Consider the following 144,179-nt stretch of genomic DNA (forward strand, 5'->3'; position numbering starts at 1 on the left):
TTACTTCTTGTCCTAGTGACAGCCGAGGAGTTTTGTGGCTCATCTAACCACAGCATCTGAACTAGGGAGTGGCACATGGACTTAGCAGTGTGCTGACAGGCAGGTGCCACATCACAGCATGGCACATGAAGCCATCATTACATGGTAACACTGTGCTGTCCCCCATCTCTTTGGAGGCAGTCTTGAAAGTCAGAAAGTCAATTCCTTGTCTTGCGATAGCAAATTCGTGCAGGTTATTGGTATGACAGCAACTAGGCAGGATGTGTGAGCCCCGGTGAGCACTGGGTAGGTGTGGGATCAAAGGTACAAAATCCTTTAAACAGGACTGAAGAGTATTGCTCTGGAAAGACCGAAACACATAAAGCTGTAGAAATGAAGAAAGGCTTCAACTGTTCCAAAGGTGAAATCCCACAGCTGTGCTCCCAAGCCCTGCAACTGCTTTCACCATTGCACGAACATGAGGGATGTGTTCAAGACAGGTCTCACTCTATCATCTGGGCCTCAGATCTAAAAGTAGTAAAAAAGTTTGATGGTTTTGTGGTATCTCCTGAAGATGTTGCAAGTTGTTCAGATACAGCTCATTCAAACCTTGGCAAAACCAGACTAATCCTGTTGGGTTTGGTATGTAACGCAGCTCGGGGACAGCTGAGGTTCCCCGTCCATTGGCATAGAGGTACTCATGTATGGCAGCACTAGAGGAACATGGAAGCAAAAGGTTCCTTCACAGGGACGGAGCTGTGTCACATCCACAGTAGCTGCAGACTGGTTAGCCCAGGCTGTGCTCTGCCACTGCAGAGCAAATGTGCAAGAGCAGCTGAGAGCTGTGGCCCTGGGAGGTCTGACCCCTCCATGGACACCACCATCCCCACCCTGGCAGAAGATGGTGAGCTGCGGTGTGCAGTGTGCCTTGCCCACAGGCAGGGTGTACCTGTGGGGTGCATGGGCGTGTGGCCCCATGCCTGTCCTGATTCACCCCTGGGGCAAAGCAGGGGGGTTCTAGTCATGAAACCAGCACAGAAATCAGTTCCTGGTAATATCCTGCCATGTCACATTTACAATGCATGACACAGGTGAAATACCCCAAACCGGCTGTGACCTGGAGCTTTTAATTTTGGGAGCAATTATGAGGTACCTGGGAACTACAAATACAGGCACTTCTACAAAGAAATGAAAACCAGTCTGAGTTTCACATAGCATCACAGCCATTCAAAGAGAATAATTTGTGCTACAAAATCAGCAACTGGGTAAAGTCTGGGTAAAGATGGAGTGCATCAACTGCCCCATTTTTCACCGTCAGGACAAGGGTGGGGAGAGGGACTTGAACCGTCTTTGTTTCCTGGCCCTGTTCCAGCACACATCCTTATCTTCTGCTTGACTCTCCCTGTGCTGTCAGCGCTGCCTGCTCCTAACATGCCACTGGCTGTAGCATTAGCCTCCAGCATTCCCCAAATTTGCAGCCGCAAAAAGTTACTCTCAACGTATAAATAAAGGTTAGAGTCCCCGTGTACCAGACAATTGTTAGTTCTTAAAAAAAAAAATTTAAAAACCTGTGTTTTGGTAAGCATCAGTTCAAATGAAAACTGCCTAAATATGATCTAAACCAGTGATGCCATTTTTCAATTCTGCTTTGCTGACACCAACCTTAAAAGCTGTAATAAGGAAAAAAAAATGGAAGCAAGAGAAAATATAAATCACATATTAAATATGGCCCTCCGGTGTCTTCAAAACACAGGAAAATTGAGTTAAAATCCACCATGTTCACAAAATGCAACCAGAGGCACTGCTGCTATTGCCACTACAAAACATTTAAGGGTCTGCAAAATGAAAAAAAGGGTTGGAAAGCTGCTGGTTTTGAGCCTGAACATGGGGTGTCAGTGCTCAGCAGCTCCTTTTCTTCCATGGTGTCCCCATACATCACAGTAAAGTACAGTGCTGGCAAACACTGTAGGAGCTGTGAGGACAGGACCAGCACCATTGTTTTCCTAGAAAGGAAGGCTGAGGGAAACTTAAGAAAGAAATAGCGGCTGGAGAAGAACAATGTTGTCTTTGTCCTGTGCACAATAAACAAAGAAAAATACTCTGACAGTGAGCGGATATTTGAAAGGAATAAGGGCAGTCAGTCGCAGCACTGCCAGGCAGTCTCCATTGCAGGGAGTCTGGGAAGAGGGCACTTGCAGGCGAGTCGGGTCCTGTCTGTAGGAGCGGAAAGCCAGGACCTCGCAGAGCTACACAAACTGCATCTGCCAGTGCCAGGCTGTTACTCATGTGTGAGATGCCCAAGCACAGGGAAAGGAACGTTGCCAGATGAGGGGACTGGGAGTGCCCGTGGTGGCTCAAACCAATGGAAAAGTGGAGTGGGAGAGAGGGATGCACTTGCTAAAGCAGGCAGTGCCCCGACTTGGACATCAGAGCAAGGAGTAGCTTTGGAGAAGGGAAAACCAAACAATGCACGTACACACACACACAGAGAAATACAATGTCAATAAAAAAGACTTATCTGGTTGATGGGATGTGGCTGCTGCTCTCCATGAGTAAGCCACAGCTGCATTTTATCTAGTCCTTTACAGTGAGGAGATCTGCCCCTTGAGGAGTGATGCTGCCATGGAGGAAGCTGCATATGCAGAGCTGGAATGATGCATATCCCATCTGGCTGATTCTGCTTTATGAACAGCATGAAATTCACCTTTTTAAAAGCAAAGCCTGGCTGACAAAACAGTAACATTAACAGGCAACTGTGACAGGCTAATGCCTGTTGGTCATGGGCAGCTTTCAAACCCTGGCAGCCCCTTCTCTTCTTGGCCTCTTTGCTTGCTGGGCCAGGCTGGGAGAACTGGGATGGAAAAGAGCTCCTGGCCCCTCACCTTTGACCACCCAGGACACACCAGTGCAGCAAGAATTTGCCTACCATTAGGACCACTGCTAAGCCTCGTTTGGCTTTAGTTCCCCTTGACATCTCCTTTGCTTGCCTTATTTATTTTTTTTTCCTTCCTTATTTTGCTTTAGGATGGCCTGAGTAAACCTAACTTCTGATTCCCAAAAGGCTGATCCCCTGAGAGATGGAGAAGTGGTGAAGAGCGACAAGATGTGCTATACCTTAGGCAGGGCAAGGTGCAGGCAGGGAGCAGCTCTGCCCAACATGCAGTGCCCAGCACAAAGCCTGACTCAGCCCACCCAAAGCTGGTACCAAGGCAGGTGTTGAGCCTTAGAAAGTGGAGGGGAATGTCTTTTGGGATTAATGTCAAATATTACAGAGAAAGCTAAGAACTGCAATTTTATGAGGGGGATTTAACTGCAAAGAGGGACACAAACACCTGGGACTGCTGGTTTCATTGCTGGTTTGCACAGGTACCTGTGAGAAAAAGGACATGGCTTTGTCAAAGGACAAGAGCTCATCCTGTAGTAGCACAGTGTCACACTGAGCATCTGATATGGCCCAAGCAATAAATAACGTGATTAATAAACAGCCTTGGAGACAGTGAGCAGCTTATCCAGCCCAGTTCCTAGGAAAATGACTAAGCACGCTGCCATGCACTGTATACCTTTCTTCTCTCCTTCCCTGGCCCAGCATCAGAGGGTGAGGAGGTGGCTGACCCTCCACATCTGGTCAGATGTTCCTGAGTTTCTGGCCTCTATTTCCTGCTCAGCCCCTTGAGTGAAATCCCATGCCTTTCACCCAGCCTCAAGCTTCAGCAGAGAGACTGAAGACATGGATGTGGGATGCTTCCTTCTTTGGAAGTTTCTCAGACTATCTTTAAAAGGATGCAGAAAGGACCTTCTTTTTTTCTTTTCTTTAGAAGATTCAAGCCCCACAGCATCTTTGCTATTCCCCTTTGCCTGGCTGGCACCACACAGCTGTGCTGCTTGTGCTTAGTCTACACTGCAGCAGGGTGATGCCACCAGCTCCAAATTCCTGTGTGGTGACACACACAGTTGGAAACAGGCATCTGGGAAGCTGCCATTTGTTGCTCTTTTTTTCCACAACAATGAAGGTATTTCCTACCCGCTCTCCCCCTACCCTGCATTTCAAAAAGCAGCTTTTGTTCTGGAGAAGTGTTGCCTTCTACCAAAATGCCTGTTATTCTGCAGTAAATTATCTTAAAATAGAGACCTCTCCTGCCAGATGTTTGTCTTGGAATCACTCTCCAAACCCTGTGACAGAAATGAAAGGATGGGAAAGGCAAGGCACATGTAACATAGCGGAGGATGATGCCATTTCTGGACCAGTGTTGTCCCCCATCACCAGCAGCACAGCACCCCCAGGACCAGGGGTACAGCCTGTCAGATCTCTGCACCAGGTCAGGACAGTTCACTACCATCTTGGAAACCCCTGAAGCTCATTAAACATGAGCCTTCCCTCTCCAGCAGCCACCACCACAGGGCTGCTGCAGTGAGCAGCCAGCAAGACCTTCAGTCTCCAGAGGTTTCAGTTCTTACTCCTTTTCAAACTCAGCGCAATTCCTCTCCACATCCCATGGCATCAAATTCTACTTGTTTTCATTCTAAAGCCACATCTTGATGATACATACTTTTATCTTGGGTTTGTTTTTTTTTTGTTTCCCCAGTTGTGCACAGGTTTCTCTCTCCCCATGGGGCTCCCCAAGCCAAATGAAAGTTTTGCTTCTCCTGGGAGGACAGCACTGAGTGTCTCCAGCTTCACTGCAAGCTGTCCATGTCTTCTATGGACAGTTTTTCTGAAGTGTGATTAGAACAGGGGGCAGAGCACAGGTGCACACTACATGCTGGCACCACCATGTATTTTTCTTTCTATTTCTAGCAAGTGTCTGTAGCTGGTTTTAACCACTGCTGCTATATCCACAAGGTGCACAAGATCTTTCACCTAAGTGACCAGGGTGTCCCTTTCAGCATGCACAAGAGGAGCTGGGGTCTCCTTGGCAGTTGCATGTGCCATTACCTTATGTTTTTCCACTTGAGCTTGCAGCTGCTCACAGTCAGCTGTAGGTGGGACAAGTCTTGGGAACATGTTTTAGCTCCCAAGGAGCCCAGAGTACTCCGGGCATAGTAAACATGCAGCAGAAACCTCCATCTCCATTGCTTTTGCCACATCAGGTTCTTTTAACTCACAGAATCACAGAATCATGGAATGGTTGGGGTTGGAAGGAACCTCTGGAGATCATCTCGTCCACTTCCTGCTAAAGCAGGTTCACCTACAGTAAGTTGCACAGAAACATGTCTGGGCGGGTTTTGCATGTCTCCGGAGAAGGAGACCCCACAGCCTCTCAGGGCAGCCTGTTCCAGGGCTCTGGCACCCTCAAGGTAAAGAAGTTCCTCCTCAGATTCAGATGGAACTTTTTGTGCTGCAGTTTGTGCTGTTGCCCCTTGTCCTGCTGCTGGGCACCACTGAAAAGAGCCTGGTCCCCTCCTCTTGACACTCGCCCTTAAGATACTTGCATGCATTGATCAGATCCCCTCTCAGTCCTCTCCAGGCTAACAGGCCCAGCTCTCCCAGCCTTTCCTCAGAAGGGAGATGCTCCAGTCCTCTAATCGTCTTCATAGCCCTCCACTGGACCCTCTCCAGTAGTTTCCTGTCTCTCTTGAACTGGGGAGCCCAGACCTGGACACAACACTCCAGATGCGGCCTCACCAGGGCAGAGCAGAGGGGCAGGATCACCTCCCTCCACATGCTGTCCACACTCCTCCTAATGCCCCCCAGGATCCCACTGGCCTTCTTGGCCACCAGGGCACACTGCTGGCCCATGGGCAACTTGCTGCCCACCAGCAGTCCCAGGTCCCTCCCTGCAGAGCTGCCCCCCAGCAGGTCAGCCCCAGCCTGTGCTGGTGCGTGGGGTTGTTCCTCACCAGGGGCAGGACCCCACTCTTGCACCATTGAACTTCATGAGGTTCCTCTCCACCCAACTCTCCAGCCTGCCCAGGTCTCGCTGAACGGCAGCGCAGCCTTCAGGTGTGTCAGTCGCTCCTCCCAGTTCTGCATCATCTTGTTCAGCAAACTTGCTGAGGGTGTGCTCAGTCCTTCACCCAGGTGATTCATGAATGAGTTGAACAGGACTGGACCCAGCGCTGACCCCTGGGGAACACTGTGAGCTACAGGCCTCCAGCTGGACTGTGCTGCTGATCACAACCCTCTGAGCTCTGCCTTTCAGCCAGTTCTCACGCCCTGTCACCATCCACTCATCCAACCCACACTGCCTGAGCTTACCTGTGAGGATGTTATGGGAGACAGTGTCAAGAGCCTTGCTGAGGTCAAGGTAGACAACATCCACCACTCTCCCCTCATCTAATGAGCCACTCATTCCTTCACAGAAGGCTACTGGGTTGGTCAGGCATGATTTCCCCTTGATGAATCCTTGTTGACTACTCCTGGTAACCTTCTTTTCCTCCACATGCTTACAGACGACCTCTAGGATGAGCTGTTCCATCACCTTTCCAGGGATGGAGGGCAGGATGACCCGAGGCCTGTAGTTTCCTGGCTCCACCTTCTTGTCCTTTTTGGAGACTGGAGTGACACTGGCTTTCCTGCACCTCTCCTGTTCTCCATGGACGTTTCAAAGGAGACAGGGAGTGGCTTGGCAATAACAATTGCCAGCTCCCTCAGCACTTGGGGGTGCATCCCATAAAGGCCTATGGATTTGTGGGTGTCAGGTTTGCCTAAATGACCTCTAACCTGATGCTCCTCAACGAAGGGAAAGCTCTCCTTTCTCCAGACTTTCTTGCCTCCAGGGTCTGGGATTCCTGAGGGCTGGCCTTGGCAGTAAAGACTGAAGCAAAGAAGGCATTCAGTAATGTTGCCTTCTCCATGTGCTTTGTCACCAGGGCACCCACCTCATTCAGCAGGGGGCACACATTTTCCCTAGTCATCCTTTTCCTACTGATACACTAGAAAAAGCCAGTCTTGTTGTCCTTGACATTCCTCACCAGATTTAATTCCAAATGAACCTTAGCCTTCCTCACTGCATCCCTGCATATTCTGACAGCATTCCTATATCCCTCCCAAGTGACCTGTCCATTTTTCCACGTTTTGTAAACTTCTTTCTTCTGTTTGAGGTTTGCAAGAAGCTCCTTGCTCATCCATGCAGGTCTCCTGCCCCCTTTGTTTGATTTCTTACTCATAGGGATGCACTTACCTTGAGCTTGGAGAACATGATGCTTGAATTATTAGCCAGCTGTCTTGGACCCCCTTACCTTCCAAAGCCCTAGCCCATGGGATTCCTCCAAGCAGGTCCTTGAAGAGGACAAAAGTTAGGTCTCCGGAAGTCCAGGGTTGCAATCCTACTTACTGCCCTTCTTCCATGCAGGATCCTGAATTCCACCATCTCATGGTCACAGGCATTCAGATGACCCTGCACCACTGGGGAGGTTTGTGCTTCTCCCACTGCCAGCACGGGGCAAGCCATGGGGCATCCTGCTGCATGGCAGGTTTGTCTTCTCCCCCCATGATGGCTCACTGATCCACTTCGAATGAAGAGTTAAGAAAAATCTCCAAACTATGACATTCTGGACTATTTCCTTAGTGTCTTGACAACACTCTTTGCCTGCTTAAATTACAGTTTGGCAATCAAGGTTGCATAAGTGTTGGTCCAGTGCCTAGAAAACATATTATTTTAAGATGACTGTGACCCACAAAGGTCTCTTGCACATCTCTTTTCTTGTTTTTCAGAAAAAAAAAAAAAGTGATTTATAATACCACAGTAGCAAGCATTTTATAGTTTTTTCCTTATCTTTTAATCTGTTTAAGCCAGGAAAGCTTCATAATGTACAATTTTAAACTGTCAAAATTTACAAAACAAAAAGATTTAAAATGAGTCGTAACTCACAAATATCCCCACCAAAACTGTAAAATACAGACATTAAGCCTCCTATGTAACAAGTTTAAACCACAGTTTACTACAGGTTTTAGGAAAGTGTGCAAAGAGCTAGTTGTGTAGTACACCTAAATGTTAAAAGTTATACCACATAAGCACGTCTGCTGCTGCTATAAAAAATATACAAGTATAAAATTACTTCTACAAAATTGGTTCACTGATTTTGTTGCTTGTAATAAAAAAGTAGACTTTAAGAACTTTCCTCCTCAACAAACAAAAATATCTTGAAACCAGTCACTGTAGCTGTTATTTACACAGGATGAAATACAATTCAGCTAAATCAGAGAGTGGTAAGGAGAATCGCTTGTTCTGGGACGTGTATCTGAATGCATAGATACACTGCCTGATGGTGTACTTGTTGAACAGCACAGTCATTGTACTACTGCAGGGTGGGATGAATGCATGTGTTTCAAGGCTTCTTTCTCTGATACTACAAAAGATAACCTAAGGATCACAACACACTCATTGAGCTATTTGTAACATCACACATTTCTTTGCTGTTGCACCGATGCACAACCTTCAGTGTTTGCTAAACACTTAACAACTTAACAGGTAGAGGGGATAGTCCATACACAAAATATTTGGTTTGGTTTGTTCAGAAAAGGAGAAGAAAGAAGACGGGAAAATGTTTTGGGTTTTTGTTTGGAGTTTTTTTTTGGGGGGGGACGTGGTGGGGGGCGTGGGTCCCTTTGGCTCTGTCACCTTCCCAGATGGTGAATGTGGGCTGGCTGTAAAGGGCTCTGGCAGCCAGCTCACGTTCAGCCACACACACAAGCACACGATAGGTCCTCAGCACCAGGATTCCTCTCTTGTCACTTGGTCCCACACGTGTTGATGTTCTTCCCATCAGTGGCATCCTCCACCAGCGAGATGTGGTAATCAGTTGAAAGCGTGAGGTGGGAGATGCAGCCCACCAGGCCCCGCATGTACTGCCTGTTCGTGTGCAGGGCTATTTCCTTCATGCCACCTGGGGGAAAGGTAGTGATGAGAAACTCTTCACCGACATAGGTGTCTGCTCCTGCTTAGCAGACTGCACGCCAAGCAATGCCATTAGCCTTCCTAGCAGACCTCAGAAGTTAATTTTCATTTACAGGTTGCTATGTGGGTTTTTTTAAGTAAGTTTTAAGCACTTGAAAGTACAGAAGAGATAAGCAGGAGCTAATAAACTAGGATGCTAATTATTTATTGCAGAAATTGTGGCATCAGTTGGGAGCTGAATAAGCTTGTGCCCGGATTCCCAATGAGGTGCAGGCTTTGCAGCTGTCACTCACCGACTCTCTATATATCTGCTGGAAGTACTGCACCCTATGGCGCTGGTCCCTTCTCATACCAGTCATACCAGTCCACCTGCTACAACCCAGAGAGGCCTCTCTACAAAAAACAGGCTGTGGGGGACCAGGGGCTGCTGCGTGAAGCCTTCACTTTGAGACGGATGAAGTGGGGATGCTCTGCCTTGCAGCCAACCAAACACAACAAACACAAAAATGCATCTGTGTCCTGGTGTGAACAGCAAACACTTACCTACATAGAGATCCCCATTGATATTTAACTGCCTCATCTTCCCAGGGGATTTACCAGTCCTGGCACCGTAATCATCCACGGTTACTTTGCCAGATTGTCCATCCCTGAAATGAACAACAAACTCTAATACATCCAGCCAAAAGCCAGGTGGAAGGAGGAGCAGCAGCATCCCCCTCTTGCCAGGTGACCTGGGCGACTAAGTGCTCATCAGGGCACTTCATGGTGAAGGCTTGGGACTGACGCTGGGGAGCCCCATGGACAGCAGTGTGCTACAGCAATCTAGACCCATTGGGGTGTTTCTTCTCCCCAGAGACTCAGATGTCAGAGAACTACAAAGGCTGTGGGACACATTTACAGGGCAGAAAAAACTGGGAAAGAAGTAAATTGCACAGCTGGGGGAGAAGTGAACATGGACAGAGTCGGACATGTCAAAAATAAGAAGTAATATAAAAAGCAAACAGCAAAAGCTTCAACATTAGGGAAGGAATAGGCAAACTAAATATGAACAGTTTTGTTTCTCACTAAAGCTTTTACGCTGCTTCCATTTTATATACGGTCAATAACCATGCTGACAGAAGAGCCATTTGATGGGTTCCTATTCTCACTGAATTTGGTAACAAGTTGTGCTAATGTCAGCCTGCAATTTCCAGGGAACCAACATCTCATGGAGAGATGTGTGCTTTCTATGCTGGGCACTCTTGCCTCCCATGAGGTAATGAGTTATAAATACGAGCTATATATACACTGCAAAATGTCTGCACCTCCTCCAAATCGAGAAAGTAGCCATACACTGCCCGTGCTCCAGTGCTTGTGCCAGCCAGCAAAAATGCTCACTAGGGAATTTAAAAATGCAGACACTAAAAAAAATACTCTTAACCCAAATGGTATGGGTTTAATAGAACGTCTGTCACAGCCCCAGAATAGCCCTGTGTGACTTTGGCAGCCTGCCTTGAGCTGCACTGAGTTGGCACTGTAACCTCTAACACAATAATCTTGTGTACATTGTCCTGGAACAGCCAAGTTGCTAACAGTTTAACTCCTAAGTGATGTGAGAGCGTGAAGCCACAGTGATTCACACCTGACCAGCATCCAGACACACCAGCTAGCACCTTTAACAGCAGGGCAGCTCCAAAATGCCTTCCAGATGAAGCATGGCCACTTACCGAACAGCCTTGACTCTGTGCCACCGGCCATCGCTGAAAGAGCCATTCACTGTGATGGATGCAATGCCGCTGCCCAAATTGTAGCTACAATTAAAAAAAAAAAATTAAAATGTCACTACCTCCCTTGCAAAGGCTGGCTGGCTGCCAAATGGCTCAGACATCCATACTCTGTGCCCTAACTGCTCTGCTCCCAGAGCTCCCCTTACAGCTCCAGCTCTGGGGGGACCAGTGGAATCCTTTGGAAGCCCAGCAGCAACACACTTACTTTGCAAAGTCAGGGTCATGGGGCAATAGGAAAAAACCCCTCCTGCCTACATCAGAGTAGGTACCACCACCACCACCATCCCATGGGAGCAAGTAGGGTGCCTCTGCATGGAAGTTTCTCCCCAAAACAGGAGGTTATGAAGGTCAGTGACCTACAGGCCTTTGGCCAAATGGGAGACAGCAGCGGGAGGCTGCAAACAGGGTTAATAAATAAATAATTACAAGACCAAATAAGCACATGACCTATAACAGATCTATAAATCATCTGAATTACAGGGAAGGTTGAGACCTGTAATGTTAGAAAGGATGAAGCCTAATAAATAAAAACAGAGATAATCATAGAGTTCCCTGCTTCAGTTGTAGAGGATTATTACTTTGTGTTTGCTGCTACTAAAATTACTCAGCAGACATAACATTCCCATCACGTTTACACTCCAGGCATCTTAATTTTTGGGTCCCAGCAATGTGGGCCAACCTTCCTGAAGGGGAAGTAGATGCTACAACACAGTGAGCTTCTGGGTGCTCAACTGCCTACATAAGCAGGATGAATTAGCCTGAGCCAGCCTGCTGTCAGCCTTCAGCCTGCACCACGCTAGAGAGATTAAAGCAAATGCCATCATCTATTACAAAAAAGCTGAACCTGGAATGAAGTTGATGGCCAGGATAAGGTACTTGAGAACAGCACATGAAGTCGTGAGCTGCCCAGAGCAAAATTTTTATCCTAAATATGACTCTTCCCCAGAGGTTCAGTGAGTCTCAAACAAGCACCTCCTTTTACCCAGGATGAAGATACCTGTCTAGAATCATGGAATCACTTAGGTTGGAAAAGACCTTTGAGATCATCAAGTCCAACCACTAATCCAGCACTGACAAGTTCATCACTAAAACATGTCACTAAGTAACATATCTACACGCATTTTAAATACCTCTGGGGATGCCAATTCCACCACTTCCCTGGGCAGTCTGTCCCAATGCTTTAACAACCTTTCAGTGAAGAACTTTTTCCTAACATCCTAATATACAATCTAAACCTCCTCTGGTGCAGCTTCAGGTCGTCTCCTCTTGCCCTGTCACTTGTCACCTGGGAGAAGAGACCGACCCCCCTGCCCACACCCTCCTGTCAGGCAGCTGCAGGGAGCCACAAGGTGCCCCCGAGCCGCCTCCTCTCCCGGCTGACCCCCCCCAGTTCCCCCAGCCGCTCCCCACCAGCCTTGTGCCCCAGCCCCGGCACCAGCCCCCTGCCCGTCTCTGGACACGCTGCAGCCCCTCTGCGTCCCCCTGGCAGCGAGGGGCCCAACCTGAACACAGGAGTCGAGGGGCGGCCTCGCCAGTGCCCAGTGCAGGGGGACAGCACTGCCCTGGCCCTGCTGGCCACGCTGTTCCCGGCACCAGCCAGGGTGCTGCTGGCCTCCTTGGCCACCTGGGCACACGGGGGGCTCATGCCCAGCCGGCTGCCGACCAGCCCCCCCAGGCCCTTTCCCCCCAGGCAGTTCCCAGCCCCCTGCCCCCAGCCCGCAGCGCTGCGGGGGCTGGTGTGACCCACGGGCAGGACCCGGCACTCAGCCTGGTTGACCCTCACACAACTGGCCTGGGCCCATCGCTCCAGCCTGCCCAGACCCCCCTGCAGAGCCTCCTGCCCTCCCGCAGATCAACACTCCCCCCAGCTGGGGGTCACCTGTGAACTCACTGAGGGGGCACTCCATCCCCTCTTCCAGATCCTGATAAAGCTATTAAACAGAACCAGCCCCAGTACTGAGCCCTGCGGAACACCACTGGTGACCAGTTGCCAGCTGGATGTAACTCCATTCCCCACCACGCTCTGGGCTCAGCCGGCTCTTAACCCAGCACAGAGCACACCCACCCAAGCCACGAGCAGCCAGTGTCTCCAGGAGAATGCTGTGGGAGATGGTGTCAAAGGCTTTACTAAGGTCCACGTAGAAAACACCCATAGCCCTTCCCTCATCCACTAGGCAGGTCATCTTCTTGTAGAAGGAGATCAGGTTCATCAAGGAGGACCTTCCTTTCCTAACCCCATGATGGCTGGGCCTGATCCTCCAGTTGTCCTGCCATGTGATGGCACCCAGGATGATCTGCTCCACAACCTTCCCTGGCACCGAGGTCAGGCTGGCAGGCCTGTAGCTGCCTGGATCCTCCTTCCTGCCCTTCTTGTACCTACAAGACTGGTGTCATGTTGGCTGACCTCCAGTCTTCTGAGACCTCCTCACTTAGCCAGCACTGTTGATATATGATGGAGCGTGGCTTGGCCCCACCAGCTCCCTCAGTGCCCTCGGGTGGATCCCATCCAGCCCCACAGACTGGTGTGTCTCAGTGGAGCAGCAGGTCACTGACCGTTTCCTCCTGGACTGTGGGGACTCCATTCTGCTCCTCCTCACCCTGTCTTCCAGCTCAGGGGCTCAGTACCCAGAGGGAAGCTGGGCTTGCTGTGAAAGACTGAGGCAAGAAAGCATTAAGCACCTCAGCCTTTTCCTCATCCTTTGTGGCAGCGTTCCCCCCCGCATCCCATGAAGGATGCAGATTATCCTTGGCCCTCCTTCTGTTTCTAACATGATAGTAAAAGTGTTTTTTGTCATCTTTTTCAGCAACTGCAAGTCTGAGTTCTAGCTGGGCTTTCTCCTCTCCACCTTCCCCCTGCATAACCTCACGACACCGCTATAGCCCTCCGGGGTTGCCTGCCCCTTCTTCCAAAGATGGAAAACTCTGCTTTCCCCCTGCGTTCCAGCCAAAGCTCTGCTCAGCCAGGCTGGTCTTCCCTGCCAGCTCGTCTTTTGGCACGGGGGGTACAGGCTTCTCCTGAGTCTTTAAGGTCAAGAGCTACAGAAAGGTTTGGATGCTCAGGATTGTATCTAATTGTTAGACCTCTTCCTACAAATATGAGATCCATATCCCTAATGAATGGGGATCCCCTACAACAGTGATATAAGCTTCTACAGAAGCAGGGAACAACAGAAAGGATTTACAGCAGCATTTACACTGTACAGGGAATCTAATAGGAAAATGGGAGAGAAAAAGTATGTTTCAAATTTTAAACTGGACCAGAACACAGATATCTAATTTTAGGCTGCAGGAAAATACTTCTGACCAATTCGCAGCCCTGACACTCTTCTGATGTCACCTCTCAAAAGGTGGGAAAGTCGCATGAATATCACTCTTCCAGAAAAAAGATTTTTTTTTTCCTGCATTTGCCCTTTCCCCATCTTGTTCAGTGCTCCCTTTCAGTATGCTAGGAGTTTTCATTTGGGATCGCAGTTTTTCACCTTCTAAATGCATGTGGAAGGTGCAGCTATTTCAATAAAACTCAGCTGTTTTGATCTAAAACCGTGGTGTATCTTCATCTCTGGGGGATAGCAACAACCCTAATAAATATGCACTGTGCCTAGAAAATAGACAGAATAGATCAGCCACTTAGTACCATGCATCTTGGATAAGACAGGGCCTCCCAAAGTTATCTAAGAAATGCACCATTTCTGCAGAGTCAATTCCTTGTTTATAAAACAGTGAGGCATCTAAGAGGTTTTGCAAAACCAACCGCAGAAAATCACATGGAAAAGAAGCTTAAAATAAATTAATTTTAATAGAAAAGTGCAATTTGTCTATGCATCCATGGTAGCAAACAACAACCAGGTAAGTCAAGTAAAAGATAGCTTCAAATTAGCTTAAATGATGAACAAAATCTTTGTCATTTAATCAACAGTGTCTCACAACAATCCATAATAATGATGACATTTGTAGTTGACGGTTTCTTGCCTTATACAGCCTAAAAGGGGATCATGAAGAAAACAGGGCTTTCAAAATGCAGGAGTCCCAGAAAAGCACCATGCAAAAAGCTGCACAGTCTAAGTGTCTGAAAGGGTGAAAGCGATTCTGGAGACAGAACATGAGTTCAGCCCAACATCTCCCAACACTCCCACTTTCAGCTTTTTGAGAGTAATAATTGTTTCTTAAATAAGCAGTTCTGTGGTTGGTGGCGGTAACAAAGCCTGGCGACACCTGGGTTTGTGTCACAGGGTGGGATATTTGGGGGTTTGGCAAGGTGTGACCCTTGCTGCCATGTGCACTCTGCAGCAAAGAGTGAGCCTGCAGCGAGCACAGGCATCAGCAGGGCTTTTCCTTGACCCCTGCTCTCTTTGCACACCCAACACCTGCTTTCCTTAACTGAGATGGCAAGTGCTTCAAGAGGCATTGGGGGAGTTTCTGACAGTACTCATACCCTCATAAAGTGACTTTTAGAAAATCACATTAAAAGTGGATGTTTTAAAAATTGGGAGGGAGGGAAGAAGGGAGCAGGAATGATGCAAACTTGCTCCACATCACCTCTTCAACTCACATCCTGTCCCAGACAAATGGGACCCATCGCTGAACAAAACCTTACGATGTAACTGTCTCACACTACACCAAAAGGACAAGCGCACTGGATGCATTGTGGCAATTTCTCCGACCCCTGAGTGTACCGCATGCAATGCAAATAAGGCAGAGAGAGTTTACCTGAATATTAATGCTCCTTCTTGCAGGCCCAGAGAAATAAAGTCACTGTTAGGTCGCATGGGACCATCTCCCCTCCACATCAAAAGACCTTCCTTCATTGTGGTTTTAAACCTCATGAACACATTTGTTCTTGATCCTGATACCCTGTTTAATGTAGAAGGAAATAATAGTAAAATATTGAGCTGGGACAGTCTTCAAAAACATGTAACGGATGATGCTGTATTTCTTCTCTGCTGGTCTTGCAGGCTACTGTCTTGCAACTCGCCTACATGCCGATTTGTGAGACTCTGGTTCACATCTCCATTCCCAGCATTTCAGAGTGGGGGAATTTAACTTGTCCCTGCAGAATCCCAAACACTTGGTTACTCCACAAAAATAAATGTTTTCTCGCCAAGCTCTGTGTGAAATTGAGTTTAACAACACATTTTGAAAATGTCCAGGAGATCTGGTGCCCTCAGAAGGCAGTGGAAGAAGTATAAGAAGGGCAAATCAGAAAGTCCTAGTAGGTGAGTGGTACTGAGCTGCAGGTGAGGACATCTGTGAAGCCTCCTCTAGCTAGTGGCTGAAATACAGGCAGATGGAGGAATTCGTTAAAATAACCCACAACTTACTGGAATTTGGGCATCTTCCAGGATACAGAGCAGCCAAAAAGAAGTCTGAAGATCTAAATTTTAGGCTACAGCAAGAGTTAAAATCCGTAGTCTCTTTACAGATACAGCCTCTGTATGCCTCTCTACTTTCAGAGAGCACATACCAGTCCTTCTCCATGCCAGATATATGCTGTGCATGCCAGTACTCTACAGGCTGCAGGATGTTTGGATATTATAACCAACTGAGCCATAAGCACAGAAAATGTATTATTTTCCCTGAAATTTAGAAATATGCCAAATACAGCTTAAAACACTTAAATATGCAACACCCTCCCACATGAGGCTCCTAGAATTATATCGGTTAACAAAGAGAATAGTTATGTTCACAGGAGATGCATTACCTTTTCAGGATATCTGGATTATCATATGTGAGGTAACTGCGACCAATAAATTGCGGGATTTCAATTGCTTCTGTAATGGCTGAAAAGTAAATAAAAAACTGAAGATGAATGCCAGCTGACACTGAAATGGAAGGCAAAAGAAGAGACAAGACTGGTTTACTCCTGCATTGGCAGGTACCTGCTGGTGGCACAGAACTGAGTTGAACCCACATTGGTTTGCAAAAAGCATAGCTAGTTCATACCTAAATGTAGCAGCAGTAGTTGAGGTAGTTTATAAACTGGTGACAGTCCCTATACCTACAGCCTTCATGTCATGGCCCTAATGTATTGCTCCACCATAAATGTTAGCACAGTAAAATATGAAGTACCAGGAAAACATTGCAAATTCTGTTTTTACCCCCACTTCCACATTCCTTGATTCTCTGTGTGGTTCAAGCCACCCTCCTGCCAAATCTTGTCCATCAACCACCTTCTGTTCTTAGTCTAAGAAACTCCTCCTCGGCTCGTTATGGAGCACCAGCTGCAGAACACGTGCTGGGACCGCTCACCCCTGCAAAGTGAGGTCAGGAGACAGCACAGGTGACCTGTCAGCTGTCCATTTTCTCCTTTTGTGTATGTGACTTTGCACAGAGTGGCTGCTGCTTGCTGAGGGTTCAACCCTGGGGTGCAGTGCTGGGGGGAGGCTGTTTCCAGGGAGGACATACAGGATGACCCTAATCCCTTTAAGGTCTATTGAAAGCAACTGAGACTACACTAAAGGCTGTATGACAGAGGCTGCAAAGCCTCTTGGCGGATATATTTGATATGCTGCAGTGCTGCCCTGGAGGATGTTTTGCTCAGAGCTCACCAGTGTCTCACACGCAGCATCTCCCATTTCTCTAGGGACACCCCCTGATACTGCTGTGGTGTACAGCTGCTGGGACAGCAGCACACATTGCAACCAGACCTGGTGCTGGTGTATGGCTGCCCATGGAGAAAACTTTGGTAAAATAACTCTGACGTGTGATATAAATCACTGAGCATCCCTGATACACAGCCTTTGGTAGGCTATAAGCACTGGCCTAAACAGAGCTTTTGGGTGAACATCCGACAGCTTGCTGCTCATCGCTCACAACTGACTGCTGCATTAATATAAACCAATTCTATAAATTCCTTAAAAGAGCTGCCTTCATCCTATTTTCCTCCTGAGAACTAATCCCTTCAACCCACAGCTAATCCCATCTATAGAGATTTCAAGCTTTTCAGGGCATGGATGCTTGCTTTCGTTACGCAATGCAGAGGCCGACTGGGCTTTAAGAGCTCACTGTAATACAGATATGCAACAATTGGTGTAGTCTGGTAGCCAACAACAGCAATATGAAATTTAGCTCTAAGTGCCAAGACTGAGAATTTTAGATAGTGACAAACGCCTGTTTTATCCATAGCAAAATCAGGAAAGCTGTCTAATGTGTCTAAAGAAACAACCACAGGTGGCCCATAGCCTGCAGCCTGCCAGCATCGCTGGAAGATTGCAAAATATGTGTTACACTGGGCCAGACATTCCTCACCAGGTCTGATGCTTTCTGCACTGGACAGTTTCTGACCATGGCAGATGGCAGCGGAGCACGAAAGAAGCCCTTCCTCTGTCACGTCCCACACCAGCACTAGACCCCTGCTTCTCTTCCCTTCAGCAGTGGAAGGTGCCTGTGCCATGCAGCAGCCCTTGCCCTTGCTCTAGCACTCTGATTTTGTCTATGAAGTTTGATGGCCATTTATCTCAGCTTGCTCTTCTGTATGCTCTTCGTTTGTTGCACTGAATTTGGCTGCAAAAAAACAAGTAAATTTTAGCAGTACCTTTGACGCATGCAGGATCTTTGCAACTGGAAGGGAACAGGCCAGTAAGGAGATCTAGGACCAAACACCTTCACTCTCTGCTCGTCACAATTCAGCAAAGAGGCTCTCATGACAAGTGGGAGTAAGCTCTGAACTGCAGGGTAGCTTGAAGTAGCACCTACCCCTACAAAGCCCTCAGACAGCTGGCCCCACTGCTTTGCAGATGCATGGACCAGCTTCACAGCCACTGGTCTGCTTTTAGCAGGTGCTCTGGATGCAATTTAAAATATCAACAGGATGATGTTTAAGGAAGTACTATACAACCCCAGAAAGTATTCTGGCTTATTGACAGAAGCTTGCCAGGCTTAATGGAAATCCAGCTTGCTAGAGCAGATACAGATGCACAATGACTGAGCAGTTTTCACATCATTTGCAGTACTTACCATTTAGGCAGTAACTTCCACACTCTGCAGTGAGTCAGCACAAAACAAAACAAGAACATTTTCATTTTATTTTTCTATAGCATAAGAATCTCCCTTCATCCAATTTCATGCCCACCTTTCTGCAAATGTGTGATCCCTGCTTCCCATTTTCATAAGCAACTATAATCATCCATAAAGGTAGCACTTTTCTATTATTGTTTTGCTCCAAGTATTTATATTTGCCTGCTCAAAACACACAAAGGTGCAGACAGGTAGGACCAGCACCAAACTCATCTGCTAGTCCTAGTTTTCAGATCCCAGTGACTCACCATGCTTTACCCAGGGATCAGCTCTAACCAGGGGAATGCAGTAATTCACTGTTCTACTCCATCTCACAATTAAGTATAAAAATACCTGTAATGCTTCCCACAACTTGGACAGAAGATATAAAACCCAGCAAGGCCAGCAGAAACTCTAATATTAGAGTCCTCAGCCAACAATCCATTATGATAGGAATCAATATCTCATATACCTCATACCAGCATCATTTAAGCTGAGTTTTATAAGTGGCCTGTATAATTTTGAAGAATGAGTCACAGTCCCTCACAAGCACTTTTATTTTTCAGGGCAGTGTTACAGCTGCCTACCACCAAGCAGGATGGAGACTGCACCTGCAGCCATTCACATACCAGCTGAGTGCACTAACCAAAATCCCATCCTGAAACAGAAGTGGACACACACATGCACCCTGCCTTAGCCGTGTCTACATCCTACCGAAGAGACACAGGTAAGAATTATTTTGAGAAATCTGTTCCACTTCATCAAGGTTGCTGTGGACTGTGGTTCAGGAGGGACCTCCATACTCTCTGCACATCTCTCAGCAAAAACTTGGATTTTCAGTGGCAGCTGAGGCTGCACGTGGGGGGGGGGGGGGGGAGAGGCACCTGAACAGCAGCCACAGGCAGCAGGAACTGGCTGAGCATCAGTCAGCAGGTGGTGAGCAACTTGGGGTTTTTTTCTCCCTTGGGTTTATTTCTTTCTCTCCCTCCCTTTATTACAATTATTATTGTTGTTATTACTGTTTTTTATCTTTTAATTATTGTTATTTATTTATTTATTTCAGTTATTAACCTGTTCTTATCTCAGCTCATGGGTTTTACCTTTTTCCAATTCTCCTGCCCATCGCACCAGCGGTGGGGCGTGAGCAAGCAGCTCCGTGGTACTCAGCTGCTGGCTGGGGTTAAACCACAAAAACAGGTGACTCATGCTTTTGTACATTTTTGAAAATGATTGGATGCACATAGGAAGCAACCCCCAGGATCTAGCCTCAGCCAAAGGCACAAGGCCCGTCAGACTGACCGTGAAAGCCTGGACACCCACACATCTTACAAGAGGGAGGAGAGCAGTGGCATGCCAGCTGAGCAGCAGCACAGCAGTGCCACAAGGCAGGTGCAGTGGCAGGCAGCTCGGCACACTGCTTTTGGGGCTTAGCACAGGTTGGAAGCAGGCAAGTGGCGAGGGGCTGTGGCCCGAGCAATGCACAGGAGCTCACTGAACAGGCAGGCAGCCACACACGCAAGCTGCAAAGCATTCACTTGCCTTGACTCCCCCTGGAGACCTCGCTGCTGCTGCTGCTGCAGATACTATCTTGAAGGCTGGAGCTTAGCACCCTGCATATACCTAGCAAGCCAATATCACAATTCTCCCTCCTCCCTACAAAGAAGCCAGGATAAATGACGTTGCTCGAGCTATTAGCTAGACCACAACAACGTAAGCAAAGGGGTTTCTTGCATTGTATTTTAGTAAATTGTTTTTGTTCTAAGATATTGTCTTTTTGCTCAATCTATTCATCATGATTTAACCAAAACCACTACTTTCAACTCTGAAGTTTGTGCCTGTGAGAAATGAAGGAGTGAGTGAGGACAATAATGTCAGTCAGCTATTTTGAACTGAGCTCACTGTTACATTACAAAATCCTCCCTCAGAAATTTTTCAAGCTCAAGTCTCATAGAAGGGAAACATCTCCATCTAGTGGAATAACCCAAAGGACATTTTTTTTTGACACCACACAATCTGAACACTTTCCTGAATCTAAGGTTTGTACTATTACAGTGGCTCTGGGGAAAGAAGAATAATGTGCATCTGGGCAGGTTTCCCTCCTTGGTGGTCTCCATTGCCGTACTACAGCAAGATCTGTGCAGATGGTGAAATTACCATCAGAGTAGTCAGTGTCTAAAAAAGGACTAGACCTTTCTGTATATGAGAACAGCATTTGTTGTGAGCCCTAGGGAAGATAAAATTACCAGGGTTATCGATGCTCATGCTTCATGATGTAACATAATCACTGGCTGGGGGATGTTGGCAGGAATTCCCCCTTTGTATAGCACTGCATAATTAGAAATGTGTATGAAGTGTTCAGTGTTGGCCACCACAAGCAACCAGATACCAGGCTGCTATCTATGGATCACAGCTCTGTGCTGGAATAACAGTTACCATGTTCCTAAGTAACAGAAGGAATTCATCCCTGGGTAAATGGAATGTGCACGGATGCAAAGGGAGCTCTGGCCTCCAGTGTTTCTATTTTAAGGGATGTGCAAAACCACAGCTGTAGGTGCTAAATCTCACTTATTTTTATGATCAACTCCAGATCTCTGGATTGAAATGCAGCCATCATTACCTTTTTGGCAATGTTGCCCATCAAAGCCCAGGGGACAGTCACATTCATAGTTGTCCTTCTTGGGAACGCAGGTGCCCCCATTTGCACATGGTGAGCTCACACAGGGGTGGGCAGCATTTGCTAGGTTGATTCCAAAAGTGAAATCCTGTTTCACATCGATTGTCCAGTCATTCAAGATAATCTATGTGTTAAAAAAAAACAGGGGGAGGGGAGGAAAACATATGCTAAAAACTGTCAAATTCCCAGTGTTGTACTGCTCGTCAGAAGACCCATCTAAAAGACTTCAGAGAAACAACCCTCAAAACTTGGCTAAAAAACTGTTTATTGTAATGTGTGTTTTCCAGTCTCAGAGGTCCAACTCATTCTGTTGCTCACCCTGACCCACTGGAGATTAATTTCTTTTGTGTTTTGTTAAACAGCCTTAGGCAACCCCCATGTGGGGTGAAGCTGTGTGGGATTCACCAGTTCTGTATCTGAATGCTGGTGCAATGCTTTGTAGCTGAGCTGTGAGCTAGAACAGTAAAATTAGATGAACACTGCTGAGAAAGAGTGTTCCTGAGATCAGGAAACCCCCCAGAAGACATGTTGACAACAGAAATACTAAGTAGAACAGCTTGTTTTTCACATTGTCTATTGCTTTCTAGTACCTCATCTTGCCGGAAAGAAGCTACAGTTAAGATGGATGAAAAACATAACTAATTACCTCACAAAACCATGTGCATATAAACTGAAGAGAACTGTTAAACGCTGGGATTTTTCCAATGTGTCAGCAGCCTAAGTTCTCCAATATAACCTGACATTTTTATAACCTCAGCTGATAACTTGGCAGAGAGGTTACATGTGGGTACAGCTTCTGATGCCAGTGACCTTGAAACAAGAAGTCCATTTTCACAAACAGATTTTAGGGCCTGAAGTGAGAATGGTAATAGTTACTCTGGCTCCTACATAACTCAATTGATGCATCTTAGGGAGTCCTACTGGGGGAAGGGTGTGCATCGTGCATACTCTGTTTGAAACAGCTCTAAACAACAGCAGGAAAACATCCAGTCCTGTTATAAAAATGGGTCAGTGAAGCCTCCACTGCCTTTTCAGCTTCCTTCTAACTTCTGGCTAACCAGAGGTTAACAAGACGCTACTCTTAAACATATGTCTCATTCCTGGGATTAAACTTATATTCAGCTTCTCGTCGTGCCCTTTTCTGCATCATTTCAGACTCAGGTACTCCAAGAAATCTCACCCTCACGTAGGAACTAGCAGACTACAGCGGTCACTTCTTACCCTTATCTGAGTAACTACACGGATTGAGGTCTTAGGTCCTTGTATACACAACATGTTTTCCAGTACCTGGCGATGTTTGTCGCTTTATTTCTATACAATTCTCCAAAATCCTACTATGTGTATACACAGCAGTCAATTAATAGCTTCCCAGTGCCCGAAAGGCAGGCAACACTCTTCCTTGACAGCCCAGTCAGGCCTCTGGGAGGGCAAATCCACCCTCTTTCCTTCCTAACTACAGCACAGAAGGGTGGGCTCACACCCAGCATTTCCCAGTCCTTACCAGTGCCTCTGTACTCTAGGGTACAGCTACTCACCTTGTAAGTGTGAGCTATGTCAATTGCTTCTAGGGTCCCTATCTTGCCCTCCCAAAATGCACTGTATTTAGTCAAGACCACCTTTCCGATGATGCCCGTGTGACTGACCTGTTCCCATCACTATTACAAACTCCCACAATTATCTTGAACTTCATGTTTTCTGCTAGACAGCTAACAAAGAGTGAAAAATGCTGGACCAAGTGATGAGACCACTTACACTGAACTGCAATTACCTTCCTGCCCTTGATCAATTGTTATGAGATGCACTGTTAGAGCTTTTTATTTAAGTAAATATGATGCAATAACTCTATAATTTAAAACTCTGAGGATTCAGGACCAACCTTGCAGTTTTATCCAAGTATGCCTAGGGATGTAAGTCCAGTTTGAACTTTTGATTAGTTTTTAGGACTTACTATGGATTTACAGATTTCTTACCCAGAAGAGAGCTGCATCCATGAACAGCTGACCGCACTGGAACATCATCCCTAATGTCTGCCAACAAAGGAAAATACCTCCTCCATTCATGTGCCCCATGTAAAAACGTAAGAGGGGAAGGCAGTGAGGTGTGCAGCTGCTGTGTGGTACAAGAATACACTAGCTGAACTGGAATCCACTTTAATTTGTGAACCTCATGAAGTTCAACAAGGCCAAGTGCAACGTCCTGCACGTGGGTCAGGGCAATCCCAAGCACAAATACAGGCTGGGCAGAGGATAGATTGAGAGCAGCCCACAGTAGAAGGACTTGGGGTTATTGACGGATGAAAAGCTGGATATGAACCAGCAATGTGCACTTGCAGCCCAGAAAGCCGACCGTACCCTGGGCTGCACCAAAAGCAGCGTGGCCAGCAGGGCGAGGGAGGTGACTGTGCCCCTCTGCTCCACTCTGGTGAGACCCCACCTGGAGCACTGCATTCAGCTCTGGGCCCCCCAACATAAGAAGGACATGGACCTGTTGGAGCAGATCCAGAGGAGGGCCATGAAGTTCATCAGTGTCTGGCTGGAGCACCTGTCCTATGAAGACAGGCTGAAAGAGCTGGGGTTGTTCAGCCTGGAGAAGAGAAGGCTCTGGGCAGACCTTATTGCAGCCTTCTGGTACCTAAAGGGGGCCCTACAGGAAAGATGGAGAAGGTCTTTTTGCAAGGGTATGTAGCAGTAGGACAAGGGAGAATGGCTTTAAACAGAAAGAGGGTAGGTTTAGATTAGATATTAGGAAGAAATGCTTTACTGTGAGGGTGGTGAGGCACTGGAACAGGCTGCCCAGAGAAGCTGTGGATGCCCCATCCCTGGAAGTGTTGAAGGCCAGGCTGGATGGAGGTTGGATGGGGCTTTGAGCAACCTGGTCTAGTAGAAGGTGTCCCTGCCCATGGAAGGGGGTTGGAGCTATAGGATCTTTAAGGTCCCTTCCAACCCAAACCATTCTGTGAGTCTAGGAATCTATGATTCTTTTTTGCTCATAACTGTATTTGTTAAATCAGACATTTAGCTGCCCCGGTCTGCATACATTTAAGTATTGAAGCATTTCTTCTGTTCATTTATTTATATACGATGCCACAGGGCACTCTGAGGACTCTAATCTTGCACCATCCTGAACTCAATCCCATATGGCTTCTGCTCACTTATTCGTACAGGAGGGAAATCAATAGGGAGACTGGCAGTAGTAATACTTACTGCCTATTAAAGTTAGAATGACTTCTCACTGTGAAATATGTGTTTAAGCCCTTTGTGGTGGGCTCCTGAGGTGAAATCTTGGGAGTATTTTGAATACTTCCATTGCAAGTGCTATAAGGATATGTTTCCACCTAAAGTGTACTCTGGATGCCTCCCACGTGTTTCTCTGGGCAAATACCTTCTGGATGCTCCCACTGAAGGGTTTGAGGATCCCAGAGTTCTTCTTCACAGCATCATAACTAGGGACTCCGCCAATAAATATTTCCGAGCTGCACTTAATCTGTGTGAAAGCCCCCTGCAATAAACATAAGAATAACATTTTATTCGAGTAGCTAGAACCATGCCTGTAACTTCAGATTAGCCAACATTAGATGCTATAGCTTACTTTAATGCCTCTTTACTTCCGTTAATTGCATTTCTTTGTACAATTCTCTTCAGAAAGCCACTGTAGGACACTTTCTAGTGACCATGCTTTATCGTAATCAAAATTAACTGAAAAATCTGAAGTATTTCAAAACTGGAATACTGAAGGAAGAAAGGAGACTGACTCATTGTCATTTCTGACTGCATATCTAGCTCTATTTGCAATGACTTGAGGTATAATGAAATAAATCTAGAACAAGAATTAGGTTCATAAAGTTAAAATCAGAGCAAAGTCCATGCAACAGAGACTCATTTAATGTTACCAACATGTAAAAAGATAATCCATAGCAAGTTACAGGGCTAAATGAAGGAAACATTAAGTTTGCATTAGTTACCAGAAGCAGTTGCTCAGGATACATGATGGGACTAGTCAGGGTCTTGGAGTGAACTGAAAGATGTTTAACAGCTAAGGACAGGATAACTGTAATTCCAGTCCTGTAGAAGCACCTGTGATTTCTTTGCTGGCAGCTCCTTCTGCAGCTGCACTGTAGCACTTAGAGAAAAAAAAAAAGGAGTCTTCATCTTGACCCATCTATCTAAAATCTCGACTGCTGTGTTTGAATGTTTCCCTGCTCAATTTGTTCCTTGACAGACAACTGGAATTGCAATTTGTTTATATTTTTCAAGGGAAGTCTAAGCTTTAAATAGTTTCCCAGTTTACAGAAAAAACTGCAGATTCATCTGCTAACAGGATCTGGAGTCTGGTTTTCTGGCCACATTCCCCAATAGTAAAGAATAAAAGATATTTTCTAAGCAGTTCTAGCCTCAGATTCTTGGGGTAAGAAAGTACCTCTGTGTATGCATTTGAGTGTTTAGAGTGAATACACTGCTCAGTACAAGCAAAATTTCACCTTATTACAAATTTTATTCACTATGACCTTTTGGTGAAGGAAGAAAAAAATGCAAGTCATCAACTGCCTGAGTATTCCAGCCCTTACTCTGTCCTGATAACAACTTTTGCAAGGAAAAGACAAAGAAACAATTGTCTTTTGGCTCACCTTTCCAGCACAATATTCAGAGAGAGGTAAAAACAGGACTTTGTGCACGTAATTTTCAGTATCCTCCTTCTCCAGATGATGCATTTCATAGTGCACACATTGTTCAACAGACCTAGCCACAACCACTAAGTACCAACAAAAGAACCTCAAGAGCATGTATGAACCAAACACAAAAAAGTGAGTCGTTACATGGCAAGAGCAGATAAGGCTGAGATTTCATCTGCCTTTACAAGGATCCCTGTCCTCAGAGGGAAGACTTCATGTGAAAAATTCCAGTTTTGGGCTTAAGAAAATGTTGCCCTAACATGTATACTTTTTTGAGTCTATAAGAACTTTTTTTGCCAGAAGCCTGTGTAGTTTACTATGCAATCATTTTATAGTCCAACAACCGTATTCATGACAAGCCATGTCATACGCTCACCTCTGCCATCCCTTCCACTGGCTTTTGTTTGTCCACTTGCAGGATGCCATTCTTCGCTGTGCGAGACACTCGCAGTTCATGCCACTGACCCAGACTGACAGGTTCTTCACTCCTGTTTTAAGGGGAAGAAAACTTTCAAGTATTTTACACTTTTGCTTTTCTAGTATTTTCAAATATTAATGTCATGTTAAAAAGTCAGGTCCTCTGGGATGATTTTTTAAATAAAAAATAAAAACAAATCATTGTGTTTCTTTCCTTATAAGGAAGCAACATAACTTCTGAGCCCTATCAGCAAAGGAAAATAAGACCATGTTCCTACAGCAAATAACAAGCACTCTACTTTTATTTATAAGTGAAACATTCCTATAATCAGCATGCATTTAATATACCTATGAACTAATTATTCTGCTCAGTCATTTATAATGCATAAAGACAAATTTTTTTCTTAGCTGTATATGATGTAAGCCTGGAGATAAAGCTTCCCACTTAATGGTCAGTCTAGACCCACATTCTTCATCCTTTTTTAAAACAGAACTACCTTGTGTTGGCTTATCAGCTCTGTTTATGCAGCCTGTTACAGTGACTTCTACACACACGGACACAGGCGCACAGCCTGGCAGGTGTACGTTAAGGAGAAGTAACTAAAATATGATCCTAACGATATGATGAGATATTAGGTCGGAACAATAATCCTCAGTTATGCAAAGTATTCACCAGTCTCAAAGGAAGCATTTCAAAACTGTTCTTATAATCTTTATTAGTTCAGGACTAATATGAATAGCAGCCAGTATAAAGGTCAAAACCACATTCCCCTTTGCATGTTCTACAGAACTTTGTATCTTGTTTTCAAATTTACTACATTGGTTTTATATCTAGATTTTACATCTAAATGTTATCTTGCAGTCTTTCCTCCAGGAGCAACAAAAACTTGTGTTTGATTCACTGGTCAAGCTGGAAAAATCAGAAACCATGTTATCTAGGACACTTGAAGATGTTCTGTCTTTCAATGAAAAAATACAAAGTAGTTTTGGGGGAAATAATGTTTTGTATTTTCAGGCTACTTACATTTAAAAATGCAAAAAAGAAACATTTCAGATTGAAAGAACTGAAAAAAATGTGATTTGAAATAGTGAGTCAATAGTGATTCAAATGTTGATTAAAAAAGGTATATAATCTTGAAGATGTGAAAATAACAATTTTTTTTTTTTCTTTTTTTCTGAGCAATCAACCTGAGCTTTGAAATCTTTTTGTTGTATCTATTTTGCTCCTCCAAATTTTCTCAAAGCCCATTTTCATCTGTTTGGACAATGTTGGCAATACTACTTCGATGTTTTTTTTCAGAAAATTTCCATTAAAAATATCATCGAGTGACGCCATTCACTTGTCCTTTTTCATATGCAGTAGCATTTAGGGTTTAACTGTCTTGGGTAAATCAACAGGCAACAGAATTTTATCACCTTAAGAAGTCAATATATACATAGAACAGAACCAGATAGGCTTGGCTACCTAGTAAGTGGCAATGCATTCATTTTATCTCCTCTGCTGATTAGGTCATCATCATGCTCTGCTAGATTTAATTACAGTTAGGGATGATTAAGCTTTGCAGTCATCACTCTAGAGTTGCAAACTATTTCTTGGATTCACAGGCTTTTTGAAACCAGCATGAGTTTGGTAACACTTTCTGCAGCCTCTTGAACACTTCTGGCCTTTCATGTGCTGTGACATTAAGGATTACCTCTCTGCATAAACTGAACCTTAAAAACTACACTAAATCATGATGATCTTGATCCTGCAAATGCCTGGTCAATGGAAATCCCAGTGGAAAACAAATTCTCCTCTGAGACAACTTGCTAAATAGCTCAGGTTCTGCATCAGCCCATTGGCTTGGCATCCCTGCTCCCTCCTGAGCCCCCTGCACACACCACACTGCCTCCACCCCAGGTCACTTCAGGCAAAACCCATGCTTCATCAGCGTCAGCTTTCCTACTGCTGCTGCTGCCATACACAAATGAGCTTGCCTTATCCTTAGTTATAAAGACATTATAATTGTGTTCTGATAATATTATAATATTTAACAGCCTGTCCTATGGAAGAGATAGTCAGGATGACCAGAGTTATATCCCTTTTTAGGACAAAGGGTAGATGTGAAGCGGTATGGTGAAGATCAAGGCAGACTTTTCAGTGGATATTGCCCAAGCAGGCACACAACCCTGGAAATTTATTTATCTGATTTAATCACTGACAGAGCTGATGACAGGGTGTGAGATGCCCAGATTATCTAGCAAAAGGGCCTGAACAGGACATCCTGACAACCTTCAGGGAAAACTGCCAGTGTCATGAGTCTCCCCTGTTACCCAGCTATCCCACCTCACTTTTTTTTTTTCCCACTGCACATGACCCAGGTGCTAGCTGGCGTCCTGCTCGCTATTCTGCTTTCCAGTTGAAAGGGGCAGTTTCCACTCCCAGCCACATGCTTTTACATTTTACAAGCCTACATCTTGGTTAAACTTTAGTCCAAGGTGTTTTGAAAAGCTACAATATTCTTTGGGGGAAAAATTTTATGTCTACTTTCATACCTTACACTTGCCGGTAATAATAGGAATTAGATGGCTGTAAGCAGAAAAAGTCTGAAGGCTGTTGTAAGAAGGGCCATTTGGGGTTGGAGCAAAGGTCTCTGACATAAGCTATTTCTGCTGCTTTTCAGCAAGAGAAAAGAACAGGGCGAGTATGAAGTGATTCTTCCCTTGACATATCCTCCCAGCTTCTGGCAACCTGTCACTTAGCCATTTCCTGAGTCAGAGACTGCATCCGTACAACCCTGTTTGATCTCCCGCAGCAGAGCTTTCTTCAAATTTGTCTAATGGTTGTTGGGTATTTTTTAGCCTATTTATAGTTCTGGCATCTGTAACATGCTGTGACAATTAATTTCCACAACTTATTTATGTGCTGTCTGAAAAAAAAAGAAGTCTTATTTTCTTCGTTAGTTACTTTTTTTGGTTTACAGTTTAACTGGGCTCCTTCTAATTTTAATTTTAATTTTAATTTTAATTTTAATTTTAATTTTAATTTTAATAATTCTAATTCTAATTCTAATTCTAATTCATTCTAATTTTAATTCATTCTAATTCTAACTCTAACTCTAATTCTAATGCATTCTGATTCTAATTCATTCTAATTCTAATTTTTTAATTGAAAAAATACAGAATAAAAATACTTTATTTATCTCCATGCTATTCACAATCTAATCACAATCATGGCTGCACCAAACTCTTTCTTTTCCAGGTTGAAGGGTCCTGCTGTATTTGTGGAAACTGTTTCTTTCCCTCCTCCGGATATCAACACCACTATTTTATATATTTTTTTTTTTTATTTTGCTAATCTCTTTGGAAATGAAGTGACCAGAATGGCAGCAGTTTTTCAAGATGAAGTGCATTGTGGGTTTTTGCAGAGGCATTGTTGCTTATTCCACTCCTAATAATTCTCCACATTGTGTTTACATTTCTATATTTGTCTCTAAGCAGTTAGCTATTGCTTTCACAGAACCGTCCATGGTGACTCCAGGATCTTTCTCTATCTGACAACAGTAACTGTATTGCCACAGCTGTGCATTGTTAGGATTGTGCATTATTTTGCATTTGCTCCCTTGAAATTTCATCTCTCACTTTGTCGTCTGAATGGATTTGTTTGCTTGAGTCCAAATTCAGTGGAAAATCAGTACATTTCTCCTAATCGCAGTAAAGCCAAAATCCCTCATGTCCATCCACAGGAAACATACAGTATACAAGACCTGCAGGCAGTGTGCACATTTTGCATAAGCTTTATAGAAATTATTTCTAAATACTAGGTCAGCCTGGTCAAACTGGCAGCCTCTTGGATGACATCCAAGTACTGAGTGCCTACCTTCGTCCCATCGCCTTTTCAGAAGAGTCCAGAGACTGGGCACTCAGTTACACTGAGAGAATGTGCATTTTTTAAGGCATTTTGTTGCTCCTATCCTAGACATTAATTTTAGGAAGTGATGAATCATTCTCAGAAGTCTGTCTTTGCCTGGAAGCCTGGCTGACTTCCATGTCACGATAAATAAACCATGTATTTATCTTTTAGACTGCTTAAGTTACATAAATTGGGTATGAGCCTCAGATGCCCCCCAAAACAGCACTATGTGGAAAGGGGGGAAGTGGAGGTGTATCTTCTTGTGACACCCGCAGCCCCATACTTCACTGCCTGGCACTGGAGACCAGGGAGGAGGATGCTCACTGAAGTGCCAATATTGTGCAACCCCGTGGCTAGAAAGTATATGCGTAAAGTATGTATAGATCCCTTAACTAGCTAGGGTACAATGTCATGGAGGCAAGAAGGGAATTTCTGCAATAACATACAGAAACAAAAGTAACACTGCAGCAAGATGGTGTCACAACATGGTAATGTTGATAATAAAGTTTTGAAACATATACTTATGTAGGAAGAAAATCCTGTCCCCTTGAATAGAGCTCTAGTGTTTCTGTGCTTCCTTAGAAGAAGTAGGCGCTAGAGGCTGACAGGCTGCCATACCTCATTATAGGCTATATATTACTCTTTCCAGCCCATTCCTCCCCTGGATCAGCACTGCGGCACTGTTGGGAAAGAAACACCAGCAACGCCATTTACCTGATAACAGCCGTTCCTGAGCCACAGTCAAACCTGAACTCCACGTAACCAGCCACCAAGTTAATGGAGAGGAAATCCTTGCTGTCTGTGTCGTAGCTGTACAAAAGGACACCAGTCTCTAAATCTGGACGAAACGTCATCTCAAACTCCATGAAGGAAAGGTAATTCTGTGGTTCCAAGGGCCAGGGTGTGCTAGCAAATGACCTTAAGGACTCGTTGAACTGAGGTATGGCCAAGGTGAGTGCTGGAAATCCAGAATACACAAGCAGGTAATTTGAGGCTCAAAGGTAAGGGATTGACTCCTACCAACCAGTGTCAGTTCCCTTTGTAAAGTACTCAGAGCTAATGCTAAGAAAAACAACCTAAAAATTTAATTTTCCAAATATTTTTTTTTCCTAGCCAGCACTGTTTCACTCCTTAATCCCTTCCTTTTCCAGGGATGTACTTGTATTATAAAGCCTTGTGCTCCTTTTCTTCAGTGATTCAGCACAGTGTTTTCCAAAGTAGCAAGCATGCACACAGTGGGAGGTGGCATGAAAAGTTCTGCAGCATAGAATATGATGCTGCATGAATTTGACTATTTGTTTGTATCTGCAATTTCAGCAAGAAATTGGTATTGAGTCCTTTACCTTTCAGAATATACAACTGACACTGGTTTTAGGAGAAAGTGGGGATTTTTTTAGAGTTAATGTGCACCTGTGGAGTGGTACATTATTTTAACTCCTGAAAAGTAAGCTTGAGATGCTTAATTATCCTTAGTTTTAATAAGCAAAGAGGCTTGAGAATCACTGGCTGTGTAGGAGCTGGATGTAGCCCCAAAGTGAATGGTGGGGGAGGGTTTCACTATGTAATTTTAAAAAAGATGAAGTAACAAGTACTCTCTTCTGTCCATGTAATAGCATAAGACCTCACTGTGGAAAAGACATTGATCACTAAATAACACATACAAAGAAATATAAGCAGCCCAGCATCCTCTCACCTTCTTCACAATGATGTCCTTTAAATCCAAGAGGGCAAAGGCAAATGTATGAATCTGCTTTGCTTGCAGTACAGGTACCACTGTTGATGCAGGACGCCTCATCACAGATGCCACTGCTACACTCACCTAAACAGAGAGCCAGAACACTGATTTAGCAGAGAAATTTGCCAAACAAGATTTATTTGGCTGTTGATCATTCCTACTAACCAATACAATTTGCTCTCCTGCCTAGATTCTTTCCCAGTTTGTTACATAGTGTGCAATTTAAACAAGGCAACTTGATTTTTAGCACTTGTTTTTAGTACCAGACCAGCAAGAGGCCTTAAAAATAGTAAAAATTAGCCCTTACTTACAAAGCATGACAGTTGTACCTCTCAATCACTCCCTTGATTACTGTTCTTCTGCTCTTGTTCGTATCTGTATTTTCCCATAAAACAGAAATATCTGTAGGTTGTTTACAAGCACTGTGACTTACTCAATTTCAATTACCTTAAGTGCTTCTTTGTAAATACACGTCATAGTAAGCATGGAAAGTATTAATCACCTTCAACTAATCTTATTAACTAAAATGAGGTTGTCAGTCCTCTTGTCTACACTAAAAGGGATCTACATCATCTGCATATGGCCTCTTTAAGAAGCATTTCTACCACACTGGCACATCAACTAAAATAACAAGGAGATGATTTCTTCTTTTTTGAATTAAGCTGAAATTGTTTGAACAAATAATTTACTTATTTCATTTTTAAAACTGCTATCTATATAGTCGATTATGCAATGGTCATATGTACATATACTGGAAGTTCTTGTTGATTCTGTTTAATTTCTCCTTTGTTTTGGTTTCTGATTAAATAATTCTCCCCTCGTTGATAGAAACAAACTGATCTTATACATTCAGAAAGGCCAAATTAAACATGTGTGCTATAGAAGTGCAAGCACATCCTTTGCAGGGGCTAAATGTTTATAATAAACAATTACACATTTATTTTGAGGCACATTGAAATACTCCCTCTGGGATGACACAAGTCTTGTGAGGTAGCTCTGACAGTAAACACTGGAGTTTTGTTATCTGAGATAACTGAGAGAGGTCTTGCAGAACTACTGCAGGAAGGGAGTATGTCCTTCTTGTTTTGTTTAAATACAGCACTTTGACTGTAAAGAAGGTTTCCAGACCAGGACTCTGCAAATCTTCAGTAAGGTACTCGTGTTAGTACAGCACCAGCTTTACCGTCTGAATTCCCATCCCACTGCCAGAAAGAAAAGCACAGAGAAGTATGCAGATGTAAATGGTTGATGTGCTGATTCACCCTGATCACTCTGCTGTCCACGGTGGAAAATAACCTTTCTCACTGACTCAGGACAAAAGCAGTACTCTTGGGTCACCTGGTACTCCCTGCCAGACCCGACTTGTTACATCTACAAATTTCCTACTAGGAGACTTCTACATCTACAATTTATCATTGTAGAGAGGGAAGGTCTGAGTACAGCAGCCACAACACACAGCTCCAGGGCTAACACAAGGAGCATAAACAAAATGTACAAGCCTCCTGGAAGGGAACAAATTCTCCTTCCACTTGGAAGCGGACAATTAGCCATCCAGACAGCTGCCCCATGCCCCGCCATGGGAGCAGGGGTGCTCACAGTGCCCATTGAGCCACCTTTTCCCCTTCTGGGCTGCACTGTAATGGCCAGGCTGCTCTCACAGTGTCAGTGACTGCCTTTGGGCCAGCACAGGTGACTACACCAAAAAGGCAAACCACAGGCCTGACAGCTGCATCTGCTTGGCTGCAGTGGTAGATGAAGAAGGGTAGATGAAGACCAGCGGGAGTCCAAGGTCCTGTCATGCCTGCTCCAAACCACGAGCACTGTCTCCCCTGTCAGCCCCTTATCTCACAGTTTGGTGAGCTAAGATATAGCCAGCAGAGATGGCGTAGGGGTGGGATGGAGCCCTCTCCTCCCCACCCTCAATTCTGTGGTCCATGTACCTGTATAAATCAGGATGATTTATACACTATGCCAATAGAAAAGAAACAGAAGACTGGCTAGCAAACACCAGCCCTAAGCCCTAGTAAAGTTCACTTGCAATTTATTTATTTTAAGCTTAACTTATACGGCATATTGTTAGCAAGTCTCCCCTTGCAGAGTTTCATATAAGTGTGTGCAGTCACATAAGGACAGTAAGGCTCTATCAGTTGTGAGTCACACATAGCAGAACGCAGCCTTTATTTTCATTGATGTTGATTGCTAATGCAGTAGTATGTGGAGCATTCATGGATGGGAATGCAGCTAGCTGCAACCCAAAAGGCAACAGAGATTAGAACTCAAGAGAACTTCAGCAGGACTTTCATCTGTCTATCTAAATTCCATAGATTCTCACTCTATCGTGAAATTACTTTCTGATTCCAAAGTCTTTTCAACATCTGCTTCTTGGGCCACTCTGTTCTCCCCCTATATTGCACAAAAGTGTGGTCATGGTTTCTAGAGAATACAGAGCAATTGTTAAGACGTTTCTAATTAATCACTTCCTTCTTGGGTTGCCAAATGCACAGCTACAGAAGAGAAGAAAGATGACTTTGTGGCTGAAGCATGGCATGCAGAGTTCAGTGATACGAGATCTATTTCCTGCCCTTTACCACTTGCTTTGTGACTTCGGTTTACTCTTACTCTTAGACTGTTTAGACTTGGGGGGTCATTAAAGCAAGGATTTTGTTGCCCTGTCTATTTTTCCAAGTGCCCATTATGTGGGTGAAATATTGATGAATAAGTAAGACAGGATCAGTTTATCAACTTCCCTACTTCTCCATCTTTTAATCTGTGAAGGGGAGATAATATTATAATACCACTTCATAAAGCTATTGAAAGAATTTATTCCATGGTGTTTTTTAAAACATACTGTGACTCTGGAAATGAAAACAATGATGGTAACCAGGAAAGCCTATTTGCCTCAGCAGTAATGGGGTTTAATGGGGAGAAGTCCTTTGTAATGGCCACAGCACTGCTGTAGGTTTGAAATATCCCTGCATTGCTTTGGACAAGTGCAATGATGCCTTTAGGCAAAACTCGTTTTGTTGGGTTTTAAATACAAACACAGTGTACACACCATTGATTTCCTGACGATGTGACTGTCAGTCAGGAGCATGAAGAGGCATCCTGTGCTGGTAGAAATACTGGTGCAGATGTAACTAAATCTCCAATACTGAGTTTCCTGTTTGCCCATAGGTACTGATTTTACTATGCATTGTGCAGGATAACCGTGTCCACAGGGGGTTTTGGTATACTAAACAGTGACGTCTACTTGCACAGTGTGATAAACCCTCCTACTATAGACCCAGCAAAACCAATGTGCAAAGGCACAGAGAAATACCATGCCAAAAATAGAGACAGCACCCTCCACCACTCAGACCTGGACTATTGCTCAATTTTTTTCAACAGCCAGTAACCCCTGGTTTACCGCTGATTAAAGACCCCCTACCATTACACTTACCGACATCAGCACCACTGAGAGCTTTCCCTAATGGCCAGGGCCTCATATCAATTATCTTCCCGTTGATGCTGAGTGACTGAACGCAGCCCTGAAAACCACGGTTGGTGCCTGTGGCTCTGACCAGCCAGTACACGCTGGGGGCACCACCAACGTAGAAAGGAGTCTGGAATGTGATTTTACTATACTGGCCCTAAAGGGAAAACAGAGCATGACATCATGTAGAACAGACATAACACAGGATAACTAACTAAGCCACACTGGGTACGTACCGATTTTTTTCTCTACAAAGAATTGTATCAGAGGATATGGAAGTTGCTCATTGGTAACTCCTTTCCATTACTCATTCCTTCAATCACTCTTTAAATGTTACTTTTTGCACCCGCATCCATCGCGATAATATAGACTATTAAAAGCACAATCAAAAACTTAAAAATCACTATGTCCCAAGAAGGGACTGTGATCGATCTTTTGCTGCAATACTTTAATTTACTTTGTCAGAATTGTTTGTCTTCTAAACTCTAAGTGCTGAGGGACACAGACCAATGTGATAGTGCCCTCTGGACAGAACCCAGCAAGTGCTTAGTGTTAACAATAATGAAATGACAAAAAAAGCCAACCCAACCAAAAACCAGCAAAAACAAAGACAAGGCAAAAATCCAATAAAATTACAACTTCAGTATGGTTCAGCTCACTTTTCCAGCACCAAATTTACTCCCCATCTTTTTTTTCTTTTTTTTTTTTTTTTTTTTTTTGGTGTTAACCTGCCTATAGTATTATACACGTACAAGTTTACTAGCACTGCTATAGTGCACAGGCAGGATCAAGAAAAAAAACAAAACAGACCATTTTTGGACCACTGAATCAAACTTAATGCTATTGTGGGCAATGAAGTCATAATCCCTTCCATCGATCTATCAGAATATATGTCTTTTGCCTCGCGCTCAGAGGCTGTTTTAAAACATTGCTGCCCTTTAGAAGAAAACACTCAAAATTCCTACACTTTTTCATGGCCAGTTTTTACCAATGTGTCCTTCTGACAGCACTGACCTTTAGCCTAAAATCTTTCTGGATTTTTCACTCCTTCCCTGCCTCCATAGTGTTTATAATAATAAATTATATCCCTACAGCCTATATTTTGCCAGGCTAAATAAGCCAAGTTTATTGAGTCTACAGGTGTTTGCTGCACAGTGCACTGTAGAAACATGTCAAACAGATACCAAGTTCAGCTGGGAAAAATAATTCAGGTAGAGCCTGTAGCTAAAAAGAGTTCAGATTTCCACAGGGTTTCATGATGGGCACATGCCAGGGCTGTGGGCATACAGCTCTCCAGCCTGCCTCCAACCCGCTGCCATCTCCTGTCGCCTTTGATGCTCCTGCCCGGCTCTGTCTGTCAAGGTTCTCTTCTCTGTGTCAAGTCAAAATGAACGAGGTCAGAAAACACTGCCACTCTGCTGACAATAATTCAGGTCATTCTACCTTGGAACGGCTGGGTAGGACACTGGAGCAACAATACTAGAGAAGCAGCAAGTTCTGGTGGAGAGCACCACCTAGAGCAATTAACCTTTTTCTGCTGCAGCTACATCTAGAAAAGCGTGTGTCCACCATTAAACTCTTCTTGTAATAGACTCTGTGAACCATAACCCTCCTACTAGCCCTTTGTTGCACCTTTTCTTCTTCAACTTCATCTTTCTCGGCTCTGGGTGACCATAGTCCTGCATAGCCTGATGCCATCTTACCGAAGTGCTGTACAATGGCGTTGGTCTCTACTGGACATACCCTTCCTGATTCACATTTGCCCTTTTGCACACCCTCATAGCATTGGTAACATGTATCAACACCTGACAGATACTGAAACCCTTTCCTCTGTCATTTCCAGCTGAGGAGAACTCAATGCACAGCATTTTTTTCAGTGTGTCTGCAAATGAAAGTGTAAAGTAACAAGATGTTGAAGCCACTTTTTTTGCTGGGCTAGGGATAGCAGGCTAATAATGGCTATCAAAGGGAAAAGGAAAGACATCTGAAATAATTTCCAACTGCCTTCTTGTTTCAGTGACTTCACTTCTGTTTTCTGGCCTGGCAACTGATGAGCAAGTCCAGACATCTTCCTCTGTTATATTTTTTCTTGGCAGCCTCATACGAAATTGTTGGTGTTAACATAAGTGAAGACACAATGTCTGTCTCCATTACTGTACTTAAATCTATGTCCATGGCATACATGTCATTACAATTCTGTATACAAATGTTGTGTGGCTATATGCACATTATATTTAAACATATATACACGCATACCTAATTTTTGTGGCTGAGGAAGCAGAGCAGCTCCCTGAGGCTTGAAAAACAAAGCAATCAGGGACAGTAGCTGTAAAACCTGCCAAACTGTTAACAGCAGCCTGTACCTGAGACTATTGAAGTGTAGCAGAAGGGCAGCACAGCAAGTATGGAGGACAACAGGGAAACTGATGGGATTCAGCGCTGGGATATTTATCTCTGTGATTTCTAGAATACATATGTGGAAGAGTAATCTGTACACTGATCTTGGTTCACTTAAATGTCCCAACACTGATAAATAAAAATGTACTTTTAAAATCTGATCAGACTTCTTCTGGCAAGAAACAATGTTATCATAACCTCGAGAGAGCCCAAGGTTGAGCTGCAGGTGCAGGGTTACCTACCTGAGACCTTCCTGTCACTGGAGCATCGTTGTCCATCCTGAGCCAGCCATTCACCCCGTCTCTGAACAGTGTGATGCTGTGCCAGTTCCCCAGCTTGATTTTGTTTTCACTCGTTATGACTGCAACTCCAGTGCCACAGTTGAACCTGGGAGCATGAGACAGACAGGGCAAGGTGACAATCTTACAGTAACCAAATAACTGAAAGTAATTTTTAGATTCAAAATACTCCCTTCACTCCTGGGAACCTCTCTGTTTCACATTGCATATTAGCAGACCACAGGAAAATTAGACAGCAGGTCCACATATGATCTGTTCTAAGTCTCAAACTTCATTATCTGTCTTTCTCCCATGGAGAAGATTTTGCATTCTCTGGCCACACCAAGTGCATTGCAAAGCTTGCCAACAGCTGAAACTGTTTCAGGATGGAGGGTATTACAATCTGAGTTCCTGCTATCACAGTAATTTCTCTTGGGAATTTCTCTAGCTCCCTGGTAAAAGGCAGCACTGTATCAATAACTCTGTGATTCTATATGAAGCTCCGTACTGATTAAGAAAGAGACCTCCAGGAGCACCTCTGTGGAGCTGGATGTGGAGCATTTTCTGACTGCTGTTCAGTGCAGGTGAACAGAAACAGAACTAGGGCACATCACCCACTTTGTTAGTCCCCACTTTCAGAGGACTCACCCTCCCAAGTAAGGAGATCCTTGAGATACTCTTTCACATGCTTCATATCTATGGGACTGCAAGAAACTCCCTCTGTCTTCAATTAAAATACCTGCAAATCTTATCTAAACAAGGGATACAGGATGAAGTTCCAGGCCCTTTGCTGGAATTAAAGTTATGATTTTGCTACATTATTTGCAGGCCCTTTTGCTGTGAAGAAAAAAAGCATTGACTATGTACAGCTCAATACACCATAATCTTAACAAATACCGTGGCTCACTGGCATTCCTGATAACATAGCAATGAACCCCAGACTAATGCCTTGAAGAAAACTGAATTCAGCAGGGCACATGTCCACACACTAAAGAAGGCTAAGAGAAAAAAATGTTGAAGAATACGGTCCTTTTCGTGCACTGCATGGGGAAGGAGTCGAAGACACAGCAGATATTTATCAAATATAGCAGTACCAGGAGGCAGCAATCGCCGCTTCTCTTTACACCTGGTGTAGGGTGGAGGTTTTACCTGAACTGGAGGCTACGCCGGATGATTGCCAGAGATATAAAATCACCACGGCCGTGTTCATTTTCTCCACAGTATAGCAGCAAACCATCTTCTGATTCTGCCTGCAATCATTGCATCAACATAAAAAATCAAAGTCCAAGCCTCAGAGTAACAGATAAAAGCAAGCAGCATTGGGGGATTTTTCTCCAGATAAGGGACAGCATTTTTCAAATGGGGTTTTTAACTTGCAGGATCAGAAATTGCTGATCAGTTTTGAATACTGCATTTGAAGAATCCAGAAAAACATTGCTTTAATGTTTAAGGGGTTTAAGAACATCTATTTACAGTATGATACTACCATACTTAAAAACAAGCCTGAAAGCATTACAGACTGTCAGACGTGTCCCATATGGGACCTCTGAGCACAAAGTCTAACAAGGATGTCCTAGGAAGCCTGTTTAGTGTAGACACATAACTTACTGCACATGAATACACACACCCTGCTTCACACCTTCAGTGATCCTGACACTTTTCAAGCCGAACAACCTGTGCAGGCAGGATTCCTCCATATGTGCACGGCAGCTGACACAGTGGCTTTTCGCAGCCATCCTGCATTTTACACTGACAAATCGCCAGAGAAGTGTTAGTTCACTGCGTGAGGCCACAGACTGCTGCTCCTCTGGTGACAGTCTCACTCCTAGGCTGTGAGGCTGGCAAGTCTGCCTCTCGTGGGAGCAGGGACGCATCCGAGAGCTCGGCCACCCTCCCTATAGGCATCCCTACCAGTTCTGTCCATAATACACAGACTGCATTAACACAAGTCACTGTGGGATGTACCCCATAACTTCAGACGTGTAGTTTAAGTAGTCCAGTATCTTGCATGTATTGGTAGCTAGTGCCCCAAACTTCAGGGGTGGAAAATAAATCTTGCAGGGTTAGAAAGTAACTCTGAATACAGGGCAGTACCCTAGTCAGTACAAGATCACAGTTCCTTATATGCAGAGATACTTCAAGCCACTTCCAAACTGTAATTCACAAAAAATTCCAGGTATACTTCAGCCTGTAGCTTATTCACAGAGCTCTAACCTTGCCAACATATGTTGTTACTGGTCTGCAACATCAGTACTGCTAGTTCCAGGGATCCTGTCATGCGTTGCCTACCAACAATGGGTGTAAATACTTAAGCTCAGTTTACCAACTTCATCTGCATTCACTGAAGGTGAAGCCAGATCTTTAGAGATGAAGATTATGCATAGGCTCAATTTATAAGTATATCTTATAAATTGAATTATAAGCTATACTGAAGCTAAGTTTTTGTTCCACTGTACAAAGCATCAAAATAAGCAAATAAGATTTAAAGCTCCTATGTGAGCTTGGAAGTGCTTAAACTTACCCTGAATTCAAGGGTAATTTGAAATGTCTGATAGGAGTTTTTAAGTGGTTCAAAGGTGATGTATGAGTAGCCAGAGAACTGAGGATACTGGATAATAATATCTGAAAAACAAAGACAGAAGCAAGTTTTCTTTCATATAAAAATGGATATACACATTTAGCACTAGATAACACCAGGCAGAGCTCCTCCAGAGACAACCATTAGTCAGCAGCAGCCAACAATCAGTTAACTATGTCCTCCCACCACCTTTCATAACTAATTCCTTTATTCCCAAGGACCTGGTGGACTTGGAAAGAAACAGGGTATGCGGGGCCAAATACTGCTCAACAGTTTAATCACTGACTTCAGTGGAACCCTCTCCAGATTTTCGTCCTTGTTACAGAAGACAGAAACCATCAACTTTATATTTATCTTCTTCTGAGAATTCATTGAACACAAAGACAACAAAGTAATTTTCTGTTTTGTGGGACAATAAAAACATATGCTGGCAATGCAGCCAGACTCTACACCGCATTAGTCACTGCTGCTCCATAGCTGCTGCATCCAGCATCTGGAGAATCCTTGGATGGCTGATAAGAGCCCAGCTTCTTCCAACACTTCCCTCAGGCCAGCTCAAGGCAGAAGCTAAACGGAGCAATGGGGAGAAGAGAGTCCCTGCAAAGCATCTCTCCATCACTGGCTGCAATGGTGGTCCTTCACATTGCTCTTGTCAGCCGGCATTATCAATCCTCACCCCCTGTAGTCTTATGCACCCTGGCTTCAGCACAGGAAAAGAAAACCAGAGGGATGTCTTACTGCTACCTTTGCAGCTCATTTTCCTAAGAAGCTCTGAGGACAGACACAATTTCAGGCCTGAATTCTTATTTTTGCAGTGGATCTAAGTCTAATCAGGAAGGAAGGATTTTTGCTATTTAAATACTGACTAGGTTTTTCTTGAATATTTGGATCTGGATACAGATCTCAGCTTTTTTGTTTGCAAGACATACATTTTAGGCTGTGGTGAAGAGAACGGATGCTATAAACCTGAATGCAACCACAGCAGACGGCAGTTAACTCATGCCCTGATCACAAACAGAGCTGACTGGACCAGAGCTCCATGCAGCTGCTGATGGCAAAGAAAAGACTGTTTTCATTCAGATTAATATATTGTTTAATAATATTGACTGCTGTGAAGAAATTCAGAACAAGGGAATATTGGTACATGATGCTACTGCTTACCAAGGAATAGTGTGCTGCCTTGTTAAAAATAGTGGGTTTGGCCTGATGTTTGCGAACCTGCTCTACAAGTTGTATACAGCTGTCAGTTCAAATAAATCTTTGACTTTTCACACTTGATCAAGGCCAAAAATCACATCTGCAGCTGTTCCATGTGACTGAGTCACAACAGACTGTTTTCAGAATGAGCTTTCTTTACTCCAGCACCCGGAGGGGAAGATCAAACACCCTTGGTGTCTGTATCCCCAGTGCACAACACTGCATCATGAATGCCTAACACTAGCCTTCAGAAGAAATGTGTGTCCCTGATGCTCTGCTGTGCGGCAGGGCCTTGGCAGGTCAGATCAGCATGCAGAGTGACAGATCAGCTCGCTCTTAGCTGGTAGGACAGCACCACTACAAGCAATGGGACACCTTGTTTGCACAAGCTCTGGCAGTCACCTGAGCCCTTGGCCACCAAACCAGAAGAAAAATTGCTCCCGTGGTGGGGAAAGCAAGTTGACTGGCCCACCAGGTGATCAGCTCAGTGTCAGACCCAGTGCCAGGGCAAGGTTAGGTCTGCAGAGAGGACAGGAGAGTGGCAAGGGAGGGAGAAGCTGATGGCCTCCTTCAGCTCAGCAAGCTCTTTCTCTGGCTCAGGTACCCTGCCGGGAGGTGAGAAGATAAGTGGCAAGTCCTGATGGCAAGTCCTGACGGAGACAACACCACCTCCTCACATTGACCCAAGCTTCAGGTCATACTTTCTGAACTGGGAAGGAGTATTGTTCCTCCCTTGCCCCACAACTCCAGAATTTCTGCCCTGCAGACCATGGGGAAAAGCCTCCTCTGGAGATGGTTTTACTGTGAGGGCTCTGTCTCACATCCCTGCTGCAGGATCAGCATCATCCAATGGACCACACTGGGAATGCGGGTGATTCAGGGCTTCAGCTGCAGGCAAAAGGTAACGGTCAAAGAGGGGTTGAATGTCCTTGCTGGAGGATGTGGATGCTATGGCTGGACTCTGCCAGGCCTGGGTGCCTACCAACACACCTGTCCCCATCACCAACCCACTCCTAGGTGGCGGGAGGAGAATTAACCTCCCCTGTGCACTTTCACATGGGATCTGCATTCAGCTTTATTAAAGAATGACTTCTTCATGCCCAGCTGAGGAAAGAGAAGCAAAGGGGCTGATGTCTGAACTGGGATGTAGAATCTGTTGTGTTGCTGTCCTTAGGGGTCCATTAAGCCCAGCTGGCTATTCCCGAAGTGCACTTTGGTCAGTTCATTGCACAGCCACTCCTTGCCCCAGGCAAAGAGAAGCCAGCAGCAGTGGGCACACAGAAACCTACCTTCTGTACATGTCTCTCCTCCTTTTCCCAAGTTGCAGTGGCAGCGTGAGCCACCACGGTCATAGTCGTTGATGCAAAAGCTGTCTGCAGAACAGATGGTCTCATCGCAGGAAAGATCAAAGAAGCGTGCGGCAGAAGACATGCTGCCCCGCCTTGCTGCCCGAGCTGTAGTTGCCCTCGGTGTAGTTGAAGGTCGTGTGGTGGTGGGAGTGGAAGTAGTGGGCTCAGAAGTTGTTGTAAGGACCCGTGACAGGAGCCTGGAACTAGACCCTGGTGGGACCTTAGTTTCAACCAGAAATTTTCTGTTGCCTCCTTTAATAGCAGGAAGCGGTCTGAGCTGAAAGAAAATACAGAAACAAAAACTCGGTAAAACCTAAAGTGGAAATGTTAGGTAAAACCTAAAGCTATGGAAATGAAATTAATACCTTCTAAGATACAGATCCAAGGCAACTCATCCTCACCAAAGAAAAAGAGACAACCACATCATTACATCTAAGCACACAATATCAGATACTAAACTTCCTGACAAGAACGGACACTTTAAAATATCAAAACTATAAAGAAAAAAGAAATGCCAAAGTGAAATCTTGAAATTTACCTCCTCTATGTAAATGTCGTAGTCTGAGTCATCAATATCAAATCCATCATCATCACCAGTCACTGTGTCCGTGATATACTGATGGCCATAGCTTCCACTTCCTAACTCCTCAGAGCCTAAAAAGACACAACTGGCATATTGACTTCATTTATTTTTTTTCTTGCTACACACAGCAACTTAGGTCTTTACCACCCCCTGATTCACCACAATGAAATCTGAAGTGGTGTTAATGTTCATACTGTACAGACGATGCAAGTGTCAGCCTGGAGATGGGAGACGCTGTCCAAGTGATACACACGTAATTTAAAACAAAGTGAAGACCTTAATTTAGTCACTTATAAGTGACTAAACAAACCAAGCAGGCAAAGCTCAGCTCTCCCACTGCAAACTGACTTTTATCCATGATTCTTCCAGGACAACAGCTCTGAACTTTTTTGGTGTGGACAACATTTTAATAACTGAATTGGTTTTAGATCAAACTTTTCCCTTTTATAAATAATACAGTCCCATATTTGCCCTACTGGCCACCAAATAACTGGCAGAGCAGACAAAATGCATCCAGGTCGGGCTTTTCTGGCACACTCTGCTTATGACTGGCTGCAATGCTCCTGAAATTAGCATCCTAAGTGTATTTTTAGGCTTTCTTTTAAAATGCAATTTAGCACCTAAAAAAAAAAAAGACACATGCACAAACATAACTTTTTTTTCATGTGCAGAATCTGCTTCTGCCTCTCCCTGGACCGCTGAACCGCGCGGTGAAGGACTCTGGGCTGGGAACAGACAGTTTAGATGGTAAGAGGGTCCTCGCAGAAAATATCTGTGTTTTCTGCACTGTACATAGCAAATTCTTCTTGAACTATGGATTATGCTTTTTAGTTATTAAAATTTACCAGAAGTCATGAAGAAAGATAATACAGGTAACTGCATCACTATCATTACTTGTCACTTCAGCAAGGATAAGAATAGACAGACATTAGATAATCATTAAAACAACTGACTTCTCACATTTGCCTTTTCCATAAAATATTTTGTGATCACTTAAAAAAAGCGCAGGTAACCTTTACTTTACACAGCCTCTGTGTGAGCTGACCATATTTTGGCAGCCACAAGCTGCACGTATCTCCTAGTAAGTTATCAGGTCCTTCACACAGCAACATGCAGAGATGCAAAGACTTGCTAGGCAGTGGCTGTCTGCAGAAAGGAGACCTGACAGCCCAGGAAATGCTGCTTGATGGTTGTGAGAGCTTCACTGCCACCACTGAACTACCCAACAGAGGCATCGAAAGCTAACGAGACTCAGCAGAGTTTCAGAGGGAGCAGTGTGGGCGCAGTGCTATCAGGCATTTGAGCCAGTCTAACTGGGGTCAGGATCTCCCACCTCGGTGGAGAATAAAGGAAAAATATCTCACTGATCTGATTCAGGCAGGAGAGCACTTGTCTAGATCTTTTTGTACTGTCTCCTCCTTTGCTGGGACTGCAACCCAGAAATCCTGGCAGACAGTTATGAAACCATGCATACGTGCACCAGACACGAATGCATGCCTGGCTGGCTAACTGGCTACCCACCGTATGTTCTGTGGGAGCTGCTTATGAACAGGCTTTACATATGACATCAGCATACAGAAAAATAAGAGGTAAATGGTAGAGGTAATGAGGCGTACACAGCTGCAACAAAAACAGCATGCTAGACTGGGAGAGAATGTGTACAAGCCTTTCCCCTCTAACACGTATACTTAATGATCTGTAAATAATACAATTTAACTGTATATTAAACAGAAGTATTAAGCACAGAGTCCTACCAGCTGAGCTAAGCAGAGCACCGATAGCTTTACAGCTGGTAATGAGATGAGGCCAACCAGACAAACTACATCCAGATTATTTCTGCTAGTTGTGATTACACAGGCAAAGGATTATTCTTGGAGAAACCAACTGCACATTTATGGACTGGTCCCAATCCTGCATTCATCAGAATAAATTCCATCACATGGAAAACGATAGGTATTATCAAAAGGTGGGCAAAACCTTTTCCTCCTAGTATTCACTTGTATAGTCACTCAGGTTAATCACCACAAAAGGATGAATTTACTCCAGGTAGAAAGGTAGGAAGAATAAAGTAGAGTAGAATAGCATAGCATAGCATAGAATAGAACAGAATAGACTGGACTAGACTAGACTAGACTAGAATAGTTCAGTTGGAAGGGACCTAAAATGATCACCTAGTTCAACTGCAAGGTTGACCTCTTACATCCATCACTGCAATAAAATCTTATTCTTTGACAACAGTGATTTTATAAGACGTGCATTTCTACTAATGAATGTAACTGTGCAAAATTTCAAACATAAGCATTATACATATGACTTCCAGTTTTACAGAAATTAAGCGAACAAAGTAGAGCCCAGCACTAACTCAGCTTCCCAGGAGATGCAGCAACTTTCAGTTTACTGGAATACTGTTGCTTTTAAGTCAGGTTTGCAATATTATTTATTGCCTTTATATTGTGTGTCTGAAACTATTTCAGAACTAGTTCAGTTCTTCTAACAGATGAAACTGTAATTTACCTAAGAGTAACAGAAGCCATAAAGATAAGTTAGGAAAAAGAAAGAAAAAATAGCAATCATGTGTCAGGGAAAACAATCTAATCTGTATACAAACAACCTGTGATACACAAACTCCATTTTCTAATTTAGAAGTCACAAGCTAGAAAATAAGTGTCTGTTGTAGTTCAAATTCTACCACACTTTTTCTCTTCTCAAGCAAACTTTCTATTGGCTTAATTCGGTTTAGGTTCAATAAGGATGACAGGAATTAAGCCATACAGAGAATGAAGTATCTTTATATTCACACAAAGGAAATACTGGGTCTTGGATTCCCATTCAGATACATACACTTTCTTACATGTATAGACATGATTTTAATGCCATGCCAATTTTACAGAGGTGTAACTCCTGACTGGAGTAGAGTTATCACTAAACTACATCAATAACCAAGAGCATGCAACGAGACTAGGAGAGAGGCAGTTCCCCAAGCAGAATATGTGCCTCTTTCATCTGGCAAACCAAAATGTTCCATGCTTTTGCAACAGAAGACCTTAAAGGAAGAAATGTACCTGCTATTTTAAACCAGGGAATATTTGGTTGTAGACCAGTAAAGTATGGCTTATTGTGGCTGGTAGAAATGACCGCTCTGAGACCCTTCTTCAAAGACCTTCCCAGGAGAAGTGTAACTTCCTAATATCCAGAGGTCTCCAGCACGGCCACAGATCACCATTTTGTTCCTTCCTGGCTCCATCTGAGTTTCAGCCAGCACATGCTACATTACTCTACCTGCTGATCTGTGAGCAGTTTTGGTAACACATAATGCACCTGGGAGCAATGAAGTCATGGAGATGTACTCTCTGCTAACTACACCCGAATTTATACCAGTGAGTACACACACAAATGCACAAATGACGAGATCATCTAACAGCCTGCTGGCTTCTCAGTTGCCTTGCTCTTCCCTACATTTGGTGTTTGCTTACTGGGTATGACATGATAGTCACATGCAACATGATGCAATAAAACTGCAAAACAAACAGAAAGTAGAGAAGATAACAGGACTTTTAAAGAAACCCACACACAAGCTCATTAAAAGCTGTTTTGTTTTGGTGTTGTTTTGGTGGAGTGCAACAAACAACACTGTGTGGTTTTGGTGTGCTGTTTTGGTGGAGAGCTCATCTCATAATGGGTGGCAAATCAGGGACAATAAAGCAAAGTGGTACTCTGCAAATACCAAAATAATGACTACAGAGATTATAAGCATGCTATATTTCATTAAATCAGTATTTCGGTGTACACGGAGATGAAGCCTGTTTAAGACACTCTACCAGGTCCTATAATCCTGTCTTACAATTAGTCGGAAAACCTGTGGGGGGTCGCGAACTTTAGACAGCTTCTTTCCAAATGATCAGGGATTTAGTTATACCAAAGAAATCTTTCTCAAAACAAACACAAAGCCACACAAACTTTTGCTTTGCTGATCAGGTGGCCCCCAGCATACTGATCAGGAGGCACGGGAGGGTGTAGGAAGTAGACCACCAGGCACTGCAGTGCAGGGAGATTGAATGGAAGTGTTAAAAGACTGATCACCTTCATTCAGAACCCCTCACAGGTCTACAACCAAAATACATCAGGGGCATTTAATCTAGTTTTATTCTTGTCAGTGACTCACAGTGAGGCACTGCATATCGCTTGGCCCGTCTCTTGCTTTTTGTCCCCGTCCCTATAAATACAAACGCTGACTTTGTAAAGCCTTTGGAGATCTGTGGGAAACAGTTCTGTGGAAAGCCTCTATTTGCTGTCTCCAGGACACATCACCATCATTCACATCAAGGTTTGGGCCCGAGGGACTGCCCTTTTCCTGTGCCTGAGCCTCAGCTGACACGTGCAAGCACCATGCAGAGTATTTAAGCACCTGCGCCAATGCCTTGCTCAGTATGAGTCTGCTGGTGACAGCCAGGACCAGAGGAAGGGATCTACCCCGATTAAGCAGCCACTCTTGTCACATTTGCTGCGGAGACAAGCAGGAGGGTATTTTTAACAGGAGACGCTTCCTCTGTTGGTCTGGCAAAGCCCAAGGCTGGTGACCTTCCAGGCACAGTGCAAACCCCATCTGTTTCCCCAGGAGACAAAGGATATTTAAGCAATGCAGGTGATGACACTTTGTTTGTTTGATTTGTTGGGATAGTTTATTTTGTTGTTGCTAAACTGGATATGTACAATCTTTTGTTTTCAAGTAAATTGTCCATGACACATTGAAAGATTTGATAGAGCAAAAACCCAACCACATAAGTGAAATATCCATAATCTGCATTTTTAATTAAGAAAGGCAACAAAAATTGATTTATTACATCATTTCCCTTTAGGAGAAAAAAAAAAAAAAAAGAAACCAAATAGATCAGAACCCTTGGGGAGACTTGCCTTCTCTTTCCTCCCTGAAAATGGAGCAATGTAACAAAAACCAAAGATGCATTTTTTACTAGTTAAGGCACGTGTAACTGCTTATAATCAAGGCCACATGTTCTATTTGCAAAGACCTTGGGAGGTCTGTCACATTAGGTGATACTGTCAGCCACCCTTCAGAAGAACATTTTAGCAAACAAAGACAACCGTTTCTTATGCTGACATGAAACAATGCAGTCAGGAGTACTGCAAAGCCAGCCACCTTTTAAAACCAAAATGAGACAATTACATGTGAGAATGAGATAAACCCCAGCAGAAAACATCCCCAAGTAGCATGGACTGTGTCTGCAGGATTCATCTCTGTCTCAGCCTGCCTAGAAGGTCCACTGTATCAGAGGTAACACTGGGAATTTGTTCTTCAGTTAAAACAAGCATCAGAAACACATAATTTTAAAATAAGCATAAAATCCCAGGATATACAAGCATAAAGCTGCAATTTTTTAAAAGCCAAACACACTAGGGACCTTAGTGCCAGCACTATGTGGGCTAAATGTAAGGAGGCAGATACTGTATGAACTCTGCCAGCTTCCTAAGATATTTCAGGTATTTCTGAGGAATACACAGTCAGTCAGAAAATAGCATCAAATATCTGTGGCATGCTTCACTGTTTACATGGGAGGAGGAACTGTGGTAATAATGAAGACAGTAATTCCTGTGATGTGCACCCTGAAGAGCAAAGATGCTTCAGTTTCATGCCAACTGTCATGAAACTCTTCCAGCAACAATAGGTGGGTAAAAGGTGTCTGCTGACACTTTGAAAGAGCTGGGCATCTGGTGCCACATGAGATGCATTACGGTACTTGAGACATCCCCAGAGGACTGTCAGGTGTCTGGGAGATGCCTGAGAAGTGCATGCCCTCCTGCCGTGACAGCTGAAAACCACAGGACCTAGAGGTCCTTAAATCCACCAAATATCTACACCTGAGCAACTGAAGTGAATGCTTAACTGGGCCAAAGAAGGTAACTCCTGGCTTTCTGGCTATTAGAAGGGGGGAGGCACCTGCAGATACATCATGTGAACTGGGAGTGAGTTTTACTTGAGCATAGCATGCATTTGTTCGTTACATGAATCTGGTCAATGATTTAAATCACTCTTCAGGGTTTTTTAGTGTTTTGGGGGAAAATAAATCTTTAGGCTATGCACAACTTCAATCAAGAACATTTTTTCACAACCGAAGTTTGGCTTTTAGTAGCACAATGTGCTTCTGTATTTGGTTAACCTCAAACCCAGTTTGTTAGACAGACATTGCAAGCAAAGCCAAGTGAGAGCTGCTACACTCAGTTATACTCTTGCTTCTAGAAAGCTGCAGAACTTACTTCTAAAGGCATGCATCCTCTGTCACCTTTGAACATCACTCATTGCTCTGCAAAAAGGTGATTGTGAAGACAGGTACCTGCGGGATAACACAGGCTTCCATGCATAGTGGCTACTGCAGCCTTTAAGCTTATTTACAAAATCCATCCTGGAAACCAAGAGCAGACTGGCAAAGGAACCACATTTGCATTTGCCAGAGGGCCCAGAGCCTGCCCCAGTAGCACAAAGCTCAAGTGACTTGGTGCAGGGCTGGAGCACATCACAGGCATGACGTGGCCCCAAGCTGGCGGAGCTCTGTCCACTCATGGAGGGTCTCCACCAAGCACTGCCAGCTCCTTGGTGCAGGGGGACCAAGCTCTCAGTCACAGCTGCACCCGTGTGCCTACCATGGACCAGCACAGGGGTTTTGAGCCTATTTAGAGAGCAGTGCAACAGGCATAATACGTTCACTATTCAGGCACAGAGAATCAAGCTCATGCCCCCTACGCATCTCTCCAGAAATCAGCATTTACATACACTGGGTGTGAATTTGATTCCAAGCTCTACTGACAAAAACCCATGGTTCAGAGCCATCTCAACAGGTCTCCGCAGAACAGGCAGTTTCCAAAGATCAAGTGCCTTTCCTAGAGTACTGCAGCAATAAGTGCAGCATGAAGACTACTCCATCCTTATTAACAGTGGTAAACACTTCATCTTTTCTGACCAAAGAATGCAGCCACTCATATCCAAAGATAAACTGGACAGTGAGGAGCACACAAGTATGCCTGAGGCAGCAGGAGCTGAGTCTGGAGGATCCAGGGGCCAAGGAACCCCAGAGTATGTGGCACCTCAATGTTTTTCAAAAGCATTTGTTTCAGAAGTTAAAACTTACAGGTTCAGCAGTCATAACAAACTTCCTGGAAACTGTTCAAGGGATTTATGACAAAAGGGAAACAAGAATGGAAACCACTACGTAACAGTCAATGAAAACAAGGGATTCCAAGATAGGGAGGCAATTTAGAAATAACTCCTTAGCAGGTTAGATTGGTGGATCACTAAGGAGGTGGTCCATGTTTCCACTGCTTGTAAATTCTTCTTGCAGAGTGCACAATCCTACCTGAATACCAGCTGCTCATTTTCTACCAGTTAATTAAAGATTATTTGCAGTGGAGCATGCAGATGAGAAAAGGAAATAAAACAGGTTTTTTGCTCTTTTTTACAGTTCATTAATCTGCTAAAATTATATGCAGGTATCTTCTCATGTGGTATTCTGTCCCCTATAAATGACTCCAGAACTGGAACTTAAAAAACTACTGGAACCCTTTAAACACAGTAAAAAGTTTGGAACATTAAGGATATAGCTCAGTTAGTCCCCATACCCTGCCAGCCTTGGCTCTGCCTCCTGCATCGACTCAGTGGCAACAGATGTGATTTGTACAATTTCACATGTGCTCTGTGTCGGCTTGGTTGGGATTCTCACATACAGCTATGACTCTGGGGGTGATGAGGAGCGATAGCACCTCCAAGTCAGCCCACAGAGACTCTAGCACTGACAGAGGATTATATCCCAAGGAAGGCCATCGGCAGATGTGCACAGGACCTGTCCCTTATTGCAGTGTGCATGGCCTACATTGCTGTACAAATGTACACTATAATAGTTAACAAGCTGTGATTATTCAAGTATGTTTGAATGCATTTTCACATAAATTTTTTGCTATGCAGTTTTTTGATCAAAAAGATATTCTCACTTCTTCATATCATCATTTCTACAATTGTGCTTAATAGTTGTAAGAGCCTTACTCCTCAGAAAACAGTATAGAATTGCTTTGGTCTTCGCAAGTTGTTTAAATTATAAATGTAATACATAAGGTTTAGATTCAAAGAACAGAAAAAAAAATATGAACAATAGACTCATCTCTCTCATTTCTCCCCATGATATTCATTTATCAGTTCTGCATGAAACTAGCACAAAAGTCAGTAAGTAGTGATCCAAGAATATCTGGCAATGACCTCCAGAGCAGAGAAATGGCATGAGAGCACTTCTCCCTCGTGCTTTTCAAATCTTTGATTGTGGCTTGACTTTCACAGGATGCTGCAAGCTCTATGGACAGGATGCAGGGATGTCAGACTGGGGGTGCCTGTGCTTGGAGAGTGACGCTTCCCACCAGTAGCCCTCCATGGGCTACCGCAGATACACTTTATTTACAGATATATTTTATTTTTATACAGTTTTAACTACAAAAAGGTGGTTCTACTCACTGAACATTCGGATGACATCACTTGGGGCACTGGCAGGGCTGGATCCATAGGAGTTTGTTGCTCGGACGGCAAACTGATACTTGGTGTTTGGGACAAGTCCTTTGAGAACCATGGACTCCATCTGGATCTGCTGTCTTATTACCGTCCAATTGCTGTCAAGGTCTGGCCTTCAAGATCAAACAAAGCCAAGATCATAAATAATTAAAGTTGGCTTTATAAATTAATTGCCTCTAAATTATCCTGGGAAATAGGCAAAATAAATGAGGTATAAGCCTATTAAATGATCACTGAAATCATTCGCTTTTAAGAGGCCAGACTATGCAACCATTCGTTACTAAGCTGCAAAGCCTGTGATATCAAAATTATACAGTGATACAAAAACAATATTCAGATGTTGCTTATAAAGCCAAAGAGGTAGCTTAGAGGATGGTTTGAATAATCAGGTTCTGTTTATCTGTCTTCATGGATTTGGGGGTTGCAGTTCTCAAGTGGAGGTATATTACTTGCAGTTCTCAATCCCCTATTTGGCTCTATAAAGCAGTATTTCACACACCAAAAAAAAACCAACACCGTCAAAAAAAAAAAACAAAACCCAAAACAGAACAATAATGCAGAGAACCTGGCCTACGTATGTGGATTTTGCCACAAAATTTCCATGTCTGCCTCTGGACAATGTGTGTGGTTAACTCCTGATTCATACTGGAAGCCAGCTGCCAATAAATGCTTGCTCTAAGGGCCATTATAATCCATCTTAAATCAGTACAAAAGTTCGGTCTCAAATGTTTAAGTTCATATGCAGAGGGACACTGGAAAAGGGAGGGCTACTTCAAATACTTTCAGAGAGTATTCTGATGCTTTCACACCATTTATACTCCCTCTAGAAGTGGTGTCTACTTACTAAAGAGAGAACAGAATGAGAAAGTAAATAAACACAAACAAAATTAAAATGTAAATGTTAAGTCTAGGCCACCCAAAGTATTCAAATTGAAGCCTATGAAAGTAAAATAGGGACAGAAATTACTTTCAGAGAAAATTATTCCAGTGTCCTTTTCTAAGATGTCCTTGTGATATTTATTACAGGAAATAACCTCCAAGTGCTCCCTTAATCTACCAGTGTTTACATAGGACTAGCTGCAAATGTCTCCAGCAGTCTTCCAATGAAAATTATAGCACAAGGCAGGCATCTTGCATTTGTTTATTTACAGCTGGAAGGAAATGCCAAAGTTAATGTATGTTTTCTTTTACCAGCCAATACAAGATTTATCGATCACTGAGCTTTCATTGCTTTGTGCCAGCCGGGCAAGCGCAGTGACAAAGCAGCAGCTCCCAGCTGCCTGGCTCCCATGCACAACAGCACACAGGATGTGAACATTTCATTGTCTTGCTAAAAATAAAAGTAAAATCAGACAAATGCACAAGATGTAAATGACAACTGAACAGACCATCTTAAGCCACCCTCCACCACCACTTCCTCATAGACAGGAGGGCATTTATTTTGGCTACTCTTTCATTGTTTCCCTTCTTCAAGGTTTGATGCCTGGGCCAAAATGAAAATATATAGTGTTTTCCAAATGAAAGCCGTTAACATCGCTTCCTTCCACATGCTTGTTTAGTAATGTTTTTAATTTTCCTGGACACATCTCCTTCTGGCTCCAATTCCAGTCCAAGGAATTCCTGCTAGCTCAAGAGCTGCCTCACAGTCTCTTTGCAACAGACCCTGCCAATGTCTGCACTCAAATGGAAACACACACCTCTGACAGAGGGACGCCAAGGAGGTATTGCACTCTACATAGATGTAGAAGGTAACACAAACTGTAGACCAGCTTCGCCTCTGCTGACTCCCTCTCGCAAGACTTCCTTCTGCAGAAGTGAATAATGAAGGAAATGTCTGCAAACCAGTAACTATGTGCAGCTGAAGGAGAGGGACAGAGGAAGATATATCACTTGACCTTTGCTACTTCTCCAGAACATTCTCTCTGTGAACAAATAGGTACAAGATGAAAAAATGGCGAACAGATGGGGAGAGGAACACAACAAACTCAGCTGGTGACTGTGTCCAGGGCTAGCCAGCTCCTGTGTTTTCTAAACTGGGAATGTTGGCTTAAAACTTTCTCCATGGTCCTTTCCTGCATCAAATTTCAGCTTGTGTCAACTTTTACACCGGAAGGGCTCATTTGGATACCACTTTTCCTATCTTTCTGCAGCGCTACATTCCCCAGCACAGGTCTCTGCCCTCACAGGGCGGCTCCAGACATTGAATCTGTGCATGAGGGAACCAGACAACTTCCATGGGCATTTTCCGCTCTTGAAGTTACAGCTGTACATCTGCAACATACAATGCCATGCAGTAATAATCTGCCCAGTGACAAAGTCCACATTTTTAAGATAATAAACATACAGGTAAAGTCAATAGGACTGGATGGATATAAACCAAAGGCAGAATTCTGCCCCAAACATACCCAAAACATGTGGATTATCGCTTTACATTGTAATCTGGGGACTGATTCAGCTTAAGAAAGGAAACCTTTCTGATGCAGAGGACAGCAATTTTATACTCACTTGAGCTTGCTCTTAAAATCATCTGGAAATTATTTAACAGAGTGAAGCACCTGCTAGCAATCCAATTTGGATAAAGTTTTTGATTGTTCTTTCCTGCTGTTTGTACTCAAGTGGCAAATTTATCTCTACAAATTTTTGTAAAAAATATTCCCACAAATAATAAATATGGTGACAAGTACAACACATTCTTTTTCACTACGGAGAAGACTCACCGTAGAAAATAATGCACTATAGGATATTATTTTTAGTAATTATTATTATTATTAGCATTATTGTGACATTTTGTGTGATTATTTCTATGAACTATATCAATCAACATGCCAGGTCAACTCTAAGAAAATGAAAAGTAGATAATTTTCTAATCTCATTCTTTTGCTAAATATTCCCCTGATGCTGTCTAACATTGTTAAGCACACTTCCTCTTTAATTTATACATCTTCCACTCCTCTTCCTTCATTAATTACCTTTTCAAGGATTTAATGCTCACAAACAGTGAGGAAAATGTTGAGGCAGATAAACCTGTTTCATGCATTAATCAGGAAAACAGTATTAAAAGTGTTTTTGCTGGACATCAGAGGGTGTCTCCCCAGTCAGATCTGTTGTTTCAGGTTTTTTACAAACAAAAGCAAATACGATTGCCTAGTTCAGTGTAGTGCCAGGGACAAATAATTCAACACAGAACGTATTTAGGGATACATCTTTTTGGGGGGCAAGGCTTCAAACTAATCAAGAAACCTGGCCACAACACTATGCTGAACCTGTTCCACCCTAACATCTGCATACTGATATTTCTCCCCAGTTTTATCAGCAGAACCTGCCCAGTTCATTGTAGTTGAAGTTTCGCGCTACTACCAAAACACTGAAAAACTTTCCCTTTATGTCAGTATTAATATTGAAAGTTGTTGACTTCATCTATGTATCTAGGAGATGAAGAGGAAGTGACCTCATCTTTTTAGGGCACACACTGCTGGAACACATCTGTAGATGCTAGCTGACTACAAAAATTTGGATAGGTTAGTTTCCAAGTTTAGAAGATTGGGTAGGCATCCAACAGATTAAGGATTTGAGTATTTGGAGTATTTGGGTGAAAATATCCAAGACATTTTTGAGAACTGATTTTTCATAGTACCTTTAGGAAAAACACCCAAACTAGTATGTTTAAGTCCAGGGTCTCACTTTGGAGGCTTTCATAAGAATGTTGTTTGTCATAAAGTATTTCCCAGCATAAACCAACAGACTATTTACACTGATCCTGCAAGCTTACACACACACCATCAGCTGTTCTGGATGTAACACGTTCTTGTACACATTCCCTATGAACTGTGCAGTGAACAGTGAGACCTACATTTGCCCTCCTGATTTTTAGCATTTAGACAAGTTGGGATTATGGTTTCCTAAGCATCTCCTTATAGTCAACAGCAGATCTCAGTCTGAGTTAGCCCAGCTCATCCTATATCTGAAAGGGCCTGCATCCTTCCACTGCCTATAGTGAACCAAAAGGTCCCAAGGGAAACCCAAGCAAGTGCCTAAGTTAGGCCCAAATTTAGACCCCGAGCAGAAGCAGAGTGAAGGTTAGCTCTGATTCCGATTATAGTACAGGCAAACAATTAATGTATTGAATTTTCATGAGGTTTTAAACCTCCGTATCACAGTTGAGCAAATGCAAAGAGTGGTTTTTCCTAATCTCAGTCCTTACCATGGGTTTTCTAGGGTTAAAGTCAAGAAGTTAGCTCTAAGGGGATGGAAATTATTTAAACAATGTCATAGTGTTTAGACATTTGTGCTGCACCCAAGAGAAATTACACATTTGAATAAGAAAGTAATTAATGTTGCAAAAGCACGGGATAATATTGTATTTCTTTGACATTCTAAATTTTACTTGCACTGTTTTGTTCCGGTTTTACATTGGTTTAATGTAACAGCTTTAACTCATGTCAATACGTTTTACAGTAGTTAAAACTATATGCAGCAAAGACAATGAAGCTTAAACTTAAATCTTTACCTCTAACTGCCATTAGGGCTCATGGCTCATTGAACTTTCTGCAAACATATAATCAAAATTCCAAGTCTAAGAGACTATAATCCCAAAATTAACAAAAAACCTTTCAGTTTAGCTTTAAACTGCAAACTAAACAATGTAATCAAAACATTGTGCTGTTAGCAAGTTCTTTCCCAAAGTCTAAAACCCATGAAACACTGAAATTTCAATTAATCACATCTTTTGACTTAAACAGTGAAGGCAGCTTTCCACTCCCTGGCTGAACAAAAACATTCAAGGGTGCATTTTCAATGCATCAGATGGAGACAATGGTACCCACCTTTTCCATTAGCAAGCCCCTCATGCTATGAGGGGTTGTACATAAACCTGCAGGCTCCACTTTCCAGCAAAAGGACAAAGGTGACAGTAGTGTTTTTGCCAGAAAATCCCTTCCCCACTGACCAAGCAAATGAGCAAGAAGAGACGGGGAGAAGAGGGAAAGGCTCAGATAATGATTGTGTTCAAAAAATAGGAAAGTTTCATGGTAATGCTACAGTTGAGTTTACATGATGGCCATAACGTATCTTCAGCCCTCATGTCCTGCCTCCCAGTGCAATGAACGCTGGATGGCTTCCCACCAAGTATGAGACATGCTGATTCAAAGTGCAAGGTGAATTCACAAGGAGGCTTTCAGCCAGGGGATTCTTTTCTTCCATGTAACTGAGATTCTTTTCTACATCAGTATCTTTTACATTGAAATCACACTTTGAGCACCGAAAACCAATTGTTCCTTCTGTCTGTTTCAACAACAGTTCCTTTTAAAAAAATCAATGTGTTTTTCTGAAGAATGATTTTTTGACCTTTACAGTTCGGAGTAGTGAAAGAAGCAATTCTCTCTTCTTATCCAGGAACCTGAACTAAGACCTGTCATCAAGTGTCAACCCAAAGGATTAAACTTCCAAAGGTTGAATTTTGCATTCACTGTAATGGTAAATACAGGCACAAGCAAATGAAAATAAATAGATTTCTAAGCACATACTAGCTTATACAAGCATACGAACAGTCAGGTATGAATACTTGTTTGTGCATGCAGATATAATCACCTCCTCCTGACCCTTCATACGCTTTTTATAAAAGCAACCTGATGGGCAATTTTTCACAGTTCAGTTTTATTACTGCAAATTTCAGAGAGTCCAACATAAGAAAAGAAAAAAAAGCCCCACCAACACCCCATCTACCCTAGAAAAATCTAAACTGAAAGGCCAGAATTTCCTGTAAACTTGATTAGCATTAGGATAACAAAGCAAGTCTGAGTCCTGCAAGCTCAAGACCCAAAAGTCTTTCGTCAGGTAAAACTGCCCAGCATACTGGATTTGCAGTTCTCAGATTATTTCCTATATCAGACCAGGGTACTCCTGCTCAAGGGAAATACTCTGCCACACACGCTTTTCTCAACAGCATCTGATGACAGGAGAAACTTCAAACTTCATTCACCCAGGCCTTTATCAGAGGGAACAGATCAAATGAGACCTTATTTTCTTCAATCAGAAGGTACAACCTATTGATAATTTTATAAATCAGGTTATTTCTGGTTTTGTCTTTAAATTTTTATGACAATTCAACACACATTGAGAGAAAAATTAAGTGTACTATACACAGTAAATAAACAAACCATGAGAAGAATCCATATGCAGTTTAATAGTACAGTTTAAGTAAAAAAAAACCCAAACCCAAAAATAAACTAGTGCACAGACTCCACTGCAAACTTGCCTGATAAACTCCACTGTGTAGTACTGGATGGGAGAACTTCCTTCACTCACTCCGGGCTTCCAGGACAAAGCAACTTCTGAATCAGAAACTACCACGACCTGGGGCTGATAGGGTGGTGCAGGGGGCATGCACTTATCTAAGCCAGAAGAAACGCAAAGGAACAGCATTACAGAAGTAGACGAGCTAATACACACAATAACCTAGCACCCACAGACTTGGGAACCAAACTCATAAGCTTCTCCCCTCAGCTGATGCCCCTCTAAAATCCCATACTTGTGGAAAAATAACGGTGAAATATTACCATACTGCACGTGACAGAGATGTAGGCGCAAGCGATGTGCTGTGTTACAGGTGTGTGCCCTGTCAGTTTTGCCACAGAAAGACATATACTGGGTGTTACCTTGGGATAAGGTTGTCACATCTCTGGGCATGCTGGGTCGTCCTTTCCCTGCCCAGCCATATGCTCCAACACTAACACGGTGTGGAACGCCTGGCTTCAGATCACCGATAACAACTTCCTACCAGAGTCAAGAGGAGACAAGACAAGAACATTGTGAAAGCTCTTCCATGTAACTAAGAACATTGCTGTGAGCTGGGATTTGGGAATCTTACACGGCATTTTCCATGTAACCTCCTAGGAGGACTGTCCCCAGCCCAGCCCAGCGCAGAAGCAACAAACACAAACAGCACCATGTGTTTCCTCTCAAGCTGCAGCTTCACCCCGGGGGAATCCGCAGGGATGACCTGGACCTATTTCTCAGCATAACTCACAAGGTTGCAGATTGTTTGCATTCGCTGTCCGGCTTTTTTCCTGGTGAAGTCAAAGTCACATACTATTCCCTCCCTTGAGCCACTTGCTGGCACTCCATATCAGTCTGGTGCATTTGCTTTTTTTTTGTTGTTGTTTTGTTTTGTTGTTGTTGTTATTGTTGTTGTTTGTTTCTTTGCTTTTGTTTTTCTTTTAAATCCAGAGACCACAGAAGCTCCTGAGAACGAAGCAAGCTGATGCAGTGTGAACTGATGATCTTTAATTTCTCACAGAGTGGAGACCATTCCCATCACCTCTCACAACTTTCCTAGCCCAGCTATTAGCCCTGACCTGAACCCAGCATTTCCCGTATTTGTCCTTCAGCCATAAATACAGAAAGATTAACCCACAGGCAACTACTGTAAGGGTGACGATGCTAACCTACACAAGAAGAGCTTGTGCTGCTGAATACTGTTTAGAGGAGCCTGCTCCAATGTCCAAGAAATTAGCAAATGTCACCAAAAAATTACATTCTAACACGGGCTACTGCACATAGCATGAATCTGCTTCAGACATTTATATCCAGTCTTTAATGGAGCATGTGCGTGTGTGTATAGAAATTCAGTATTCTTTACCTGCAGTCCATCTGTAGAGAGATGTAAATCCAGATTTATGAATTTTGACAGCATATACAAGTAAACAGAAACACCAGGTTCTACAATACAGACCATTTTGGTGTGAAAAAAGGCACTTACAAAAAAATGTTTTACATGGATTTGTCTTCTATTTTTCATTCTCTGATATTAAAAACATTATTCACAGTGCATGTGAAAACGCAGAGATCACCTTTCTCTTCACACTGGAGCAGACTTTAAATTTGCATTTCCAGTTGCAGAAAAACAGTAAACTATCCTTAAATTTTATTAACTGCTAAATTTCCTTACGACAGTATTTTGGACAAAGTCTCCCCCTCTATTCTTCAGGGAACTTATGTTATTACTACAACATTTTTGGCAACACCCTGCCATCTGTCAATTCTCTAGCTGTGGTTTTGGAGCTCCATCATTTCCTATTAACATGCACCACCTGATGATTACCCTGTTTTTCCATCATTCACCCTTGATCTGCTTGAATGATCTGAATTCATCTGAGAGAGACAATAACAACGCTGGAAAAGTAACTGCCCAGACAGAGACAGCAAGGACACGCACACTGAAAGATTTATCTGAGTCTTTCAGTCTTGTAGCTGAAGTGACTGAGATCTTTCAAAATGTGATCTGAAAAGCCAGTTCTGAAAACCCAGCACCTCCTCCCCGTGACAATACTAATGACTCTGCTCCTGCCATTCCATCCTCCATGCCACACTTACTGTCCATCTGTATTTCAGCTGTGTGCATTTCTTCCTGCCTGCATCCCCCTTAATTACATTTATTCTTACGAGAAAAAAGTTCTTCATAATGTGTTCTATTGCTTTCACACTATTCAGGAACCTGGCCTCTGCAGAGAGTGTGATATTGATGCACATGCCTCATATTACTACCTCCAGAATCAAGTCTAGAGTAAACTAAACAGAATGAATCTCATTGACTGCAAGAACCAAGCTCAAAGTCCTAACATCTACTTAGTTATTTAAGTTCAACACGGGTACCCCCAAAACCTCAGCAAAGTGCTCCCTTGCTTGGCTACCTGCCTCCTTCTCCTGGCAATGTCCTCTCCGTGAACACAGCTGTTGGACATACAATGGGTATCTTTGATATCAAATATTTTCTGATCTTCTAGGATCAAGGCATTAGTGAAGATGTAAAGATTTAGGACATCACCAAGCTGCCCTGACTCGTGCAATCTCAGGAATACCCAGCTCACAACAGAACACTTTCAAATGAGATTCTGGAGAACAAACACATTTCCTTGTACGCCCCTGTCCGGGAGCCTGGGAGTACCTATTTAATCTTTTTTTTTTTTTTTTTTTTTTTTTTTGCTTCCATTTTGAAGAAGGGTCTTTAAACCCAAGTTTTATTCATCCCAGAAGAGACACTGTGGACTCAAAGATAAAGAATTTAGGTAGTATGTGGAAGAGTTAGGCCTCCATCACTTTTTTAGTCTTTCTCTCGACTCAGATTGGCTCTACATTTTGAAGCGTGACACCCCAAATCAGACATCACATTGCTGGTGGGGCTTTACCAGGCACCAACCTCCCTTTTCTGTCTTGCACAACACTCTTGCTGAAACCTTGCAAAGTGACATTTGGTATTTTCATCACAACCCCACATTCTTGAACAGGGTGAAGCAACACAATGCCTTCTCTGTGGCAGAGGAGCCAGATGTACCCAGAAACTGCATATCCCCCCCTGCCCTGCCACACAGATTGCCCTCCCTCCACGTGTGTTGAAACTGTAAGGCTGTGCAGTAAGCCACCTCAAAGAAACGAGGATTACAAAATATTTTCCAAAGAGTATCTGTTTTCTGTTTTGTTTGTGTTTTAATCCAAAAAAACACCAGACCCTGGATTACAGCACAGCTGCAGAAACCGAGCTGGGTTTAGTGGCACTTGATCCCCTGACAGCTCCTTCCCTGCACTACTGGTGTCAGCTGCTCGCTCCTCGTTTTGTACTGGTGTGTTTGGTGATTTGATAGGGAACGCTATTGCTCTCCATGGCTGTATCCCTGACCCAAAACTTCCCACCTTTAAAGTCTACTAATTTTTCTTGCTGTTTTTCTTTTATTATTTGCGCACGACTTCCTGAACATTATGCCCAGTAGAACAAATGCCTTATTAAATTGTACGGCACCTGCACTTCTCCTGGCCGCTCTCACATGTTCTCTATTATAAGATGATATAATACAGCTATGGTACCGTATCCCCTTTGCAAATGCACAGGCACATGCACATGCAGAAACAGGCAACGCAGTTCTGCTCTTGCTATGACAGTCTCGCACAGTCCCCGGAGAACGCAGCAGCGTTGTACCTGGCACCAGGAGAGGAGGCTTAGTGACAGAAACATGACCTATGCAGACTTAACCACAAAACTATTGCAGTTTTCTGTTGAGTTTGGTATGAATATAACAGAAAGCATTTCAGAGAAAACACCACTTCCTGAGGATTAATGACAGCTGGGAGCTGATTAATTGCAGTCAGTCGTACTTCTCCCCAAGTACCCCTCAGAAGTGTTATTTTTACCAAGCAAAAAAAAAAAAGGCCCAGCATGGAACCTCAACTCTGAAATGCCATAATCCAGACTCAGCTCAGCTGGGACTGAACCAGATAGTCCTGGTTCAAGCACATCCTGAGGTCTCATCTGGGCATCAGCCTCCTACAGTCCAACCAAACTTCTGCATGAGATCCACCAACTTTGTGGGATTTCTCCATTCCTAAAACAGCACTCAGAATGAAAGAAACCAAGGTTTTCAAGAGGCTGATGATGTTGGGAACTTCCGTTAAACACAGAAATCGCTGTGCTTACCCTACCCGAACCCCAGCACCTCCTCCTTGCTCCCCCCTCACAACAAACCCCATCCTTTGCTGACGACAGGAAGCAGACTGGACTGAGTGCAGGACTGGAAATAATTACTCTGAATAATTTACCATCTGCAAAGCCATTACGAGAGCTGGGAGTTTTTTTCAAACCTGTTTTATGCTAGTTGTTAGTCTCCCACTCCTTCCTCCTGGGCAGTGCGTGGCTGGCCTCTTCCATCGTTCCTCCTCCTCCTCCTCGGCTCTCACTGGACTGACTTAGGTTTTTCCTCTTCATCCCCTCTTCAGCTGGCAGGCTTTGTTCTTCCCTGCCACTGTGTGTCTGACTGCCCAGCTGCCCCTGTCCCTCTTTAGTCCTCACTGCCTGGATACAGCAGCTCATTTTTTTAGACAAATTTACCCCAGCAAAACAAGACATCTATAGTTTTGATGACTGAGAGAAAAGCTTATCCACTGCTAAAAAGAGAGCTGCTGCACCTACATGTGTCCACCTTCTTCGCCTCCAGATTTTGAGCTTTAGCTGCTATTTGCCACATTTTGACTACAAAAGATCCTCTATACGTGCTAATTAGAATCAACATTTGAGATCAACTTCTGTGTGTGAATCTGTGGAAAGACCAGGTCAGGCACATTCGATTTCATTCATTTGAAATCACAGCTGTGACCAAATTTCATGTGAAGCAATACTTACAAAAATTGCTTGTCCTTCAAGTTGACCCTGGGAAAAAGTGAAACAGGACTTGTTAACGAAATAACACACTAAAAAGTGATGGCAAAAACACATAAATAATGGGTCAGTGAATTAAAACAAGGCCAATACTGCAGCATATAGTAGTCTATGTGGTTATCACTCATTTGTGCCAGTACTGTTCTCCCAGTGAGTCAGAATTACTGCTGTCAGGATAAAGATAAAATCCAATGCCCTAAAATCCAATGTTTGTTCTTTGTGGGCACTACTAGCAAGAATGGTGTGGGTTTTTTTAAAAAAAAAAAACCAAACCAAACAAAACACAACAAAACAAGGAATACGAAGGTAAAGATCAAAGGGAGAAAATAATGGATAAATAAGGAAATAATATATCATGGCAACAATATTCTTTCATTCTCTGTGATACCACAAACCTGCAAGAATCAGAACTGACAACCAGAGTCACAGAAAACTGCAGGAACTCTGAGTATCCCCCTCACACTTCTCCTGGGGAAGGTTTCTGAGCACTGCCCAGAGGGGATCAGGAAATATCAGTGAACTCAGTTTGTTGACCATCACATGGGGAGGCTGAAGGAAGAGGGGTGAGGCAACAAAGGAGAATGAAGATGAGTAGAAGAGCAAGGTGGGAAAAACTGAACTGTGAAGAAGGATCACCAAAGAAAGACTGGAAAGACTGCAATGTCCCCCTGTGCACACACATAAGCCTTGGATTCCTGTGCTAGTAATGTTCCTGTCTCGTGGACAGACAGCCCTTTGCAGGGTGTGCTATGAAACTGATCCCCTCACAGCACCCAACCTTCAACGCTCCTGCACTTTCTGTCCAAGCGGAGGCTGCAAAATCTCTGTTCCTGCCTTGCAGAACTCAAAGACAGCTTCTCTGCAGTAGGGAAGCATCAGCATGTTTTGAGAAAACCCTTTAAAAGCAGACAGTTATTAAAACTACCCAGAAGCACAGAGGAATTCTTCCATCATGGCACTAATTTCTCAGCTGTGCAGAAGAGGATGGGGTAGTGTTCATTCACAAGTGGAAAAGGATGGGGAAATTGGACAGCAAAAGGGAAGGAGGAAAGAGAAAGGGAGAGTGAAATAAAGCAAAGTAAGAAAGCAAAGGAGAGATAAAAGGAGAAACAGAACTAAAGGAAAGGGGTGAGATAGGAGGTGAGGAGGAAAAGTAGTGCTTTCAAGAACAAAAAAACCCAGAAGTTGAGGAAGTCTTCCAGGGGATGAACTTGGACAAGTTGCACTAGTGTACAACTAAAGCAGCACTATTAAACATTAAGTTCTGTATTTCAGGAGGCCACAGTCTCACACAGAGACAAAAATACACTGGAAACTCTGTGTTTCCTTTAACTCGCAAACTTACCTGTGTCAGACACTACAATACACATACACTGATACTGCATCTCTGTGCATAGTCACGTAATTCCCCTTCCATGTGTGGAAGTGCACAGAAAATGCATATTCAAAATCAAAATTTCTATTTTAGTAGATGCCAAAGGACAGTATTAGGAAGATGCAAGCAAGTCGCAATAGTTTTACATGATAAATTAATCAGACAATGAGGAACAAAAGTGTATCACACTGACTGAATTACAGAAAAACATTGTGATTTCCCTTTGCCCAAGACCCAGAACAGATCTGGGACTTGGATCCTCACCATAATTTGCAAATCAGCAACAAGTAGACAGTTGCAAGCTCCCACTTGAATGCTCTGCTCCAGCGCTTCTGACTGTTGATGAAAAGAAATACTCACCGTGTTAAGCATATCCAAACTCAGGGGAACATCATGTGAGAGCTGTTTAACTGCTTTGTTATCTTCAACCTCTGAGTAAAAGACCTTGGGAAGAAGATAGAGTCAAGTCAGTTAAAGCAGTAACTCAATGCTTCTATGACTTAAAAGCAAATGCATTGTTATCACATCGTGGACAGCATTTGAGCCTTTGATTCCCTTCTTCTTCAAATGCGTGAAAAGCTAACGCCCTTTACCATTCCCTTCACATTTGCAAGAAGTTGTCAGTAAGGCCAAAGGACACCATCTTAAGTCTATACGTGGAACAGAAGTGAAACACAGCCTAGCTTTTAGGGCAGACTTGAACCAACAGCTTTAATTATGCATCATTTGGCCATGGTCGGCATGAACAGCTAAAGATTTGTGGGATTGGTCTGCACAAGTTAGGCATTTTACTTTATATGAGGAAGATACTGACAGTACATGATTACGTCATTATAAAAATTGCTGTATCATAAACGTCCCTCCATGTCTGTTGCCATGTGCTGGAACGAACAAGCGAGGGAGAGTCTGCTTTCCTGTGCACAGAGACCCTGCAATGCCACAGCATCAAAAGTTAACGTGAAGTGCAGATGGTTTGAGTAGAGCACTATCCACGCTGTTTGCCATCGATTTTATTATTATGACATACATGAGATCAAGGCTTAAAAACAAACTGGGGCTTGGAAGCTTCATCCACTGCATGAAAAGTGAAAACTATTCATGATTTCTGACTATGAAGTATTGCAACTGTTTGAAAAATATCATCACCTGTAGAAACGCCATTTACTGCATCTCTATTTTCACACAAAAAACATGGACCTAACTACAGACAGAGCCTGGCTGCAGCAGGTTCTGGCCAAAGCAAGTACTTCTTGGTGTCCTAGACCACAAGCACTTTCATAAAAATAAAAATAAAAAAACTCTGCAACTGGGCTGCATCACTGTCATTCAGAAGCCCATGGGATGAAAGGGCATGTGTACCAGAAATACCTAATGGAAGGAATTCTGTAACTCTTTCAGCATACATTAATAATGAAGGTAGGTAGGAATTTTCTGCATCCCATGTTTTTATGTAAAACTAGATTTTTTTCTGTAAATTTCAAAGTTTTCCACAGAAAATCCTAACAAAAACAATTGCTATTTGTTTTTTGTTGAAGAGGGAAAACAATGAATTCGATTCAATAGCCCGCAGCTTTTGGTGCTCATTCTGCACTAACTTCCATTTTGGGACTGAGTTTCACTGCCATAAAATACCTGTTAAAACAATGCCTAATAAAAATGAGTGGCAGATTAGTGCTCATGGCTGTTCTGCTCGCTCACTAAACCACAGTACCCAGTTTAGTTTAGCCATTCTGGTTTGCCCAGTAGGCAGAAGGTAACGTGTCTGAAGCTTGGACAGGATCAGAGCCTCCCCTATAAAACAGCTGGGTAAAACCGGAAAATCACTTGACTTTAAGGAAAATTCACCACTGAGGTAGGGGGGAATAAAACAAAGGACTTCTTGATATTTAAGGCTGTGGCTGGGCTCCCAGGGATGGTATGAAGTACAGTATTTATCAGAGGAAGAGACACCATGAAATTCTCTTTCCCCTGTACCTGCTGCCAGTCTGGGAAGGTTTAGAGGTGCAGTTTGGAAAAGCCATTCCTGCTAAAGCAATCCTCAGGCTGGAAGTACAAGTCAAAGGATCTGAATGGCCCTGACATCACCGTGCATCTCCCTTCACTTGCACAGTGTAATATCGACCTGCTCCGCTCTACAGTTTTATCAGCTGCAGAGAGTGCTAAGATCCTTACATGAAAACAACAGGAAAAAAAATCTATATCCACTGCAAGCCCTTGGCATCCAACCCAAATTCCCATCATAGTTTGCTTCTAAAACATGAACTGCTTGTTTCTTAAGCTTACAGCTCAATCCATTCAAGCTCACTGTCCCCTGTCTGCTTCTGGGCAATGGTACTATTTGTTACGAGAGTGGGCCCTCCTGTTTGCTTCACCGTGTGGCATGTGTAGTCTGAGGCCGTGTAGGCTACCGAGGCTGCTCAGTCCTCTACCAGCAGTACAGGGGATCGCTTACCGTATATCCTGTGATGGTGCTTGCATGCTGCTTTGGCATCCTCCATTGCACACTGAACGCTGTGCAGTTCAGCGAATCCAGCAGTATATCAAGAGGAGGTCCCAGTCTGTCTGCTCAAAACAAAATGACATTGTGTAAGAAGCCACAGGACTTAAAACCTCTCCTTTGCCTAAGAACAGACATGTGCTGCCCTCATTCCAAACTGTCTAACGTAGCCCACTACTCAGATTTTACTTGGGTGCACCTTTTCCCTCTCCACCTCTGCCTTCCGAGGCAGCAGTGGAATACCAGGAGAGAGGGCCAAAGGGGGACATCCTCTCTCTCAGTGGCAAGGATCTGTTGATCAGCTCAGGACACCTCATGGACACCTTCAGCTTCCCCATCACCCTACACCCACCCCAGGCTTCATATCCACAGCAACACCCCAGTGTGAGGAAAACCAAACCAAAATCAAAACATCTTTGGCCATTTGCTGCTTTGTACAGGCCAAGAGACCCCACTCTCCCACCACTGAGCGCTCTCCCCATCACTGCCACCTTCTGCAAACTCAACTCCTTCATGACAGCTACAGGTGGGAAGGGCAATGATTTAAGTAAGAACCAAGTTTAGCCTGATGAGAAGAGGACAAAGGGCCCTTCAGTTCCCGTCTGCCCCTCTCCAGATACAGGTTACAGCGATGAGATCCCTTGCTGTTACAATTTCAGTGCTGGCACAATCAACCCCATCTCCCACCAGTTGCAGCAGGAGGAGGGTATTTTTGTATGGCTATACTGGTCTCACAGCACCTACGCATCTCCTCCTCTTCCCATGGTCCAGGCTGGCATTTCAGTACAATGGCTGATTCATCTACTGCAAAAAAAGGCTGTAGAAGAAGAAAACCCTGAGCTCCACCTCTCCAGCAACATGTTAGTAACTGCACTTACCATCTGAGAAAGGGCACGCAGAAGAGCATGTCTGCTCTGTAACCCAAGCAAGATTTTTAATGCAACTTCTCCAAACCACCATCATCTGTGCTTTTGAAACCAAACCCACCTAACAAGCAACTGTAATAGAGGACTGATTGTGACACTTTAACATTTTTTTTCAAGGTGACAGTTTTACTATACTTATTTTTTTGCACACCCTTACCTATGAAAATCTTAAGTAAAGGCTGAGGAAACTTTTTATTTTCCCCCTTTTTTCCCCACTAACTCTGACCAAATATCAAGGGAAAACAAGCTACTGTAAAGGTCATTTTTAGGCATCGAGCAAGCCTACATCAGATTTACACTTGTCACTTCCACCAACATATTTGATTTGAAGCTAAATACAAAACTTAACTGCTTTACAAACTCCACACAGTATTGATCAGCATCAATATTTGAGTAGTTAAAACAAGAGCAGAACTGATAATCTGGTCCTTTTCAAACTGACCCTGCGTTTTCCCACTGCTAGGAAACTTTCTGCTTTACGTTACTTAATTGGAGTGAGCAAGTGTGGCCAGTCAGGGTCCACACCCCTCAGTTAACACCAATGATTCTGTTTTCCTGGCCCTTTCATCTATTTATTTCTCTTCAGTGCTAAAAGAAATCCTGGACAGTGGTAGGTGCAATCATAAAAGGATAAATATATAAATGAGGTTTAAGAGACCCCCACTTCTCTCACCATCTGGTCTCTATACCTGAAGCTTCAGCCATTCTTACCTAAAAAAAAATTCCCAGCAGATTGTCTCCTGGGCAAGACTGCACAAGGGCTGCATGCAGGGGGCTCCTCACCAAGAATTTTTTAGGTTTTTGTCCTTTTATTGTTGAAACAACACAACAGGGGATAAATATATATATATATATATATATATATATATACCTTCAGAAAAATCGACTCCCCACTGTATGCTAGAGGTTTGTGTTTTCTACACATCCCAAGGATCTAACTTATCAGTTCAACTTGAAATAAGTTCTGAAGACCAACGCACTGTTACAACATCCCCAAGAAGTTTGTGTAGCCATAACAGGACAGCACTGCACTTAGACATTAAGGAGGGAAAACGTATTTAGGGCTCTACCTGTATGAAATGTTCTCCTTACCCGCAGTGATGCAACCTGATTTGATGGGAGCATGCAAAAGAATTAGTCTGCCCTAATAGGCTCCTACCCCGTAAACATAAGCCACCAGCCAGATTCCCAGTTTCCCTATTGCATTTCCCAGACGGTATGACAGGGAGCTGCATTCCCCTCCCAGCACCTTTCCAGGGACACCACCAGCACCTCCTTTCCCCTAGCTCCCAGGGAAGGGGCACTGAGAAGCTGAGCATATCCTAAATGGATCGATCTTCAAGTAAACAGATAACCACATAGTGCTTCAAGCAATGCTTTTGAGCAACCCGCAGGTTTTTAAACACGTTCCTGAGATGCCGGAAACTACCCTGGACCCAAAGACAGGGACACCTCCGTACCCATATTGCCTGTACACTCCATGGCACAGGTTCAGCCTCCTAGGAATGGTCTGGAGGATAGAACAGCTCACAAATGGTGTCTGTAAGTCAGCACAGACACCTTTTGGGAAGGAAAGTAGTTCAGCCATACGGATGAGAAGAAAACCATGCCAAGCTACTTGCTGTCTGGGCCCTCACGCATTTTCTTTATTAGCACAGACTTAGCCTCATGGATCCTTGCTTGGTTCAGGGCCATGAGCACAGAGGAGTAACACTTTTGCTCGCCTCCTGCCCTGCACCCAGCAGTAGCTGGACCATACACTACCATGCATCACCTGCTATTGAAAGGAGAGGTAGGGAAGAGCAGTCAGGGCTGGGGTATCACTGTCTACTTAAGCAGCATTTCACATTCAGAACACACCTTTCCAATCTTCACAACACCCAGTGAGGCAGACTAGTATTAGAGCTGCATCAGTAGTAAAGGAAGAAGAATACCCCCTAAACATTCACACTTAGCACATTTGTGCCATCCTTTTATCACTTTCTGGGAAGGCTTCTATGAGACCAGTTTGCTGGGAGGAACAGTTGCTGAAATAACAAGTTTTAACCAGCAATGACAAATACTCCTATAAGGCAAGCTTCAAATTCATGTTGTGAATGCACTATAAGCCAATAAAATTATTTACAGAAAGTATTTGGTGAATAATTTGGAGCAACAAATAGATTTGAAAAGAATGCAATCCATGTACAGACTATCTGCCAACAGAGAGGCAACATCTGTTTAATAAGGGGCCACACCATGAATTACTCATGCAGACCTACCAAAAAATAGTATCTCCAGTCTGCAGATGATGAAAAAGACACAGAGAGCCCAATACTGACCTCAGTTACACTGGCCTATAAACTGTCACCGGAGGAGTAAACAGAAACTTAAGCCAGGGAAAATGAGAGCAAGGAGCTGGAAAGGTCTGTATGTCCATCCTCCTTGCTGAATTCTCCTTAGAAGTCAGGGAATTCCCTTAATGTAACAGAGATGGTGGCAGGAGGCATGCCTGGGAAATAGGTGTCAGCACCATGGGCACCTAGCACTGCCTTTGCGAGCAGCTTCAGATGACGCTCACTGGTCAAACGATGGTTTAATGAGTGTGCAGGACCTGCTCATTGCACCGCTGTGTCCTGCCCTCCCTGTGACAGAATGGTGCAACAAGTAGGAACACCACACTACCACACTCACCCTGCCGTGGACCGTGCTGCCTCCCGGTTAAACTGGGAGCCGAGAGGAAAAAGAAAACCTGGGCTAGCCCTGCCCCATGCACAGAGCTATTTCTTGGGGAGGACAGAAGGCAAGGCAGAGACGAGCATCTCCTGCAGTGTGGTAGTCCCCACAGTCCTCTGCAGCCACCACTCCCTGACCGTGCAGCTTATTGATGTGCATATAGGGATTCAGAGTCACTTCTGAACACCAGAGTCCAAATTTCACACAACCCGGCAGAAAGTATAAAATGTCCATTTTTGGACAGGACTTTCCCTTTGCAACCATGACAAAGTGGCTGCACTATATGACACAGAAAAGTTTATGCCATGGACAAGCTGATGTCAGGGCAATGAAACAGTCATGCTGCAACACTACATCAAAGCAGTTTGTCAGCTGATCACAACTGTTGCAATACATACCGCTGTCTTACTAACAAATTATTTTGAGATAAATGTGCACTTGAGGTATTCTGCAAGATTTTACAGATCATGTATTAGGCACACTAAGAATGGATACTAAAACTGGTCTAAACATTTACATCTTTATGTCAGAGGTCATGATTAGACTATAAAAAATAAAAATAGTTTTCAAGGGTAAAACTCTTTTGGTATTGGTAGTTCCTCCTACAATTCAGGTCAGAAATACCTTTCTTCTCAAAATTCAGCAAGAAATCTCTGTCAGTCTGGTTGTACCACGCACAGTGCAAAATCCTAACAGAGCCTATTCCCTTCTGCAGCCTGCTGGATGGGAAGGCGCACACAAGAGAGGTGCAATGTATCTACTACTCGTACATACGCTGAAGATCTGTCTCAGTGATGATCCCACCTGCAAGCATCCTCTGCTATTGGATCTGGTCAATACCTAAGAAGGCACGGAGATTAGCTCTGATCATAAAGAACAAGGAACCAATTTATATTTTTTAAAAAGTTAAATGCATTTTGTACAAACACAGTCATTCTCCTTCTGGCCTGTTAGGCACAAAAAGTATGATATTGGCCAAAATGCTTTAATGAAACTGATAAGGGAAGCAATGACTTTGGTCCCATGCAAAGAAACGATTAATCAAGGGGGAGCACTCTTGCACATATTATGACTAGACATCGTATAAAGTGTATCAAATACAAGAAGTTAATGAGGATTCAGCTGTAGATAAACAATGTTGAGCTGACAACATTGTATTTACTTTTATGTTTACAGCTATTTTGTTCCTTGTTTATAGATCTCTTTGGTTCTGTACTTCTAAAAATATGCAAAAACTGAACCAGAGAAGAAGTCACCAAACAAGAATTGAGCTGAAGAATATGTGAGCCCTCCCCCTAAGATGGAGTTAATTTTACCATTCTACAATAACTACCATTATTTAAATTTTTGCTTCACAAAAGCAGCTCAAATTAAAAATGGTGAAAAAATTTATCCCATCAATACAAGTGTCGTTCCCGTTGTGGTTCCCACTGCCACATACAACAGCCTCTGCTCATGAATTACACAACCACAGGCTACCATCAGGGTGGCCACAGGCAAAGTGCCTTCAGGGAACAGTTCCCAGCCTAGGCCAGTCAACGACACACCAGTGCCTCGACATACCAGTGCCTTGTGGTGTTCCTTGGCATCACTGAGTTCAACAGCAGATACGTCACTTCCATGTCTACCCTTGCATTTCTAAGCAGAGTTGGCTTGGGTACTTCATAGGAACACTTCAAATTAATCTACCCACTGCCCCCAGCCAGCTTAACTATGCTGGCCTCATGCACAGCTCAGAAGCAACCACTTTGGCTGGATGCTTTCCTCCAGCTTCTGCAAGAAAACTGCTCAGGCAGACACAGGCAAGTTCCTCCTTCCTTCTAGTTATGAAGTGACCCCAAAATCTTTCTACAGCGATGAATAGTTGGGGCGGGGGGGGGGTGGGGGGGTGGGGAATACAACCACCACCACCACTACCACCCCCATTCAAAACAAATACATTTCTTGTGTTCACAAGTTTCATATCCGAAGTGTTTTGGACAAGTTAGATAAAGCTCGTCACAGCTGATACTACTACTTTAGGGGAAATTTCGAAAAGTATTTACATTTTAAAATTGATTAAAATAGTACTGAAAACAGAGTATTTTAAAATATTCATTAATGGAATATCTGAAAGGGTTGGGGCTGGACCATGTTCTTTTAGAATTTTAATTATATTTTCTATATTATCTTCTCTTTCCTTTTTGGAAGTATATGCTGTTTCAGGGCATGTAGGTAGCTACAGGTACTTTCAAGTCCTGAAATAATATATAAATAATTCACTGATATAATCCACATGTAATAATATGGTAGTTCATTTAGGGGAAAACAGATTCTTCATCTCATCTTTACTAGTTCGTGGCTTGAAAAATTAAAATTTTTATACTACATATTCTGTACTACTATTAATGATAGGGCATAAGCTAATGAAATGAGATAACCATTTCATTATTTTACTTTTTAATCTCTGTAGGTAACAGCTAAGTGGTACCGACTGAGTGACTCCTTATTTTCAAGGCTGATGTGTCTCCTGTTTGTGTCCCATGAAACAACAGAAGTTTATTGATGAAATGCTGGTTGTCACTACTAACACGTCACAATATAAGGAAACAGGAATAAAAAACCTCATGGAAGACAATTCAAACTAATTCTAAATGCAAGTTTTCAGAAAATAAACTAACAAACAAAAAAAAAAAGAAAACCAACAAACAGTTTCCAGAAAGATAAATTCCTTTGAATTTCTTTTGTTTCAAACATTATGCAACTTTATTATGTATGCAACTTTATTTCAAGAAAAAAGTCTATCCATTCCTAGAGGTGAAACAAAGTATATTATGGCCCATTCACTCTTTCACTGAAAAAATGGTGACATTCTCATTTGTAAAACAATAAACAGCAACAGAGCCTCTTCTTGTTTCTTTTTGTTCTGAACGAGGTTATGCAAACACTGCAGTGGAATGAAGACAGCATGACAAACCGGAAAAGGTCAGGAAATCCTAAATGAAAAAAATGTGCCATCTTTTAATCTCTTTGAAGTATTTTCCAGCCCCCACTGCCCAGCGGTGGTATGTAAGACAGCAAGAATCTCCCAGCCACCACAACTATGACGATGACCTGACACTGGAAAATCTCAGCCAGTCTCTCCTTGTCCTGCACCCTAAGTAGCAACAACAAGATGGAAAACATCAAAATGGAGAAATCTTGATAGTCATTGCTCTGAACGAGTCATCTACCACTGCCACACAGGGGAAATCCACTGGATCACCTGCGCACTGCCACAATGAGCACTGGTGCACAGACCACAAGTAATATTATTGGCCATGAAGAGGTGTCACAGGTTTTGACCTAGATCGCGGTGCACAAACCTTTGGAGAGATGAACTCAACCTCAGTTAGTCCTTTAAAAATACTGTAATAAAAACGATGAACAAAACCATTCAACACTATAATAATAGCAGGCTTGGACCCACGTGATGTTTTTCTGCTGCAGTATATAGCATCTGTTATCTTCCCCAGGTACATCTGAGGTGACCGTCATTGCGGTATTTATAACCCAAGGAAGAGGAATGAAGAAGGCAAAGCTCAGAACTTAAGCTACAGTGCAACACCATGAATCCCATTAGAAACGAAGAGGCACAATGTCAGTGGCAACTCTGTCACGGCTTTTCCTGCTTTGCCTTGGCTCTGCAGATCACGGAAGAGAAGGGCAGAGGCCAGAAGCCACGCTCCCCTCCCCGTGCTCCTGCCTGGAGCAAGGCTCTGCTCCCAGGAAGGCTCCAACTGTGGGCAAAGGGAGAGGAGGGCAGCTCTGTGCAATGCACAGTGACTTCCAGGTGTGTGAAGGAAAAGCAGACACTGATTTTTTAAATATTTTTTTTAAAAGCTACATATAGAAAAAAAAATCTTCTGGCTTTGGATGGCTACACACCGGAACCGCTTTGGGGGAATTCCTGGTGCTGAAGGTTATTAAAAGCAGGAGACACCATTATCTCTGAGCAAAGGCCTAGTTTATACCTGTCCTGCCTCTGTCAAGAGGAACAGAGAGGGAAATCTCTGGATAACCCTTACAGTCTTGTGTTTTAATAATTACTGGTCGATCAGGGGCCAGTCTGTCTAACACAGGTGCATAACTGCATCTGAGATAACTTGGTGAAAAATTTCTACTAATGGGAGAGCTTTCCACTTCCAATATAAATGCAGTATAGATGCCTGTAATAAGCCCCACCATGGCGCTCCACCTGCATCACCTCATGTGCATTCCTGGATGCCTAAGCCAAAATCTAGCTCTCACACCTCCAAAACCGGGCTTGTGCTGCAGCTGTCCAAGCCCCAGCACTGGGGCATGGCTGCCCCAACTCCTGACATCGCCACAGCACCTTGGTCTGGCAGAGAGAGGTGACAGCCAGGTCCCTATTCCCAGCGAAGGGAAGCCCTGAGGGTCATCTCTCCCTGCTTCAGCCTACAGGCTGCTTGAATGCAAAGCTCAACATTTTTCCTGGCTTGCGATTTTGGGGGCTTAGAGCTGCCTTGTCCTTGCAGATGTGTCCAGCAGCTGGCAAGCTGCAGCTAGTCCTGCCTGCTGCCAGGGCCCTGCCTGCCCTGACACTGCCTGACCTCTTACCAGCTGCTTTATGAGTTTTCAAATAAATTTTTTTAAAAAGTAGCTCGGAGCTTTAAGTTGAGTCTTAGAAAGTAGCTGAAATCAAGCAACAGCATGATAGCATGTCTGTGCCACAGACTTTAACAATCAGTAGGACAGGCTGGGTAAGAACCAGCATGCTGATAGCATCCTTTGGCATTACATTCAGACCCTGTCTCCTTCCACAGTTTTCTATACTGGGATGACACTGGGAACAGCAATTGGTCAAAAAGCCACACAGCTGACGGGCAGCAGCAGCCCGCAGCTGTGGCTTTCCAGCTGGGCACCCCAGTGGGTTTGCACCTGCTGCCCAGGTGAGACAGACCCTGTTAGCCACACGGGAAACGCTGCACACAAGGAAAGCTGTGTCATCCAGAGGGGCAGTTTCCTCATACCGCTGAGAAAAAGGGGCAGCTCACTGCCAGTGGCAAGGGCAAGGTCTCACACCTTCTCGTGCCCTGCCACCTCCCCACTCCTCCATCCCTCTCCCTTCAAGCATTTCCCTCCGCCTTCCTACCTCAGGGCTGCTCCATCCCCTCATGCACCAGTCTAAGAGAATTTAACCCACCTTCACCAAAATAAAAAAGGCTGTTCTCTTTTCTTTCATGGGTTACACATCTGAGGTGCTATGAAGCATGAACCTTGGAGGAGCTGCAGAAAACATGGCACTCCAAACAGTATCAGAAGCAGAAACAGAAAAGCCTTAACAAAGTTGACCACACAGTGCTTCAAGTTCTTAACTGGGTCTTAAGCATTGCTGGTGAAAATAAACTCTGCTAAGCAGGCTATTACTGTTCTGAAATGAAATTATAAAAATAAGGATAAAAGCCTGGTATATTTTCTGAGCATTTACAACATGGTTAAAATACATAAGAGAACCACATATGAAAGACTTTGTGTTTATTATCAAAAAATACAACTTCATTATATAGATAAAATAGATATATAAATAAAAAGGCCACTTAAACTCTTACAATACCCAATAAATAACTTGAAAATTTCTTTTCACATCAGTCAACACGAGTATAATTTCCGTGTGTTCACTATCCAAAGCTTATCATCTTCAATGGGAACCATGGCAAAATCGTTCACGGTATTTGAAAAATGTTGTCCTTGATGTCTCTTAATCTCCTTGCTTTATCTACTACAAATTTCTGTTTCACTAACGTACAATACAAAACAGCTCTTGAAGAAACAGTTTACTTGGTACAAGAAACAAAATTCAAGGGGATCTTCGGGAAAAGTGGTGAGACAGAAAAACCCAACAATCACACATGTATTATGGGGACACACACACAAAAAGATTACAGTATAAAGAGGACAAAGCTGATCATGTGACAAGCAACAAACGTGCAGAGTGAGGATGGGACGCACAGCATCCTGGGTTCTCACAATCCCTACAAGTCCTAAGTAATTGCTTTGGAACTCATTATTGGTGGACACAAACGATCTGGTCAAGCCTCAGTAGGACAAAAATAAACACGTGGGTTGCTTATCTCCAAGGCTTCAGCACAGGCCTCATATAGCTACACCACGTCAAATGGCAGCGACCGCCTGTCGAACATCTTTGCGTTGATCATGGCTAGAGCAAACACACGCTTCTCTGTAGCCAGCAGAGCAGTTGGTCCAGTTGCTGCTTTGTCCAGTCCACGACAGGATGGAGGAGAGCTAAAAGCAAGCTAAATGCAAAAGGTTGCTCAGTCACCCTCACAGCAAAAAAGTTTTTTCTTACATTTAAATGGAATTTCCTGCTTCCAGTTTGAAACCATTGCCTCCAGTTCTGTCACAGTGCACCACTGAGAAGAGCCTGGTTCCATCTTCATGACTCGACCTACCAGATAGTTATTGATACATTGGTAAGATCCCCCTGACTCTTTTACTCTCCAGGCTGAACTGTTCCTCTCAGCCTCTCCCCATACCAGAGATGCTCCAGTCCTTCAATCACCTTTGTAACCCTTTGCTGGACTCATTTCAGTATGTCCATGTCTCTTCTTGTACTGGGCAGCCCAGAAGTGGACCCAATACAGTAGATCTGTCTCACCAGTGCTCAGGAGAGAGGAAGAATCACCTCCCTCCACCCGCTGGCAACACTCCTCCTGCTGCTGCATCCCAGGACATTGCTGGCCTTTCCTCTGCAAGGGCACGTCCACCAGCACCCCACCAGCACCGCAGCAGTGCAGCCATCCCAAGCTGACTGGAGAAACCAGTTCCACTGCAACTGTGATACTATTAAGGGCTGCTGAAGGCCGTGTCAGGGAGGATGTCTGGCATCTTCTCACGGAGCAGGAAATTCTCCTCTGATTCAGTTCCTTCCATAAGAAATGGGATAATTTCACTACCTTCTGCAGTCAGCAAGTCTCTCCATTCACCAGCAGTATCAGTAAAAAAAACACAGAGGAAATTCTTTGTCTCTACTAAGTGACTGAAATAGACCGGTTTTTTTAAACCTGAATCCTTGCATGGATTTAGTGCGGGAAATGGCTGTGTATCCAAAGCGCCAGTAACCAGCAGTGGGATGTGAAAGCTAGGAGAACGACTGGGAGGGACGAAAACTTTCTTTGCTGCAAGAAACAATGAGACACGGAAATATATCTCGGCATAAAGACTAAATACATAAGGGAACAAACAGTGAATGACCCAGACACAGCTATGATGTCCACAAAGCTAGTATCTAACACTCCCTAACCCTCTCAGAGCATTCCCTGCTCCGCCAGCACAGTGGCTTCTGCAGCCCACAGAGTCCGACCCTTTGGCCCCAGCCCCTACCAGGGCTGCCTCACCGTGCAAGCCACATCCTTCTCTTGGCATCAGACTGTTCACATGGCTCGTTCTTACCCCTTTCTGCCCATTTTAGGTGTTGTCTAGTCCTTCGTCCAGAAGTGACTGGAAGAACCCCTTATGTTCTGCAGGTTTCTTCTACCAGCCTCTCTACGATTACTTCATCTTATGACTCCACAGAGGTAAATGGCTTGAACACTCTCATCTCTGCCTTCTAAGTCCTTTAGCACATATATGGAGGCAGCTGTAAGTCTTGACTGCATAGTTCACCATACCACAGTGCTGCCATTATGGCTGTTCAATTGCGATGAGAACAGCAGCAACCTGCACACAACAGGTTCATGTAGGAATGTGACTGTCATGAAATGGGAAGGAGAACTAAAAATGCCAGCAGAACTTTGGTCCCTGTTCATGGCTGGAGTACCAGCTGCAATGTGACTATCTCTGTAAACAGTCATCATAAAAAGCCTGCTTATTTTTAGAAACATGTTGCATTCTCCTGTGACTATCCAGAAAGCAGAATATGAAACAGAGCTCACATTTCTGCTCCAAGTAACAAGTTCTAGCTTCTGCTGTTTCTAACTGAACCACAAAAGTTTTGGTCCTAGACATTCATGTTCCATCATTTGCAGCTTAAGGGGTTTTGTTGATGTTTTTTTCCTAAAATTATCTTCTAGTTGAAATGTCTTGTGCATGAAAGGCTTTAACTTGAGAAAAGTTCTCTATAATCTTTGCCCTTAGGATTTTGTTCAGATTTTTGAGCTCAGCAACACAAGCCAGTCTTGGTTTAAAACTTTGTATGTGCAGTAATGCTTCTGACACATCAAAAGAATTGGAATGATTTCTGTATTTGAAAGCACCATGCTCACAAATCATAAGATGCTCATTTCCCCTCATTTTAGAAAGACGATTCAACTTGCAAGTTCCAAATGTACACAGGTGTTGATATTTGACTGCACCACCATTTTCACAGGTGCCAGCAATTTTAAATTACTTTAAAAATCGAGAGAGATGTGAATAATAATCTGGTTCGGGATTCCTCTAGCCTACGATACCTTTCTGTTGAGCTACACCAGTCTGACTATCCTCTGAGGACACGGGGATACTCAGAACTGCTCATGGTCCGCTTCTCGGAAGGACTGCTCTTAAGGGACTGCTATCTGCACTGTTTTAGAAAAAGTGTTTATTAACTATAAGGTTAATATACGTAAATGGAGATACCCTATCACCACTTGGTGACACACCCAGAAAGCCAGGTGAAGAATGTGTTAGCACTTGCACGTGGCTAATCTCTTCTAGCTCTAAAAATCATCCTGGGTAACTTTTGGCAATGCCTGAATGAAAGATCTTTTTTAAGAAAACAAAGCCAGTGCATTCTGACTATCCAACGACATGGCCAGCAAGGCACTAATGGAAGAAAGAGTTTCTCCCGTGGCCCCATAGCTATCCTCTCGCTTTTGAATAAAAGGCTCCCTGGACCAATATTGCATGGATTTCTCTTTCATTGGAGGCCAATATCCTGAGAAGCTTTCCTCATGAGTAGTTCTTACTCCTGGATGTAGTTACGCTGCATATCCTTGGTAGAAGAACTGGTGCATGTCACACTATACACCGCTCACCTGTAGAGTTTTATGGATCACCACACAGTGTATCATCACCTAGGTTTGAGTTAGTTACCTGGTTGTAATGGAGCTTCCCCCTAAGCCTCCCATTTTCGGTGGCTTATGTCCTCCTGAAGCAGTTACTCTCAAAGCTGAATTTCGCTGTGTTTGTCCTCAGCTCAGCAACACTGAAAAGTCTGAAAGAGTAAAGTTCACCTTTTGCTGTGGTTTGGATGTTCATGTTATATGAAGCAACTAATTTGGTTATCATGTGTAAGCATCTTCACTAAAACTAAAACATAAAAGGAAATCAAATCTTGCCTCTTCTTACCCAAAAGTATTTTGTTTCGGTTGGAATTATGAAAAACAGGTTTGGGGTTTGGTTTGTGGGATCTTTTAGATAGACAATTTGTTTGCACAGAGATATTGGAAATTTTATTTAAGATCACATAGCTAACACAGTCTCCTGTGTGTCTGTGGTTTAGAAAATTTATATTAGCATGATCACAGACCACTGTTGCACATTCACTGATAGATATGGCACCAAACAGTACACTCCTTAATACATGAAATAATAAAGTCTGCAGAGACCTCTTCATGGTAATTTACTCAGATTACAGGCATCTTTGATATATTTTAGTACCTTTTTAATAGGAGAAAACCTTTCTATAACCATTATTTTGGTGTTTCACTTCCTTGTGGTGGAAAAGCTGTGGAACGTTCCTATCAGTCTTGTTTTGAGCCTCCATCACAAAGTAACAATGTTAGTCACCTTTTCTTTTTGTTTATTTTATTTTTTAATTTTATTTTCAGACCACATTAAAGGGATATAAACAGAATCAGGTATAAGGTTGAGTCCCAATATAACCATGACCTGAGGAATGGGAAACTCCTAAGAACACTCTCAGCTAATGAGTTTATAGGGCACTGAAGAGAAGTTACGCACAGATATCTTCCATTTTAAGACACCAGGTTACTCTCCTGCACCTCAGGATGTCTTTTGGGTGACCGACACTCAGAATCCCTACCACTAAGTTTAAGAAGGTAAATCTGATCATCAGATGTGCTCACTCCTAAGGACCTGTACACTCTACACAGTGCTGTAGCTTAGTCCAGTGTCACTGTGTGTCCGCTGTAGCCTAGTCCAGTGTCACTGTGTATCTGCCAGAGAAAGAGAGGGTGTTTTCTTCTGCAAGGCATGCTGGAAGATACGGAAGCATCCTCACCTATGTATTACTACTAAGGTAATGCCTAGCAGCCTTGACTGAGCACCCTACAGAAGTCCTTTTGTTGTCTAATGTGGCATCGTTGGAAAAGGATAAAAGCACAAAAGCACTCTAACCCCATTTCAAAAACTGAAAATCTGGCCTGGGAATGACTGACAAACCCTCAAAACAAGTCTGTGACAGCCTCAGGATAGAAAGGTTTCCCAAGGCTCACTCTACTTCCCTAACTCCAAAACAACCCCTCTTCTCCAAAGCATCACTGGGAACCCCAGTATCTGGTATAGGTATAATTCCACCACTTCTTAAAAATGTCTTGTCTAATTTTACCTTTCTGAACACTGGTGGAAGTCTACAGTAGTTTTAGAAGTGGCACTGGCAAAATGGTGCCCAAGAGAAATATACATCAAAAGTTTTCTTTTACAGAGGAAGATAGGATGGAAAGGACCCAACATGTTTTGCTGTGAGTAAGACTAATTAAAATCATAAAATATACTTCAAAATGAGTGATTAACAGTGACATGCTAAGTGAAAAACCTCAGTGCGTTCCCACCGCTGCCCTGGAGGGTACTGGGGGAATGCTCATACCTGTGCAAGGTGGCAATGGGATTCGTCGTCACTAGCAGATTTACCCGAGTAGAGACCCCAGAGGTATGACAGCAAGTCAAATAAAAACGAAAATGTCACACAACATTGTGACACAGCTTCTTCCCAAATGCGATAAACAACAACAAATATGTATATAATTAGTGCTTGGTTGGTTTTATTCGTGTAGAAGGCATCAAACACTGTCATCTGATAGCCTGCCTTTTGGCCTATGTCAGAAACAACAAAAGGATGATATTAATATTTCCCCAAATAAATTATTCACATCTTCTTTATTAGTTTTAGCTCACAGACATGCACCGCTGCCAGCTCTGCAGCCCTTACATTAGGAATCATTCGGCTTTAAACTCATTCCTTTGCCCAGACAGTTCATGTTCAGCAGCAGATCAACCTCACCCTTGCATGCTTTACATGTGGGATTTATTACAACAGTGAATTACAATTCACTCTATTTTTTCAAAAAAAATCTGTAATATTTAAAAACTCAAATAAGCACCTTCTTTACCAAAGACTGCTATATTTTCCATATCTGCAGACCTGATTTTCAAGGTAGTTTGCCCTATGTTGATACCTAAAGAGGGCTAGAGTTTCAAGTGTTCCATATCCAGCAGCTCTTATTATAGCCAGATTTTATGAAGAATTGAAGCATTGTAGTGCCAAGTTCTTTGGAAAAAAAAGTCATTTACTGTAGTTCTGACCAGGGATCTGGGCTCTTTCGAAAATCTGGCCCCAATACTGAGTGCTACACTCTTGTAAAGTCTTCAGACACTAACTGGTCTGATTTCTCCAGCATTTACACACAAAGCCAGTGATGTCTACAGTTATGGACATCTGGGAAATAGATACAATACAAGCCCAATTCTTTGTTTATATTAGTTGGCAAGCATAATATACTCAAAAAAAAAAAAAAAAAAAAAGGATTCATGGGAAATCAGCTAAATGGTTGGTTCTTTCGTCTGTAATTCTCTAAAATCATAGAACGATTAAAATTCAGTATCATTGTGATTATATTAGCAACACTATTACACACTGGGGGCTAGGTTTAGGCTCTCCAGCTTTCAACTGGCTGACCAAAAACTGAAACAGAAGCAGTGAAAACCTGAGTCTTTGCAGAAGGCTTTGCAAAAAAACAATGTGAAACCCGCAGCACACCCCAGTCTAATCGGCTCCCAGCTACACTATTCACCACACGGTGTCTAAGGATTTGTTTTAAGCCCTTCCCAAAGCGTCTGTCATCCCGTTTCCTTGTCTCTAGTAAATGTATCATATAACTGTAAATAAATGTTCAAATGAGTTTAGCAGTCATCAGGATGTTTCAAATTTGAGCATGACAGCTTTTTTTTCCCCTGAAGATTAATTTAAGTTGCATTTGTGGCCATTTTACTATATACTTTATTTTTAATGTCACAAACAAATTTCTCACTCTGCTGCTTTCTTGGGATGACAAAACTGACCTTTGTAAGCTGAGCCCTGTATGAAAAACTTGGGAAAATGGAGATGCATTTGAGTATCTTTTTTCTTTTGACCCACAGGACCTCCCAGTTATTGAAGATGAACTGGTTTTATTATTTCTCTCTCAATATAACCTCTTGCTATCACCTCAGTTACAATTCCTGTACAAGTCTCATTTCTATTGCTAATAAAAGGGCAAAGTGAAAGAAAAAAAAAAAATTAACTTTTTACTATCTTATCTCTTCTTCACCCACTACTTTTGGATGTGTGAGTAAATGATAGTTCCTTTCTACTCTTAGCTTCCCAGCATGTGATACACTGCAGAACAAGGTAGAGACGTGAGCTACCTGGAACTATACCTGCTCTCAGCGTCTTAACAACATTTCACAGTGGGTACCCAGCCATGGGATTTTTGGAAGCCCTCAATTCCAATAGCCCTTGGCAGAATGCAGATGGGATTAAAATCATATACTGCTGCACACAAACTGTCTGGGGGATCTACCTCTTCAAATCTCGCTACAAGTGCATTTTCAAATGTTCACACAGATTTTGAAAAAATTGCTCCCATATAGAACTGGCGAAGAAGTAGAAAAGGAATGATTGAATCAGTCACTGAACCTGAAATAAGTTATAAAATAATGAACGTAAAATGTGTAGTAAGATAAATACAATGCTAGTGTGTTAATTAATCTTCTCCACAATACCACAAACAATTTGTTTCTGAGCTGTAAACTGTTCTAATCCAACGTGCACAGAAATACATTCCCCCAGGTCTGTCATCCTGCCACAATTAGGGGAAACAAGTGCTCCAGTAGAGCGGAGGAATCTTTAAAAATATTCACACCAACTTCACACACCTAGTATTTTAATGCAAGCTACTAATCATCTCATTCACAACTACTGTCTGCCTTATTTCCTGAAGTACTTCACGGCAGCTATTATGCCAACCAAGGATCATGGGACTAGATCCCAAAGAGACAAGGTCAGACCAGTAAAATTAGCCATCTGTCCAGTATGGGCTTTAAGCTCAGGCTGTATTTAAGTATTAAGTTTCCAACTGCACAGGCGTTTGTGGTTTGTGTTGTGGTTTTTTCTTCTCACAAGAGCAGCACAATACTGAGTGTAAAAAGCAACAGTACAAATCCTGTAACGCTGCGGGATATATGCAAAAAAAGGGTCTGAAGCTGGAAACGTTTTGCAAGCTGAGGCAGAACTTACTAAACCTGTTATCTTTTCCATTGAACTCATCCCGGTGAACTCTGTGATAAAAATCGGTGGTGGCCTCAGAGCCTCCAGGATCGTCGCAGCCTTTAAGACGGTCTCAGGCATCAGCATCTTCTCTTAACGCCGCATATTTTAAGTGTGCAGAACGTCAAACTTCACCACGCGCTGTGTCCCATCTCGCCGTTTACATTTTACCTGACTGTTTCATGCACTGCAGACCGCAAGGGCTGTAAAAGCAGCCCAGAGCCCCGGTTTCTAACTTTGAGCCACTGAGGACCATACAACCAGCACCCTGATCACCGTGCGCATCCCCCCGCCCGCCGTGGGACGGACACACACACACAACCCCGCAGGCTGCAGGTGACGCTGAGCCTGAGGCAGGACCTTGCAGCACCCCACAGCATGCTTGAGACAGCACAACGACTTTCTTTGATGGAATGATTGCTTCCCTAGCCATTTTTCTGTCACATTTACTACTCGGTGCTTACGTTACGCGGTACCGCACACACAACTGCCACCGCCACGGCACCGCCTTGCCGGCAGGAGACCCCCTGACGGCACCGGGGCTGCTCACGCCGCACCACCGGCCCCGGCTCCAGGGAAAAACGGCAAACAGTTGTGCCTTTCGGCGGCAGCAGCTGCCGGGTCCCAGTCTGTAACTTGGGCGAACCCACCGGTACCGGGTGTAAAACGCCAGAGAAAATGGATCGCAGACGGGTTCTGCCACCCCCGCGCCCCCCGGGCGTCTCCCCGCCGCCGCCGAGGCAGCCTCTCCCCGCCGCGAGCGGGCGGGCGGCGCAGGGGCCTGCAGGAGGGGCGGGCACCCCCACCGCCCCCGCCGCTCCCGGACGGGTTCACTTCACACGGGAGCGCCCGGACCCCCGCGACGGCCGGCAGCCGCTCCCGGTGTCGGGCACTGCCCCGCCGGCGTGTGCCCCCGTCCCGCGGCAACGCCGGTTCCAACGGGGCGCGGAACTTCGCCGGGCGCGGGCGGGCGCCGAGCGGGCACCCCCGGGACCCCCGACCGGGTCCGCCGCTCACCCTACCTTGCCGGCGGGGGATGCTCCTCCGCGGCGGCGCCGCCGCGCACCCGATGCACGAAGCCAGGAGCAGCAGCGAGGCGAGGCAGCGGCGGCGGCAGTGCCCCGGCACCTCCATGTGCGCCGCGTTCCCCCGCCGCCGCCCGAGCCGGGAAGCGGGGGCCGGTGGCCGGTGGCCACGGGCGAGGGTCGCCGCCGCGCGTTCCCCCTGAGCGGCAGCCGGGCGGGGAGCGGGGCTGCGGGGCCGGCGCGGAGCGGAGCGGCGGGGCGCGCACCCGCGGCGGCCAGGGAGGGACGGGAGGGGAGGGAAGGGGGGAGGAGGCTGGCTCCGGCCCTTGATGGGATTACCGCCGCCCGTGGGGCGGCCGCCGCGGCGCGGGGCACGGCTCGGCACCTCCCCCCGGGGCGCCACCGCGCAGCTCCCGGCCCCGGCGCTGCCCCTGGGGGGGGGTCGGGGCGGCCCGTGCCGTCGGTGCCCGCTCGGCCGGCCGGCCCTGCCCGCGGGGTGGGCGCCCGGGACCACCAGGGCACCGCGGGGCGGTGTGACACCCCTTCCTTAGGGGGGACCCTCCCTGCTCTCCCCCCTCGCGAGAGGATGTCCTCGGCCCCGTCCCGCCCGGCGGGCCCGCAGCCCGGCGGCCCCCCTCCCCAGGGCGCAACGGCACTGACACTTGGGGTCATGATTCCTTCCTTTTTCCCTGGTTTCCTTGGGAGGGCCGGGGCTGAAGCGGCAGCGTAGTGCCGGGGCGAAGGTGACGCTAGGGAGAGGATTCAGCGAGGAAGTTGTTGCAGAGTTAAGAGGATAAACTTAAATTTAATCCACCCAGATGGAGGCTGAGACCTATCCAGCCACTCCGACTAATATAGAAACCCCTGCGGAGATTAGAGGGAAGGGGGAGGGGTGGGGGAGGAAGGCGTGGGGGGGACGTGGAGTTTGAGGATCCCATGAAAAAACAGGAAGAGATAACCAAGAAGAAGTCCAAAGCATCCCTTCTGAGCGATATAGCATTGGTGGGACAAAAGAGCAAATCTGTTTGGTCAGGTATCCCACCCTGGAAATTTAACAGATAGAGGAAGGTGCATGAAAATGCGTATTAGGCAGATATGGGATTATCTGCCCTCTGCTTTAGGTCTCATCCTAATCTCGGCCAGTTGGAGATCACTTTAAACCCTGAAACACCAGAGCTGTTACGTCTTGAGGGTTTGTGTGGGCTTTGGTTTGGAAATGAGCTTCATTTGTTTGTTTTGCTGTTCACCTCGATAACTTTGAGTGGGCTTGATGTCCATATAAATTACGTATATTTATACAGTCCCTTTTTTAATTTTATTAAATTTCTAACACTGATACTCTGTTCAATGAGTTCCAGGCTGTAATTTTGTAACATGGGGAAAAAACAGGAGATCAGAAGAAAATCTGTCTTTCTGAGGGAACAATGCTGGGACAGGAAAATAAGGAAAGCTGTACCCTTTTGGGGTATGAGAGGAGACAAGGAAATGGTGACTAAGTCCTTTTGGACAGAAGATCAGAGGAAGGGAGCTGGAGTCCATATGCTGCAAAAGCACCTCAGGAAGAAGTTGGACGGGGAAATCAAAGTCTTCACAGGAGACGATGAAGAGGACAGCCCTTGCATCCTTCAGGGACACAGCAAGGAGCCAGAAACCTGGTCCCCTTAGAAAGGACAGCATGAGAGTTTCAGAGTGATCCCCAATAGGAGAGCATGCTCAAGGGTGTGGGAATTAGAGATGACGAGTAGCGTACTTGAGATGCCAGTGGTGTCTCTCTCACACCCTTACCAGCCTGCCTTTGCAGAGCCGGAGGAATTGCAGCACGTGTGGGAGAAGTGCAGGGCCCATGGCAGGAATTCCCGGCAGGGTCAGGGACTGCAGCGCATTGTTAAACTGCAGTTCACAAGACAGAGAATGAACTCTGGACTTCACATTTGCCCACAAGTCACATGGGACTGCTCACTCATCAGTAAAAGCAGAAAGATCATGGCCAGGGGTGGTTAAAAGCTACATCTCTCCTTTACATATCGTCCAAGCTATTGTTATTTGTACAGTATGCTGTCATCCAACACATTACTACTTCTGCTTTTCTTCTTCCTTGATCTCCTTCCTTCCTTCCTTCCTTCCTTCCTTCCTTCCTTCCTTCCTTCCTTCCTTCCTTCCTTCCTTCCTTCCTTCCTTTCCTTCCTTCCTTCCTTCTTTCACTCCTCTATCTCTATGTCTTCTTTCCTCTGACTTTCTTTTCTGGCAGCACTCATACTGGCCACTGTAGTCTGTCTTCTCTTTCACGTATTCCTATCTACCAAAAGTAATCTGTGATGAAGTAGTAGTTGGACAAACTGAGGCCAGATTGATTGGATCACAAAAGTTCATACCGCTGAGTTTCAGGCAGCTGTAAGTTTCAGACAGATTTTTCAATTTTAGTTAAAGTGTTCAAAAATTATCTCTGCAGCCATGCAAGCTGGAAACTTGTCTCCTGATAGGATGCATGGGATATTCAGTGGGTGTATGGACAGGTGCTCTTCCTGAAAATCCTACCAACACAGGTAATCCACTGCAAGCCCATTGAATTCCCTCCTAATAACAGAATGAATCCTGGTGGCTTTCTCACTGGTAAGGTTTTTACACTCTCCTCGTTGGCATAGTCCTCAGCTGTCTTCCAGTAGCATACTGATTAACATAAATAATGCTTGGCACACATTTGTTATTGTTATTTTAGTGGAATTAAATTAAAAACCAGAATTAAAATTTAGAACTAGAATTAGAACTAATTAGAAAATTAGAACTGTGTTTATTAAAGGATAAACACACGCCTTTGCTGTTCATTAATCTGGGAGAAGGCAGGGTGAGTGAAATGTACCATGTTACTTCTGACAGTCTGAGTTTTGGCAGGGATTCATTTGCCAGTCTCAGACCAGCTTCTGAGATACATCATTCTCTTACAGATGAAAAAATTACCTTTCTCTTGGAGGACTCTACTGTGTCAGAGGGGCACTGTTATTACTAATGACACACCATGGCTCCATATTCATCTATTTGCTCTTCCTTGTCCTCACCTGAAATTCCTTTGTCTGGATTCGGCTTTAATCAATGGTCTGTGATTGGATCCAACCTCGGAGCCATCTCTATGCCAGTGATGAGATTTTTTTGCCATCGAAAGTACATCGATCTGTAAACTATCTACCATGTGCCTGGTTCACCAGTGGTTGTATATAGCTATTGATAAGGACTGAGACACTTCAGACGACTGATTTTTGGAAGTCCTTAAGCCCAGGAGTCTTAGTGATAGTGGAGACAGTTTCCCATCGTTATCTACTGAACATACTCCACTGGAGAAGACACTAACTAAGCCAGCACATGCATTTGGATGTACTAGACCTGTGTTCAACTCAAGTATTTTGTCCTTTCTCCCAGACTATAGACACAAGGGGGAATTGGGCTCTAATCCACATAGTTTCTTACTCTGGGAAGCAAAGGGATACAACACAGAGCAGAGTTTTCCGCTCATATCTCTTCTCTAAGAGGCAACACATGTGCATGCTGGAACAGGAATGCAAGGAATGATGTCCTGGGCAGACAGGAGAAACACTCTCTCACATTTTGGTGTACCCAGACCCTTCTGAAAGATCTACATCCAGAAGAGTTGACTCGATTCAGCTTGCAACTGCATTACACTGGTGTGTCACATGGGATTTGTAAGTGCTGAAATCAAGAACCATCACTTTTCTTTGAAAAGATAAAAATAGATACAAATGTAAAGCACCAGATGTTCAAACATGGCCATAGCTTCCCTTTCAGGTTTTGGAGGTCCAGTGTAACAGGACTGGATTTTTGGGGTAAATTTCATAGTTGGCACATCAAGTGTCATGATGAAACAAAGTGTTTTTAGCAGGTCTGTAGACCATGTTCATTCTTAGTGAAAAATAGATCCCTAGGATTATTTTAAACACCTGGTTTTAGAATAAATCACTGAGGAAGCAGTTTGCTGTGGAATGAGCTAAAGCAGGATGTTTACCCCAAACTATTTAGTAGAAGTGAAAAAGCCTTTCTCTATGGGCATTTAAGTGAGCAGATGGAGAGACTGGAGTTTGTGGAAGTCTGGCCAGTGGGGTTTGCAGGCTTTTCCACTGTGATTCATGGCGGGGGGGAAAGCCATGTCTTTGCCTTGGGGCTTGTCTTCACTTGGAAGATATTTGGGTTAAAAGGAACATGTAAAATTATAGCATTTTCCAGAGTAGCTCCATATGTGGACACATTTAGTCCAGAATAAGATCAGAAGAAAAACAGTGAAGTCTTCTGAGGTGGAAGTATAAAAACAGAGTAATCTATGATGAAATGGGTTATTTCACACCTTTATAGTTCTTTTTATGATGACAGTGTAGGGCTCAGTTTAGGAAATTAGGAATGTATATATTTTCATAATTATGAAGAATGGATTTTTCTCTCTTTAACTAAAGCCTCAAAAATTTTGTTTTTCTCTCTTTTTATCTCAATAATCTGCAACTTTGTAAAAGATGATTTCTGGATATGTGGCATTGTGTCAATTCATCCATAATCCACTATAGATTTTTATCAGGAATTTTTCATAGGTTCTGCTTGAAAGAAGTGCATAAACTCTTGACCTTTAATACCCTCTTAGTATGCCAAGGTCGTTGTACCTATATTACCATGCTGGTATTAATTCCAACATGAGGTACCGACTATGAGTTATAACAATCTGTATTTGTGATACATAGGATTATATAGAAGTAAGGATCTTTTTATTGACTTCAGTAACTTTATAAATTTATGGAAAACAGAGGAACAATTACTTACTGGTTTTCAAATACAAACCTCATAAATGTAAATGTCACTTAAAACCAGCAAACATTATTTTAGCAGGTCATATTTGGTTTTATAGCAATAAAAAATGAATCACAGTAATTTGTATCTTATTATAATTTAATTAGAAAACAGTAATGTTTCATGAATGTATATTTTTTTGCTTCCACTAATCATTATAATAAATATCTAACTGGTAAAAACCCAAATAATTAATTACCTTGCAATATAATGGCTGTTCACATTTATTATTTCATTCATCATTTACAAAATGTCATAGATGTGCTTGGAGTGCATATTACAATATGCCATCTAAAGTCATAACTCCTCTGCATACACTGATTCCCTCTGGCTTAATGAGGGTGTCTTGGATAGACCTGTTTCTGACCAATACAAGAAGGTAGTAACTGAAAGTGTTTAAGAGCGTTTTAGTGCCTAGGGCACCAAAGAAGTCTACAACACATACTTAGGGCAGCTTTACCCACAGGCAAATGTGGCCCTACAGCCAGCATACATCTGAGCAGGTCATAAGGAAGTTCAGGCTGCTCAACTATCTCAGGGAGCAAGGGTAATGGGAACTCTAATTTCCCTGTAGAGTTGGTAGGGTTTCTGCTTTAGGGTATTATTAGGAAACACATAAAGATTAATGTAAATTTAAACTACCTTGAAATGGTGAAGGGATGAGTTTATCTTATTAGGCTCTTAGCTGCTGGCACCATCTACTTATATTAGATCTGGGTCTGAATTGAGCCTTCAAGGCTCTTGTCTTCTCTCTCTTTTCCATAGACAGTCTACGGAGCCTAGATTTAACTCATTTGGGGCAAAAAACCAAAACAAACTATGCCTGCATTTACTCACAGTTTAATATAGAAACAACCATACATCAAAGACATACTACACATTTACACATATTAAGTGCTGAAAATACAAAACCAAACAAAGCAGCATCAGTTTTCTGCCTTGGTCACATCAATAAATATTTGCCACATATTTATTTGCCCAGCTGACAGTTTAAGCCCATTACACTTCCCAAGGACTCGGAGTCTTTCTCTCCTCCATTGTCTCTCATACAGATTGGCTGTGGCATAGCCAGAACGTCAATACACATGAGCAGCCCATGCACCTGCAAGCAATAACTGTGCTCCAAAGAAGGGCCTCTGCTGACCACATCTGCATCAGATGAGAGTCCTTACAGTCTTCTTTCTTTAGGCTGTCCAGTCTGTCCCCATCTCCCTGCTTCTTACTTTCAGGCTGGTTTTATTAATTACATTTCACTGGTTACTTGTACTGTACAAAGACTTATAAACCCCAGTCAAGACCAGTAGTTCCACACACAGAGACAAATAGATAACATAGAAGTCCTTGTTGTGCCCAAAACTTTTGAGCAGGCAACAAGAAAATGCTGAGAACAAAAGGGAGGAATGGGAGGATGATGAGCAACCAGATTAATAATAGTCATAGCAGTCACCTGGCTGGTATAAACTATTATGTTCCTTATTGTCTCACTCTTTTGCCCTTACTCATTTTCACTTTTTTATGCCACTTAGCAGGTTATAAAGTGCTCTTTCCTACTATGCTACACATTTTTATTAGTCACAGGATGACACTTCGTTAAGTATCAGCAGTATATTTATAATTAGGAATTAGTATGCATTGCACTGTTAAAACAATAAGATTACACTGGATAAACATTTAATGTTCCTTTCTTCTGCTTGTGGGCCAACTTTATTACTTTGTTTAAGATTTAAAATAAGTGTGATTAGCAGTGAACACAGTAATTAATTTGTGGCAACACTCCAAAATAGATGTTTTAGTCTTACATGTTCACAACCTATTTTATTCTGCAAGCTTCTTTTTGTAAACAGTACTGTTTCTTACTTACATAGCAAATAATTTTACAGTGCTTTGGTTATGGATTAGGATGCCAGTATGCTACAAATGCCCAAGTAAGCCTCAAAGATAACTCAGAGCAAATTCAACCTCAAGATGGGCCGATTCCTAAGAACAAGGAGCCACTGGGAAATAGGGCTAGCAACATAAGTGGTAGCTGTGGTAGCTTGTAAAGGCCAGACCTTATGCTTGTGGTTTATGACAAAGTTGTTGAATTATCCTTTTTATCAGAGTTATTTGTGTATTTATAGGTTCCAGTTTTAATAACTTTGTTTTCCTTTTATCTTCTTTGGTTTTGGTAATGTTGCAGAAAGCATTGTTTTGAGCTCAGAAAGTTCTTTATATTGTCCCTTATTCAGCTCACAAAGAAACAGCAGCAGCTCGAAGACCCAAATTCCAGAATATGCTCCCAAAGAATGTAAGTATATTGTTATGCATCTCTCTCACCTCTCACCATCTCATCTCAGATAGGTCAGTATTTGCCAGTTGTATTCCGGGTGATTAAATGGAACACGTTCTCTTGTTAACAAGTTAATTCTTGCTAGACTTCAGACCCACAGTAAATGTAATGAAAAGCAGCAGAAGGAAGAAATGAACTGTTTTACAGACTTGCTTTAGACACTCACAGAACCTGATTGCACCAAACATTTGCAAGTATGGGAGGTACTGGGGAAATTATGTATTGCCTAATATAGGCTTCTTTTTTCTTTTCAGTTTATGATCATGATATAAAGAAAAATGTATGGTCCATAGAGCTTTGAGGAGTTCTGGGCGCCATCTTCATATTAATTTTCCCATTTCAGTCTTTCTGCTACTCTCAAAAAGAATATGACTTCAAGTATTGACTTTCATTGGTTTTCTATTTTATGTAATATGCGTGCTTTTCCCGGTTTTCTATTTTATGTAATATGCGTGCTTTTCCCATCCTCTCATCCGTCAACCTCACAGACCAGTATGTAGCTCCTGCTTATGGTATAATTCCCTGGGGTATTTCCTCTACTTTCCTGATCAGGATTTCACAATGAGGAAAGAAGAGATGTATCACAAAGAAACATGCAGATTTTACAGTAAACTCCATGCACCTTTGGACTTGCGTAGTTTATTTACAGTGAATAAGGGGGGAAAGGGATGAATTCTGCAAAATAACAGATTAAAAGTCCCATGTTTCATGGCTGTTTCAAATCTGCTGTTAATTCCCATTCTGTTGGAAGGAGTACCTGTGCACTACAGGCAAGCGCACTATTGCCTGCTTCTGCTCTGTGTGCAGAAGGAATGTGATTCTCATCAATCACTGCTATGGAAAAGTGAAGTCTGAAGGGGAGAATCATGCTCCAATTTTATCACTTCACCCTTAAATTGATGACACTTCTGTGAAGCAAGTGACAGGGAGAAGGATGAACATATGCAGCCTCATTTCCTTTACTCACTGATACCTATTCATTGTGCCCCAGTGAATTACCTGATTCTCCATGAATCTCACCACTCTCCTTACTTACAGAAAGGAGCAGTTAAGGATGGGTTTGCAGAAGAAATGACACTTCTGGAAAGGCCATTGCAGGAGAAGTGGAACATCACAGGATCTGCTAGTTCACTCAGTCTCTTCTGCTCCTTCCATAGGGAATTGTAAGCACTGGAGGAAACAGCAAAAGTTTTAAGTTGAATATTTCTGAAGTCAGAGTATCGAGGAGAAAGCTGCAGAGTGGACACTACATACCTTGTAGGAGTCCAGTCATGTTTCTGAAGTTTCTGTTTTTTAGTGGACCACCCTGGATGCAACACACTCCCTCAAATATCAGTTAATCTCTGGGACTTGACATTAAAAAACCACTGTAGGCATCACATGGTGTCCCAATTTGGATGAATGTAAAAGGTAAAAGGTCTCCAACTAATTTTGTGCACTGATTCATCTAAGATGCTCCTCCTGTGTCTCTTTCCAAAGACCACTGGGAACTTCACTTCCCACAGATTAATTCACTGTCTCAGAAACACAGAGAGAATACTGTAGAGTTAATTCCAGCTGTCTTGGAGCTTGGTAAGCCTCTAAGAAGCTTTTGAAAAATCATAAAACTTTTTAAAGATCTTTAGAAGCAGTTTTTCATGTTTGCCTTAACAGAGTAATACTACTTCTTTAAAAATAGCAGGTAGCAAGATTCAATCAATAGACCATTAAGATATTGCACCACCAAGATAAGATTACCTGGTGAAGCAACTGTGAAACCTTTAAATTCTTAATTTTTGGCCAAGAAAATTGATATATAACAAGAAAGTTGTGTTATTTATTTCGTAAGCCTAACTTGAAATAATCTTACCTCTTTCTTATCATCAGAAAAGCCCCCTGCTTGCATAAATATGAAACCAATGGGTTAGTGAGATGCTCATTCTGTCATAAAACCATGATTCTTATTCTTTGGGCTGAAAGGTATTTTACACAATATAGCAATTTCCCTTTGCTTCACCTGCATAGGGTAATACCAAGGTTCTACCAAATTCTTGAGGGACAAATTCATCTGTGGTTATTAGGCATGACTGTTTGGAGGCAACAGCTGGCACATGAACTGCCCAGATTTTTAATGTGTGGCACACGGGAGACTTTTTTTCCTAGAGAGCACAAGACCAAATGAACTTTTGAGTAGTCATAGAGCAGCAGATTTATGGACTAGGAAAAGTCATAATCCAGCCTCACTTTTATTCATCAAGACTATGTAGTAGATTAATATTTCAGGTCTCAGCTGTTGCAAAACAGGCAGGTTGCAAAACACTATAAAGAAAATGGTGCTGGTCTGTAATGCAGTTCCAGAAGCTGTGGGTACCTTTCTGTTAATGTAATCATAACTCCAAAAGTGGGTAATGGTTTCTGTGCAGGGAAGCTGTACACACACATCACATGTTATATCCATGCTAGTGCATTTAACGCTGCCTCAACTATTGCCCTCTGGCCTGTCTATGCATTTCAATTTCCTTTGACTTCGAAATTCAAGGCCAGATATTTTCCAGCACAGTTGCCTAATGCCAAGGATCAGGTTTGATGCATGCATTTCCACTCAACGTTCCCATCATGCTGTAGGGTGTGTGGGGTACAGGACCATGTGCAGCTGTCACTCTATCCATCTTGAGTTCGTTTTCCCAAAATTAACACCCCGGGTTCAGCGCTCACCATCTTGCCCTCACTTCTCTGCTACCCACTGCAGAGGTGAAGTCACTGTGAGGGAGTGGGTTTGGACTCCAAGTTACATATGAAATTCCTGGAGAAGGCCATGCAGTCTCCTCCCAGTATCAGCTTGTTGCCCATCTCTGTCCTGCAGAGCAGTGTGTGACACCACCGAGCACAGCTTAAGACCTCCTTACCTAGCGAGGATATGAAGAGGGACATGGTGAGCCAGCTGTCCCCTTGACATGAACCTATTGATTTATTTTCTGACAAAGAAAGTAAAAAGAAAGATATGTTCTGCTTGTAATTTGAAGGTGAGTTCTTCCCTTATCTGACTTAGCATTTGTTGTTACCGATCCGATATGAATGAGACACATTGTTTGTAACTTGAAACATCTAGTTCTGCAGACCTTATTAATGCAATTGCCTTACTGGGGTTGATCCAAAGGTGGTAAAGCCAAGAGAAAGACTTTTAGTGACTTTAGTGGACTTTGCATTTGCCAGGTCAATGTTGAGGGGCTTAGGCATAATTTATAGCACCTCTCTGCCGGGGGCTGCATGAAGCTGCAGCCACTCTGTTACTACTGCTGTTAAACTCCAGGCAGAAAAGGCAGCTGCTATAGCTGGGAAACTTCCCTTCCTATATTCCAACCTACGCACATACGTAGGGCTTGCTGTTCAGCTACTGAACAGTGTGAAGGTCTCTGAGCTACACAAGTCTCAACACAGCACCTAGCAAAACTCGGTGTAGTGAGTCCAGAAATCTCAAGCGAACGCTGGGAAAAAATCCATCAAATTTACTTTCTAATAAAAAGTTAGGCAGCAACAAATTATGCTTTGGCTTATCAAGACAAGAGAGAGAGGAAGCTATTCACCCAGCCCCCTAAAGACTGCTCTCTTTAGTTCTTCAGATGCATATGCTATAGAGTTATAGGATTTCCCACATAGTATCTGCACAGATACGGTGTAACAAGGATGGTAAAGTTAAGGCTGAACTAAATAAGCTGCGATATTGAAAATAAAGAGCTAAGGGGGAAGATGAAAGAAGAGGTTTGGGTTTTTTTTTTTAAGATTCTGTATTATAAGAATTGAGAACTTCACATTTTTGAGGGACTTTGTTACAACATGGCACATCTTTTTTAAAGTTGTTTTGGATTACAGTACTCTGTAATATTACAATTTTGTTAGTACTGCTGTGGTTTTGCACAGCTTTTCCTTTCAGAAACACATCTACGTGTGTAATGCTTGCTCTGCTTGTATAAAGAGCATGTGTACTAGATGGGATGTGGATACTTAATCAGCATCATCAGACCTGCTGCTATATTAAGGCTGGTACCCAGAAATTATAGAAAATGTGCAAAAGTTCTTAAATTCTGCCCAGATAAAATTTCCAGACAGAACAAGGAATCCCAGACAAATTGTTGCTCTAACCATATAGAATATCAGCCTGCTTCACATTTTTGTTCTAGTAAATGATGAATTCTATCAAAAATTAGATAAATTACCCTCTTTGGAGAAGGAAGTAAATACTGACCTTTACACAGCCAGAAAAATGAAGATACAACAGCTTATACTCTGAGTAATCTATCTTTACTTATATCAGTGGAGCTATCCTGGATTTATCCTACCATCTTTCAATTCAGAATCAGGATCAAGACAGAGCGGTGATAAAGAGCATATAAATAACTATAGATTAAATGGAATGAGCTAGGCTACTTTTTAGTAATCTAGTTACTAGCAGTATTATATATTTATTTTTTCACAAAAGGACCCTCTACATAAAAGAGTCAAATTTCATACCCGCTGGGTACAGGAAGTCCAAGGATGTTATGAAGAGGAGATACTGAGTCATTTTTTTCTATGTGACACTAAACTCATGGCTTCATCTAGATGTGCCACAGCAACAAATGCCACCAATGTCTTTGTTTTGCAGTCACCTTTCCTGATGTCAGCGTTGCTGCTGCCAAACAGACAGATAGCCAATAAGGATATAAATGCATGTACACTTTACATCAACTGCATTATATTATCTTTTGTAATATATTAGGTCAGATCCTCTGTGGGTTTAAATCAGGACAGCTCCCTGGAGACTGCATCAGCTTCAGGAAAACACAACCTCCTATAGCGAGCAAGGGTCTGGCTCCAGCATGTTACCCTACCACAGCATGGGGAGTAGCGATGAACAGACTATGCATGAATTAAGATTCCAGTGTTGATGTTGCTTATGTTTTCCAAACCCTTCCTCAAAATCTTCACGGCTTCTTTTTTTCTCACCTCATCCAGGTGAAAGACAATGATGATCAATTCTTCCTATTAATTAAAAATATTCTGACATGATATTTAGTGTTATGAACTATTTTGATTTTTTATTTTACACAGGCAAGATATACATGTGTTTGTCCGCCCTTTGGCCACCTTCAGAAAAAAAAATATTTTCAAAAGAAAGAAGTACAGAACAAACTTAATCCCATAAAAATTTGTCAGATCTTTACGGGCATTCAGAGGCACTTTGTTAAGAGAAATAATAGCAGCTTGCATTCAAGGTATCGTATCTGTGAGACATCATGCTGCTTCTTGGATTAAGCCAATTTAAAATTTATTGAACCCTGTTTTGCTGGTGTCATATTTGGGTGTCTTTCCTCAGAATACTGTTCTGTAGCTTTCTGGAAATAATTTTTCTTTGATTTATTTCTATTCTTGTACCAATCCCAGAAGTAAGCCATGCTATTTTCTGTTAAGAAACCCACTTAGATCCATACAATGCTGTTTTCTCACATGCAATAGAACGTCAGTTAGTCCAGGCTCACTCTTGTAACTCCTTGCCCAATAAACTGCATGTTTCCCTCTTCCATAGCCTGTCAGTTCATCAGGATCTTCATTAACAAAATCTATTGCATGACACCTATGCGGCACATAATTAAGGGCCTAAAATGGTTTCATCTTCATTTTGAGAGGTATTACATCAATATTTACTGCTGAAAACAAATACTGTGAACTTTCCTCTCACTAATAAACCGATACTGAGTTGACACAGCCTTTAATTCTTAAATAAATACTATTTTCTCTGGGCAGCACAGCCAAAAAGCCACAGAAGAAAGAGGGTGTTGGCACTGCCCTGCCTCCTCTGATCTCCCCAGGATGCTCTGGTTTTCAGGCTGTGGCTCACAGCTGCACTGCAGCACCGTGTGGTGCCAGAGCCCCAAACCCACACCACAAAACCCACAGCTTGCACGCGAACACACCGGCATGGTAGTAGGCTGTTCCGCAGTCAGGGTCCTAACTTGGAAGCAGTTGCGATAACACAGAGATGTGAACCCCATCAACACATCTGTCACCTCTGAGTGCAAAAGACTTGGTGTCACTGTGGCCGTGACAATCCTTCCAGACACGCTCAGCTGCTGGTTATAATCACACGCTGTAACCACTTCTCTTTGTAAACTCATTGTTCATGAACTCTAGAAAAACAAAAAGCAAAATTGTTCTAGGGGGTGAAAAAATTGTCTAATTGTCTTCTTATGAGTAAGAAGGATTTCAAACAAAAATGGGACTCAGACATGCAACCATGCACTGGAGGCTTGGGCTCAGGGACTTTATTTCCGGTAAAATACTTATGAACACCGAGCCATGTTATAAGCATTTAAAATCCCTGCCCATGTTGTAGGTACACAAGATAGTTTGTATGTCATGCAGAGCTCTTAGAAGCAAAATGTAAACAGACCTTTTCAATTAGCTGCAGCAGGAGCCTCAGAAATCAAATGCTAAAGTGCAGGGCTGTGAAAGCTGTAGGGGATCATCAGAGTTTATTTATTTATTTGCTGGTGTGACATGCTGCCTGAGAACTAAATTGACGCAGCTCTAACTTAGCGGGCAAAGGAAATAAAAAGGCTTTCATTCTCTCCATACCACAAGAAGGAAAGCGGTGCCTGCCCCACATAAGGACGTGGGAAGCAGTAGAGTGGGGAAGAATGAGTTCCTCCGGTTTCTGCAGAAGGCAGCCACTGGCAGGGGCTGATCACAAACAGGGGCAGGGGGGCTGTGTGTGTGTGTGTGTTGGCTAGAGATATGAGCTTTTCCAGAACAGAGGAAGGAGGTAAGGCTGAAGTCTACACTTTGTTCTCCACCTGAGGTGATGCTGCTCCTCCCATCCAGCTCAGCTTAGATTGGAGATTCACAGTCCAGCCCTAAGGGACTGCTCTCTTTTCTTAGATTCGATGGGTCAGTTAGGCTCTACTTTTGAAAATGCTGGAGAGGATTAAAAGGCTGGAAAACTCTGAGAAAATAACCCCCAGAAAATGACTAGCACAGAAAGGGAAAATGCACATAGATAAACAGCAAAACTGAAACACAGCTGCAGGCAACAGGGCCATTTGCCTTTTCAAAAGCATTTCTCATCAACAAAAGGACTGACACCTTCTGCTCACTCGTATCTGCCTAAATAAACTAAAAGGGAGGATATAGTTCTCCCCTCCCTCACAGTCTGGCACTGCCTGGTAGGTATAGCTGATGCCGTCCTTCCTGACCTCCACCCTGGAGCACTGCAGCCCAGTCTGAGATACAAAACTACTTGCTGTGATGGTTGCTGCTCCTCCCATGCAACTGGGCAGAGAAAGGACGGGCAGAGACAGGATACCACAACTAAACTGTTTGCCTTTCAACTGAAGGAAGCGCTAAGGAGAAAGGCCTCTGTAACCAGCAGTGGCTGTATTGTTCTTCCCTTTCTCCCCAGAACAAGGGAGAGCCATGACTTAGACTAGACACACACTCTTGCAAATTTTGCCGTGCTTGTAGGGTATTAGGTCTATGGCATGTCCTTGACCTCACTCAGATGGCCCAGCTCTCCATTTCTTCCCTTGCAAGCCTGTGTAGCTCAGCAAGTACCACTTTGGTAAAAATGGACGTATTTCCAGTTGGTTGAGATGTGAAATGTTCAATGATTACATTGAAGATCAATGACATGATCTTCAGTGAATGAGTTAATCTATTAAATAGTGAAAGCCATCATCTCAAAACAAGATTAATATTGTGCACTTTGCCAAAATGGTGTATGCAAATATTATTTAATTAACCTAACTTAATTAACCATGTGCATGGTCAATGCATTATCAAGGGAATCACATATCCAGCATGAATCACTAGGAGGAAAGAACAAAAAGAAAACACCAGTGAAAGCTGCATGCAAGGAAGTGGCACTAGCATTCACAACGTAATAATAGGCTTTATCATCCAGAGAGTCAGGAAATGTAGAGAAAACTTGGTCAGAGACAAGTGCAAGCACTTAGCACAACCTTACCTACAAACAGAGAAACTGTACAAATACAGAGGATAAAAGAAAAGGAACTAACAAAGAAAATAAAATCTATTTTGTTTCTAAGGCAAAGATGAAAGCACATGGACAGAGTCCATAAGTGGGTTTATTTTTCACAGGAAGATTTGTGAGGCAAATTCCAAAAGAGGATGCATCTTGATAGGCAGAGGAAGTGAGTGCCAGATGGAGCAGGACGAGAGAGGAGCAAATTCCAGGGGGAAAACCTAGAGCCAGGGCTGTAAAGTGTGCAGGGTATGTAACGTCAGAGGGCATGGAACAAGACAAAGTGCTAAAAATAGGAAGTCAAAGACAAAGGTAAACGAAACAGCTCAGAACCACAGTTCTCTTGAAAAACTATAGGAACTCTGGATCCCCCAATTTTTAAACGAAAAATTTGGGGTGACCATAAAGCCTGAATACATATTTCAGCAAAGAAAAGTAATACGATACTGTGCAGTGAATTAATATTTCCCTCACTCTCCATGAAAGATTTTGTCTGAAGTGGATTTTTTTCTGCTTGCTTCTGGTTGACTTGAGATCAATCTGCATGGGAAGAGAGCGGCATGTTTGGGACAGGAGGGTGGGCATTAGCCACCTAAGAGAGGGCCACTTTGGTACAGGGAAAGGCTCAGCGCCCATCTACACTGTAATACTCAGGTAGACAGGCAGTAGAGCCTTTGTGGGAGTCTTTTCTAATATTCCTCTTTCTTTGACCTAATAGCAGCATTCTTAACACACCATTATCTAGGCTACTCTTTCACTACCCCTCTCTCCTGGCTAGGAACCACGAGACAGCCACGCTGCTCCAGAAACAAACTGGAGACCAACTCTACCAAAGGCTGAGTCCCAGCTCTGCTGCTGCCTGGCCTGGAGAGGAGGGAAGGGATTTTCCATCTTTTTGATGAAGTACACCTTGCGTGTTTGTCAGATTGCCCAGCTTGTTCATGTGCATTGTAAGGCTTCAGCTCCTGAAGTTATGTGATCATGTGAAGAATTAAAGATTTAATTTTAAAACACATCTACTGTACTTTTAAATTGCAGGGGAAAAAAGTGTTCTGCTCAAATCCTAAGGAATCCAACAGCAAAAGGCGCTCAGTAGGAAGCAAATTGATTCTTCTGGGTATTTTTTACACTATTTTGAAGCCAACAATATTATTTCTGAAGATTCACAGTCCCCCTGCCTCCCCAGTCCCACTTTGAGGACAGCAGTTTAGGGGAGTCAGAAGAAACCTTTCCAGTCCTGTTTACATCCCCTCACAGCCCAACAATGTCTGTGGCAGTCTTGCTTGATGTTATAAAGTGGTGTTTGACACTGTAACTATAAAATATGTAGTTTAAAGGAATTCGCCTAGCAAAAATAATAGACTCATAGAATGGTTTATGTTGGAAGGGACCTTTAAAGGCCATCTAGTCCAACCCTTGTGCAATGACCAGGGTCATCTTCAACTAGATCAGGTTGCTCAAAGCCCCCTACAACCTGGCCTTGAAGGTTTCCAGGGCTGAGACATCCACCCCTTGCCGTATCACTACAGGCTCTACTAAAAAAACCACTCTTCAAACAGAACGTCCATGCACAGACTTGTACTCCTGAGATTACCCCACTTTTTCAGTGTGAGAAGAGGGATTACCATAAGAGAACCCACAAGCACACACCTTCTGAGCCTGGGAGGGAAGTCAGGGGTTGCACAAGTGTTGGGTTCTCCCTTATTCAATACAACTTAATGCTTACCAGCAAGTCAAGAGGCCTTATGGCTTCACAAGGAAGTGTTCATGCTATCACAAAATCACTGAAAGAAAATGAGCGATTAAGAAAGTGGATGTCCAAGTTCAAGGGAGCCCTGCTAGCTGGAGTGCTCTGTCTGGCACCTGTACAGCTGAACGTGGCTGCACTCACCCTGCTTTCGCTCACAGGGCAAGGTGGCATCAAAGTCCTGAAAAATGAAACTTCTTCCATTCCCTGAGAAAACGAGAAGCTAACTTGGGTTATCTGCAGCAACTGTCAGTTCTCTTTGCTTTTTACTGTTTTCCAAGATAACAGGTTTATTTTCTACTTGGCTACCAGCATCAACCAGCTACTAATAAAAACCAAAAATTAAGTCCAGGCCATCAAAATGTGAATTCATCAGTGAAAAGCAACTAATGTTGTGACTGAACTTAAGTCACCAGGAATCTTGTGTATTTTCATATTAGGAATTAATCAGAAGAGCAAACCTAGGAATATGATCTATTTCTGTATTTTATTACAGCATTTATGTCTTGTTCTCTGTTTCTCTGTTTTATCTCCCCCTCCCCAGAAAAGATCTCTTTTCTTTTTTGCTCTGAGGTACTCATGCCATATAAATCGCATCTTTCTCATACCATCAATTGTCATTTCTTTTGTTATTGCACTGTATTTTATATACTAGATTCTCCAATTCCCACACACAGTAGATGAGACAGAGACAAAAGAGTGAATCCTATCCACAGAGAAACTTTTTCATTTAGTGCAAAGGGCCACGAAGCTGTGGGTGGTGTAATTGTATAAATAATTTCAAAAGCAAAGAAAATATATGTGGAATGCAATTGCTGGACATATACTTTCTGTCACAGATGGTTAATATTTTTCTTCAAGGGAACAAAGTTAGTTTTATTCTACCCTCAAGCTGTTAAAAATACACACACAGACACACACAACAGCGTGTGATAGCAATAAAGGATGAAAGCACTTTCTGCTTTAGCAGGACTAGCTCCAGCTGACTCACTCAGTGTCTTTGTCAGTGCATCATTGTTATATTCTCTGAATTTCTAGTCATTTAAGTACACTAAGCTAACAGGTGATGTTACTACTGGAAAATGTATGTGAAAAGGAGCTTCAGTACTTGGGGAAATATCTGCTTTCTCTCTCTCATCTCACTGCTGCTCTCCAAAAGATAATGAGCCTGGGGCTGCATTCCTGTGCTGCAGGAGAAGGGTCCTGCCCTCCTGTACAGAGATGCTAGGAGGCTGCATTTGTTGCTATGTGCAGCTGTGATGATAAGCAACAAAGAAAAACCTGCATGTAAAGCCCAGCATATGGAAATGGAAGTGTCTTTCACAGACTGGGAGTCCCAGTGGGGTTGTGGACACACAGGAGATGTGGCACTCTCCTCTTCTGCCTGGAGGAGCCCAGCTGTTACAGCTGAACAACAATACTGCACGGCCACACTGTACCGGGACTCCCAAGAGGGGTCCCTTGCTGCCTGGACTTGTCCACACACAGACCCTCTTCATCTGAGCTCAAGCAAATTTCTCTGTGGACACTTGTATTTCAGTCTATGATAGGCCTGTTCCACACCAGCAGTCAAAGCAGTTCCCATTTACCGGGACAGTAGACACAGCTGGTTTAAAGCAGAGCAGTCCCAAGCACATTTCACTGCACCAGTTTAAGATCATACTGTGAAGAAGGCTTGTCTGCCCAGGAGGGTCGCTGCCTGTTGAGGGAGTTGCATTATCTTGATTATCTCACATTAATTCCCCTGTGGGCGATTACCTCATTTACTCCCTGTGGAGGAGACAGAACACATTGATGAGTTATCACCTCATCACCACAATGCAACCTCGCAGGGCAGAGTACCCACCCATGGCACCCAGCTGGATGTGCTGCCATCATCATCAGACAACATCTCGCAATCACTCTGCACACCACCTCCCACCTTGGGCCTGTTAGATAATGATTGTAACTTTGGGAGAAACATGAGGACCATGGGATGTACTAGACCGGTTCTCACGTGGAAGGTGACTCAACAAATTGTAACAGGAATTTAGGAGCATTTGTATGAAGGATGGTGCCTCTGAGGTCTTCAGTCTCAGACTTCTGCCCAGACTCAGAGAAAAAACAAAAGACTCCCAAGTACATCTCCTTTCTCACACACTTTCTGTAACATTGAGGTAGAGACAAGAGAGATTTCTGAGGGGTATTGTTGTTAAATATTGTTATTATATTACACACCTGCACATCCCATGGATTGATTGCCTTTGCTGAGAAAGGCACTTCTGAGCAGCTCTATAACCTTCCATCACTCCAGGGCGGCTGTTTTCTCAGAAACCACTGCTCAAGCATTACTCGGTGATCCTTTGCCCTATGGCACAGGGCCTCCCTACTATAGGATAGAAAGCTGTGTTATATCCAATTTACCATGTGGTAAATAGGACAAATACATATTCTTTCTGTGTCAGAACACTTCCTGCAGTGCATTTTCAGGGAGACTGCTCTTACTGAGTGGGTTTTTGCATGACAAATTTAGCTGTTATGAGATTTGGACTCTGTATCTAAGAATTCAGTTTTGTTCTCAGTCTGACTTTCCATGCCCCGCTCCCCTTTCCGCTGTCGCCTATAGTTGGTAAAGTGCATAGTGTGTTCTGTTAAACAGCCCCTGCACACAGTCTGACTTTGTATCCTGCATATCCATAGGCATCGCCTGATGAGAGGGGGCATTGTGCTGCCAAGAGCTGCTGATTGGAAAAATACTTCTGACTATGTATAGTGCTATTGTTGTTCAATATCACTGCTTGCTCGGCAAAGCTGTATCCTAACTTCTGCTGCAACAGTCAAGGGAAACATGTATGTCAGCGAGGGAACCTGGCAATAAATCTCCAGTGGCTTAAGGGCTGGTGAGTGGCAGAATCCTACAGGACATGCAAAGTTCACCCCTTTCAAAGCAGAAGATGCACAGGAAGATATAGAGAAATTGAGTTTTAATTTCCTATTCTGTGAACGTCATGTCAAGTGCTGAGAAGGCACTTGCCTGGTGCAGTTCAGTACTGATTCAGCCTGTTGAAGTCACTCTCCTGCAAGAGATCAGGAAAATGACAGTAGCTGACTAGTGCAATGATCTGGGGAAGGTACTGGGAGGTCAGAAGAGCAGCAGAGAAAAAAGGCGGAGAAGCCATGAGGCAAGATTTAAGCTTTGATTTTTTTTCAGAGTTGGGGTGCGACTTTTAAAGTTACTAATTGTGGTCAACACGAAGGAACCTTTGGAAGAGCGGTTAAGCTTATGAAGGAATAATCACAGGTGGAGGATCCATACTAGTAAAAACAGAACTCAGTGAAATTTCTTGCCCCCAAATTAACTGCGAATTCATCTGACCTTCAAGAGTATCTGAAGTATGAGTACAACCCATACGACAAACGTTGCAATCCCACACAAGGGCCCCATGTACCAGAGTCATGAGATCTCTCAGCATTGCAGCTCCCATTGCAAATAAGCAAGTTCCCAGCCTGAGGTAGGAAGGAAAGCTTATAAACGTGGCTGAAGGTAACTGATACAAATAGCTGGTAACGGCAGCAGCAAAGTATATGAGCTACCCTTGTATTTCAGTGACAGCCTTTACTTCAGCCCTTTGGGTGTGGCAGAAAAAAACATGGTGGTGTGTTGAAGGGCAAAGAGGGTTCAGTAGGGCCCCCAGGACAGACCTCCACAGGACTGTGAGAGGTCTCCTGTACTGTTCTTCCTGGGTGCTACAGGCAACCATGGAGGAAAGCTTCAGTGTGATAACACCAACCTTCCTTGGCTACCATAGGGGACTGGCTACCAACAGTTCAGCTCTGCCTTGCCAGCATCACAGACGATAAACACAAAGTCAATTTTTTGAAAGAAAAGGAATTGTTATACATGTTACATTGTGTTTAGAAGAGCCTTTATACTTGCTGCCACTTGGCTGTAGAAGAAAACTCCCTCAGATCAGTTTCAACGTTAAGCTGTTGATGAATGACTTTTGATTGTTTCCAGAGAGCTGTTTCAGGTGCAGCGTCTACCCACAACGTCACTAGAATGTGGCGGACATACCCTCATGCTGCATTAGTGCTGACAAACCAGCTCTTAGATCACCATCAGTGGAGCTGAAAGCGTTTTACTAGGAAGGGGTTACACCCACACAGCTGATGAGAAAATTGAGCTATGGAGGTGTCACCTTCTGATGGCCACTCAGCCATGCAGGGTTAGAACTAGTCAGTAGAGTTCAGAGCTCTCTGGTCTTCAAGGTCTGGGTGGTGCCTCTGCCCCACCTGTGCCACAGCAGTGGTTACAGGCATCTCAAAGGCCACCTCCGAATCTTTCTTAAGTTGAAGTGGGTTCCCAACCCTTAGCATAGATGAACTCAAGGCAGAACAGGAACCGGAAAGTGTGAACACAAGCATTTGCATTAATACAAGCAATTGGCTGTAGCTTAGTGGAAGGGTTCTACTGCCTGAAAAGGTGCCACAACGGTGCTCCAGTTCATTATCCTGATCTATGCCTCTTCCTTTTTCTGTCTTGTTGCTTTGTCTTGTACTTTAAAACTGTGCAACTATTTTCATAATACCCCCTGAAATCTGCTTCCCAGCAATGGCAGCAAAGTCTAGATAAGACCGCACCTGTTAAAAAACCACCAACTGAAATTATCCTTGGGTCATTTTGCTAGCAAGAATGGAGGAAATGAGCCATGCAAAAGAACGATGGATTGGAAAGGAAGTGTGCTGCAGAATGATACCTCATTTTACTAACATCCAGATAGCCATCTGAGTGCTAGCAAGACACTCAATTTGAATTCTTAAGGCTTGTGTAGTACATATATCCAGTGTCTGTGGTAGGAGTTAGCAAGAGGCTGTTCTAACACTTGTGTGTCACCTGCGAAGGAGTCACATCAAGTCTTGTTGTCAAAGCCAGTTAAGTCGGATACCTAAATCAATGGTCTGGCTATCCAAAACCTTTTCCTTAGACGCCTAAATACAATTTAATTTCACCCACCTCCACTGGAATGTGTAACTCATCATACATGTCCATAGTGGGATCTCTGGGTAAAAATAAACTCAAAAACAAAAAGAAAAGCCTTATCACCAGAAGCACAGTTCCTCAGTTTTGTTTCTTGGGGTTTTTTGAGGTTTTTTTGTTTTGTTTTGTTTTTGTTTGTTGTTTTTTTTTAATGCAGCAATACAAGTATCTTATTTACTTTGTAGTAGATTATGGATGTGCAACTGCTAGCTACACAATGCAATGAAAATTAAATATTTGCCCGGTGGGCTTAGATGGAACCTGCAGGAAGCAACATAAATAAAATGTATTATTCATTTCTTCCTTGCTTATTTGCTGTTAAGGATATGAGAGTTTGCTGTTGAAGTGGCTTATGATTTTGGAGAGCAATAAAAATGAAATCAATGGCCAATATGTCCAACATTTAAAAACAGTTCTTTGTGCTATAAAACTTTATATCCTATGGTGTCTTTCATACCAACTATATCCCAACAGGTTATGCATGCTGAAAGAATACAACCACAGAGATAAATAATAAATAGGAAAGGGAGAGTGCAATTAAAGCGATACGGGCAAGGGGAAAAACAACTAATCTACTATAGAGCAAATGTTTCTCTACTTAGCTTTGTAAAAGGATATTGATACGCAATGATTAACTCGGTTGGATCCTGGTAGAAGTGGTAAAAGCCCCGGCATGCTCCATTTTCAAAGGCCACAATCAGCAGCAATTTGTCAACTGCTGCACTGGAGGATATGCTAATGTTCAAAGGGCATCAAATCAGGCCCATAAAAGCTAATGGAAGTCTTTTGCTTTTACTGTGTATTGGATCAGGCTTGAGTGTATTTATGAAACCAGTAATATACAGCTGTTTTTTTCATCTAGATGTCTACATCACAAGAACAAAACCCCAAAAGGCCTTTTTCAACAATTACAACAAACCCTCAAAGGAAGAGAAAAACTCTTTTTTAACTCTGCAAACTTGATGCCTTTCTAGCACTTTTTACTCAGGTGTTTTTTCATGATATAGCTGGAAGAAAATGTGTTTCCAAACTGTAAAATAACCTCAGTGGGGAAAAAAAAGGAAACTATTACCTCCCACTAAAATGCAAAATGCTGTAACTGGGTAGCTGACTAATTGACATATTACTTCCATTAGGCAATTTTAATTTTTTTTCTGATATAGGAGTTCAAATCCTCCACATACAATGGGAAAAGGACAATCTGTTAAAAAAATACTTGCATAGAGAGAGACCAGAGCACAACACAGAATAAAAACGAGTGGTAAAAATACTATCCTTTTAATTAACATATCTCAGTTTCAAAGTCTAGTTTACAAAGGCTTGGGATAGACTCTTTTCTATCTGAGAAAACAGGTATGTTTACACATACTTAAAAAAAAATGACAATAATATAGCCTCATTTCTTTTTAAATGTGTTATGCTGGTTTTACAGATAATCGACAATGGTTTTCAAACAATTGTGAATATACTAGATTTAAATAGAAAATGTTTAAAGGAAGAGGCATTTTCTATTTAAAAAAAAAGAGACTATTTTACAGGAGTGAACTAAACAGTTTAAGAAAATGATGGCTGAGAGAATGATTTCTGTCTATGATTATATTCTGGTGGTAAAAATGAGAGAAAGAAAGAAGTTTATTTTAAATAAAGGACAGGGCTGGCATAACATATGGTTGCAAAAAGCATCAGAGGAAACTTCAGCTGAACATCAGAACATTAGCAATCAGCAAAGGAGCAAATATCTGAGCAAGTCCTCCGATGGGACTGGTCATAAGGCAAGAATATGGTCGTTTCCAGACTACCAGCTGGACTGGGTCTAGATGAGATGGTGTCTCACTAGAGGTCAGATCTACTGCCCAGGAAAGCCCCTTCCCACCATTGTCGCACCTTCCTGCAATGCTGCTGAACTAACCAGATCACTTGGGTCTATTCAAAACCTTCCCAACTCCAAGAGAATCTTCTCTCCGTTCCTGTCTCAACCATCTTTCACAAGCTCTTTTCTTCCTTCAGTTTTCTGAATTTCCTTCTGCTGTCCCAGATTTTGCTCCTTCCTAATTTGAAGGTCAGTATCTAAACCACTTCCTCAACTGCTTTCTTATCACTACTTGGCAACCCACCCCGGTACGCACAGTGCAGCCAAAGTCTCCAGTACCTCTTTCCTCTTTCAACCCGGGCCTGCTAGAAAGTCTCCCCTGAGACATGGTGCAAGTAGAAGCATAAAGTCCAGATTTTGGCAGCAGCTGCTGAGAATGTGCTGAAAATATGAAAGCATTTCATTCTCCAGAGGGAAGACAACTTTGTGATATGCTTGCAGAAAAAAAGGAGCACTAAAAATCTTACCAGCAAAGAAGCAAGCTTTGTTAGTCTATTTATTTTAACACTGCAATAGCCATGAAAGTTCTTGGGCAGTTGTTTTGGATTGTCTGGATTTATCCAGTTATTTGGGTTTACACAGCTGCCGTACCCCAAAAAGAGACTGATTTCAGAGAAACATTAACTAAAGAAGGCAACCCTCACTCTTCATTTGAACTTTACCAAAGGCTCTGCCAGGCAGGGCTGTGAAAACACAAAGGATTCCCCTCCCACTAAAACACGCTACTCTAAATAATTTTTATATTAGTTTCTCATGCTCTAACTGAACAGATACTTGGAGGGAGAAGCACTCCAAAAGTTATAATAGTCAAGGCTCTCGAAAGTAAGCTTCTTCCTAGTCATCTAAATCTGGTTCCCGCAGTCTCTTTTCTACATCTCTTTATAAACTTGTGCCATGTACCTACCATGATTGGTCTTGAACAGTGTATCACCATGTAAAGCAAATACAGTAACCTTGTTCCTAGGCCTTGATATTGGTTCCGGCAGTCTTTAGCCCAACATGCAAGGGCACGATCAAGTCAGTCTCTAAGTAAAGCTGGACAAATTCAGTGTGGAGAAACCCACACATTTTAAAAAACAACAGCAATTAGTTATCTGAACAACACACCTAGCATGATAATAGATTTTCAGTCTTGCACTGAAGGCTGGGTATCTTTCTAGAAACTATGCTACTTGGTGCAAATACTCCACTCAACAGCTCTAGAGACCTTTCTGAATGCGTGCATTAGCAACTGTATGGCCTGTATTTCTGGTCCGTACTGTAAAGGATGTCAGTAAAATGTTTTTATCATTCTTTGCGTTTGTAAGGGGAAAAAATGAGAAAGGAATTCTTAAGCCATTTCTTGAGCAATATTCCTAATGCAAGAATAACAAAATTCACCTTTTCAATGTAAATGTGGTTTATCAACATTCAAAGCAGGGGGTCCCAAACCTAGCTGCCTAGAAACCTCAGAAAGGGATTTCTGGGCTAGTTGTAGAATCAGTAATTGCAACCGTTTTCAGCTCATGCATCCAGCACCATCATGTCTCCTGGAGCAGGAGCAGCCACTGTTGGCTATGGGTGGAGCAACAAAAGGATACTGACAATCAGGCAACTAAAACTCCATATCCTCAGTGGAAGAGTTAATAATCGGACTTTTCTACTCTAAGCAGAGTAACTTGTATGTATGTGGGGATCTCTGTATTAGATAAGGCCATTCCCCAAAAGAAACACCACCACCACCCCAACGTCACTAATAACAATAATAACAAGATGTGACCCGCTTTGAAATGAACCCTTGTGTTGTGAGCTGTGCAGAATCACATTACAGCCCAAGAAGCACCAGCTCCTAAGCTGGTTTGTTCATTCATGTTCCCTGTGGTACATTTAGACATTTACAACCTGCTTGACGTCCAGCTTGTAACAATAAATTCCTACTGAAATATAGATTAATAAATATTATTAATTATTATTATATTTATTAATAATCAATTCATAATAATACCAAAACTAACTAATAATCTTATTAAATATTATTAATTAGTTTTGGAATATTAAGCTTACCATGAAGCACTATCTCAAGCATCACCATATAGATGGATAAAGCATTTATATTTAGTAAACCCCTTTATTTTAAAGATGATAAACTTTTGGAGCGGAAAGAAGTGCCACTTGAGCAGGATGACTGCAATCACTGGCTTCGTGAGACATCTAGTGGGAAAGAAAGGCTATCGTCATGAATATGCAGTTACTCAGACCCCCAGTAATACAAGGAGATAGATACTCCTGCAAACACAACATTAAACAGAATTGTGAGAAACACAGGGGTACTTGCACCTCAAGTGACTGGGCGAAAAGTCACCTGCTGCTTTGAGTGCATTTCCCAGAGTGCAAACCCTTTGTGCTCTTCCATTGCAGTCTGGCAGCACGGGCAGACGCAGTAGAAGAGGCATTCTCTCTGCTAGCTGTGATCTTGTGCGTTGTGACATGGTTAAAACAGCGGTGAAGGTAGAGGAGCCCAGGTATCAGCACGGGCTGACAACTTCAGCATGTTACCAGCGTCTTGTACAGCCTGTTCGCTGTGCTTGCCTCTTCCTTTTCTTTCTTCCCATTGCTACTTCTCCTGGCCGTAAGGGTGTAAGTAAGCTATAATGGGCCACACTACAGATGCACCCAGTTCAGCATTCCTCTCCAGAAAGAGCCCCTGCAGAGTTACATGCTTTCCCAGAGTACCTTCCCACAGCCTTCAGCAGTTTTTGGCTCAGAAACTCCTCTGCCAGAAATGTTACTTTTATGTCAAACAGCATTTTCTTCCATTCAGGTAGTTAATTGTAATTTTTAATCCATGCTAACTTCTGGCATTCAGAAAGCTATGCCAATGTTTTCCATACTTCAGTGCCTACGATAAAATCCTCCTTTTGACTTCAAGTCTGGCTCTACCTTGTTTCATTCAATGTCTCCCAGTGCTGGTATTAATATGAAAAAGAATGGAAAAGAGTGAATCTTCTTTCTATATACCCTCTCTCTATCACTCACAGTTTTATAGCAATCTCTTCTCTTCCCCTCTCTAATGTATGGGTTTTGCAGGCAGCAGATCCTTTGCCTGTTTAGCTGATCCTTGAACAGATGTTGTAAATCTTGGCTCACCTTCGCCACCCTTCAAAATGTCTTTGCTTTTTTCAGTTCTGCTACATCCTTTCAGCATCAGTGCTTCTGAACTGGAAACAGTGGTCAGGATACACTGACACCACAAATTTCTGTAGCAGCATAATGGTGTTCCCTTTTTTGCTTACTTTTTCTTTCCTAGTAACTCTTACTATTCTGTGCTTAACTGTCACTGCAAAGTGAGCCGACATTTTCATAGAAGTATGTTATGGATTTCCTTATTGGGGGATTAGAAATAGTGCTGAATCCATCATTGTGACTTTTTTTTCTTCAAGTGCATTGTTTCATGTTTGGCAACACTGGATTTCACTAGGTATTGTATCCTACAGCCTACCAATGGTATGAGACCTTTCTGCAAGGCAAGTAGTCTTTCATAGCTGTTCCTTGGGTTTACAGCCCTGAGTAATTTATTATCACAGGCAAAATCTGTCATGCCCTTTTCACTCCCTTTATCTACATCATTTATGAGTATGTCAAACTGTACGGGTCCCAGGACAGATCCCCAGAGGACTGAAAAAAACAACTTCTATTATTACTCTTTATTTCTACCTGTAACCAGTTATTAATCCATGAAGGACCCTTAATCTCATTCTGTCATGTTCTTCATCATGGGTTTTTTTGACACTTTGAAAAATCTTATCAAAAGCCTTCTGGAGATGAGCACATGCTCACATAACCAAGACCTTCTTCAAAGAGTTCCAACACATTCCGCAGGTGCTATTTTCTTCCTGTAAAGTCACACCCAACTTTCTCCAACATGGCATGTAAATCTATATCTCTACTAGATCTAATTTTTCAACCCAGCTTCTACCAACGTTTCGATAAGACTTACTCAGACTCACTGATCGGTTCCTGTGCTGTGCTGCTAACACGCTTCCCTAATGCCAGATGATGTATCCCATGAAGTGTTAATTACCCACCTCCCAAGCACAAGCAAGTGTAAGCTTCATGTCCATTTTGCTAAAATGAGTTTGACATGGACATGAGAGACATAATGAAAATGAAAATGTTCTGCGATTAAGGCATCATTCTTGTGAAGAAGAAGGCCATTTTGCAGTGGTGCCACAGAGCTCAGGCTGAACTCCCCTTGTTCTGTCACACTTTCACATCATCCTTTACCCCAGTGGCTGCCCCAGGAAGAGCAAACCCACCCTTGGGGGACAAAACAATCCAAGAAGGCCAACAACAACCAGCTTCTACAGCTCTGAGACCAGGCTGCATGAAAGACGAGTATTCTTCTTTGAATGCTTATTTGATACCTCTGGTTCTTTTAAGGCCCCCATTCCTTCTCTCTTAGAAATAACTTAACATTAAATCAATGAGCACTGGGAACTATCCCAGCTCAGGACAGAAGCCTTCTCCCTGATTTCAGTGAGCTCATAAAACATGTATCAGGTTAAACAGAGGTAAATGAGAGCAAGGTAAAATGCCAGAGACCTGCTTCTGTTCTTGACCTTGCACAATTCTCCTTTCAGTATTGTACATTCGAGTTCTCTTCTCCCAGTTCTCCTTCCCCTAAATCTTTCTTCAAACACAATTCTTTAGAATTGCTCAAATGTATTTTGCAAAATTTCTTGAGTCCCCCAGGGTAACATATGTGTCGGGGGGTGCTCATCTGTCTTCATGAAACAACTAATAATTGGGGATAGAGCCCTTAATTTTGTGTATATTGTTAAGTCAGGTAAATGCAGGGAAGTAATTTATTTCTTTCTTATTTGAATGGAATGTCCTGCAAAGACCTTCCTTTCCCTCTTAAAAATACAATACATGTAACAGGAGGGTTTACTTACTCTCAATTACCACTACAGTACCAAGGTTCACTCACAAACACTGATGTGTCAAGATTAAGCAAGAGCACAGCCTGAAAGATCAGCTTTGTATCATGCTTTGAAGGTTAACAACATCTGGCTTTGACGGACTGCCAGAGAAATTCTGGTACAGTTAACAGAGGCTGCCCTGCCTCCAGTTGCGGAAAAATACTCATTTACAGGCAGCTAGCAGAAGAAGAGGAGAATAAAGCATGTTACATCTGCTTTCTTGCCACCAGTCACAAAAAAAATCAAATAAATATGGCTGAGAGATGTATTCAAGTAGTTAACAGAGCACTGCTTGCAATGAGACATAAGAGGTTTTTTTAATGCTAGAAGTCAGCCCCACTACTACTAGCGAAGGGGAATTCAGAACATGCCCTCATACATCAAATCTCTGCTATGTTGTTTATGAGCAGCAATTTGAGCTCAGGATTGGATTTGCAGAGCTATGTGAATTGTAAACAGTTTGCAGAAATGGCAACCGAGATTCCAGCATGCTTACTGTAGGCCTGGAGAGGTTTGCGGGGCATTATTGTTCTTTAAACTTAATTACCAGCTACAGTTAAATCCTAGGCCAGATTTTTATCTTACATCATGCAAGGACGGCTGAATTTGATCTTTTGAAGGCATGTCAGTCAGTTGCTGGGAATATCATATGCATGGTCAGCATCAGATACGTTCAGTTATGCTATTTCAACACTGCTAAAGGAATCTCTCTAATATTTTATGCTCAACCTTCAGATGAATTGAAATATCTGCAGCAAGGTCTTTGCCTCGAGCCGTGTGCAGAGGACACTTCTCTTGAATAAAGCTTCAGCTGGAACAGAAAATAAGTGCTCTCTTATACTGCTTTGGAAGCAACTGGAATAGTTTTGTGCTCTACTATGGTGTCAAAAACTTGCAAATGCACAAGGTGTATGATTTGGAGAAGGAACAATACCATCTGTACGATAACCATCACTTCAGCCCCAGCAAGTCCAGGAGTCCAGGCTGGCAGTTCGTCAAAAACCCGCTGAGCAAGCAGGCCTGCTGCCAGCGGGTTTCAGTTGCGAGTGAGAGCTTCTACCCGTCAGAAAGGGCTGAAAACCCCCAGGTTAACAGAGAAACTGGCCCAAGAGCAAACGCTCAGGTCAGGGGCAACGTTTCCAGTGTTCAGTATCGCAAGTTTTGGCTCGACACACGTTTGCAGCAATTTCCAAGGGCAGGGGCTGCCTAGGCAGCGCGAACCGGCCTGGCGAACGCGGGCTGCGCCGAGCGCTGGCGCCGCACACAACCCGCACGGCCGCGCTGCGGCGAGAGCGTTCAGCCGAGGCACGGGCAGCTGTCGGGCTGCGGTAGCGCAGCCGCGCCGCGCGCTAGCACCGCGCAGACGTTGTTGCGCTGTTCCGTTCTGATGCCGGGCAGCCGGCCGCTGCCAGCGCTTCCACCCGCTTACTAACGCGGGGCAGGCACCGGACCGGGACCCGGGGAGAGAGCCCGGCCGCGCCACCCGCCGCGCCGAGGCAGCGCCCAGCCTGGGCCGCGGAGCGACCGGGCAGCGGCGGCAGCCGCGGGGGAGGCCGGGTCCGCCCCGCCCCGGGGACCGCCAGGGGGCGCCGCTGGCCCGCGGACCCACGTGGCGGGCGCGGCCCGGCCCCCGCCCCTGCCCCCCTCGCCCCCTGCCCGCCGCCCCCCCGGTCCCTTCCCTGCCCGCCCCCCCTCGGCCCCTGCCCGCCCCCCCTCGCCCCCTGCCCGCCGCCCCGCCGGCCCGTTCCCTGCCCGCCCCCCCTCGCCCCCTGCCCGCCGCCCCGCCGGCCCGTTCCCTGCCCGCCCCCCCTCGCCCCCTGCCCGCCGCCCCCCCGGCCCCTTCCCTGCCCGCCCCCCCCCCCTCCCGCTCCCTTCCCGGCCCCGGCGCCCCCCTCCCGGTGCGCGCACCCAGGCGTAGGTCGCGGGTCGCGGCCGGCGCAGGGACCGGGGTGCCCGGGCGTGGGAGCGGGCCGCCTGCAACGGGCGGTCTGGCGCAGGAAGGTGGAATAAATGGGATCGGTTTGCCTGGGGTAACAGAGGCGGCAGGAGCAACCAGCCCGAGGGCACATGCGGGGGAGGGGTGGGAGGGGGGTACTGGGGCGCCGCTCCCCGCTCTTGCTGGGAAGAGGGACAAAACCAGGAGAAAGCCCGAGCGGCGGCATTAGTGCACAGTTCCTGCAGATGCTCAGGTTTAGGAAGCCTGTGCTCAGCTACCTGTGAAAACGGTACCCTTGGTTCCCACTGTGCTTGCACCCACTGGGAGACGTTTTCCCAAGAGCCCGGCCAGTCGCTGCTGGCCGCCGGGCGGGAGCGTCCCCGGTACGTGATGAGGCTGGATGGTTTCGGGCTGCCTTGGGCTTTGCCATCCCATGGCCGAGATTCTCATATGGCCGACACGGGCTTCATTTTCTTTGTAACTTGTTTGAAACGAATGGAATTGTTCCAAACTAAAATGGCTTTGTTCAGAAAGAAAATCAGGTCTTTAGAGCAGAAGGATTGAGCTAAGAGCTATTAGCGGGATCTTGCGTATTCTGTTCTGTTCTGCTTGTGGAGCAGTCTGCCTGGTCATAGAATTATGCCCTCTGTGGTCCACTGTTTTTCAAACATTCTGTCAATATATAACCCTGGCGATTCTCAGGGAAAGATACTGAAGATCAGGGCTGAGTAGTGCAATAATGTCTTCTGCAGTTCTTAAGGGTTTTTGCCCACAAGCGACCTTAAAAATTAGTTACCAAAGGTGTTGATTGCCCTATTTACTTCAACAGGTTGAGTCTGAAACCTGTTGCCGACACTTCATGAACTGATGTCAGTGCCTCTGCACTCACATCGTGCTACCTGAAGTGCCAGACTACCGGCCAAAACGCCTCCAGCTTCACCTCTCTGTCTTTAATGTTCTACTAACTGCCTTCTAATACAAAAATACTGGGCTTACTACTACAACTAGACCAGTCTGGTGAAACATAGTAGAGAACGTACCTTAGATACAGGATTTCCTTTATAATAGAGCTGAGTGGAGCATGAAGAATTATGCTTAATTTGAAAGCCTGCATGTAATCTCACAGTGGTTTGTCATACAATAAGGTGCTTACTAAACCTGTTTCTAATTTAAAAGCTCTGGACTTCTTACCTTTTGCAGAGATTGAGGTTGCAATAAAGTCTGGAAAGAGTGTAAAAGCACAGTCGTAAATATATCAGGAATGTCAATAGTGCAGTAAGGAATTCCTTCAGTTAATACTGACTTTCACAGATACTCATCGTACCCATGCATCTGAAGTCTCTTTGAACAGAGAACAGAAGAAACACCGGATAGACCCTTTGAATGCATTGTCTTTCTTAGTCACACTGCCCACTCCAGTCAGTCTCAATTTTTTCAAATGCCAATTAACAGGTGTGAGAAATGCTACTTCTTACCCAGAGACCAATGTCTGCATAACAGTGATACTATCTTGGCAATCCAGGCTGCAGCATAAATATCATGGTGTTTGAGCCCTTGGGGCCTGTGGAGTTTACAACTATGCTGTCAAGATCTCTTCGTTGGGATAGTCCTTGAAGTCCTGCCAAGACGTAGGGGACTCTGGTGCTTTTATGTGCTCCCAAACACAGCTCTGGCTCCAGGAGTCAACACTTTCGTCAGGCTGAGTGATGGTGTGAATCTCAACTCGCGAGCTGAGATTCCAGCGGGGAGTGTGACAGTGCATGCTTGCATGATGATGCCAGAGAAGCAGGTGACACTGGCAGATAGCTGCAAGGAATAGTAACTGGGTGGCTTCTTGTTACATATCCTCAGAACTTCACAGGACGGAATTCAAGAGAGAGGAACAGTTACAAAATGAGGTTACAAAATCCGGATGTCCTGATCAATTCGAGACAGTTGTAAGGTACCTAACACTGCAGGCACAGGCAAGAACAGCATTCAGCACTGGGTCAGGATCTGTTTGCATCATATTTTGACTAATCCAAGGATTAATCACATTGCAAGTCAATGAGCTGTTACACTCTTCCAGCCTCTCGAGAGACTGCCTGGAGAGAAAACAAGGGGTTGGTACACCAAAATGGTGACATGAAGAGATGCAGAGCAAGTATGTTTTCCTTGTAATAAAAAGCTACACAGGACCAAAGTATTTCAACACAGCTTTGAAAGAAAAACAAGAGTTAAAAGGGCAAAGTTTATCTCAGCCATATCCCAAAAAATGAGGAGAGTTGCATCAGTTCTGAATTTGGCCCTCTGCATACACAATAGATGGTGAGAAAAAGCAGCAGTTGGAGTCTGAAGCACTTCACTTTTGGTAGTTCCCAGGAATACCCAAAGCCTTCAAAATTGACAGAACTCTTGCAATACACGGCATCATTAACAGGTTTCTGTGCATTACCCGCATTTCTGCTGCTGTTAAGCCGTGACTACTGAGATAGCACACCTGCTTTTCAGCCAGGCCAGAATTTAAAGGCAGGTTCAAACAGAGCACTTAAATGGCAGTGTTCATTCTGCTGACAGCTGGGGCTGGTTTTGTAGTTAACCTCAAGCTCTACTACCTACCACAAATAAATGAGCTAAAATCTTTTAGCTTAACCATGGAAGCTCTGCTGAATGTCAAGTGGCTCTGTCACTGTCTTAGTTTTTTAGACTATCTATCAAAGAGTAGCATTTAACCTTGTGATGATCTTTGCAGATGTGCATTTAACCCTGTGATGATCTTTGCAGATGCCTGTGTCAGCACCAGAAACCAGCCATGCAATCCTAGAACGATGAGAGGCTGCTAGACCACTCACTGCTTCTGAAAAGCTTTCCTCTTGTGGTTCACCACTAACACAAGGTACAGTATCCAGATGAGGCAAGAATAAACAGCAGAAGACATATCTGAGGGATATCATCAGTGGACATATTGTTCCTCCCCTTGTGCTGACCTTCAGGAACAAATGCATTTAGGTAAGTGTTCATTTGAAACAGTTTTTGCAGTAAACAAGGCTGTTAAGTGTCACCAATCTCTTTTAAGATTCTATGAAATAAATCCATGTTCAGGGTCAGTTCTGCAATTTACTCAATATCCTTAACCTCTGATAGAGAAAGACTGTTATAATGAAACACTTCTGACAAGATTGTCCAGACTCTTCTTTAACGTTCTGGAAGGTGCCGAGCATCCTTCTGTTCAGTGAAAGTAGCAAAAATTCACATAAATTACAGGTTCAGAGCCAACATGCTGTGTTCCCTGATAAGATTCATTTTGAGTTCAATTCTCCAAGGTACTGTCTATTTCCTGGAAACCTATAGTTAAAATACAGAGTTGATGGTAGTCAGATGCCTGCCAGAGATTCTTGGCCCCTTGTAAAATTGAGCTCCTATGAGCTCTATGAAAATCACTTCACGTGCTGATCTCTTTATAAAAATGGAACAAAGCAAAGCTGAATTCATCTGTCAAAGTGGTTCTTCCATAAAGCATCATGGAAAATTACTCAGTTAAGTCAAACCTGTGAACTGAAGTTGGTGGTGTATTACTCAAGGGTAATGGAAGTTATACCAGAGTTGTGTACAGACACCTTTGAATCCTATTTAAAACTTTAAAAGGACCGTTTTCATATGTTTTTACAGTATCATAGAATCATTTAGGTTGGAAAAGACCTTTGAAATCATCAAGTCCAACCATTAGTTCAGGACTGCCAAGTCCATCACTAAACCATGTCCCTAAGCACCACATTGACAACCTTTTTAAACACCTTCAGGGATGGTGATTCCACCACCTCCCTGGGCAGCCTGTTACAATGCTAGACCACCCTTTCGGTGAAGAAATTTTTTCCTAGATTCTATCAAAACCCCTGGTGTAATTTTGTGTCTTATCCAATGGTTCCTAATGAAACAGTCACATACTGTCAGACCCAACATGGAAAGAAACATAGTTAGAGGTTACCTGCAGAGGAAAAGCAGGTTGGTACTACTACAACATCCTGTACTTTTAACATTTCAGTTGGTGTTCATAGCAACCACGTGTAAGCTTATTGCTAAATATCAGCTTTTCCCACTGACATCACTCGTTGGGTTACATTTATACGATTCAAAGAGTGTCCCCAGTACTCTGGGAGATGGAAGGATGAGTTTACAAGTTGACAGATTTAGCTAAACCAAGACTTTCTGTGAAGTTGTGTGAACAGAATATTTGGCCTCACAAAGATCCCTGGTCATCTGGTCCTGGAATTACTGCAGTGATGCCCACACCAAGCAGCTGCAGCAGTACCAGGCAGCGCTGTCTCTTCCTGCTGTCACTTGCTGTTGGGCTACCTCTATGCCTGCCCAGCACAGTTCTGGAGCTTGGGTACCTTCCAGCCACCAGCTTTGCTTTTACATCTGCAGTCAATAGAAGACTGCATTGTGCTGAAATACATGGAACAGAGCTCGTTCCTGTGGGAAAGAAGTATTTCATTTATTCCCTTCCATCTTTAAAGAATTTTACATGGAAAATATTCCCAGGTTTGGTTTTCTTAAAGATGTTTGCAGAGCAATCTATGCTGGCCCTGAAGTTACTTTTGTTTCCTCTTCAGGGTATATGTATTTATTAGCATGCTAAAAGCATTTCTGTAGGTTTCTTCATCACTACCAGCTTGTATTCTGCTGTGTTGTGCTAAGTGAAGCATACTGAATACAAATATTTTTAGAGAGAAAGCAAAACCTACAGCCCATTTCCTACCACAGTATCACTCACATTTGAGCAGCTTATGGACTCTGGCACTCAGGTGGCTGTCACCAGCAATCTGCTTTAATCCCATGCCTATGTGGATCATAATCTTGGGCAGACAACTGCTACTGACACTGTTCACTGCATGGCGTGGTGACTCCATCCCAATGACAGTGGGTAAATGATACCACCACCCACAGCCACCTGTTCTGCCCATGTGGCAGCCTGCTACCGAAGTGGTCTGTAGAGACATGGCAGCCACCTCCAAACACAGGACAATGTGCCCTCTGGAACTGGAGCACGTCTTAATGTTGTTATGCAGTCAGACATGCCAGTCTGCGTCCCAATTCAGACCTCCAGTCTATAATGCAACCCAGACCATTAGAAACATATGTACCACAAGCTTCGAAATGCAGATGTACAAATTCTCTGCAGCAATCCCTGCAAGGCTGAAAGGACCATGGCTAATCTCCATTCAGGCTCCTACTTAGGTCTTGTAAATCCTGATTTTCTTCTCAAGCTGTCCCAGGGCTTCAGAAGCTGCTTTATAAAAAATTGTTTAGAATTGCTATGCTTTTGCCTGCCAGGGCAGAGCAAAGCTGTGGTGGGGAGATACCACTGAGCAAGGTGAAGCTGCACCACAGGCACGGAGCTCCCTTCCTTAAGGTCCTTCAGATATTCTTCCTGCCAAAAGAACTGGAAAAGCCATTTCCTTAGAGACATGGGAGTACTGTGACAGTCTTACCACATCATTCCAGATGCTTCCAAACTTAGGGCAAACTTGTTGTCAACGTTAGGGTATGACCCAGAAATGTGCTACTGCTCAGCTTCGTGCCTGCTACCATTGAATGTGCTGCTGAATCTAAGTGGAAAATTCACATTATTAAGAATGTATTCCTATAGAAGTTTGCAGGATTCTCTTTATTTAAGACATGTTTCAGAAAAGTGAATACTCTAAGATAGTGATTACATTTTTTTGTCCAGCTTCATTCACCCTGTATCATACTTTGCACAACCCTATTGGAAGGGAAAGGAATATGAAACTATATGAGCTTCCAAAATGAGCCGGTTTTACCTTCAGACACTTCAGGCTGCAGTTCCACCATTCTCAGAGACAAGCATGCAGGTTTTCTAGCACTGGACATAGGTGAGATGTGGATAGGGAGAGGGAAGCTGAAAGCTGAAGATGAACAGAAAAGAAGAGAGGAGGAGTTGAGGGCATTAGGAAGTTACCTCTGATGATAAGGGAAACTGCACTGCACTCACTCAAGGGAAGGAAAGTATTTTGGGATGTCTTTTATTCAGAAACTGTTCTTAAAGTTTCAGATGCTATGCCTAGCAAAAATCTCCTTTTATCCAGCTGTGGCTGAACCTCTGTAAGATGTCATTAACCAGGGATCGTCCAATTACTGCAATTACAGTGGCTGCCATTACTGCCTCTGTGCAGGTGTGCAAGGTGCTCCTCTGAACCTGTCTGGCACAGCTTGGGCCTCAGCTGTCTGGGACACTGCCTTCCCTTGAGAGCAAGAGCAATCCCAAAATTTAACCTTCCCTAAGAGTGAGTTAGGACTAGGAGATTTTCTGGACTAGGAATCTGATTCTGAAAACAGCCAAGCAGCTATAGAGTCTGGGATCTTTGGGCCCTGCCAGCTCTTATTTGGCACTACAGGGGAATGGTCAGCTGATGGATGGGTAAGAGTTTACTTTAGGGTACTGTGACAGGGAATAGTTACTTTCTTCTTAGCAAGAACAAAACCAGCCCTGGTGCAACCCTGCAGTTGCCAATACAAGGAAATTCCTTTGCTTTCAAAGGTGGATGATATTTGGCACTTTCAGGGTGGAGTTGTTCTCCATACCATCTGCTCACTGCACGCACTTCCACAGACATCTAATGCACAGCAAGGATGCAAATATAAATCACACACCACCTCAATACACAGTATCTTCCCTGCCTAGACCAGCCCTCTGCTGAAATGGGCGCCTTGCTGCAGGCAGCCTCAGCAGTTAGCTTATATTAGAAAAGGTGATCAGGTCAGGAAAACAAACTGGCTGACTACAGAGCTGGCAAAAGCAGCCTAGTCCTTGGCTAGAGACAGGTCTAGACAGGGATGTATGCCTAGAATGCAAGTCTAATCCTTATTAAATGAAAAAAATATGTATATACAACAATGGACTGGATTATTTGAGAGAAAAACAGGTACCATATCCACAGTAAGAAAAAACAAACCAGAACTCCATTCATTTCAGTGAGAAGATGATGCTTTGACTCATTCCGCACATCCAGAAATAAACATAAATCAAGCCTTTTGTTTACCTAGTTCTGAATTGTGGTTTACTGTGTGTAGTCTTGCTGTGGTAGGACATTTAACTCTCATTTCTTAGAACATGAAAAAAAAAACCCCTCGTAATCCAATTTTCCTCCTAATTCAATTCAGAAATTTGCATTCAGTTCCCAGAAGTGTTCTAGCTTTGAGCTTTAGGAAATGAAGAAAATGTTTGAACTTTGGAAATTCCTTGCCTCATTAGTTTTAGCAGATGCACAACACAGTAATCATCACGAGTGCTGAAACACTCATGTAGCTGGCATTCGAATAAAAAATGGAAAGATACAGATGGGCTAATCCCTGCAAAGTGCACATGCATCACCGCAGATGACTTTTTATTCTTAGGCCATGGTGCCCAACAGAACAAATGTGTGGGCATTAATGATTTCCCCGGCAATGTGCTCCACTAGGTCATCATCTCAGCACAGTGTTTATTCTGGTTGAATAAAATGCTCTGGGCAGTAACATCACAGAATCTACAAGGTTGGTAGTTGGGGCTTTTTTCCATTCTAAAATGCACCTAAAGGTTCGCTACTATCTGTTATACATGCTTGTGTGGGATAGCCCCGAGTGGTAAAGTTAATGCACAGGCATTGAATGAATGCTTAGATCTCATATAGAACTTCTGTGATTTTCAGATATGCCTTTTGACTCTTTGTGTGATATACAGCAGGCATCAGTTGTACTTAAGGATATCAGGTCTGTGAAAACTGGAAACATGAGTTAAACAGAAATGCTGGCTTTTTGTCTGACATCATGGATGACACAAGCAGCCAGATCACTAAGTGAATAAACAGAGCTTTTTATTTTTCCTGCAGCTATGTGAGCTCTGGTTATTTCTGACACACCTGCAAAGCCTCTGTGGAGCTTAAAATAAATGGCTCACAGAGAAAGTTTGACTTAAACACACTTTTGCATGTGGGATCTGATTTTGGAAGAGATGGGCCAACAGTGCTATTAAAGAGACATGCCAAATAACTGTAAACTTGAATATGTACCAGTTAACATCAAATCCCTCGTTTATCAGGGAAAGTGTGTGTGTGCATTCCTCATAAAAAAGCAGAGCTACATATTAAAACAGACAAACCCCACATATAACTTCCTTTACACTCCATTTCTGAGAACATTTGGATTAAAAGAGAGACTCTCTGTTTCACTCCACTGCCTATTCCACAAATAAAATCATCACCACTTGCATGAAGACAAGTTATAAAGCAGCAGTTTCATTGCTCATTAAGAGCCTCTGGAAAATACTGGTACCATAACCTATGGATAAGATGCTGCCAGAGCCATCAGCCTGCACGGTGGACTACCCTTTCTGGCACAGTTTCTGGTCCAAGCAAGGGTAGTGCATTGACCACAGCTGGGGAACAGTTGTTTCTTCTCCTTCACGAGAGGATAGTTTGTAGGAGTAAACTGAGCCAAAAACAGCTGAGCTACTCAGGTTGGACTGCCTGTTCCTACATATGCTACAGAACATATGAGAAGGGCCTTCCTTCTTAAGGAAAGATTATCACTCTCGTGTATCCCAAAAGATTTGGTATCAGACAAATTTTCCACCTCCCCAGTCATAAGGGAATAAATTTCCCTTGGATTTACTTATTAGAAAGAGACCAATTATTTTTGCTTGTAGTAAAAGGCAGAAGCCCATTTCTACATGTATTATTCAGTTCCAGACCCTTTACCATCCAGAGGGAAGCAGGCTGTTTAATGAGGTGACAGTTAAGTAAACTTTGTTTACTCAATGAAGCCTGTGGGAAGCAGTTTGAGAGGCAGGAGGATTTAGGCCCATACAGGCTCAGGTGCAAATGCTGCTGATGGTAACTCTCCTTTCATCAGGTAAAGATGTCAGCCAGGAATTTCAGATGAGCAGTTTGTCCATTTTCACATTCATACCCTGGAGAATAGGCTACGGGTATTGTCAGAACCTGGAGCAACAGGGAGAGGGCCAAGCCTTGAAGCGGTGTTAACTGCAAAAGCACAGCTCTGCAAATCATGGGCAGCCCACAATTTCATCTCCCGTTCGCCCTTAAAACTGCCACCAGTGTTTGCAATAAATGTCAGGTCTCCCAAGAGGTTCATCTAGTGCCAGTGAAGCCAATGGGAGCTCTGCTGTTATTACAGACCAAGTATCCTACATAAGAGTATTTAATGTGGCTTTGGGGTTTTTTTATATTTTTTTTTTAAAGCAAACAAAACAAACTGTCTCTTATCTTCCCTTTAAAATACAGCCTGGCAATGACCTGTCTCCATGGGAGGCAGGCAGTGCTGCCCGCAAGACCAAACTGGTTGTGACTGAACTTGAACAAGGAGAGGGATGTTTGAGCCAACTGCAATATTCATTCCCCAGCACTTCTACCTCTCTTCCAACATGTCTGTTATTAAGAACTTGGTATTTTCATAACAGCTGGATAATGGGCAGCGGGTGTTTCTGTGGCGACATATTGAGAACTCAAAGATTAATGTGTCATTTTACTATTTCCATTCTGATATGCCTATGCTGATAAATGCTTAGAAAACTTACCATCCCATTAGTAATATTAAATACTGTAAACCTGGGGTTTAGGGACATATAAACAATTTTAAAATTGAATGCGACCAATAAAATGCTCTCTGGGCAATTTTCCAATGCAAGCACTCTCCAAGCTCACTATCAAAATATGGCATAGAAAAAAAGCTACTAGATACTTCTTTCATAATCAAGGGTAAGAGATGTAAGCTTCTGGGGTAGTCCTTTATGAACAAGCATGGAGATGAACGTGCAGACATTTCTTGTTTCAAATAATATTGCAATATATATCAGTAACATTTGCAGGAGCTTCATTTAGATTTTCCCAACAATGCTGGATTGAATCTTTAGCAGATGAAAGTCTCTCTGTTATATCACTCTGTTCTGACAAACTCTGCTCCTCTCAATCATAAAAGATGGCATTGTTTTCTTCAAAGAAAACTCAGAGTAAAGTCCAACAAGCACTGAAACCAGCTGAATAGGTCTGGTTGGGGGTATCTCGCTGACACAGAGGCCCCTTTTTTACCAGTACAAGATGAGATGAGTTAGTCACCAGCCTGATGAAGTCAATCCCTGTTCCAGTACACTTTCTCCAAGGTCATCCAGTGAGTCAATGAGCAAACTGGACTTAGAACACAGGAGTCACATCCTACAAGAGCAATACTCTACTATATTTACCCAGGCTCTTGTGATTCTTAAAGCTTTTTTTTATGGGGAACATCAGCAGGGAGCTCAAAGCAGGCATTATTTGAGAGCTCATACAAAATAAGGTATGTAGCAGGTCAGCATCAATGGACAGGTAACAGAGAGGTGGAGTCCTGCAGCAGTCTTTCGGAAGGGTACAGAAATTCATCCAAGATTCACAATGAACTTTAACTTTTAAACACTTGGTGAAAGGAAAAAGAGAAAAAAAAAGAATTACATCCCCAAATGAATGGGACTAGAGTGTGACCCCAGGAAAGGTCATTAAAGCACTTTAATGAAAGGAACTTTTCCACTGTGTTTGGTTTAGACACTAGAATGCAATCAGGATGCTTGGCAGCTCTGAGCTTCTACAAGCACCTTAGCAGCATTACATTTAGATGTATATACCCTGCTGCCTTATGTCTCAGCCATAACAAGATCTTTTCTCAGCCCTAAATAAACAAAGCCTGATCTTTTCCCACATCATATCTATTTCAGTAGAAATACAGAGGTCTGGTGATGGGTCTTGACTTTAGTAAGCCGCTTTCCTCTATACATGGGCTGAGGTACACAAAATGCTGAGCTGCTTCCAGACAAAATCTGAACCTGGACTGAAGATGACACAAGCAGAAACAGGTTTGCTGAGACCCACTTTGTAGGGGGACTTCCAAGGAAACTTAAAAAAGAAAAACAAGTGTCCTGTAGCAGCCTAGAGAGAACGATGCAAAACACTCACCACTGCCAGCACCTATAAGGTCTGATGGTGAGAGTGAACCTGTTGGGTATGGAGCTGAGCTGGAGAAGGCTTAGCAGTAAGTTTAAATAGCCAGTACTTACATCTCCTCCCACTTACCTTCCCTTATAGTCATGCAAGGTCTTTACTGGAATGTACAGTAGTTTGTTGCCCTAAGCCTTCAACAAATACAGTTTAAGGAACACCACAGATGAGAATCAGAAAACAAGATGCAACAAGAAATCTTCCACGCAGACTCTAAGGCCACGTAAAGAATATTTACCAGTTTGTAGGTTGTCACAGAATATTAAAAGAAGGGAAAGGATCACAGCAATGTGAGCATTAGCAAAGGTAAAAGCTTCAATCCAAAAGTATCTTCAGAAAAGCTGCCTTTCTGGAAAACCGCTACAATAAAACAGGAGGCCATGTGGACACTAACACATGGGTCCTGATTCGCCTGTGTCCCCAGACAACTGCCTAAATGTGGAGCTTCTGGACATTTAGATACAGTTAAATATCAGTAAGTTCGACAGGTTCTTCAAACCCACAAGATTCTAAGTGACCAGGTGTCCCCATTTCCAAATGTCATTCTTTAGGAAGATCTTTTAACAGAGGCTTGTGGGATAGGGTGTGGAGTAAGAAGCAGACCTGCTTGCTTTTATCCACACATCCTTTCTCTAGGACACTCTACCACCCTCTGAAGACAACCACTTGGTTTCACCTATTCAGACAACAGAGTAAACTGAGTTGGCACCTGCTGTTGCCATTCAATACCTGTTTCCTCTCCTGTGTCTGTAAGTCATTGTTAAATGAGGATGTGAACAAGGTGGCTTCCTTTTTCTGTCCTCCTTCATGACCCATGAACATGAATTGCTTTGATGGCTGATTCAGCCCCTTTCCAGAAATAGGTGTCCCCGGTGCTGGCCTCTCCCAGTCTCTTCCTGCCTTCCTTTAGGGCAGGTCTGCTGAGGCCATGGTAGCGCTGGCACTACACAGGGAAGAGATTGTGGGAGGTGGATGAACTCACTGCACACAGGAAGAGGACACACAAGGAGGGTTTTTACCTTACTCCTCCCTCCTGAGGATAAGAGTGCCCAGGAGCCAGGTGAGCTCAACCACAAGCCAGGCTCAGCCTGCTCTGCAAAACCATCTCATGGCAGAATATATTCAATTAAAAATTGTGCAACACACTCAGCAGCCCACAAGTTGGCTGAGCTTAAAAAACTTTTCTCACAGCTTGAAAGTAACTCTCCTAAACCTAGGGACAGTGTCAAATGGGGACTGATTAGCAGAAGTTCACTGCTGAGTTTGGAATGTAATTGCCTCGTATCTGTAGAGGTTAATTTCAGTTAAATAGATCACAGCGATATCCTTTGAGTCTGGGTAAGATGATCTAAGATGAAGCTGCCAGTTCAGTGATTTAAAATTAGAGCAATGCTCTCCCTCCTTCAGGCCCCCCAGCATCATCCTTGCTACCACATGTCAACCCCGCTGCAATCTGATGCTGTACCCGACTGAGAATTGCTATGCTCAAGTGGGAGGCAATGAGAACACAAGCACTGCTGCTACAAAATGCTTTATTTCAAAAAGGATGAGCAAACATGAGGGTCTGTTTCTGTGGCACCATGACAGTCTGTGCACTTTTCTTATGTACCACCATTTCTTTGTAGGACAGGGATGTGCCCTCTCCAAACTCCCCAAAGCGAGTAAAATACAAGTTGTGAGGGGCTCCTTACCATTGAGAAAATAGGAATGGGCAGACAGGCACCAAAGGGCTGACGAGGATAAGCACTTCTTCATTAAAACTAGATAGCTAAAGAAAGGGAGAGAAATCCAAACAGCACACTCACCTATCATCAAATACTAATAATCCAGATGGTTGAAAATCACCTCTTGCTCAGGTTTGTGACGGTCTGATTTTCAAGACTGGACAGCTCTGGTGCCCTTCTCCAACACACTGAAACCCACATCCTCTGCTCCTTCAGGTTTGATCACCCCTGCCCAGTGATGCCAGCTCTGCCCATCCACAGGCAAAATACCAATGTCACGGCTGGTGATCTGGCCCTGTGTGTTTATCCCTTAAAACCCCAAAACTGAGTTTCAGCCAGGAGAGACCAAGAGATTCTGGCTCTTGAGCAGAGTTTGGGTGGTTCCTCACTGGGACAAAAGAAGTTTTCTTTTAGACATCGGGGCTCAGCAGCCCCAAGGTAAGCATGTGAACATATCCAAATGCTTCCCAGATATATTAGACCAACATAACACCGACTCCACTGCCTTTGGTGGTCTCAAACTCTCCATAAACTCCAAGCCACATTTTAATCCAGAGCGAACAGCTCCAGTGCACCAAAGGTAAAAAGGCAATGAGAGACCATGTCACGCACACAACTAGGATTGGAATCGGCAAACTGTCACTCACACACCACTCATATGGAGTCACTCTCTGAGTTAACACATATCCAAAAAGCCCATTCAGCTTTTAAAATTAGGAATAATAACCCATTTTCAATGATCATAGCTAGCAGCCTACTAGTAATGCTAGATAAATCACTTCCCTTCTAAATCACTTCCCTTCTTCCCTTTCCCTACCTAGAACATGTAAACCACAATCACATGGTTTTATGCTCTGCATCTTTTTTCAGGATGTAATTTTACCTTTCTTTATGCTGACTTAATTCTGGATCCCCAAAATAACGATTTTATTTTCTCTGTCCTATTAATGTTTTCCTCTTCGCCCCAACTTCTTCCCTAAATGCCTTTAAAATATTCCTTTTCAAATGCTTTCCTGTCACCTGGTCTCACTCAAAACTTTATTAAGTTTATCTGGAAGTCCCTTAACTCAGTTCTACTCTCATGGAGATCTGAGCAGGGAGATACATGCACTGCAGTCAGTAGAACAATATAAAATTGTTTTGAGAGAAGAGCCAGATGGAAAGGGATCTTTCAGTTCAGGATCCTGGGCATTTGAGGACACTCTTACAGGATTGACCCTGAGGGGTTTCAAAGGAATCAATGCTGTCACTGGATTGAAAACTGTTTTATGCTAGTAGCACATAAAGCTTTTCACTCTTCTCTGTGATCACCTGCAAATTATCAATAAATTTTTACCATGCATTTTTCACATTAGTGACCTTCAAATTCTCAGTTAAGCATGCACAGTAATGACTTGTGCTGCAAGACATATCTGTTAATAAAACTGTTGTTAGCAGCAATCTGATCATGTCCTTTCCCTGTGGATCTTGTCCTTTTTCTTGCTTTGTGCTGTAGAGGCTGAAGGGGATACAGTAAGGGTGACTGGTAAACTTTCCCCACAATTTACATGAGAAATGTTTAATCCGTGGTCTTAATTCTGCCTTATAATATTTTGGTTTTACTGCCCTTTCACCTGCAAATCAAAATCCATGCTCCCACCAAGAGGAAACTTTTCTTTCCCAGCCCTATGTCATTCTAATGCCAAATGGAAGAGTTTCACAGGAGGAAGCAGCCAGAAATGTGTGAATCATATCTAAAGTGACGTAACTCATAGTGGAGCTGGGCATTTCTCTTGTACCTTCAGAACAGTCAGGGGAAAAAGGTTTTGCTTTCTCCAGAATGCATCAGGTGAAAAGCAGGTGCTGCTGAAGGCATCTTTGATGGGAAGATGCTTTCATACTGAGAATGAAAGACAGGCTTGGCCACAGGTATGGGCCATCAGCAGTGCCAGAAACATGAACTATCAGCTAGATGTACCACAGCCTTGGGGTGTAGATTGGGTCCACTTCATCTGGACAGCTTTCCCTAGGACTGGCCCTCAGAGAGGGCATTTACCATTTGCAGAGCAGCCCAGCAAGGCACTGCAGGGCAGAACTAAGTGCCTGCTGATCATCCTGAGAAAAGCCTGCAATGTGACACTCCTGCCCTGCATGGCTTGGAGCAGCTTCTTTCCCTGATGCCAAGGTCACACTTGCCTAAGGTGAACCCCAGTCAAAGCTGTGGAGCTGTGCCAGCCACAACAGGATGTTTATTTTTTACTGTCACCTCCCAGCAGAACCTTCATGGTGTGCAGCTGTACTGCTGTTCCCTTCCTAGATATGGGAGCGCAAGGCATTAGGAGGGCAAGAGAGATTGCCCAGAGGCCCAGTCGTTACTCAGCAGTTCGCAGGGAGAAGGAGACACACCTCTCCACCCTCCTCTCCTTGTCCTGTTTCTGGGCACTGGAGAACTCTGACCACAGCTTATTGTGATGAGGGTGTTTGAACTCAAGGCATGAATATCTCAGAGCCTGTTTTCCTTAAAAAACATCTGTGAGGGCTTTTTACCAAGTGTTGCGCTTCAATGCATGACTAAACATGCTAAAAGCCATGAGGCAACAGATCACACATTTCTGAGATGTTCAAAGGGAAAACGGAATGTCCACTCACTTGAAATAGGTCACCAAGCACATGAACAAGAGAAGGAATGAGGACATTAAGGAGTTAATACAGACTAGATAGAATACTATTTTTAGACTGCCGTCAGTGAAGAGGCAGCAGATTTTCCCAGCCTGTCAGTGACCTTCTCTTGCCTACATGTATCTAAGGCTGTGCACGTCTTTGCTCATGAAAGTTATCGCTGGAGCCTTTAAAAAGCCCATATACCCAAACATTACGTGGAAGGTGGGACACTAAAAGGACAGGGTGAAGGATTTTGTTAACTGATTCATCACTAACACTGTTTTGGCATGTACTACTGACATAAGACAATAAAATTTGCAGAGCACTGTTTTATATCAGAGGAGTTTACTGTGTGGGAAAGCTGACGTGAGAACAGGTCTGAAGAGACCTGCTGGTGGAACAGTGCCCACAGAAGTGGTGCAGCAGCCCATCCCCAGCCCAGCAGCTCACCCAGGCTCACTGCAGGCAGGATGACAGCTGCCTCCTGCCTCTGGGGATGCAAGCAGCATCCTGCCAGTGACAAACAAGGCACCGCTTTTGAGGAACTGGCTGGGATGAACTGCTGGGTTAATAATTAAGTAACTAATGTAATTGTCCAAGTACTATTCAGACATGAGTGATTTTAAGTCATTACCCAAATGTGATGGTTCAAGTTGGAAAGTCCTGGATTCCATCGGAGCAAAGAGCAGTGACTAACATCAGCTCTCCATGGAGCAGGGACAACTGATGGGAGTTTAACACAGGATGACATTTTCAAAGGTGCCTACACTATTTCGGAGACTAATGTAAGGAAAAGATGACCCAAGCTACTCTGTATTTCCAGAGATTATAATTCAAGCTCAGTTTAGCAGGTTTAAAATTCTGTTTTTACAGAATTTAAGCAGTAATATCCAGCAACTCCTCTGAATGCAAATAGCCCTTTAAAAGATTTAAAGATTCACTCGTTTATAGAAAAACAATTGTTCCACCGCAAAATTCTGCATACCGAGTAAATCACATTGTTTGGGTGATTAATTTTGCAATTTGTCTGGGTAACAGATACAAAAGACTTGCAGCTGATCACACACCTGGAACTTTTCCCCTGCAACCCACGGTGGGTGGCAGCAGAGGCCCAGCAGACGGGGCAGAAGCAGCCTGAGTCAGATGTTCATCTAGACAAGCAGATGTTCCAAAGGGTGTCTTCTGCGTAGTTTGGTTCTGTTAAAAGAAAAGAAGAAAAGAAAATAAAGCTTTCTTGCAACTAAAACAAAAGACAGACCCGTTGACAGATACATTCCTGTTAAGCATCCTGTCCAAAATGTTCATCTACTTGTAGCAGTACGCATAACAGAGTCTGATTAGTTTGATGCTGAGCACATGTAGAGCCTGTAGAAGCTTAAAAAAACATTCTACCTGCTATGTAATGGCAAGATCTGCCTTTAAACTACTTGCTGTTTGATGCAGCCTGCGAAGTATTCAGTCTTGAGAAGAAATGTTAGAAATGTCAATGATAACAGTTGTCTCTGTGGGAACAAATGATCAGCAGTAGCTGGAGATCAGGTGGCTGCTGTCAGATGTTAGGAAATTATACCCAGGTCTTCACAGCACAGTATCAAGATTTTAATCACAGTGCTTTCTGAGACATCCCTAATACAGAACAACAGTTAGATGGAAACCTTCATTAAAGTCAGTATCCATCAAAGCCCAAGCCTTTAAAATTCCACTTAGTGGAGCTAAAAGCATAGACCTAACTGTTGTCTCACATGTGCCTTCAATGTTCATGCTACTTTTTTATGTTGTGGCCATGAAACACTTCTGCTCCACGCTAAAGAGTACCTGGTCTCACCCACCTCATGGGCAGCACAGTGGCAACCTTCTGCATTTTCACACAGGGCAAGGTAAAGGCAGTCATTTCCTTCTAATTTGCCTTCCTACCCAGGGACCCAACAAGCTGCTTTGGTGAAAGCACTCTCAGTATTCAGATCCCTGTACTCAAAACTGGCTTCTGCAACAAGTAAGACGGAAGAGCCCCTCCAACCATCTCACCTGTTCCAAAACGTGGTGGCATACCTGGGACTAGGTGGGCACAAAGGAAAACCAGCAGCTCAGCGAGCCACAGGGAGGTTGGTCGGGCCCTAAACCAGCTCTTACATGGAGCTGGACCAAGTGTATCAGTATTTTAATACATATTTTAGTGGATGATTTCTGTATGATTTGTGTGTTCACTTTTTCAGAATGGTCAGTGTAATATTATTTTATTTTTGTGGATAAAAGTTTCTAAAATCATATGTAAAGTAAATCTCCCCTGCTCCAAACTAGGGAAATTTCCTATTTCAACTCCTCTTTACTGAGCTGCACAAAGCCAGCATTAGAAAACACATACTATAAAAACACTAGAATTATTAATAGAAATAGAAAGCATTAACTATGAAGTATTAGCAGTAATCCAAAGAGAAATATCATATGTCTTCATAAAAACCTGTTTTTTCATAAAAAATCCATCAGAACACATTGCAGCTTGCACAGATTTGGGTCAATTAAAATCCATTGGAGTAAGAAAGGAACAAAGAAATATGATCTGATTTCACTAAGTTTCTGCTTTTCAGTGTGGATGCCTAGTCTACACTAGTAGATTCATTCTTATCACAGGATCAAACACATTTTATTCTTTTACTATATAAAAATAATAAACTTATCAGAAAAAAAAAAGACCATCATTTGCTTGAAATTCTGTAGGACAACTCCCAATAGCCAAGTATCTGGTGAACAGTTTTACTTCAAATGGTGCATTTGGAGGTGACTTTGTGGAAATCATGCTGTCACTGTCACCAGAGGGAAAAGGTTTTTTTACGTTAGTTATATTCTGACTGTTCCTCTTGCTTTTGGGACCACAAGTCGCAATAGAAGTTTAACTCATTTATAAGGGTGAAAATACTGAACATTGCCTTTTGCTTTTTTCTTTTTTTCTTTATGTTTTTTTAGACTCTTACATTAAAAATTTTGTCAAAAAAAGGAATAAAAAGCAACTCACAGTCTGTTGCTTGACTTTTTAGGGCAGATGTGTTGCCAAAGTCCACCATTCTTTTTGAACTGCTCATACACGTACCTCAGATGAGCTTATTCTTGAACCTAGGCTTTATTCTTGAGGATATGGCTATAAATTAAAAATACAAAATAAAATTACAGCTTCCTCCTACTTTTGCATGTTAACTTAATCTACTAACTAAACCATTTTCCTTTCCATCCTCTCTGTTTATATTTGGACACATAGGCTAAAAGTCCAAAGCTGATGGAGATAAGGGAACATTAGGGAAGAGTTTCAGTTAAGACTCAGTCAAATTGGAGGAGGGATCAACTGATGATAAATGAGTTACCAAATGGATTTTTGGAAAACATATATATTAAGCTGTCTCCCAACTGCAGGAACCTTGGCACTTGACAATGTAAAAGATCTCGGGCTCTGCTTTTTCTGGAGCTGCCGCAACCTTGCGAACTTTGTGCTTAATCAAAAGAGAAGCAAAGATTTTAAAAACTAAACAATGGGTAAAATTTATTCATAGTGCAGTTCCATTTACTTGTCTAAGTTAGCCTGGTAATTAATTGTAACCATATATTTTCACCTAGCGGATTTACTGAGTGAAACTGAAAAGGGGGCTTCAAAACAGTCTATCAGGTCAGGCAGCACAGGAAAGACCACACAGTATCGAAAGCTCAGTCATGGCCTCCTCAGCCTACTCTCTGCACATATCTAATGACACAAAAATATCTCCTCAAAATTAACTATGGGAGTTTAGCCAAAACAGCAGCTGTAATTAACCGCTGAACAATTTGTGTAGGACTAGTGAATTCTATGCCACTTGAAGTTTTTCACCAGGATCCTTCAGACATGTACACCTGAATTGAAACAGAAGCTTCATGCTTAAGACAAAAAAGGCATTGGTTAAATTCTGTGACATGTGCTAAGCAAGAGTTCACATACAGTGCTCATTAATTTATTAAAAATCATGGAACTATGATGTGCTAGGATTTTTTAAGACACAGTTCAGGAAAACTGCTAGAGGCTGGCTTAATCTTTCTTATACGCTGTCCTATGAATAGCTTCATCTAGCTCCAGAACAAATCACATCTATTTCATTGCATTCTGAATATTTCAGGGATGTACAAGAGCTGACAAGGCATAAAAATTAAAACAAACTGAGAAAGAATCACATAGCATTTTCACCAGGGTAGCAAGAGAACAATGCACAGACTCTCCCATCAGGAAGGAACATCTCCTTCCTGTGCTGGCCCCATTATGGGTACATGCAGAGTTTTGGGGAATAGGACCCAGAAGTTATGCCACAGTCTTGCACAGTGGCAGAATAAAATACTGGAGCTTTATTCTTCCAGAACAGTCGCATGGGACCACTGAAACATCAGCTACTTTTCCAATAAACTTTTGGAGCTTTATTCTTCCAGAACAGTTATGTGTGACCATTTGAAATGCCAGATACTTTTCTAACCCAAAACCATCTATGACATATAAGTTAAAATAAAATGTATTGACATCTATATCACGAAGTCATGATTAAACTTTAATGAGAGGCTTAAAATTTACCAGCAGAATGTATTTTTTGAATGGGTCACCCACATCAAAGATGCCATATTCCATCACAGAGATAATATTTTAAAAATAACTTCCTAAATTTGCATCCTTCAAATAGATGATTCAGGAAGGGAGGAAAATTATACAGAGTTCAGTCTTGACAAGGGCAGAGCGCTCTTCATTCTTGCTCTAATACTGCTGTTTGAAGAACAGATTAAATTGTGGAGGAGGACTGAGAAACAAGAGACCAGTCAGAAGAAAGAGAAAGCTTACTCCAAGTAAGGGCACCTTTTAGATGTGCCAAAATTAACTGAGTGACTAATTAAGACAGTAATTCAAATTAGAACCAGCTGGTAGCTTAACATTCCCCAGACCCTTATTCAGCAAATTTTTTGAGTATTTGCCTGGGTTTAGTCCTACCGAAGTCAATTAACAATCAAAGAGCAGTTCAGAAAGTTTGAAACCTGAGAATAATTTCCCCTATTTTTTGGAGACTGGTAAATTAAAGACTTCCAGGGCTTTGGCCTGGTGTTAGCTAGGTGGCTCCCGCACAAGGCTTTTGTACAGCAGAACCAAACCACCACCACATCTTCTGTAGCCTATGTGTAAACACAGCAGTGCAACACATGGGGAGAGGTTTTGCTTCTGTGAATCATCCTGCTCACGTCTTGTTTCCAGCGGTGACCAGAGCCACCATTCAAGCACAAGAAATCTCTTCTGCAGAAAGCTTCTTTTTCATCCATTTAAGGACAGGCACTTAATTGACAGCTGAGACTTTATTTCCCTTTTTAAATTTCTATATGATCTCTACAAATACAATTGTTTCAGATCATGAAGTTTGTTTTGCTTCTATGACAACTTGAGGAAGTGAGTTCCAAGGATTAATTGCACATCCTGGACCAGGGTCTTAAACTTCTGGCTTTGCCCAGGCTGGCCACATTAGCATCAGTTCAGGATTCTTTTTTCAAAATTAGCATCAGTTCAGGATTCTTTTTTCAAATCAGTACAATGACCTTCTTCCTCCAGAGATACACTAAGCCTAGGAAGTGGAGAAGGCAAGCAGGTCCACATCACATTCCTCCAAAAATCACAGTTATTGCATAGTAGAAAGTCTCTTCCTCTAACAGAGCACTTCACAAGAGCATTCAAATGAGTCATGAGTCTTTTTTCCTTAACAGTTGCCAAGGACACAATGCATCACAGTCACAGAAGAACTAAAGTGGTTGTTGGCAATATCAATAAACTCCAGAAGCTTTAGCAGAAAGTATGAGAAAATCTCTCATACTACTGTAGGTGACTAATTTGAATTCCCTCCTGCTATCTCACATCAGGTAGAGTCACTCCTTTCTTTGATGGCCTCCAGGTTTGATTTTGGACTTTGGACCTCATAAAGAAGGATTTGTGTCGAATTTCTGACACAGTTAACTTGACAGAGATTTAGACACATCCTCATGTTATCTTAAGCTGTTCAGGCATATTCTAAGGAATGTAGTCATTTGTGTACTGAAAAGGTTGTATTGCTGCTGTTTTGGGGAGGTATCTTGTATTTGCCACAAAGCTGGCTTTTCTGATACATTCACAAAACCGCTATATGTGGCTCCAGTACTGCATTCCAAATAAAGTTTTATTGATGAATCTTTTTGATGGGCGTAGGTTGCCATCACCTCAGAGCATGAGATAATGGATGAAGCTTGTGGAATATTGTGTTATATATTTGGGAAACAAATCACACCCCAAATAAATCACAGTGAGGCATGTGTCTTTTCTTGTGCAAACATAGGTAAGATCTGCAAACATTCTTAGCAAAAGGGGATAAATGTTTGGGGGAGGTGTAATTCCTTCTTGGTTTCATGAAAAGGTTTGTATGAATTGTCTAAGCAATGATCTGCAACCCACCAAACACCTTGCTTTTCCATAAGATTAAGCTCCTCAGGAACATATTCTATTCTGAGAGCAGGGAACAAGAAAGAAAATAACCTTGCGGTACCCTTTAAGCCTTATCCAAACAAGAGTCAGGATTTTTTTAAAGTGACTGATGACTGTAGGTGCCTTGAGACTCCATAAAGAGGTCTGATTTCCAGGGCTTAAGGTGTTGCCTGAAAATAGCAGCCTTGCTGGTGCTCTATGTTAGCCAATCTAACACGGAGGCACTCCAACTCACTAGATTTTTCTCTTACATCAACTTCTAGTGCAACCTACTAGTGACATTGTGTGACAAATAACCTACAAACTTGGTGCTTTGAAGATTCCATGTTTCATTACCTGCCCAAGAACAAAATATCTGTCCTGGTTGTTTGAATCAAAATTGCTGTAATCAAATTTGTCAGACAGGGATATTTTGAAGACTGAAGACTGAGAGCTTCTCTACTTCCAACCCCCAACTAGCAAGACAAGAAAATGAAGTGATTTGCCCTTTTAGATGTCAAAGATAACCTCCAAGCTGTAAAACAATGAACTCACATGTTACAAAGTAAGTCTGTCAAGCAGACAGAAAAAAAGCAAAAACAACCAAGGTGCTAATTTCAGCAATTGATCTCCAGGCCAGTGTTCACTTCAAAGGAAATGCATGATCATTGGAGTGTTAACATTTCCAAACAACTAGTATATAAAAAAATGCCCTGTACTGGGTCAAATGACTCTATAAAGTGGTGTAATTTGTTCTGACTGATATACCAGGGAACATATGTTAAAAATAAAACTTGGTGCAGCCTATGAACTGTTAGAATTAAAATAATGGAAGCCCACCCTCTAGGGTAAAAATGAATCTACTTTTACCAATAATAGAAAACAGCAGTGCAGCATTTGGAAGCAGAAAACTGATGCTCCTCCACCACATTTTGAAAGGCACTCCCAGACTACCTTCAATAGGGGATCCCTTGCCCACAAAGATTTCTCTCCCCAGTGTGACCACCCCCTTGTGCTGTGAAGTTTTGTTTACAGCAGTAAGGCTGTAAGTGGCTTAGGACAACAATGGGCATAGATAGTTTTACTGCAGATATTTCCAGATTGCTTGCAAGAGCTAGGAGGACAGGGGATGGGAAACATTCCATGTTGCAACTGGAAACATTTACATCATAAACCTACATGTACGTTGGCCAACATAGCATGGTCTCTTGCCTACTCTCCAACTGCAGAATTAGGATACCATGTGTTGTTACTGAAACAAAGTGAAACATGACCATGTTTCCAGTCGATCAGAGTGTGCATGACCTGAGCAATGTTGTAGCTTCAAATATAACAATTAGGTGTGAATTAGCTGCTCATATTCTATCTATTTAGTTCTGCTTGTCATAGACATGTGTACCTGTCAGGACAGAGAATGGAGCCTGGGAACATAGGAAGAACACTTCCACTGATAGGTCAGCACTTGCTCACCATTTTCACTCGGTCTGCTTTTCTGCAGCTGAGCTTTTCACACTAGAGAGTCTGTGGAGTCAGACCAGAGAGCAGACACTGAGCTGGATTCCTGTCAAAGCCCACTAATAATGGCACATTCACGCTGGCCTGGGAGGAGGCCAGACATCAGACCCAATGACTATTCACCACTCAAACCTCTTGCCTTGAGCCAGGTCATGTTTTCAGGCACCTCAGGAAGTTCTCGCCTCCAGGGAACCAAAAGCCTGCCAGGGCTGTGAAAAGTATCTAAGCTCTCTGTTCAACTGCTATATTAATTGTAAGGTGCTCACGTGCAGTGGCAAACCACAGGGTTACTTGCAAGACAGCTCAGCTGTCTAAGTTATGTTCCAGCTGTCCATTGCTGATTCCCAGCTAAGAAGAAATAACTGCCACATGAGCACTTAGACCACTTCAGAAGAAAGTGGAGCAGTTTCAAATCAACATGCAGCTGAAGTGACCCTGTTCTGCTCAAACGTGAATCAAAGCACTCACACAAGCCATTGTGTCTCAGCTGAGAAGGGCTAACCAAAAATCTGGAAGATCCTAGATGATAGATTTAGTCACCACAGTGTTCCTTGCCTGGGGTTGCAGGTATAGGAATCAAACTTCTCCTGCTTCCAGGCATAGAGTGCTACTATGGACAAATGGCCTGCGCTCAGGCTGGACCTGAGTGGACTCAATAGCAGCTTATTTTATGTGCTAGCTCCAGAGCAGCAAGACCTGATGATGAGACACGTGGTCCCAAGCCATCAGTCAGGCACAAAGACAACCACGCAGAGAACAGAGAAGCATTAAGCATTACACAAGAGCAAGTATGCAGTAGCCAGGACATCATTAAGATGATAGTGTGGACAAATGTCACTAACTGGCTTCCTCTGACATGGCACATATGACTGCCATGGTATCTCTCGTTCATTTGTCCTCTGTCCTGGGCAATGCACATAGAGTGAAAACGCTTTTTCTGACTGACACTGCAAATTCTACACAACAGGGCCACCACATAAAATTACCGCTGTCTTTATCCTTTACAATTTGTCAGTCAGAATGTTTTTATCCTGGTAGATCCAAACAAATGTTTTGTAACACGGCAGTCCCTTTCTGTCTTAGCAGGCACTTGCTCTGCCCAACCCACTAGACCAGGATTTCTGAATATTCCTTTTAAAGGCAGGTCAGCCCTGGACTTCCAGACAACACATTTTTTATTTCTTGTACATTTTAAAAATTGTATCAAGGGTCCACTATTTATATATATAATATATATATATATAAATATATATTATGCATATATAATATTATGTGTGTATATATATACAAATATGTTATTGCTGACTGACATCATCTGCTGACTGACAGCTGCAATGGTCCGTTCAAGGTGTAATTGGCTCCAGCCCCAGGGATGATGGAAGAGACTGTGAAACTGATGATCTGCTGCTTCCATCACAAATATCCATAACTGAAAACCCTTCACAGACTACTCATAATTGGCTTTGTGGGACTCCAGTGGCCAAAAAAATTGCATATTGGGAACTCCTGTTCTGGAAGGAAATGCTGCATGATTTCCACAAGAGGCTTTCTGCATTAACCTGGCTCCTGTAGCACTCTTAGCTGCAATGTCATGTCTGCATGGATCTTTCTTCCCTTGTCACTTCCTCTAGATGCAATGGCAATGCAAGGTGCCATGTTTCCTCCTCATAACACAACTCAAGGACCTCAGTTCCCTAATGTAAAAAACAGTGGTTGGACCCGTATGAGTTTCAGGTAGATGTTGGCAGCTGGATCTCTACTTATGCACCTATGAAGGATGCTACCTCACATTTTAATTCTGACATGGCTAAGAGAGGAGAGGGGAGTTTGTCTTTGAGCTGCACTGCTCTGTTATACACAAGAACTCAGACTATAATGAACGTGTCCTTCAGGCTGTGTTCAATCCTGCTGCTTTGCTGCACGCAGTAACAACTGCCCCACACATGCAAACAACATGCACTTGATGCACTGGCTTTGCACACTGGAGCAGAGCCCTTGCTGGCAGAATTCTGGTGCCACCCAAGCAGGCAACAGCTGAATGCCTTCAGATACAACCTGTCGTTCACCAATAGTCAGCAAAAGCAAGCACCTTTGCTTCCTTTCCTAGGAATCCCACAAGTCTGGCATCAATGCACAAAGAAGCTGTATTAAGGCCATGTCAACTGTGCAATGTAAAATACAGGCATAAATCTGGGACTAGACAGCGCATATATCCTCTTGATCTTGCTGAATGTCCTGCCTGTTAGGCTCTCCTCTGTCTGGCTATGCCCTCACTGTTGTAACAGCACAAAATTAAACCTGGCATTACTAAAAATGTTCAGCTGAAAGCTGCAAATTAAGGTATCTGAGCTCAGGGTCCTTGTCCTCCAATCTCACATTCTTCTACCTCATATTATCTCTTCTCCCTTCCCCATCTCCCTGCTTAGTCAGCATTTTTGCAGTTTATATCATACCTAACTGTGGCAGTTTCAGCAATGCACTTGGAAGTTGCTCCTGGGGGCTAAACTTTATTCTCCCATGATTTTTTTTGTTCCACTCTTCAACAGACATTCCTTGGAAGGGTAAGTACTTAAAGAACCATAGCACACAGCAATCATACTATATGTCTGCATGGTATGTAGATATTACTTTTCACACAGCACTGAAGATTACAAGGTAATTAGAGGCTATATAACCATGTAACTTGGTTTATAATTAGTGTTACAGTTATAGGACCAAATTTTGTCATTCTTCCAGGCCTGACTCTGTGGAATCTCTTTTTTTCCCCTTTGTCGATGAAGAAATAAACCTTTGGAACCTGATCCAAAAAGCTCTAGAGTCAAGATGCAAGTCTCCCATTGACTGCAGCAGATTTTGATGGAAACCTTCAATTAAGTAAACTTGCTTGAGTTCTTGGCAGTCAAGCATATTACAGGTCTCCCACTAGTCCATCCCTCAGCAGCAGCATCAAAGTCAGATGGGTTATCAGAAACCCATCATATGAGATTCATCCTTTGGGACAGATGAGAAGGTCAGGCAAACCTTTCACTTGGACAGAGGACATGCAAGTCCTCAAACACACTAGGTTATGTACTGACAGAATGTCATTAGGCTACTGTGGGTCTAAGGGTCCCCTGCCTGGCTCTGCTCCCACCCAGGAGCAGCAGGCCAGCTCCTGCCAGTCAGTAACTGCCACAGAGTCCCCAGAGGAGCAAAGCATCTATGGGCTGTGCCATAGCCAACTCCCTACACGACGGGCATGGAGTGTGAGCTGTGAAAGTGAAACGTGAGTGGGATTGGGCCTCGGCAGGCACAGCAGCAGGACAGAGTGCTTCCAGCTCCCCTCTGTCCTCCCCAGCCACTATATTTGCTCAGCCTTTGCTTTTCTGGTGGTAACATCTACTTCTCTTTCCAGCTTGCACACACTTAGGGAGCTGGTTGAATCATTTATCCATCTGAATACAGGTATGGGTGGATCTGGACCCTATTGCTCTACTGGAGCTGTTTACAGGCACTTACTGCTTTTTACAGATTTATTTCTTTGACTGTTTTTCTGGTAGCTGTGGATGGGTAGCAGACATTGTGAGGAGGAGATGCCAGTGGACAAGTTTCCTCTCAAGTGCTGTAAAAGGCCTTCACAGAAGCAAACTCTCAACTGACTACCTCCCTTGCGGAAAAACAGATGTGTTTTAAACTAGAATAGAACAGACTGGTGAGTAAAAAACAATAAATAATTAATACTGGCCTTTTTTCTTCTTAGCAAACTGTGGAAATTCAGTCCTTGTTTATGTTCACAGAGAGGCATTTCAGAGAAGTTGACAGATAGGTAACGAGCAACGGCATCGCTGCTCAAGCAATAAGACCTAAAAGAACATTTTATGGCATTCTCCTTAAACACAAAGAACCCACTTAGAATACTGTTTTATTGTATTTTCTGCTCACATGTTCAGTAAAACCCAGAAATGTTACAGTGAGGCATTTATGAGTCTTTTGAAGTAAAAGTGTTTCTCAGGTAAATACATATGGTTTAGGTGTTTATTATCATAGTATGTTCTGAAGCTGTCTACATCCTATGTTTCTGGAAGACTGCATCAAAAAAGATTTTATTTAAAGCCAATGTTTCACCATCAGGTTATTCAATAGTATACACAAGAAAGCAATTCATAAGGAAATACCTAAGCAGTTCACATTTCGGAACAATTTGGTTATCTATTGTTTCTTCCTTTGCCCATATATACTCCACTCCCCGGGGACTGAGGTTTCAAATACAAGAGTCTACCATGCCCCAGCTGCTTAGTCCCCACACCCTCTGCTGCTCCTCCCTGCTCATTTGTGTACCCACCAGAACAAGCTGGTTCATGTTTTGGGCAAAATTTCTTCAGCAAATAATGTTTACGCTGCAGTAGTTTGTAAAGCGATTAGAATTCTGTTTGCACCCCAGAAAGCCAACTGAATCCTGGGCTGCATCAAAAGAAGTGTAGCCAGCAGGTCTAGGGAG

The 144,179-nt window shown here is 43.3% G+C and overlaps 1 protein-coding gene across 2 annotated transcripts; it reads right to left on the reverse strand.

Annotated features, from left to right (window-relative positions):
* Positions 1-7,674: 7,674 nt before the first annotated feature.
* EGFLAM (EGF like, fibronectin type III and laminin G domains) lies at positions 7,675-86,228 on the reverse strand. 2 transcript variants are annotated; one of them, XM_056325167.1, is made up of 24 exons: positions 85,636-86,228; positions 67,403-67,512; positions 65,311-65,394; positions 63,540-63,566; positions 59,029-59,146; positions 58,629-58,764; positions 52,322-52,488; positions 43,771-43,886; positions 43,173-43,509; positions 40,630-40,730; positions 39,258-39,358; positions 38,073-38,217; positions 35,401-35,590; positions 31,920-32,045; positions 30,941-31,184; positions 26,294-26,405; positions 24,630-24,746; positions 21,192-21,372; positions 18,536-18,559; positions 16,281-16,359; positions 15,290-15,433; positions 10,523-10,606; positions 9,360-9,463; positions 7,675-8,805 (listed from the first exon to the last, which is right to left on the reverse strand). In XM_056325167.1, the coding sequence occupies exons 1-24, from the start codon at positions 85,745-85,747 to the stop codon at positions 8,651-8,653; spliced, it is 3,114 nt and encodes a 1,037-aa protein (XP_056181142.1). In that variant the 5' UTR covers positions 85,748-86,228; the 3' UTR covers positions 7,675-8,650. The 2 variants fall into 2 exon arrangements, with proteins under 2 accessions (XP_056181142.1, XP_056181143.1); XM_056325168.1 differs by lacking the exon at positions 18,536-18,559 and having other exon boundaries at positions 85,636-86,226.
* Between the last annotated feature and the right edge of the window lie 57,951 nt (positions 86,229-144,179).

Source organism: Falco biarmicus, chromosome Z (genome assembly GCF_023638135.1).
Source record: "Falco biarmicus isolate bFalBia1 chromosome Z, bFalBia1.pri, whole genome shotgun sequence".
Lineage (NCBI taxonomy): Eukaryota > Metazoa > Chordata > Aves > Falconiformes > Falconidae > Falco > Falco biarmicus.

Bases quoted from the DNA above. Each gene is read 5' to 3' on its own strand.
- EGFLAM (XM_056325167.1), bottom strand. From the start codon at position 85,747: ATGGAGGTGCCGGGGCACTGCCGCCGCCGCTGCCTCGCCTCGCTGCTG. The intron at 67,513-85,635 runs GTAGGGTGAGCG...TGTTTTGAGCAG, and splicing joins GAGCATCCCCCGCCGGCAAG to ACAGACTGGGACCTCCTCTT. The intron at 8,806-9,359 runs GTAAGTGTTTGC...CCTTTCCCCCAG, and splicing joins CAATGGGGATCTCTATGTAG to GTGGCATGAAGGAAATAGCC.